General features: G+C 44.9%; 1 protein-coding gene across 1 annotated transcript; it reads left to right on the top strand.

Annotated features, from left to right (window-relative positions):
- The first annotated feature begins 34,828 nt into the window (after nt 1-34,828).
- On the top strand, nt 34,829-121,622 carry LOC138637845 (C-reactive protein-like). The gene is made up of 3 exons (XM_069726772.1): nt 34,829-34,883; nt 60,491-60,549; nt 120,818-121,622. Exons 1-3 carry the CDS (start codon nt 34,879-34,881, stop codon nt 121,471-121,473), a joined length of 720 nt encoding a protein of 239 aa, XP_069582873.1. The 5' UTR covers nt 34,829-34,878; the 3' UTR covers nt 121,474-121,622.
- Nucleotides 121,623-144,179: the final 22,557 nt, after the last annotated feature.

The following is a 144,179-nucleotide window of genomic DNA, read 5'->3' as shown; positions in this document are numbered from 1 at the left end:
ATTAGAAAGCCCGAAAGGCATAACCAGGTACTCAAAATGGCCCTCGGGTGTATTAAATGCTGTTTTCCATTCATCACCCTGTTTAATTCACACAAGATTATACGCCCCTCGAAGATCTATCTTGGTGAACCAACTAGCCCCCTTAATCCGAGCTAATAAATCAGACAGCAGCGGCAAAGGATACTGAAATTTGACTGTGATCTTATTAAGAAGGTCAATACAAGGTCTCAAAGAACCATCCTTCTTGGCCACAAAAAAGAACCCTGCTCCCAATGGTGACGACGGCGGACGAATATGACCCTTCTCCAAGGATTCCTTTATATAACTCCGCATAGCGGCGTGCTCTGGCACAGATAAATTAAACAGACGGCCCTTAGGAAACTTACTACCAGGAATCAAATTAATAGCACAGTCGCAATCCCTATGAGGAGGTAGGGCACCAGATTTGGGCTCTTCAAATACATCCCGGAAATCTGATAAAAACTCAGGGACTTCAGAAGGAGTGGAAGGCGAAATTGACAGCAATGGAACGTCACCATGTACCCCCTGACAACCCCAGCTGGACAGACATAGATTTCCAATCCAATACTGGATTATGGACCTGTAGCCATGGCAACCCCAAAACGACCACATCATGCAGATTATGCAACACCAAAAAGCGAATATCCTCCTGATGTGCAGGAGCCATGCACATGGTCAATTGAGTCCAGTACTGAGGCTTATTCTTGGCCAAAGGCGTAGCATCAATTCCTCTCAATGGAATAGGATACTGCAAGGGCTCCAAGAAAAAACCACAGCGCCTGGCAAACTCCAAGTCCATCAAATTCAGGGCAGCGCCTGAATCCACAAATGCCATTACAGAATAGGATGACAGAGAGCAAATCAGAGTAACGGACAAAATAAATTTAGACTGTACCGTACCAATGGTGGCAGACCTAGCGAACCGCTTAGTGCGCTTAGGACAATCGGAGATAGCATGAGTGGATTCACCACAGTAAAAACACAGCCCATTCCGACGTCTGTGTTCTTGCCGTTCAGCTCTAGTCAAAGTCCTATCACATTGCATAGGCTCAGGCCTATGCTCAGAGAATACCGCCAGATGGTGCACAGCTTTGTGCTCACGCATGCGCCGATCGATCTGAATGGCCAAGGACATAGACTCATTCAGACCAGCAGGCGTGGGAAATCCCACCATGACATCCTTAAGGGCTTCAGAAAGACCCTTTCTGAAAATTGCCGCCAGGGCACATTCATTCCACTGAGTAAGCACAGACCACTTTCTAAACTTCTGACAGTACACCTCCGCTTCATCTTGACCCTGACACAAAGCCAGCAAGATTTTCTCTGCCTGATCCACTGAATTTGGTTCATCATAAAGCAATCCAAGCGCCAGAAAAAACGCATCTACATCTCGCAATGCAGGATCTCCTGGCGCAAGGGAAAATGACCAGTCTTGAGGGTCACCACGCAACAAAGAAATTATGATTTTTACTTGTTGAACGGGGTCACCAGAGGAGCGGGGTTTCAAAGCTAGAAACAGTTTACAATTATTTTTGAAATTCAAGAATCTAGATCTATCCCCAGAAAATAAATCAGGAATAGGAATTCTAGGCTCTAACATAGGATTCTGAACCACAAAATCTTGAATGTTTTGTACCCTTGCAGTGAGATGATCCACACAAGAGGATAGACCCTGAATGTCCATCTCTACACCTGTGTCTTGAACCACCCAAAGGTCTAGGGGAAAAAAAAGACAAAACACAGTGAAAAGAAAAAAAAATGGTCTCAGAAGTCCTCTTATCCCTCTATTGAGATACATTAATACTTTGGGCCAGTTGTACTGTTATGACCTGGTGGTTAGGAGCACCCGACCTGATAGTTAAACTCATACAGGACGAGCTCTAGGATGTGGGAGCTCTGCTGACCACAAGCCCTAATCCTATCACACACACTAAAAATAGCCGTGGAGCGCTCCTGACGCTCCCTAGTCGCCTCGCCACAGCCTCAGAGCTAGCTAGCCCTAGAGATAGAAAATAAAGCCTACCTTGCCTCAGAGAAATTCCCCAAAGGAATAGGCAGCCCCCCACATATAATGACTGTGAGAAAAGATGAAAGTCACAAACGCAGAAATGAAATAGGTTTCAGCAAAGAGAGGCCAGACTTACTAAATAGACAGTGGATAGGAAAGGAATCTTTGCGGTCAGCACAAAAACCTACAAAAGACCACGCACAGTGTGCAAAAAAGACCTCCGCACCGACTCACGGTGCGGGGGGGGCCACTCTGCATCCCAGAGCTTCCAGCTAGCAAGACAAAATCAGGATAACCAGCTGGACAAAGAAACAATGAGCAAAAACAACAATAAGGAACTTAGCTTCTGCAGTAGAAGACAGGTCACCAGGCAGATCCAGGAGCGAACTGAACCAATGCTAAAACATTGACAGCTGGCATGGAGTAACGATCTGAGTGGAGTTAAATAGAGAAGCCAACCAAAGGATAAACCACGTCACCTGTGTAAGGAACCTCAGAAGCAGCAGCTTCACTCATAGCCACCAGAGGGAGCCCATAGACAGAACTCGCCGAAGTACCATTCACGACCACAGGAGGGAGTTCGACAACAGAATTCACAACAGGGAGAATTGTCAAGAAATCAGGCCCAGTGTTACACACTAGGTTTTCTGTGGCACAAAATAAAAGACAGATGCCACACACACGACTGGCACTGATGCAGAATTGCCAATCTTAATCTCCCACTATTTTTTTTTTCTGGGAGAATTTAAAAAAAATCTGGCCCAGTATTACACACTAGGTTTTCTGTGGCACAAAATTAAAGACAGATGCCACAAACACGACTGGCACTGAGGCAGAATTGCCAATCTTAATCTCCCACTTTTTTTTTCCTGGGAGAATTTAAAAAATATCTGGCCCAGTATTACACACTAGGTTTTCTGTGGCACAAAATTACAGACAGATGCCACACACACACGACTGGCACTGAGGCAGAAATGCCTATCTTAATCTCCCACTTTTTTTGTAACTTTATTGTGGGAGAATTGTCTAGAAATCAGGCCCAGTGTTACACACTAGGTTTTCTGTGGCACAAAATTAAAGACAGATGCCACAAACACGACTGGCACTGAGGCAGAATTGCCAATCTTAATCTCCCACTTTTTTTTTCCTGGGAGAATTTAAAAAATATCTGGCCCAGTATTACACACTAGGTTTTCTGTGGCACAAAATTACAGACAGATGCCACACACACACGACTGGCACTGAGGCAGAATTGCCAATCTTAATCTCCCACTATTTTTTTTCTGGGAGAATTTAAAAAAAATCTGGCCCAGTATTACACACTAGGTTTTCTGTGGCACAAAATTAAAGACAGATGCCACACACACGACTGGCACTGAGGCAGAATTGCCAATCTTAATCTCCCATTTTTTTTTTCTGGGAGAATTTAAAAAAAATCTGGCCCAGTATTACACACTAGGTTTTCTGTGGCACAAAATTAAAGACAGATGCCACACACACGCCTGGCACTGAGACAGAATTGCCAATCTCAATCTCCCACTTTTTTTTTTTCCTGGGAGAATTTTAAAAAAATCTGGCCCAGTATTACACACTAGGTTTTCTGTGGCACAAAATTAAAGACAGATGCCACACACATGACTGGCACTGAGGCAGAAATGCCAATCTTAATCTCCCACTTTTTTTGTAACTTTATTGTGGGAGAATTGTCAAGAAATCAGGCCCAGTGTTACACACTAGGTTTTCTGTGGCACAAAATAGAAGACAGATGCCACACACACGACTGGCACGGAGACAGAAATGCCAATCTTAATCTCCCACTTTTTTTCTAACTTTATTGTGGGAGAATTGTCAAGAAATCAGGCCCAGTGTTTCACACTAGGTTTTCTGTGGCACCAAATAAAAGACAGATGCCACACACATGACTGGCACTGAGGCAGAATTGCCAATCTTAATCTCCCACTTTTTTTTTTCCTGGGAGAATTTTAAAAAAATCTGGCCCAGTATTACACACTAGGTTTTCTGTGGCACAAAATTAAAGACAGATGCCACACACATGACTGGCACTGAGGCAGAATTGCCAATCTTAATCTCCCACTATTTTTTTTTATTTATGGGAGAATTGGCAAGAAATCAGGCCCACTGTTAGACTATATGTTTTCTGTGCCAGAAAATGAGACACAGATGCCACACACAGGACTGACACTGATGCAGATTAGCCAATTTTAATTTTTTTTTTTTCTTCAGGGAGACTAGTGAATAAATCTGGGCCACTGTATTAGAGTATATTTTCTGTGGCAGAAAGTGGCTTGAAGAGATATAACGAAAAAAAAAAAAGGGACTGTCTTACAATTACTATCTCCCTTCAGTAATCTCAGCAAAGTATGGCAGGCAGCAATAACAAGGAGTGGACTGCTGCACAAAAAGTCAAAAGTGTGGACAAACAAACAAGATAGCTGTGCAGAAAGGAAGGAGCAACAGGATTTGTGCTTTGAAAAAAGCAGTTGGTTTGCACAGCGGCGTACAAACAGCAATGCAGCCTTTTAGGGCAGCCCAATGAGCTACAGCGCTGAGGGAAAAAAAAATGTAGCCTCCACTGTCCCTGCAAACAAAAGGTGGTGTTGGACAGTGGAAATCGCTACAGCACAAGCGGTTTGGGGGTTAATGTACCTTGCCTAACGCTATCCCTGCTTCTGACAAAGCGGCAGCAACCTCTCCCTATGCTCAAATCAGCAGCAGTAAGATGGCGGTCGGCGGGAACGCCCCTTTATAGCCCCTGTGATGCCGCAGAAAGCAAGCCAATCACTGCAATGCCCTTCTCTAAGATGGTGGGGACTGAGACCTATGTCATCACGCTGCCCACACTCTGTGTCCACATTCATTGGCTGAGAAATGGCGCTTTTCGCGTCATTGAAATGCGACTTTGGAGCGAAAGTCGCGTACCACGTGGCCGACCCCACACAGGGATCGGATCGGGTTTCATGAAACCCGACTTTGCCAAAAGTCGGCGACTCATGAAAATGACCTATCCGTTTCGTTCAACCCTAGTCATTAGCGATTGGATTTATATGACGTCTCACTTTATGAATGTGTAGGATACCTCTACCCAACAGCAGGATTATCTGGGCCTGATGGTCGAATTCCGGTATAAGGTGTGCTATGTGTTTTAAATGAGCGTGATGGATTGCAACATCTAGCGTAGGAATTTAAGATCTGTTGTCTGGGATCTGGTTACATTCGATGATTGTAGGTAGTGGTAGGCAGAATTGTCCGTCTAAGCCAGTGGTCCCCAACTCCAGGCCTCAAGGGCTGCCAACAGTGCAGGTTTTCAGGATTTCCTTAGTATTGCACAGGAGTTGGAATCATCACCTGTGCAGATGATCACATTACCACCGATGCAATACTAAAGAAATCCTGAAAACCTGCACTGTTGGCGGCCCTCGAGGCCTGGAGATGGGGACCCCTGATCTAAGCCTTAGGACTCGATTTGGTAGTCAGTAGCTTTCCTGCCTGCTGTTGTGTGCACACACACACACACACACACACACGTTTTTAATGAGTAGGGAGTAGGGTTGAGCGAAACGGGTCGTTCATTTTCAAAAGTCGCCGACTTTTGGCAAAGTCGGGTTTCATGAAACCCGATCCGACCCCTGTGCGTGGTCGGCCATGCGGTACGCGACTTTCGCGCCAAAGTCGCGTTTCAATGACACGAAAAGCGCCATTTCTCAGCCAATGAAGGTGAACACAGAGTGTGGGCAGCGTGATGACATAGGTCCTGGTCCCCACCATCTTAGAGAAGGGCATTGCAGTGATTGGCTTGCTGTCTGCGGCGTCACAGGGGCTATAAAGGGGCGTTCCCGCCGACCGCCATCTTACTGCTGCTGATCTGAGCTTAGGGAGAGGTTGCTGCCGCTTCGTCAGAAGCAGGGATAGTGTTAGGCAGGGTCCATTAACCACCAAACCGCTTGTGCTGTAGCGATTTCCACTGTCCAACACCACCTTCGGTGTGCAGGGACAGTGGAAGCTACATTTTTTTTTTCTCAGCGCTGTAGCTCATTGGGCTGCCCTAGAAGGCTCCCTAATAGCTGCATTGCTGTGTGTACGCTGCTGTGCAAACCAACTGCTTTTTTCAAAGCACAAATCCTGTTGTTCTGCACAGCTATCTTGTTTGTTTGTCCACACTTTTTATTTAATTTGTGCATCAGTCCATTCCTTATTGCTGCCTGCCATACCTAGCTGAGATTACTGCAGGGAGATAGTAATTGTAGGACAGTCCCTGTTTTTTTGTTTTTTTTTGTGGGAGATTAAGATTGGCATTTCTGCTAGAGTGCCATCCCTGTGTGTGCCATCTCTCACTCAGTGGGCCATAGAAAGCCTATTTATTTTTTTGCTTGATTTGGGTTCTAAAATCTACCTGAAAAAATCACTACATCAATCAGTGGGAGAAAAATATTGGCCTCAGGGCTTGTGTGCCACTCCTGACTCCTGTGTGTGCCATCTCTCACTCAGTGGGCCATAGAAAGCCTATTTATTTTTTTGCTTGATTTGGGTTCTAAAATCTACCTGAAAAAATCACTACATCAATCAGTGGGAGATAAATATTGGCCTCAGGGCTTGTGTGCCACTCCTGACTCCTGTGTGTGCCATCTCTCACTCAGTGGGCCATAGAAAGCCTATTTATTTTTTTGCTTGATTTGGGTTCTAAAATCTACCTGAAAAAATCACTACATCAATCAGTGGGAGAAAAATATTGGCCTCAGGGCTTGTGTGCCACTCCTGACTCCTGTGTGTGCCATCTCTCACTCAGTGGGCCATAGAAAGCCTATTTATTTTTTTGCTTGATTTGGGTTCTAAAATCTACCTGAAAAAATCACTACATCAATCAGTGGGAGAAAAATATTGGCCTCAGGGCTTGTGTGCCACTCCTGACTCCTGTGTGTGCAATCTCTCACTCAGTGGGCGATAGAAAGCCTATTTATTTTTTTGCTTGATTTGGGTTCTAAAATCTACCTGAAAAAATCACTACATCAATCAGAGGGAGAAAAATATTGGCCTCAGGGCTTGTGTGCCACTCCTGACTCCTGTGTGTGCCATCTCTCACTCAGTGGGCCATAGAAAGCCTATTTATTTTTTTTGCATGATTTGGGTTCTAAAATCTACCTGAAAAAATCACTACATCAATCAGTGGGAGATAAATATTGGCCTCTGGGCTTGTGTGCCACTCTTGACTCCTGTGTGTGCCATCTCTCACTCAGTGGGCCATAGAAAGCCTATTGATTTTTTTGCTTGATTTGGGTTCTAAAATCTACCTGAAAAAATCACTACATCAATCAGTGGGAGAAAAATATTGGCCTCTGGGCTTGTGTGCCACTCCTGACTCCTGTGTGTGCCATCTCTCACTCAGTGGGGCATAGAAAGCCTTTTTTTTTTTTTTTTTTTTTTTTTAATTTGGTTTCTAAATTGTCCTTGAAAAAATCATTTTATTTTATTTGGTTTCTAAATTCTTCCTGAAGAAATCATTCTATTTTATTTTGTTTCTAAAGTCTCCCTGAAAAAAAATAAAAATAAATAAAACAGTGGGAGATTAATATTGCCCTTTCTGCTTGTGTGCCAGTCTTGACTCCTGGGTGTGGCATCTCTCTCTCTCTCTCTCAAATTGTGGGCCATAGAAAGCCTATTGATTTTTTTGCTTGATTTGGGTTCTAAAATCTACCTGAAAAAATCACTACATCAATCAGTGGGAGAAAAATATTGGCCTCTGGGCTTGTGTGCCACTCCTGACTCCTGTGTGTGCCATCTCTCACTCAGTGGGGCATAGAAAGCCTTTTTTTTTTTTTATTTGGTTTCTAAATTGGCCTTGAAAAAATCATTTTATTTTATTTGGCTTCTAAATTCTTCCTGAAAAAATCATTTTATTTTATTTTGTTTCTAAAGTCTCCCTGAAAAAAAAAATTAAAATAAAACAGTGGGAGATTAATATTGCCCTTTCTGCTTGTGTGCCAGTCTTGACTCCTGGGTGTGGCATCTCTCTCTCTCTCAAATTGTGGGCCATAGAAAGCCTATTTTTTTTTTGCTTGATTTGGGTTCCAAAATCTACCTGAAAAAATCACTACATCAATCAGTGGGAGAAAAATATTGGCCTCTGGGCTTGTGTGCCACTCCTGACTCCTGTGTGTGCCATCTCTCACTCAGTGGGCCATAGAAAGCCTACTTATTTTTTTGCTTGATTTGGGTTCTAAAATCTACCTGAAAAAATCACTACATCAATCAGTGGGAGAAAAATATTGGCCTCAGGGCTTGTGTGCCACTCCTGACTCCTGTGTGTGCCATCTCTCACTCAGTGGGCCATAGAAAGCCTATTTATTTTTTTGCTTGATTTGGGTTCTAAAATCTACCTGAAAAAATCACTACATCAATCAGTGGGAGAAAAATATTGGCCTCAGGGCTTGTGTGCCACTCCTGACTCCTGTGTGTGCCATCTCTCACTCAGTGGGCCATAGAAAGCCTATTTATTTTTTTGCTTGATTTGGGTTCTAAAATCTACCTGAAAAAATCACTACATCAATCAGTGGGAGATAAATATTGGCCTCAGGGCTTTTTTTGTTTTTTTATTTGGTTTCTAAATTCTTCCTGAAAAAATCATTTTTTTTTATTTTGTTTCTAAAGTCTCCCTGAAAAAAATAAATAAATAAATAAAACAGTGGGAGATTAATATTGACATTTGTGCTTGAGTGACAGCCCTGCGTGTGTGGCATCTCTGTGATTTGGTGCCACAAAAAACAGAGTGTGTAACATTGTGCCTGATTTTCCTTGTGGTCTCACCAACCTGTAAAGGGATATTGAAATCATACTGAAGTTATAGGTCACCGTGTAAGTTGTTTGACAGCAACAAATAAAGTTACTTTGGTTAAGTTTTTAAAACAATGAGGAAGTCTGGTGCAAGAGGTCGTGGCCGTGGGCGTTCATTGTCAGCTGGTAATGATGGTAGTGGTAGTGGAGCATCAGGTGGTCGTGGGAAAAAAAATATTCCACCTAAGTCTGGAGCTGTGGAGCCAGGTTCGTCGTCTGGCTACACAAGGCCTCGAACGCTCCCTTTTCTGGGAGTAGGAAAACCGCTTTTAAAGCCGGAGCAGCAAGAGCAAGTTTTGGTTTATCTTGCTGACTCAGCCTCTAGCTCTTTTGCCTCCTCTCGTGAAACTGGTAAATGTCAAAGCAGCGCGTCGTTAGTGGATGTTCACGGTCAGGGACAAGTCGCTTCCTTGTCCTCTTCAGCAAAAACAACAACAAGAGAGAAGGATGCAGCAGGCGACACAACGGGTTACTCCATGGAGCTCTTTACACATATCGTCCCTGGCTTAGAAAGTGAAACACTTAACAGGCCATGCCCATTACAAGTAGATTCTGACATGGAGTGCACTGATGCACAGCCACAGCCTGACTACTATGCTGGTCCTTTGACTCAGACCACAACATTGCCCTCTCAGGGTACTGATCCACAATCAGACCCTGATGAGACTATGTTGCCCCGTCACGAACGCTATACCACCGACCGACACGGTGACACAGACGAAGTTGCACACGAGCTAGAAGAGGAGGTAATAGATGACCCAGTTGTTGACCCCGATTGGCAGCCATTGGGGGAACAGGGTGCAGGCGGCAGTAGTTCAGAAGCGGAGGTGGAGGAGGGGCCGCAGCAGGCATCAACATCGCAACAGGTTCCATCTGCCGGGCCCGTATCTGGCCCAAAATGCGTGTCAAAGCCAAAACCTGTTGGAGGACAGCATGGCCATCCGGTTAAAGCTCAGTCTGCAATCCCTGAAAATGGATCCGATGCTAGGAAGAGTGCAGTCTGGCATTTTTTTAAACAACATCCAATTGATCAGCGCAAAGTCATCTGTCAAAAATGTTCAACTAGCTTAAGCAGAGGTCAGAATCTGAAAAGTCTCAATACAAGTTGCATGCATAGACATTTAACCACCATGCATTTTCAAGCCTGGACTAACTACCAAACGTCCCTTAAGGTTGTAGCACTCTCGGCCAATGAAGCTAGTCAGCAACGCAACATCCCTTCCGTCACTGTAAGGCCACCATTTTCCGCACCACCGGCAGTATCTGTGCAGGTTTCTTTGCCAGCCAAAAGCAGTCAGGGTCAGGGAATCACCAGTTTTGTAGGAGGAAATATTGCATCTAGGGCACCGGCGGAAACAATACGGTCTCCAACCGTCTCTCAGTCTGCCATGTCCACCGGCACACCCGCAAGTTCCACGATCTCCAGCTCTCCAGTCCAGCTCACCATACATGAGACTCTGGTTAGAAAAAGGAAGTACTTATCCTCGCATCCGCGTACACAGGGTTTTAACGCCCACATAGCTAGACTAATCTCGTTAGAGATGATGCCCTACCGGTTAGTTGAAAGTGAAGCTTTCAAAGCCCTGATGGAGTACGCTGAACCACGCTATGAGCTACCCAGTCGACACTTTTTTCCAGAAAAGCCTTCCCAGCCCTGCACCAGCATGTTAAACAGCGCATCGTCCATGCACTCAGGCAATCTGTGAGTACAAAGGTGCACCTGACTACAGATGCATGGACCAGTAGGCATGGCTAGGGACGTTACGTGTCCATCACGGCACACTGGGTGAATGTGGTGGATGCAGGGTCCACAGGGGACATCAATTTCGGGACAGTTGTGCCTAGCCCATGGTCTAGGAAACAGTTGGCTGTAGGCGTTCACACCCCCTCCTCCTCCTCCTCGTCCTCCTGCAGAAGCGACAGCTCTTCCACAGACCGCAGTCGGCCAACCACTCCATCGGCAGCTGACACTGTTGCACACCAGTTGTCCCATTATGGGCCAGCTACTGGCAAGTGTCAGCAGGCTGTATTGGCTATGAAGTGTTTGGGCGACAACAGACACACCGCGGAAGTTCTGTCCGAGTTCTTGCAACAAGAAATGCAGTCGTGGCTGGGCACAGTAGCTCTTGAGGCAGGCAAGGTAGTGAGTGATAACGGAAGGAATTTCATGGCTGCCATCTCCCTTTCCCAACTGAAACACATTCCTTGCCTGGCTCACACCTTAAACCTGGTGGTGCAGTGCTTATTGAAAACTTATCCTGGGTTCTCCGACCTGCTCCTCAAAGTGCGTGGACTTTGCTCACATATCCGACGTTCGCCTGTACACTCCAGCCGTATGCAGACCTATCAGCGGTCTTTGAACCTTCCCCAGCATCGCATAATCATAGACGTTGCAACAAGGTGGAACTCAACACTGCACATGCTTCAGAGACTGTGCCAACAGAGGCGGGCTGTTATGTTTTTGTGGGAGGATACACATACACGGGCAGGCAGTAGGATGGCAGACATGGAGTTGACAGGTGTGCAGTGGTCGAAGATACAAGACATGTGTCAAGTCCTTCAGTGTTTTGAGGAATGCACACGGCTGGTTAGTGCAGACAACGCCATAATAAGCATGAGCATCCCCCTAATGTGTCTGCTGATACAAAGTTTGATGCACATAAAGGATCAGGCGTCTGCACCAGAGGAAGAGGAAAGCCTTGATGACAGTCAACCATTGTCTGGCCAGGGCAGTGTACGGGACGAGGTAGCGGGCGAAGAGGAGGTGGAGGACGAGGAGGATGATGGGGATGAGTATATTTTTAATGAGGAAGCTTTCCCGGGGGCACTGGAAATTGGTTGCGTGGCAAGGCCGGGTTCTGGTTTTTTGAGGGACACAAGTGACGTAGATTTGCCTGAAACTGCCCCTCAACCAATCACAACCGCAGATTTGACAACTGGAACTTTGGCCCACATGGCGGATTATGCCTTACGTATCCTCAAAAGGGACACACGCATTACTAAAATGATGAACGATGATGATTACTGGTCGGCCTGCCTCCTTGATCCTCGCTATAAAGGCAAATTGCAAAATATTATGCCACATGAGAACTTGGAACTAATATTAGCAACCAAACAATCAACTCTTGTTGACCGTTTGCTTCAGGCATTCCCAGCACACAGCGCCCGTGATCATTCTCACACGAGCTCCAGGGGGCAGCAGACCAGGAGTGTTAGGGGTGCACACATCAGAAGTGGCGTTGGACAGAGGGGTTTTCTGACCAGGTTGTGGAGTGATTTTGCTATGACCGCAGACAGGACAGGTACTGCTGCATCAATTGAAAGTGACAGGAGACAACATTTGTCCAGTATGGTTACTAACTATTTTTCATCCCTTATCGATGTTCTCCCTCAACCGTCATTCCCATTTGATTACTGGGCATCAAAATTAGACACCTGGCCAGAGTTGGCAGAATATGCATTGCAGGAGCTTGCTTGCCCGGCAGCTAGTGTCCTATCAGAAAGAGTATTCAGTGCTGCAGGTTCAATATTAACCGAAAAAAGGACTCGTCTGGCTACCCAAAATGTTGATGATCTAACATTCATTAAAATGAACCACAACTGGATTTCAAATTCTTTTGCCCCACCTTGCCCGGCAGACACCTATCTTTCCTACGAAAAGCTCTTGCCTGTGGACTACTGTGAATTACTTTTCGAATGTCTAATTTGCTGCAGCTGATTGTCCAGCATACGACATGTTTACACCTCCCTAAATGGCCAAACTCCCCACACGGGGCCGTGGTATCGCGACTTGGCGCAAGCACCCGTGAGAGTGCTGTTTGTCTGAAGAGGTGGGTGTGCCCGCTTTTGGTCGACGGCACTGCCACTGGGTCCCTCATGGTACAATAAAGTGTCTCTGGCGGTGGTGGTGCGCACCCAACGTCAGACACACTGTTGTAACATGAGGGGCCCTGGGCCTGTACCGCCGGCCACAAGAGAGTTCACCCAACCCCTGGTCAAACATTGCTCTACCACTTCCACAGTTATCTCTCACACTTCCACCAATGTTTAGTCTATGCGCTGACATCCTTCCATTCCTGCCACTGACAATACCATTGTGTTGACATGTATGATGGTACTTAACATAGTCAGGGGCAGTGTCCTCTATTTACCACAGTAAATACTTTGCGCTAAATTAGTAGGTCTGAAACTACGCAGAGGATCCCACCCCTGAACCTAATGATTACACCCTTTAGTGTTTTCGTTTTGTTTTAATGCGAGACATTCACATTTATTTATTGTTTTGGACTACTAACTGGCAGACACTCATTACAATCGGCCTCCGCTGACCAGACCACTGCTGCCCGTCTACCCCTGTAACCAATTTTAAATTGCCTACAGCCAGCCCATTTTATTATGTTAGGCCTTCGAAGCCTGTCTGCGGCCTGTTCTTTCAACTACTACTACACTGACCTGTCTACTGCTGTCCGTGTACCCCTGGAACCAATTTTAAATTGCCAACAGCCCTATTTTGTTATGTTAGGCCTTCGAAGCCTCTCTGCGGTCCCTTCTTTCTACTACTACTACACTGACCAGACCATTGCTGCCCGTGTACCCCTGGAACCAATTTTAAATTGCCAACAGCCATATTTTGTTATGTTAGGCCTTCGAAGCCTCTCTGCGGTCCCTTCTTTCTACTACTACTACACTGACCAGACCATTGCTGCCCGTGTACCCCTGGAACCAAATTTAAATTGCCTACAGCCAGCCCAATTTTTTTTATGTTAGGCCTTCGAAGCCTTTCTGCGGTCCCTCCTTCCACTAGGCCTCCACTGACCGTTCTACTGCTGCCCGTGTACCCCTGGAACCAATTTTAAATTGCCAACAGCCCTATTTTGTTATGTTAGGCCTTCGAAGCTTGTCTGCGGTCCCTCCTTCCACAAGGCCTCCACTGACCATTCTACTGCTGCCCGTGTACCCCTGGAACCAATTTTAAATTGCCTACAGCCAGCCCAATTTTTTTTATGTTAGGCCTTCGTAGCCTGTCTGCGGTCCCTCCTTCCACTAGGCCTCCACTGACCATTCTACTGCTGCCCGTGTACCCCTGGTACCAATTTTAAATTGCCAACAGCCCTATTTTGTTATGTTAGGCCTTCGAAGCCTGTCTGCGGTCCCTCCTTCCACAAGGCCTCAATTGACCATTCTACTGCTGCCCGTGTACCCCTGGAACCAATTTTAAATTGCCAACAGCCCTATTTTGTTATGTTAGGCCTTCGAAGCCTGTCTGCGGTCCCTCCTTCCACAAGGCCTCCATTGACCATTCTACTGCTGCCCGTGTACCCCTGGAACCAATTTTAAATTGCCAACAGCCCTATTTTGTTATGTTAGGCCTTCTAAGCCTCTCTGCGGTCCCTTCTTTCTACTACTACTACACTGACCAGACCATTGCTGCCCGTGTACCCCTGGAACCAATTTTAAATTGCCAACAGCCCTATTTTGTTATGTTAGGCCTTCGAAGCCTGTCTGCGGTCCCTTCTTTCTACTACAACAACACTGACCAGACCATTGCTGCCCGTGTACCCCTGGAACCAAATTTAAATTGCCTACAGCCAGCCCAATTTTTTTTATGTTAGGCCTTCGAAGCCTGTCTGCGGTCCCTCCTTCCACTAGGCCTCCACTGACCGTTCTACTGCTGCCCGTGTACCCCTGGAACCAATTTTAAATTGCCAACAGCCCTATTTTGTTATGTTAGGCCTTCGAAGCCTGTCTGCGGTCCCTCCTTCCACAAGGCCTCCACTGACCATTCTACTGCTGCCCGTGTACCCCTGGAACCAATTTTAAATTGCCAACAGCCCTATTTTGTTATGTTAGGCCTTCGAAGCCTCTCTGCGGTCCCTTCTTTCTACTACTACTACACTGACCAGACCATTCCTGCCCGTGTACCCCTGGAACCAATTTTAAATTGCCAACAGCCCTATTTTGTTATGTTAGACCTTCGAAGCCTGTCTGCGGTCCCTTCTTTCTACTACTACTACACTGACCAGACTATTGCTGCCCGTGTACCCCTGGAACCAAATTTAAATTGCGTACAGCCAGCCCAATTTTTTTATGTTAGGCCTTCGAAGCCTGTCTGCGGTCCCTCCTTCCACTAGGCCTCCACTGACCGTTCTACTGCTGCCCGTGTACCCCTGGAACCAATTTTAAATTGCCAACAGCCCTATTTTGTTATGTTAGGCCTTCGAAGCCTGTCTGCGGTCCCTCCTTCCACAAGGCCTCCACTGACCATTCTATTGCTGCCCGTGTACCCCTGGAACCAATTTTAAATTGCCAACAGCCCTATTTTGTTATGTTAGGCCTTCGAAGCCTCTCTGCGGTCCCTTCTTTCTACTACTACTACACTGACCAGACCATTGCTGCCCGTGTACCCCTGGAACCAATTTTAAATTGCCAACAGCCCTATTTTGTTATGTTAGGCCTTCGAAGCCTGTCTGCGGTCCCTTCTTTCTACTACTCATACACTGACCAGACCACTGCTGCCCGTGTACCCCTGGAACCTATTTTTTATTGCATAGAGCATCCTTTTTTTAATAGTAGGCGTACAAAGTCTGTCTGCGGTCCACTATTGAAATTGTCCTCCACTGCCCAGAGCAATGCTGCCTGTGTACCCCTGTAACCTTTTTTAAGCTGCAGTGAGCCACAATTTTTGGTTTAAGGCCTACTACCTGTGTCTGTCTGCGCCACTCAATTCAGCTGTGTTCCTTTGAAAAAAGCTGAGCGTCAATAGTCTTGTTTTCAGCCTCTAGGAATTTTAAAACTGCATTGGGGGTACAACTTTGGTAGGGCCTACTAACGGCGTCTGCCGCCCCAAGGTGTGCCCCAGGTTTCGTCCACATTGCTTCGGTCTTCTGACTCTCGTTTAGTAGTTGTAGAAAACTACACTGCATTAGGCCTACAAATTGGGTATGGGGTGTAGAGACGGTGTGTTCCACTCCAAGGTGTTCTCCAGGTTGCCTTTCCTGAGCTTCTATCTTCAGGCTCTCGTTTAGTAGTTGTTGGAAACTACACTGCATTAGGCCTACAAAATGGGTATGGGGTGTAGAGAGATGGTGTGTTCCACTCCAAGGTGTTCCCCAGGTTTCCTCGACATTGCTTTGATCTTAATGCTCTCGTTTAGTAGTTGTTGGAAACTACACTGCATTAGGCCTACAAATTGGGTATGGGGTGTAGAGACGGTGTGTTCCACTCCAAGGTGTTCTCCAGGTTGCCTTTCCTGAGCTTCTATCTTCAGGCTCTCGTTTAGTAGTTGTTGGAAACTACACTGCATTAGGCCTACAAAATGGGTATGGGGTGTAGAGAGATGGTGTGTTCCACTCCAAGGTGTTCCCCAGGTTTCCTCGCCATTGCTTCGATCTTAATGCTCTCGTTTAGTAGTTGTTGGAAACTACGCTGCATTAGGCCTACAAATTGGGTATGGGGTGTAGAGAGATGGTGTGTTACACTCCAAGGTGTTCCCCAGGTTTCCTCTCCATTGCTTCGATCTTCTGGCTCTCGTTTAGTAGTTGTTGGAAACTACACTGCATTAGGCCTACAAATTGGGTATGGGGTGTAGAGAGATGGTGTGTTCCACTCCAAGGTGTTCCCCAGGTTTTGTCCACATTGCTTCGGTCTTCCGACTCTCGTTTAGTAGTTGTAGAAAACTACACTGCATTAGGCCTACAAATTGGGTATGGGGTGTAGAGAGATGGTGTGTTCCACTCCAAGGTGTTCTCCAGGTTGCCTTTCCTGAGCTTCTATCTTCAGGCTCTCGTTTAGTAGTTGTTGGAAAGTACACTGCATTAGGCCTACAAAATGGGTATGGGGTGTAGAGAGATGGTGTGTTCCACTCCAAGGTGTTCCCCAGGTTTCCTCGCCATTGCTTCGATCTTAATGCTCTCGTTTAGTAGTTGTTGGAAACTACGCTGCATTAGGCCTACAAATTGGGTATGGGGTGTAGAGAGATGGTGTGTTCCACTCCAAGGTGTTCTCCAGGTTGCCTTTCCTGAGCTTCTATCTTCAGGCTCTCGTTTAGTAGTTGTTGGAAACTACACTGCATTAGGCCTACAAAATGGGTATGGGGTGTAGAGAGATGGTGTGTTCCACTTCAAGGTGTTCCCCAGGTTTCCTCGCCATTGCTTCCATCTTAATGCTCTCGTTTAGTAGTTGTTGGAAACTACGCTGCATTAGGCCTACAAATTGGGTATGGGGTGTAGAGAGATGGTGTGTTCCACTCCAAGGTGTTCCCCAGGTTTCCTCGCCATTGCTTCGATCTTAATGCTCTCGTTTAGTAGTTGTTGGAAACTACGCTGCATTAGGCCTACAAATTGGGTATGGGGTGTAGAGAGATGGTGTGTGCCACTCCAAGGTGTTCCCCAGGTTTCCTCGCCATTGCTTCGATCTTAATGCTCTCGTTTAGTAGTTGTTGGAAACTACGCTGCATTAGGCCTACAAATTGGGTATGGGGTGTAGAGAGATGGTGTGTTCCACTCCAAGGTGTTCTCCAGGTTGCCTTTCCTGAGCTTCTATCTTCAGGCTCTCGTTTAGTAGTTGTTGGAAACTACACTGCATTAGGCCTACAAAATGGGTATGGGGTGTAGAGAGATGGTGTGTTCCACTCCAAGGTGTTCCCCAGGTTTCCTCGCCATTGCTTCCATCTTAATGCTCTCGTTTAGTAGTTGTTGGAAACTACGCTGCATTAGGCCTACAAATTGGGTATGGGGTGTAGAGAGATGGCGTGTTCCACTCCAAGGTGTTCTCCAGGTTGCCTTTCCTGAGCTTCTAACTTCAGGCTCTCGTTTAGTAGTTGTTGGAAACTACACTGCATTAGGCCTACAAAATGGGTATGGGGTGTAGAGAGATGGTGTGTTCCACTCCAAGGTGTTCCCCAGGTTTCCTCGCCATTGCTTCAATCTTAATGCTCTCGTTGAGTAGTTGTTGGAAACTACGCTGCATTAGGCCTACAAATTGGGTATGGGGTGTAGAGAGATGGTGTGTTACACTCCAAGGTGTTCCCCAGGTTTCCTCTCCATTGCTTCGATCTTCTGGCTCTCGTTTAGTAGTTGTTGGAAACTACACTGCATTAGGCCTACAAATTGTGTATGGGATGTAGAGACGGTGTGTTCCACTCCAAGGTGTTCTCCAGGTTGCCTTTCCTGAGCTTCTATCTTCAGGCTCTTGTTAAATAGTGGTTAAATGGAACAACTGCATTTGGCGTACTAGTTGGTTTGGGGCCTACTAACAGTGTCTGCCGCTCCTTGCTGTTCTCCTGGTTTCCTGTCCTGAAGTTCCATTTTCAGGCTCTCGTTAAGTAGTTGTTAATGTTAGACTGCATTTGGCCTACTAGTTGGGTTGGGGCCTACTATCGGTGTCTGCCACTCCTTGCTGTTCTCCTCCACTGAACAAAGCTGTGCCGCCTGTTTACTACGGTTGCCAATTTTGAACTGCATTTCGACTACTTACTGATTTGGGCCTACTCTCTGTGTCAGCCTCTCATTCCAGTTGTCCTCCACTGCAATGCCCCCTGGTTAGTCCTGTGTTACCAATTTTGAACTGCATTTAGCCCACTTTATTCTTTGGCCCTATATCTGTGTTTCCTCCTCATCCTGCCCATTGCCCAGCCAGTGATAGATGAGTCTGCTGGTACATTGACCCATAACGCAAAATTCCCCGTGCACGCTACACAGCAAGATTGTGACCCTGCTGAAAGTCAGGTTCCTCTTCCCGCATACCATACCACCTTACACGGGGACAAAGAGGAAGGTGCAGATGAAAGTGCAGGTTCCTTCATCAGGTGAGGGGAGGAATACTAGTTGGCGACGTCACTGGCACAGGGCCTCTCATAGTACGCAAAAGTGTTGCTGCCGGTGGGAGGCGCCCCCGCCGTGCAAACACACCGCTGTACTTTGAGGGGCCCTGTGCCAGTGCCAATGCCAACGAGTGGGCCCCCCCTGCTTGCTCAGGATCTCAGCACTTGCAAAGTTGAAATACTTACCTCTCCCTGCTCCACTGCCGTGACGTGTTCCAGATTTCCTGGGCCCACTAATTACTTGAACCAGCCCTACCCCCCACAACTTTAGCCAAATGACCCCCAATTTCAAATGCCTTCCAATTATTATAAGGTAAATTACGATTGACAAGCTTCTGTAACAAGAATGGATGTTTTTGCCATTAAAATGGGCAGTGTAGGTGTTTTCCTGGCCTCCACTCACTGCCGACTATGCTCCCCCATTGACTTGCATTGGGTTTCGTGTTTCGGGCAATACCCGACTTTTCGCGATAATCGGCCGATTCCACTCTACTCGACTTCTAAGATAGTCGGGTTTCGCAAAACACGGCTCGACTCTAAAAAGGTCAAGGTCGCTCAACCCTAGTAGTTAGTGCTTGGCGCTTTGTTGAATAGGTCAAAGAATGTTGATCTAGCCAAAGATCGATTACTTTGATCATCCAAGATAGCATACAGTCTTATAGCTTGGTCTAAATAACCCTTTGGGTACACTCTGACAAGGCATATTTTTGAACAGGACCTACTGTCTATTGTCCCTCTGCAGACTTCAGTACATTGTGAAGTGATCTCTGGCGTAGCTGTATCAGTGTTCCTTTCCTCCCCGCCATGCTCATTGTCAGCTGGCGTGTTTTGTGTACTCCATGGAGCTGGGCCAGGGGGTAGAGCAGTGTTATGATCTGTGGTGCCACATTCTGTGCATTTTACACTGGCCTTGCAATCCTTGGCGAGATGAGTTATGGATGAGCACCACTTGTAGCAGATACTGTTTTCTTTCAGGAAGCTTCTGCAATCTGGCATAGATTTTCCTCTGAAGGGTCTGCATTTCGGGAGAGGATGAGGCTTCTGGTGGATCGAGTATTGCTTGTCAGTAGGGTTGAGCGAATCGGGTCGGCCATTTTCAGAAGTCACCGACTTTTGGCAAAGTCGGGCTTCATGAAACCCGACCCGACCCCTGTGTGGGGTCGGCCATGAGGTCGGCGATCTTCTGAATCTGGTATCGGAATTCCGATAACGAGTTCCGATATGTTTGCAATATCGGAAATCGGTATCGGAATCCATATTTAAGTGTAAAATAAAGAATTAAAATAAAAAATATTGCTATACTCACCCTCTGACGCGCCCTGGTACTAACCGGCAGCCTTCCTTCCTTAGAATCAGCACGTGAAGGGCCTTAGATGACGTCGCGGCTTGTGATTGGTCGCGCGACCGCCCATGTGACCGCTTGCGCGACCATTCACAAGCCGCGACGTCACCGAAGGTCCTTCAAGCGCTGATTCTTAGGAAGGAAGGCTGCCGGAAAGAAGCAGGGCGCGTCCGAGGGTGAGTATATACGCAGTAACAGGCAAAGGGTCATTACAAAATGTCTAAAATAATGCAGACCCATCACCATCAACCTAGCAAATGCTGTTCAGATAATATTATAAAGTGCTTAACAGTGCAAGGGTACGGATCTGCAAAATATATAGTCAAAGATTCAAAGCATACCCATATGTAGATGCCTGTCCATGATGCCACAGAGACCCCAATGAGCGTTTCGCTGCTCGCTTTCTCAAGGGGGAGGTGTGTATGTCATATCCTGCCTCATCCTGTTTTTATGTCCGTCATTCTCTGTTGTGGGCAAATCATCAATCACACATGGAACTGCCACCCCCGGGTCCCAGGTCCATCGTTTCTTGCACTCAAACACGGCGTGTGGTGAGGAAATCCTCCATGACATCACATCTGCTCACCGTCAGTTGGAAGAGGCCTTCGACAGATGCAGGGATCCCGTGCACAGTGCATATGCGCATCACCATTTTGTTGAAGCCCAGCAGAAAACTAATGTATATAGTCTAGTCTTTTGCGCAAGCGCAGAAGGGAAAGGGGGATGTCATGCATTCTGGTCGGTTCCAAGTCCATGGCAAGGAAAATATTGCGGGCAGAAAAAAAAATGAATAAATAATAAATAAAGAAGTACAATCCACTGCCCCAATAATAGAATCAAATAGATAACACAATATAGGATATCGGTGTGTGTGACCAAGGGCACCAACCAGCACCCGCAACATCTCCGCCCCACGCACACACAGTATACACAAAGATAAAAAACAGTTAAGTGAATAGACAAAAACGCAACAATTAAAATGGGGCAGGAGGTTATAGGAATGGTACAAAGCTAAGTTTTTTGTTAAGTCCCATCGGGGACATAGTGCCTAGCTCGACAATCCACCTAAGTTCAGATTGTTCCAAGATTTGTTTCAAATTCCCACCCCTTATACCACCATATACTCTGTCAATACCTCCGATTTTTAGACCCCGAGGGTCTGAGTTATGGTGTTGTCTAAAGTGTCTGGGTATGGTTTTAAGCAGTTAAGGATCGTCCACCTCCTTCGTCGCAAGGATGTCACGGGCATGTTCCCTCACTCTGACACACAATTCCCTAGATGTTAAGCCATGCATTTTTCAAGGTCAATTAATTGACAAAACATGAGTGTACTTACAAAGTTGTGTCTGCACCGCATGTGTTCGTTGCTCAAAATCTGGGAATAGGATCCCACAGATGGTCCTCCACGCTGCCTCTTTCCTGACCCGGTTAGAATAGTTGGGATCCCGCTGGTCCCATATTTCAGGCCTTTCTTGGACCAGGATGAGGAGCATATCCACATTAATAATGGATGCCATGCTGCTTGTGACTCCGTGGAGGCATGCGGCAGACTTCCGGCATGTCTGTCTGGCTTTTTCAGCTAATTAGCATGTCTGAGCTTCCTAATTGAGGGCTTGACAAATTTCCTGTCACCTGCTGTACTCTTGCATATTTCTCACAAGTCACACTGTTGGTCCATGTGTAATCCGTATTTTTCTCGCCCCCATAGACTTTCATTGGTGATTTATTTGCGCAATACGCTGACAAACGCAGCATGCTGCGATTGTCTACGGCCAAATAAGACCGTAAAATACGGATACGTAAAATACGCCAGATAGGAGCTGGGCCATAGAGAATAATTGTACCGTGTGCAATCCGTATTTTCTGCACCTCTCATACGTCCGTAAAAAACGCTAGTGTGACCCCGGCCTAATATTTGCCAAACTAAATAGAAGGAAAATAAATGAAGGCAGCACTCCAATTGTTTTAGGTGGAGAAAAGTACAAAAATTTTATTCTGCCCCACTCACCCTGGGCAGATGATATAGTGCGAGTGCGCATGCACACTTATAAAAATGCCACACAATGTTTTTTATTGGCTGTTAGTCCTTGTGATGCTAAGGAAATACTGAGACATGCGCAGTAGCTATAGGTGAACGCTGGGATAAGCGGTGATGGCGTCCTCCATGCCGACATGCTTTATCCCCGACAGGTATAATACTTAATTTTAATTATGTACACAGCTGCAATCAGACGTTATGCGGATAAGCATTGCAGCAATCACATGGTAACACTAGAATATTTGTCATGGAGTAAAATAATGCTTTGCCACCAAAGCACTTTATGTATGAAGCTCAGCTATATATAAATTATATGGTCATGTATTGTTTTTATAAAATTTTAAGATATTTATATTGATTGTATGCACTAGAGACTGTTGAATATGGCTATAAAAGCACTCTTGATTGTAATACCCACTGCTTGACAAAGGCTAAGGAGGAGCCGAAACGTTGCCCAGGATGAGTGGGGCAGAATAAAGTTTTTTCACTTTTTTCCACATGAAACAATTGGAGTGCTGCCTTCATTTTTTTCTTCTTTTCTTTCTTCTAGATGATAGAATAGATAGAAAGAATGAGCTAGATAGATAGATGACAGATAGATCTATAGATAGATAATATCTATCGATCTACAGTATGTATAGATCTATCTGGGGCAGCACGGTGGCTCAGTGGTTAGCACTGCAGCCTTGCAGCGCTGGGGTCCTGGGTTCTAATCCCACCTTGGACAACATCTGCAAGGAGTTTGTATGTTCTCCCCATGTTTGCGTGGGTTTCCTCCGGGTACTCCGGTTTCCTCCCACATTCCAAAGACATACTGATAGGGAATTAAGATTGTGAGCCCCATCGGGGACAGTGCTGATAAAAGTGTGCAACCTGTAAAGCGCTGCGGAATATGTTAGCGCTATATAAAAATAAAAGATTATCTATCTATTTCCTACTAGTCTATCTATCAATTGCAGAAAGATAAGAGCAGCACAGAAAAAACTATTTAGGGTGCAGGGCCCCTCAGGCATGTACCAAACCTTATTCTAGAAGTCCAAAAAATCAGAGGCAGCACACCATTACGGATAGAGTTTTGAAGGTGTTCAAATTTTTAATAGCCCATCATGGCAACGTGGCTATCTATCTATCTATCTATCTATCTATCTATCTATCTATCTATCTATCTATCTATCTATCTATCTATCTATCTATCTATCTATCTATCTATGTGTGTAATGGAGTGTGGGTTGGACAAATGTAAAAGAGGAGGTTGGACAAGAAATGAAATCACAAATCTTTTTTTTTTGTTCAATAATACATCTTTATTTAGCTTTTAAAAATGCATCAAAAATGCACAAAAAACACATAAAAAACGCATCTGCACTTTCTGCCAAAAGCTGCGGATTTAGTGCAGAAAAATCTGCAGGTAATTCTGCAACGTGTGCACATACCCTAAGTCTCTGTGTAGTCGGTGACTTGAATACCACTAGCTGGATAGCTGCCATTTCACTGTTCTGTCCTCACTTAATGAGGCAGGCTCATGTAGCTATGCAGGCAGCTAAACTGCTATACCGGAGTGTTGTGAATTCTGTTGTCGGGCTCCCTCCTGTGGTCATGAATGGTACTTCGGCTGGTTCTGTCCATGGACTTCCTCTGGTGGGTGTTTCTGAGTTTCACAGGTGACGAGGTTAATTCATTAGCTGCTGCTCTATTTAACTCCACTTAGATCTTTGCTCCATGCCACCTGTCAATGTTCCAGTATTGGTCTGTTCACTCCTGGATCGTTCTTGTGACCTGTCTTCCCATCAGAAGCTAAGTTCCAGCTTGTATTTCTTTGGTTTGCTATTTTTCTGTCCAGCTTGCTATTTAATTTGTTGTCTTGCTTGCTGGAAGCTCTGGGACGCAGAGGGAGCGCCTTTTTGCGCCCTCTGCGTGGTCTTTTTGTAGGTTTTTGTGCTGACCGCAAAGTAACCTTTCCTATCCTCGGTCTGTTCAGTAAGTCGGGCCTCACTTTGCTAAATCTATTTCATCTCTGTGTTTGTATTTTCATCTTTACTCACAGTCATTATATGTGGGGGCTGCCTTTTCCTTTGGGGAATTTCTCTGAGGCAAGGTAGGCTTTATTTTTCTATCTTCAGGGCTAGCTAGTTTCTTAGGCTGTGCCGAGTTGCATAGGGAGCGTTAGGCGCAATCCACGGCTATTTCTAGTGTGTTTGATAGGTTTAGGGATTGCGGTCAGCAGAGTTCCCACGTCCAAGAGCTCGTCCTTATTACAGTGCCTACAAGTAGTATTCAACCCCCTGCAGATTTAGCAGGTTTACACATTTGGAATTAACTTGGCATTGTGACATTTGGACTGTAGATCAGCCTGGAAGTGTGAAATGCACTGCAGCAAAAAAGAATGTTATTTCTTTGTGTATTTTTTTTTAAATTGTGAAAAGTCTTTTCAGAGGGTCATTTATTATTCAACCCCTCAACCCACCAGAACTCTGTTTGGTTCCCCTAAAGTATTAAGAAGTAGTTCAGGCACAAAGAACAATGAGCTTCACATGTTTGGATTAATTATCTCTTTTTCCAGCCTTTTCTGACTATTTAAGACCCTCCCCAAACTTGTGAACAGCACTCATACATGGTCAACATGGGAAAGACAAAGGAGCATTCCAAGGCCATCAGAGACAAGATAGTGGAGGGTCACAAGGCTGGCAAGGGGTACAAAACCCTTTCCAAGGAGTTGGGCCTACCTGTCTCCACTGTTGGGAGCATCATCTGGAAGTGGGAGGCTTATGGAACTACTGTTAGCCTTCCACGGCCTGGACAGCCTTTGAAAGTTTCCTCCTGTGCCGAGGCCAGGCTTGTCCGAAGAGTCAAGGCTAACCCAAGGACAACAAGGAAGGAGCTCCGGGAAGATCTCATGGCTGTGGGGACATTGGTTTCAGTCAATACCATAAGTAACGTACTCCACCGCAATGGTCTCCGTTCCAGACGAGCCCATAAGGGACCTCTTCTTTCAAAGCGTCATGTCAAGGCTCGTCTACAGTTTGCTCATGATCACTTGGAGGACTCTGAGACTGACTGGTTCAAGGTTCTCTGGTCTGATGAGACCAAGATCGAGATCTTTGGTGCCAACCACACATGTGACGTTTGGAGACTGGATGGCACTGCATAGGACCCCAAGAATACCATCCCTACAGTCAAGCATGGTGGTGGCAGCTTCATGCTGTGGGGCTGTTTCTCAGCCAAGGGGCCTGGCCATCTGGTCCGCATCCATGGGAAGATGGATAGCACGGCCTACCTGGAGATTTTGGCCAAGAACCTCCGCTCCTCCATCAAGGATCTTAAGATGGGTCGTCATTTCATCTTCCAACAAGACAACGACCCAAAGCATACAGCCAAGAAAACCAAGGCCTGGTTCAAGAGGCAAAAAATCAAGGTGTTGCAGTGGCCTAGTCAGTCTCCTGACCTTAACCCAATTGAAAACTTGTGGAAGGAGCTCAAGATTAAAGTCCACATGAGACACCCAAAGAACCTAGATAACTTGGAGAAGATCTGCATGGAGGAGTGGGCCAAGATAACTCCAGAGACCTGTGCCGGCCTGATCAGGTCTTATAAAAGACGATTATTAGCTGTAATTGCAAACAAAGGTTATTCCACAAAATATTAAACCTAGGGGTTGAATAATAATTGACCCACACTTTTATGTTTAAAATTTATAAAAATTTAACTGAGCAACAAAACTTTTTGGTTTGTAAGATTTATGCATCTGTTAATAAATCCTGCTCTTGTTTGAAGTTTGAAGGCTCTAACTTATTTGCATCTTATTAAACCTCCTAAATCTGCAGGGGGTTGAATACTACTTGTAGGCACTGTATCAGTAACTATCAGGTCATTCCGTGTGCTCTTAACCACCAGGTCCATTATTGTCCTGACCACCAGGTCATAACAGTACAGGTGGCCCAAAGTACTAATGCATCTCAATAGAGGCATAAGAGAAGTTCTGAGACCATTTTTTTTTCTTTGCAGTGTGTTTTGTCTCTATTTTCCCCTTTACCTCTGGGTGGTTCAGGACACTGGTGTAAACATGGACATTCAAGGTCTGTCCTCTTGGATGGATAATCTCACTACAAGGATACAAAACATTCAAGATTTTGTGGTTCAGAATCCGATGTCAGAGCCTAGGATTCCAATTCCTGATTTGTTTTTTGGTGATAGATCTAAGTTCTTGAATTTCAAAAATAATTGTAAATTGTTTCTTGCCTTGAAACCTCGCTCCTCAGGTGACCCTGTTCAACAAGTAAAGATCATTATTTCTTTGTTACGTGGTGACCCTCAAGACTGGGCATTTTCCCTTGCGCCAGGAGATCCGGCATTGCTTGATGTTGATGCGTTTTTCCTGGCGCTTGGATTGCTTTATGACGAACCTAATTCAGTGGATCAGGCAGAGAAAATCTTGCTGACTCTGTGTCAGCGTCAGGATGAAGCGGAGATATATTGTCAGAAGTTTAGAAAGTGGTCTGTGCTCACTCAGTGGAATGAATGTGCCCTGGCAGCAATCTTCAGAAAGGGTCTCTCTGAAGCCCTTAAGGATGTCATGGTGGGGTTTCCCATGCCTGCTGGTCTGAATGAGTCTATGTCCTTGGCCATTCAGATCGATCGACGCTTGCGTGAGCGTAAAGCTGTGCACCATTTGGCGGTACTATCTGAGCATGGGCCTGAGCCTATGCAATGTGATAGGACTTTGACCAGAGCTGAACGGCAAGAACACAGACGTCGGAACGGGCTACGTTTTTACTGTGGTGATTCCACTCATGCTATCTCCGATTGTCCTAAGCGCACTAAGAGGTTCGCTAGGTCTGCCACCATTGGTACAGTACAATCTAAATTTCTATTGTCTGTTACTCTGATTTGCTCTTTGTCATCCTATTCTGTTATGGCATTTGTGGATTCAGGCGCTGCCCTGAATTTGATGGACTTGGAGTATGCTAGGCGCTGTGTTTTTTTCTTGGAGCCCTTGCAGTATCCTATTCCATTGAGAGGAATTGATGCTACGCCTTTGGCCAAGAATAAGCCTCAGTATTGGACCCAATTGACCATGTGCATGGCTCCTGCACATCAGGAGGATATCCGCTTTCTGGTGTTGCATAATCTGCATGATGTGGTCGTTTTGGGGTTGCCATGGCTACAGGTTCATAATCCAGTATTGGACTAAAAATCTATGTCTGTGTCCAGCTGGGGTTGCTAGGGGGTACATGGTGATGTTCCATTTTTGTCTATTTCGTCTTCCACTCCTTCTGAAGTTCCAGAGTTTTTGTCGGATTATCGGGATGTATTTGAAGAGCCCAAAGCCAGTGCCCTACCTCCTCATAGGGATTGCGATTGTGCAATTAATTTGATTCCTGGTAGTAAGTTTCCTAAGGGCCGATTGTTCAATTTATCTGTGCCAGAACACGCCGCTATGCAGAATTATATAAAGGAATCCTTGGAGAAAGGCCATATTCGCCCGTCGTCATCACCGTTAGGAGCAGGGTTCTTTTTTGTGGCCAAGAAGGATGGTTCTTTGAGACCTTGTATTGATTACCGCCTTCTTAATAAAATTACAGTCAAATTTCAGTATCCTTTGCCGTTGCTGTCTGATTTGTTTGCTCGTATTAAAGGGGCTAGTTGGTTCACCAAGATAGATCTTCGAGGGGCGTATAATCTTGTGTGTATTAAACAAGGCGATGAATGGAAAACAGCATTTAATACGCCCGAGGGCCATTTTGAGTACCTGGTTATGCCATTCGGGCTTTCCAATGCTCCATCAGTATTTCAGTCCTTTATGCATGACATCTTCCGAGAGTACCTGGATAAATTCCTGATTGTGTATTTGGATGATATTTTGGTCTTTTCGGATGATTGGGAGTCTCATGTGAAGTAGGTCAGAATGGTGTTCCAGGTCCTTCGTGCGAATTCCTTGTTTGTGAAGGGGTCAAAGTGTCTCTTTGGAGTTCAGAAGGTTTCATTTTTGGGGTTCATTTTTTCCCCTTCTACTATCGAGATGGACCCTGTTAAAGTCCAGGCCATTTACGATTGGACGCAGCCGACATCTGTGAAGAGCCTGCAAAAGATCCTGGGCTTTGCTAATTTTCATCGGCACTTCATCGCTAATTTTTCTACTGTTGCTAAACCGTTGACTGATTTGACCAAGAAGGGTGCTGATGTGGTCAATTGGTCTTCTGCGGCTGTAGAGGCTTTTCAGGAGTTGAAGCGTCGTTCTTCTTCTGCCCCTGTGTTGTGCCAGCCAGATGTTTCGCTTCCGTTTCAGGTTGAGGTTGATGCTTCTGAGATTGGAGCAGGGGCTGTTTTGTCGCAAAGAAGTTCTGAGGGCTCGGTGATGAAGCCATGTGCTTTCTTTTCTAGAAAGTTTTCGCCTGCTGAGCGTAACTATGATGTTGGTAATCGTGAATTGTTGGCCATGAAGTGGGCATTCGAGGAGTGGCGTCATTGGCTGGAAGGAGCCAAGCATCGCGTGGTGGTCTTGACAGATCACAAGAATTTGACTTATCTTGAGTCTGCCAAATGGTTGAATCCGAGACAGGCTCGATGGTCATTATTTTTCTCCCGTTTTGATTTTGTGGTTTCGTACCTTCCGGGCTCTAAGAATGTGAAGGCTGATGCCCTATCAAGGAGTTTTGTGCCCGACTCTCCGGGTGTTCCTGAGCCGGCGGGTATTCTCAAAGAGGGGGTAATTTTGTCTGCCATCTCCCCTGATTTGCGGCGGGTGCTGCAAAAATTTCAGGCTGATAGACCTGACCGTTGCCCAGCGGAGAAACTGTTTGTCCCTGATAGATGGACTAGTAGAGTTATCTCTGAGATTCATTGTTCAGTGTTGGCTGGGCATCCTGGAATCTTTGGTACCAGAGATTTGGTGGCTAGATCCTTTTGGTGGCCATCTCTGTCGCGGGATGTGCGTTCTTTTGTGCAGTCCTGTGGGACTTGTGCTCGGGCTAAGCCCTGCTGTTCTCGTGCCAGTGGGTTGCTTTTGCCCTTGCCGGTCCCGAAGAGGCCCTAGACGCATATTTCTATGGATTTTATTTTGGATCTCCCCGTCTCTCAAAAGATGTCGCTCATTTGGGTGGTTTGTGATCGCTTTTCTAAGATGGTCCATTTGGTACCTTTGTCTAAATTGCCTTCCTCCTCTGATTTGGTGCCATTCTTTTTCCAGCATGTGGTTCGTTTACATGGTATCCCGGAGAACATCGTTTCTGACAGAGGTTCCCAGTTTGTTTCAAGGTTTTGGCGATCCATTTGTGCTAGGATGGGCATTGATTTGTCTTTTTCCTCGGCTTTCCATCCTCAGACAAATGGCCAAACCAAACGAACTAATCAAACTTTGGAAACATATCTGAGATGCTGATCAGGATGATTGGGTGTCCTTTTTGCCGTTGGCTGAGTTCGCCCTTAATAATCGGGCCAGCTCGGCTACTTTGGTTTTGCCGCTTTTCTGCAATTCTGGTTTCCATCCTCGTTTCTCTTCAGGGCAGGTTGAGTCTTCAGACTGTCCTGGTGCAGATACTGTGGTGGATAGGTTGCAGCAGATTTGGACTCATGTGGTGGACAATTTGACATTGTTCCAGGAGAAGGCTCAACGTTTCGCTAACCGCCGGCGCTGTGTGGGTCCCTGACTTCGTGTTGGGGATTTGGTTTGGTTGTCGTCTCGTTATGTTCCTATGAAGGTTTCCTCTCCTAAGTTTAAGCCTCGTTTCATTGGTCCATATAAGATTTCTGAGGTTATCAATCCTGTGTCATTTCGTTTGGCCCTTCCTGCTTCTTTTGCCATCCATAATGTGTTCCATAGGTTGTTATTGCGGAGATACGTGGCGCCTGTGGTTCCATCCGTTGATCCTCCTGCCCCGGTGTTAGTTGAGGGGGAGTTGGAGTATGTGGTGGAGAAGATTTTGGATTCTCGTGTTTCGAGACGGAAACTCCAGTACCTGGTCAAGTGGAAGGGTTATGGTGAGGAAGATAATTCCTGGGTTTTTGCCTCTGATGTTCATGCTGCCGATCTGGTTCGTGCCTTTCATTTGGCTCATCCTGGTCGGCCTGGGGGCTCTGGTGAGGGTTCGGTGACCCCTCCTCAAGGGAGGGGTACTGTTGTGAATTCTGTTGTCGGGCTCCCTCCTGTGGTCATGAATGGTACTTCGGCTGGTTCTGTCCATGGACTTCCTCTGGTGGGTGTTTCTGAGTTTCACAGGTGACGAGGTTAATTCGTTAGCTGCTGCACTATTTAACTGCACTTAGATCTTTGCTCCATGCCACCTGTCAATGTTCCAGTATTTGTCTGTTCACTCCTGGATCGTTCTTGTGACCTGTCTTCCCATCAGAAGCTAAGTTCCAGCTTGTATTTCTTTGGTTTGCTATTTTTCTGTCCAGCTTGCTATTTAATTTGTTGTCTTGCTTGCTGGAAGCTCTGGGACGCAGAGGGAGCGCCTCCGCACCGTGAGTCGGTGCGGAGGGTCTTTTTGCGCCCTCTGCGTGGTCTTTTTGTAGGTTTTTGTGCTGACCGCAAAGTAACCTTTCCTATCCTCGGTCTGTTCAGTAAGTCGGGCCTCACTTTGCTAAATCTATTTCATCTCTGTGTTTGTATTTTCATCTTTACTCACAGTCATTATATGTGGGGGGCTGCCTTTTCCTTTGGGGAATTTCTCTGAGGCAAGGTGGGCTTTATTTTTCTATCTTCAGGGCTAACTAGTTTCTTAGGCTGTGCCGAGTTGCATAGGGAGCGTTAGGCGCAATCCACGGCTATTTCTAATGTGTTTGATAGGTTTAGGGATTGCGGTCAGCAGAGTTCCCACGTCCCAGAGCTTGTCCTTATTATCATTAACTATCAGGTCATTCCGTGTGCTCTTAACCACCAGGTCCATTATTGTCCTGACCACCAGGTCATAACACCGGAGTCCAATAAGGAGACTGTGGTTGAGACTGTGCTGTTATAGCACGTAGTAGTATACTGGTGCAGTGAAACTGTAAACAATCATATACATACAATCAGTGCATGGTACAGCAGAAATATATACTACAAATGTTGTACATTATGCATGAACATTTGCAAAGCTAGTAACTGAACTAGGGATACAATTGACTAAGCTAGGCTAATATAGAGCAAAAATTAACTATTGAATGCATAGATACATACCGGCAATGCAATCGCAAGGGGACAGTAATGGATGTGCTCCTTCTTGGATACATGATGAAGGAAAAATGGAGGGAAATGGAGGCTGAGCTACCATAATACATTGCAAAAAGGGGAGGAGTATCAGAAACAGAAAATAGAAATTAGGACTGCAAACATGACTCTGGCCGCTAGAGGGAGCCAAAACACTCCAAACAAATAAAGATTATGAATATGCACATTTCTGTATACTCATACTAATAAATAACTGCAAAATTATGTAAACAAATAATCAGATATAACAGATTAGATGTCAGAGACAGAACACCGATATTGTGAAGGAAAATGTGTGAGCATAGGGAAGAATGGTTATGATGCTGCATTTCCCTGTGTTACTATCCTTAGATTTTCCTGAAAATAGTAGTCTACTAAACTGATATTTGTGCCACCTGAGTGTGGCTCAGCATGAAAGCAGGTAGAGGTTTTGCATGTGGTATCAGGGCTCCCAGCAAAGGGGCCCTACACCGATCCCTCACCCACCTCGTCTTACTGTGACATTCAATTGAAAGCTGTAAATGATGTCCCACACCCCGATACCTCATGCCTGGCTGATTGCTGCAGTGCCATGCTAAAATCTGTACTGTGGGTGAATTGATGCCACTTTCCTGGTGTGTGCCCGTAATTTGATGTGTTTTGGCAGCATTTGGCACTGTTTGATGGTATTGTGCATGCATTTGTTTTTGCCTCTCATTGACTATAATATTGCAAATTTGGCGATCGTTATCTGAACCAAACATTGAAATATTCGCTCATCTCTTTAAACTACACTGTCGCTGGCTTTTCTCTTCAACTTGCAAATGAAAGGCAGGGATGGCCATTCTTAGGCCTACATCTGCTTGCCCCACTCAACTGTGATGTCAATTTTGGAAGCAGGAAGAAAGGAAAGTGAATCTGAAGAAAAGCAGCTGTGCGAGGCTAACAAGGGCCACCATGCAGCCTGAGTGCTAGGGTATGTGCACACGTTGCGGATTCTCTGCGGATCCGCAGCGCTTTTTTGAGGCACAGAAATGCTGCAGATCCGCAAATGATTTACAGTACAATGTAAATCAATGAGAAAAAAAAATGCTGTGCACACTTTGCTGAAAATCCTCTGCGGAAACACTGCGGTTTAAAAGAAGTAGCATGTCACTTCTTTTTTGTGAATCTGCAGCATTTTTGTACCCATTCCATTATTGAAAACCGCAGGGGTAATAAACACAGCAAATCCGCAAGAAAACCGCAGCAAAAATGCACAAAAAATGCTGCGGAACCGCACAAAAAACGCGACAAATCCACAGGTGCGTTTTCTGCCAGGAGAGGCAGAATCCGCACCAGAAATTTCTAAGGCTAATCTGCAACGTGTGCACATAGCCTAATTGGCCAACTTGGTAAGGTTGGCTCTCTAAGGTCGGCGTCACACACAGCGTATGAAAATACGGTCCGTATATTACGGCCGTAATACGCTGAAAAGTCCCGAAAATAGTGCGTAGCTCCTCCGTAAGCAGGGTGTGTCAGCGTTTTTTGCGCATGGCATCCTCCGTATGTAATCCGTATGGCAGCCGTAATGCGTGTTTTTATCGCAGGCTTGCAAAACCGACATACAGCTATACAAGGGATCCATGTGTTAAAAAAAGACAAAAACATATATACTGTCTCTCTCTATATATATATATGTCAGGGAGACCCATATATGTATATATATTATTACTTCATACAGTGCTAGATAGCAGAAAGCCGGTAATTCAATTGCCGGCTTTTGCTATCTCCTTCCTAAACCCGACATGATATGAAACATGGTTTGCATACAGTAAACCACCATTTTTTTTGCATATTCCACACTACTAATGTTAGTAGTGTGTATATGCAAAATTTGCGCCTCACCGCAAATGAAGCTAAATATAGGTCATTGACCTATATTTAGCTTCATTCGCCGGGGTTTTGCAGAAATGAGCAGCTGCATTAGCGGAGCTCGTGTCTGCAAAATATTTTAACCCCTTCAGATGGATCTACATCATTGGACCTTACAGATCCTCGGAAGGTATGTATATTGTTGGTTTATTATTTTTTTAATTTACAGATCGAGGGTCTTCAGTGAGTGGATTGAGAGTAGAATAAATTAATACAACAGCCTTTGTGATTTTTTCAATAAATTAATTTTTAATAATGTGTGTGTGTTTTTTTTTAACCCTTTACTAGTATTGGATTAATAATGGATAGCTGTCATAATTGACGCCTCTTCATTATTAATTAGGCCTAATGTCACCTTACAATAGCAAGGTGGCATTAACCCTTCATTACCCCATATCCCACCGCTACACGGGAATGGGAAGAGAGTGGCCAAGTGCCAGAATAGGCGCATCTTCCAGATGTGCCTTTTCTGGGGTGGCTGGGGGCAGATGTTTTTAGCCAGGGGGGGGCAATAACCGTAGACCCTCTCCAGGCTATTAATATCTGCCCTCAGTCACTGGCTTTACTACTCTGGCGGAGAAAATTGTGCGGGAGCCCACGCCAATTTTTTTCGCCATTTAACCCCTTATTTTACTAGCTAGAACGGCCAAATTTTGCATGTGCACACTACTAACATTAGTAGTGTGGAATATGCAAAAAAAATGGGGATATGAGATGGTTTACTGTATGTAAACCAGGTCTCATATCATGTCGGGTTTAGGAGGGAGAAAGCAAAAGCCGGTAATTGAATTACCAGCTTTTCTCTCTAACAGCGCTGCGTATTCCTCGCAAGTCACACTGCTGGTCCGTGTGTAATCCGTATTTTTGGGGCTTCCATAGACTTTCATTGACGTTTTATTTGCGCAATACGGTGACAAACGCAGCATGCTGCGATTTTCTACGGCCGTAGAAAGCCGTATAATACTGATCAGTTTAATACGGCAGATAGGAGCAGGGACATAGAGAATAATTGTGCCGTATTTTTTGCGAGTTTTACGGACGTAGTTTCTGTGCTCTTACGTCCGTAAAACTCGCAAGTGTGACGCCAGCCTAAGTCATAGGTTTTCGGTGAGTAGAAGGAATGGAGGCAAAGGTGCAGAGAAGAAAGTCTGGATGGATGGCATTTGGATCATTAAGGTCCAGGACAGCACAGTATGCAGGACGGCAGATCGATGGAGTAGGGAGCACCAGATGAAGCAGACCCTGGTGTGTGGATTAACATGGAACAGTAGGTGTCATGCCACGGCGCAGTATAAAGGCTATCTAAAAACTATGCACCTTGAGTGAATATTCTGTCAAGCTGAACCTCGCATGCCTTAGGGCTATTTGTCTCTCTGCTTTTCTTTCGACTTTTCACTTTCTAAATCATCCTTTATATCTCTCCGGAATTTCACAGTGCAAAACTATGCCAACCTTAGGGCTAAAAGTTCCCGTAAATTCTTATCTATTCATAAATAAATATTACCGAACCATCCAAAGGTCGATAAATATCAGTTCTGTTAGTATAAGTGTATTTATACAACAGCTGCATGGACATTTCTGGGAAAGTCTATTGCAACATGAACTATTTGCAAAAATGGGCTGACCGTAATATAATACAGTATATAATACACGGATTCTAACATCAAAACACAGTGTGGAGAAAAGTCCAAAGAAATTCGAAAAAAAAAATAGTGAGCTGGACATCATGAGGTAGAGTACATGAGAAAACTATTTATATACATATAATTGTGCATAGAATTATTGAACTACTGAGTAATTATATATATATATGTATATATATATATATATATATATATATATATATATATATATATATATATATATATATACAGTATATATAGATTCACACCATTAGGTGCAGGTTCTGTATTTTAATCCCTTCAACCCCGAGCCCGTTTTCACCTTCCTGACGAGCCCAAATTTTATGATTCCGACCAGTGTCTCTTTATGTGGTAATAACTCTGGAACGCTTCACCGGACCCCAATGATTCTCAGAACATTTTTTCATGACATGTTTTACTTCATGATCATGATCAAATTAGTTTACTATGACTTATATTTTTGAAAACTTTGGAAATTTTGCGAAAATCTCACAATTTTCAAATTCTTAATTCCTATGCCCTTAAACAAGAAAATTATATCACACAAAAGAGTTAATAAATAAAATTTCCCATATGTCTATTTTACATCTGCATAATTTTTCAAATATTACTTTTTTTGTCAGGAAGCTAGAAGGGTTAAACATTGATCGGCAGTATCTCATTCCCCCCCCCCCCCCAAAAAAAAAAAAAAAATTACAAAACCATTTTTTTATGGACCACCTCAGATTTGAAGTTTCTTTGAGGAGTCTATATGATAGAAAAACAAAACAAAATTGACGCCATTCTAAAAACTGCGCCCCTCAAGGTGCTCAAAACCACATTCAAGAAGATTATTAATGCTTCAGCTGCTTAGCAGGAATTAATGCAATGTTGAAGGAAAAAATAAACATTTTACTTTTTTTCACAAAAATTGTATTTCAGCCCCCAATTTTTGGAATATGGACCATAAAATTTGTTGTGCAATTTCTCCTGAGTACGCAGATACCTCCAAAAAGGGGGAAAAGACATTGGGTGCATGGCAGGGCTTGGAAGACAAGGAGCACCGATTGACTTTTTGAATGTCAAAATGGCTGGAATGGAGAGCTCAAAGAAGCAAGGCATCACTCTGCCTTTTTTGTTTGAGTGTTTATAAGTTGGTGACTCTAGGTTAGCACCTGTTCATACTTACTTTTTGTTTGGATGTGACGGTCAGTTTTTTGAAATTTGGAATGGAGAACTGGCGCCATGTCGAGTTTGGAGAGCCCCTGATGTGCCTAAACAGTAGTAACACCCCACAAGTGACCATATTTTGAAAACTAGACCCCTTAAGGAATGAATTTAGATATGTGGTGAGCACCTTGAAACCACAGGTGCTTCATAGAAATTTATAAGGTACAACTGCGAAAATGAAAAAATCGCATTTTTCACATAATAATGTTCTATTAGCCCCAATTTTTTTTTCACAAGGGTAAAAGGAGAAATTGAATCATACAATTTGTTGAGAATTTTTTTCTGAGTATGTCGATACCCCTTGTGTGGTCAAAAATTACTTTTGAGACACATTGCAAAGCTCAGAAGGGAAGAGGCACCAAATTAGAGATCAGAGTTTGCTGGAATGGTTTGAGGGTGCCGTGTCACATTGGCAGCTTCCCTGAAGCACAAGATTAGCAGAAACCCCATTCATAAGTGATGGCATTTTACAAACTACACCTCTGAATGAATTGATGTAGGGGTGCAGTAAGGATGTTGACATCACATGTGCCTCACAGAAATTTGTATCACACGCCGGTAAAGGAATAATAAATTGCATTTTTTTTTCAAAAATGTTGTTTTAGCCCCAAAATTAAATTAATTGGAGAAAAGGAACATCTCAGTTTGTTGTGCAAGTTATCCTGAGTGTGCCAATACCTTAGATGTAATCAGTAACTACATTTGAGGCACAGTGCAAAGCTCAGAAGGGAAGGAGCGCCATATTGTAGTGCAGATTTTTTGTTATTGTATACGGGTGCAGAGACCCATTGAGCCCCTGAGGTGACAAAACAGCAACCCCCCCATATATGACCATATTTTACAAACTACACCCCTCAATTAATTTATCTAAGGGTGCAGTGATCATGTTGACAGACCATCTGAAGCACTCAGCGCAGAGCACAGGATAAATGTGCATCAAGCCTTAATGCGATCTTTGGGAGGCCAGTGAAAAAGTCAGTAGTAGGTCAATAATTGATTCTATTTATTTTTTACGCCATTCCTCATGCAGTATAAGTGATTAGGCGACTTTGGGTAGATGCCATTACAGTAATACCAGATTTACAGTATATCAGGTTTCTCTGGCTGCTGTCACACAGTAAAAGACGCTTTGTAGCGCCATATTTTGATACCTATAATTTCTCCATATTTCTTCTGACAGAGCCATGTGGTGGCTTATTTTTTTGCAAGGTACGAGTTGACGTTTGTATTGATCACATTTTTGGGAACATGACATTTTTTGATCGGTTTCTATTCTGATTTTTGTGAGGTAGAATGAACAAAAACCAGCAACTCAGAGAGGCAGAAAAAGAACCGATTTGAATGGCAATACAATGATTTTTAGGCTATGTGCATATGTTCAAGAATTTTCGCGTTTTTTCGCTATAAAAAAACGATAAAACCGCAGACAAAATGTATACATTAAGCATCCTCTTTATTAGAATGCAATCCGCATTTTTTGTGCACATGCTATGTTTTTTTCACGGCGGAATTGCATTCTGGAAAAAAACTCAGCATGTTCATTCTTTGTGCGGAATCGCAGGGCTTCCGTGCACATAGGAATGCATTGATCCGCTTACTTTCCGCATGTGGCTATGCCCACCATGCGGGAAGTAAGCGGATCATGTGCTGTAGGTACCCAGAGTAGAGGAGGCTCTCCTCCAGGCCCTGGGAACCATATAATTGTAAAAAAAAAGAATTAAAATAATAAATCGTGATATTCCCAGGCAGCCTTCCCGCTCCTCGCAATGCTCCCATTCCCAATAACGCATTGTGAGAATGATCTGTGATGACATGCGGTCTCGTGAGACCGCTATGTCATCTGGGGTCATTGCTGCAAAGCATTACTGGGACCGGAGCATCGCGAGGAGCGGGAAAGGCTGCCGGGGAAGCCAGAAGGTGAGAATATCACGATTTATTATTTTTTAAATTATTTTTAACATTAGATCTTTTTTCTATTGATGCTGCATATTCAGCATCAATAGTAAAAAGTTGGTCACACTAGTCAAACACTATGTTTGACAAGTTTGACCAACCTGTCAGTCAGTTTTCCAAGCGATGCTACAGATCGCTTGGAAAACGCTAACATTCTGCAAGCTAATCATGCTTGAAAAACCCTAGTGTTTATCGGGAATATGCATGCCAATTCCGCATGCGTTTTTCCCGCTGCAGTGAGTTCGGAATTGCCGCAGAAATTTCCATGGCAATTCTGGACTTGTGCACATAGCTTTAGTGTGGTTCCATCCATTACAAGGCTAAGTTGTTGGTTTAAAGTGTAAATTTGGGCTGATAGATTCTTTTTAATGTACATTGAGTTTTGCGGTGTTTCCTTACTATTGCATTTTTAATACTGCAAATAATGTGATTCTAGGAGGAATCTTTGCATTACATGATCAATTAATTACGTAACTTGTAATGGTAAAAATGTAATTGAAAAAGATTAGTGATGAGCGATCGTGCTCGCCACTATTCATTACTTGCCCGAGTATCGGGGTACTCGGTGTACTCGGCGAGCAGCGAGCATTTCCGAGATTATTCGGCAGTAACTGTAGTCTCCACCCAGCAGTTTTGGCGGACTTTAGAGACCCAATCACGATGCAGGGATTGTCTGCCAGGCCATGAAACTCTTCAGCCATCTTTGTTGTGGTCGTGCAGTGATTGGGTGGGCAGTACAGCAACATCCTAAGTATAAGAGACCTGGCGCCGCCCTGCTCGCTGCATTCTGTTCCTGTTTCAGCGAGAGTAGGGAGAGCTGCTGCCGAGATAGAGTCAGAATCGTGGTTTTAGAGTAAGGCCGGCGTCACACTTGCGAGTTTTACGGACGTAAGAGCGCAGAATCTACGTCCGTAAAACTCGCAAAAAATACGGCACAATTATTCTCTATGCCCCTGCTCCTATTTGCCGTATTTTACTGATCAGTATTATACGGCTTTCTACGGCCGTACAAAATCGCAGCATGCTGCGTTTGTCACCGTGCTGCGCAAGAAATACGCCAATGAAAGTCTATGGAAGCGTGAAAAATACGGATTACACACGGACAAGCAGTGTGACTTGCGAGAAATACGCAGCGCTGTTAGAGAGAAAAGCCGGTAATTCAGTGCGGTGTACAGTAAAATCACACTGACAGCTTACAGTAGAATAGGTAGAATAAATGTGTACACATAGAATAGGTATATATATATATATATGTCAGTGAGACACATATATGTATATATATTAATATTTATTCCAGCGCTAGACAGCTTGAAAGCCGGTAATTCAATTACCGGCTTTTTCCTTCTCCTTCCTAAAACCCGACATGATTTGAGACATGGTTTACATACAGTAAACCATGTCTTCTCTCCATTTTTTTTGCAGATTCCACACTACTAATGTCAGTAGTGTGTATCTGCAAAATTTGGCCGTTCTAGCTCTTAAAATAAAGGGTTAAATGGCGGAAAAAATTGGCGTGGGCTCCCGCGCAATTTTCTCCGCCAGAGTAGTAAAGCCAGTGACTGAGGGCAGATATTAATAGCCTGGAGAGGGTCCACGGTTATTGGCCCCCCCCTGGCTAAAAACACCTGCCCCCAGCCACCCCAGAAAAGGCACATCTGGAAGATGCGCCTATTCTGGCACTTGGCCACTCTCTTCCCATTCTCGTGTAGCGGTGGGATATGGGGTAATGAAGGGTTAATGCCACCTTGCTATTGTAAGGTGACATTAAGCCTAATTAATAATGGAGAGGCGTCAATTATGACACCTATCCATTATTAATCCAATTGTAGTGAAGGGTTAAATAAAACACAAACACATTATTTAAAATTATTTTAATGAAATAAAAACAATGGTTGTTGCAGTATTTTATTCAACGCCCAATCCAGTCACTGAAGACCCTCGTTCTGTGAGTAAAAAAACATAATAAACCAACAATATACTTACCCTCCGCAGATCTGTAACGTCCAACGATGTAAATCCTTCTGAAGGGGTTAAAACATTTTGCAGCAAGGAGCTGTGCTAATGCAGGCTGCTCCTCGCTGCAAAACCCCAGGGAATGAGGCTAAAAATAGATCAATGATCTATATTTAGCTTCATTTGCGGTGAGGCGCCCTCTGCTGGCTGTTCATAGATCGTGGGAAATTACCTAGAAAGCTCCCTGGCCATTTAACCCTTTATTTTAAGAGCTAGAACGGCCAAATTTTGCAGATACACACTACTGACATTAGTAGTGTGGAATCTGCAAAAAAAATGGAGAGAAGACATGGTTTACTGTATGTAAACCATGTCTCAAATCATGTCGGGTTTTAGGAAGGAGAAGGAAAAAGCCGGTAATTGAATTACCGGCTTTCAAGCTGTCTAGCGCTGGAATAAATATTAATATATATACATATATGTGTCTCACTGACATATATATATATATATATACCTATTCTATGTGTACACATTTATTCTACCTATTCTACTGTAAGCTGTCAGTGTGATTTTACTGTACACCGCACTGAATTACCGGCTTTTCTCTCTAATATATGTGTCTACTGACATATATATATATATATATATATATATATATATATATATACATATATATATATATATATATATATATATATAGACAGTATATATATATTTTCTTTTCTTTTTGGGACACATGGATCACTTCTATAGCGGTATGTTGGTTTTGCTAGCCTGCGAGAAAACCACGCAGTACGGATGCCATACGGATTACATACGGAGGATGCCATGCGCAAAAAACGCTGACACACCCTGCCTACGGAGGAGCTACGGACCACTTTTTTCGGGACTTTTCAGCGTATTACGGCCGTAATATACGGACCGTATTGTTTTACGCTGTGTGTGACGCCGGCCTTAGTGTAGGTCTACAACTCTTACATCCACAACTCCTGAGAAACCAACAGTCGTTTTAGGGCTAATTTGTGGTCCCACTGCATCCTTCCCAAAGCTCCCTAACTGCCTGCTGCTGCTGCAGCTTATTTACTGTCTATATACCTTTTTTTTCCCCAAAATTCCCCCCCCCCCCAAAAAAAAAAAAAAAGTATGTTCTGTCAGACTGAGGCCTGATGAAAAATTATAGTTTGTCAGACATATGTAGCATAGTTGTGTGTGCTACATTTGTGTCCCCCTTTTTTTTTTTTTTGATGTTTTAAATTCACCGAAAAAGGCCTCATATATCTGCGTCCTCCAAGTTTGGTCATTGGAGGCCAGTGTATTTTTTTGGCTGTCTGATAGTCAAATTCTATACAGCATTATTTTGCCTAAAAAAAAATTCAAAGGCCAGATATTTGCCAGTGTGGTATTTCCGTTATAGCTGTCATATATCTCTGTGCTCCAAGTTTTGCCATTGGAGGTCAGTGTACTTACTTTGTGGCTGTGTGATACTCAAATTCTATACAGTGCTATTTAGCATCCAAAAAAATTGAAAGGCCACAGATTTGCCAGTGTGGTATTTCCGTTACAGCTGTCATATATCTCTGTGCTCTAAGTTTGGGCATTGGATGCCGGTGTACTTTGTGGCTGTGTGATACTCAAATTCTATAAAGCACTATTTAGCATCAAAAGAAATTGAAAGGCCACAGATTGGCCAGTGTGGTATTTCCGTTACAGCCGTCAAACATCATACTGTATATCTCTGTGGTCTAAGTTTGGGCATTGGAGGCCGGTGTACTTATTTTTTGGCTGAGTGATACTCTAATTCTATACAACGCTATTTAGCATTAAAAAAATTGAAAGGCCACAGATTTGCCAGTGTGGTATTTCCATTACAGCCGTCATATATCTCTGGGCTCTAAGTTTGGGCATTGGAGGCCGGTGTACTTACTTTGTGGCTTTGTGACACTCAAATTCTATACAGCATTATTTAGCATAAAAAAATTGAAAGGCCACAGATTTGCCAGTGTTGTATGTCCATTACAGAAGTCAACCGTCATATATCTCTGTGCTCTAAGTTTGGGCATTGGAGGCCGGTGTACATATTTTTTGGCTGTGTGATAATATAATTCTATACATCACTTTTTAGCATAAATTAAATTAAAAAAAAAATAAATTGAATACAGTCTGTTAGGTCAGGCTGAGGCCTGCCTGGTGTTTGAGTTTGCAAAATCATAGATTTGCAGGCATACTGATCACATATTATTTCGCTAGTAATAAAGACATTTGTGTTGAGCATTTGAAAAAGTGCAGTAGTCCATTTAAAATGGTTAAGGCAAGGGGCAAGGGATGGGGAAGTGGACTTGATGCTGATGTGCATCCAGAGGACGAGGCCGTGGGCAAGGTGGAAGTGGGCCACAACAAAGACCCACATTCTCTTGCTCGACCTTCCTGTCCCAGTTTCTGGGGGACCGCAGCACACCACTATTGAAGCCAGAGCAGTGTGAAAAGGTTGTTGGTTGTATAGTGGATAATGCTTCCAGTCACTTAGCCATCACCACCACCACCACTTTGTCTTTCCACACGGAAAGATGAGATCGCATGTAGAGCTGCCCAAAGCTTTGATGAGCCCCGGTCACACAAAGGAGATTGTGGGAAAGTGTCACAAGAGGTGGACGATGATGAGACACAATTGCCAAAAAGTCAGGAGGAGCAGGGTGTGGATGTGGAAGACGAGGTGGTGGATAACATAGTGACTGACCCAACCTAGCAGGAGGACATGCATAGCAAGGACAGCAGTAAAAATGGGGAAGGAGGCATTTCCCTCAACAGGCAGGAAGAAGCAGTGTGGTGGCCACAGACAAAAGGCGTGCATCCATTCCCCGTAACACCAACATGAGTAAAGTTGCCATTCCACATGTTAGATCTTCCCGAGTCTGGCTATTTTTTAAAGACTCTGCCGATAGCACCAAACAGGCCATTTGAAGCACCTGCCATGTCCGTAACAGCAGGGGTAACAAAACAACCAGCCTGACCACAACCAGCATGATCAAGGACATGCAAGCAAAGCACCCGACTTTGTGGGCCGAACCCCAGGCTCCAGGACCACTGCCTGCTGGTCACACCACTGCTTCTTCCACTGTTTTGCATAGAAGCCAATCCCCAGTACACTGTGCATGTGAAGATGCCTCTTGCCCTGCACCTGTTGTGGCCCACAGTCAAGCAGCACCATCAGCAAGCGCATCCACGTCCTTGTCCCAGCACAGCGTTCAGTTGTCTATAATTCAGTATTTGGAAGGCAAGCAGAAATACCCAGCCAAAGCCCCACAGGCCACAGTCCTCAATGCTAATATTTCTCTTCTTCTTGCGCTAGAAATGCTGCCTTTTAGGTTTGTTGATAGGAAAGCTTACCGCAAACCTGATGGCTGCAGCCGTCCCAAGGTACTCGATCCCCAGTTGCCACTATTTCTCCCGGTGTGCCATACTGGCATTACACCAGCATGTGTCCCACAACATTGCAAAAAAGGGGAGAAGCCAGCGCAGCCTAAGGTTAAGACGCAATACATAAAGTGCATATGCACATATTAATTTCTAACTGTATTTTCAAAATGAGACATTTAGCAAACAATTGATCAATTCTTTGAGCCACCCCGCCTCTTCACGGCAATCTCATATTGGGGCAGTCCTACACTACGTTTTTTATATTCGCTGTGCCATAAAGGCCTCCTAAGTGAACTAAATGCAAGACCACATTAAAAACATGCTGTACCTGGAGCATATACTGAGTCACCCCCATGGCGCCAGAGTAGGCAAGCGAGGATAAAGGTTGACCAGGTCCTGAAAGACATTTCAGATCCAACCTCCACACTGCCCATCCAGAGCCACAGATGAAGAGTGAAACAGGCTGAGGCACAGGTGCATAATTAAACAAAGCCTGAGGCAGGGCAGGGCTGCTGTGTGTGGACAGCAGCCTATCAATCACTGAGACACAGAAAGAATGGCACACATTACCGCGCCTGGAAAATTCCCATGTGAGAATGCAGGCAGAAGACGTTAACTTTTGTTGTACAACTAAGGACTCCAAGTGAGAGAGACAGAAGTACAATCCAGCTCAGGCATGGGAACAATGGCCAAGTTCTGGGACAGTTTTCTCAGACCCTCCCATCGTGACGACACAGAGGCAAGGGGTGCTGTCACAAGAAGTGCAATGTTTGTGAAAATGGTGAGGGAGTACCTTGCAGATCGTACAAATGTCCTCCGTGATTCCTCTGTGCCTTTTAATTTTTGGGTATCCAAGCTGGACACGTGGCATGAACTGGCTCTCTACGCTTTGTAGGTCCTGGTCTGCCCTGCTGCTAGTATTCTCTCAGAGAGGGTTTTTAGTGCCGCTGGTGGAATTATAACAGATAAGCGCATCCGCCTGTCAACTGAAAATGCTGACAGGCTGACTCTTATCAAAATAAACAAGGCCTGGATTAGGAAAGACTTCTGTACAACACCAAGGGAAAACAGCGAAACATAACCTCAAATACATTCTCTCTTTTGTGGAGGTGTATTCTCATGCACCTCTTCACAACCACACATGGGTATACGCTTCCAGATTTGGTCTGTTTGTTTTTATCCTCCTCCTTATCCTCATTCTCCTCATCCAGAACCACTATATCACCAGGGTGAACGTGGTCTGTCCAGTGCATTTTGGCCAAGGGTGCTGTGATGGCACTCTTTTATTTTTTTGAAAAAGGACAACACATTGGGGAATTGGGCATGGCATTACATTGGGCCAACTTCGTAACTCAGTTTCCTGCAATCAATCCTGTACCTGCCAGTAGATCACCATTGTGAATGTGCTCTGTACGGTGCATATTGGCCAAGGGGCCTGTGATGGCACTCTTTTATTTAAAAAAAAAAAGGATTTTACATTGGGGAATTGGATATGACATTACATTGGTCCGACTTCTTAACTCAGTCTCCTGCAATCTAAAATGTACCTGCCAATAGATCACCAGAGTGAACGTGCTCTTTACGGTGCACTTTGGCCAAGGGGGCTGTGATGGCACTCTTTATTTTTTTAAAAAAGGACAACACATTGGGGAATTGGGCATGGCATTACGTTGGGCCGACTTCTTAACTCGGTCTCCTGCAATCTGACCTGTACCTGCAAGTAGATCACCAGGGTGAGCGTGCTCTGTATTGTGCTTGTTGGCCCAGGGGTCTGTGATGGCACTCTTTTATTTTTTTTAAAAAAAGGACAACACATTGGGGAATTGGGCATGGCATTACATTGGGCATACTTCTTAACTCTTAAATAAATAAGTCAGCACACTGCTGCGCCAAAACATGCAAACATGAAACACAAAAATTGAACTGCATTACTACATTAGATATATGAAAAAATGAGAGCATTTAGCACATAAATTGGCCAATTATTGTGTACCTTGTAGCCACATTAAGGCATCTCTTGTATACCAGGACCTAGACTTTCCTTTTCTCGTTGAAAATAAACATCTTCATCTGAATGGGAACCTACTGTGAATCCTCTTCTTAGACTAAAATCTCTCTCTCTCTCCATGGTCCTGCTGCGATTAAAACACCTGTGAATATGTGAATATTCATCACTGTACCACGGTACCACGTGACCGCTCACACAGAACCTGCTGCCGGCGCTGAGAGGAGACATTGCAGGAGCTGGGTGACTATTTCTCTGCAAGCGGGCGGGCGCACAGTGGATGGGAGGCGGGAGGTGACCCCCAAACTTTATTTTTAACACAAACAAAAAAAAACTTGATTTTTCATCTCTTGTCTCCTGCAGGGGACAAGAGATTAATGCCGCCTTCATCACAACACACAGTGGAGACAGTGCTTACTGTAGCGCTGTCTCTCCTGCGGGCGGTACGTGCACATGGCGGAGAGTGCACTCTGTTCTCCGTGTGCACGTGTGTGGGACGTATTGCGGTACGTGCTGCCGGAGAAAAGCGGACATGTCTCCGTGTTTTGCACACAGACACATGTGCATAGACCCATTCATTTGAATGGGTGTACATGTGTCAGTGTCTCCGGTACTTGAGAAAACTGTCAGTACACGTACCGGAGACACTGACGTGTGAAATATGCCTTAGGGAGTATATTAGAGCTTATTGCATTGGGTAACAGTTGTCTAGGTATGAAAATATAGTCAAGTCTATGATATGACTTGTGAGGGTGGGAGTAGTAGGTATAGTCAGATTCAGAGGGGTGTAAGTGTCTCCATATATCCAGTACTTGCATTGACCCAAGTTTTGTTTTAATCCTAATTAGATCTTTCGTGGAGATTGTACTCTTTTTTTTGTAGTATCTATTAGGGGTTCTAGAGCAATATTCAGGTCTCCCCCTATTATAAGGGAACCTTCCCTAAAATCTTAAATTTTTTAAAGAGTGATAATAGCCATTTTAGGTGCTTTTTGTTAGGAGTGTATAAGCTACATAGCGTGACTAGGTTTCCAGCTAAAAGTCCTTTGACCAATATATATCTACCATTGGGATCCATTAGAACATAGCTAGATTGAAAAGGGATTCCCTTTGCTATCACTAACGATGTACCCCTCAAGCCCGTTTGCGGCGAGGTGGCGTGAAACCATGTATCATAATGAGAGTGTTCGAAGTTGGATAGTTTATCGGGTTTAAAGTGTGTTTCTTGGACTAACAGAATATCTGCTTTATGTTTTCTAAGTAAATTCAATGCATTTCTTCTAGGGGACGGTGAGTTTAGGCTATTTACATTGAAAGAAGCAAAGGAAAATACCTTATCTTGAGTTGCCATAAGCGTGATGCTCGGAAGAGTCGACTAATTGTTGGGTGGTCTTCATCCGATATTTCAGATGCTGTGAGGTGCAGGAGTTAAAATGGGAAATAGAGAAGGGTGGAAAGAGGAAATGGGGGGAGAAGGAAGCAAAGGGAGAAAAAAGAAGCCAGACAGAATTCGTGAACAGCACAACAATGAAGAGAGAGACTTTAGTAAACATTTTTAAACAACTGACATAACAGTCTCGCAGGCTTCCATTGAGGGAGAATTGTATCAAATTTCCGAAGCCTAGGTATGAAATGTGTAAAGGGATGGGTTAGGGAAGGGGAAGGGAAAGGAATGGAATGAGAGGGGGGAAAGGGGGGAATTGGTAAGTTTGGTTAAAGGGGGGTTTAGGGGTGGAAGAGGGGGAGGGGGAGGGTGCAGGTGGGTAGAGGAAGGAGGTTCAGGGTCAGCAGTTAGTCATCTATATGTATTGTTGGATTAGATCTCAAATTAGGTAGAGTGACAAAGTATTACTAAGAGATCTGCATTCAGTAGAATGAGCTTCCTAGCAATAACCAGTCGGAGTCTGAGTTCAGGTTACTTCAGGATCTCCCTTTGAAGGTGGTGTCTTTGTTGACTTCCTTTTCAGTCGTTGAGATTTAGGAGTTCCCGTAAGATGCCACGAAGTAGGAACTGGTAACGGCTGGTGTAGTGATGCTGTGTGGAATATTTCGAGACTTGGGTATGTGTCCAGAGTGATATTTAGAGTCTTGCAAAGTTCTTTGGAGCTTTTTATCCCCCGCCGTAATGAAGACTCCAAAGGGGAACGGAAACGATGCCCTTGTTTTATCAATGCCTCCGTAAAGGGTTTCAAGATCCTCTGTTTTTTCAGTGTTGTGGCCGATAGGTCTTGGTATAGGCTTATTTGTGAGCCCTCATAAGTGACCACTTGTGTTTCTCGTGCTCGACGGAGAATAAGGTCTTTCATACGGTAGTCAAGAAAGCGGCATATCCCATGGGGGCTCTGCCTGCTTGGGTTTCGGACGGAGAGACCTGTGAACTCTAACAAGTTTAATATCCTTGGAGTCTCCATCTAACAGGAGTTTACTAAAAATCTCCACAGCAGCTTTGGTTAAAGCATCGAATGCTACTGATTCTGGTAGACCCTTGACGCGGATATTGTTTCTACGTTCACGGTTTTCGTGGTCTTCAAGCGTTGATTGTATCATTTGGATCTGTGTCTCGTGGTCTTTGAAGCAGTCAAATAGGGTATTGGTTTGGTGTATCATTGTTGTTTGGGCGGTCTCAACCGTTTCCAGTCTATGTCCCTGTTGCAGTAGGTCCTGTTTTATTTTGGCCAATTCTTTCCCTATAGGTTCTAACGCTTTAGAAAGTATTCTCTTAATAAATGAGTGAGTCACCAGACTGTCTTTTGCGTTTCCTCCCAAGTCAGAGTCACTCTCAAGATCTGAGTCTGAGTCCTCCTCTATTTGTGAATCAATATGTTTTGGTTATTTAATGGTGTCAGAAAAGGAAGATTGTTTTTAAGAATGTATCCACATTAGCTTGAGTTATAGATTTAGAGGATTTTGGGGGTCCTTGTAGGGATTTAACCCCAGATTTACCCATGGTTAATTAGATAGGCTTCAGAACAACTCTTAAGGTACCTTCACACTCAGTGACGCTGTAGCGATATAGACAACGAGCCGATCGCTGCAGCATCGCTGTTTAGGTTGCTGTAGAGACGTCAAACACAGTAACTCCAGAACGATGCAGGAGTGATCCAGTGACGTAACGGCGACTCACTTATTGTTCTCGCTGGTTGTTAGCTCCATGTAAAACATCGCTGGCATCGTTGCTTTTGATGTCAAACATGATGATACGCGCCGACCTGATGACCAAATAAAGTTCTGGACTTCTAGCTCCGACCAGCGATGGCACAGCGGGATCCAGATTGCTGCTGCATGTCAAACACAACGAGATCGCTATCCAGGACGCTGCAACGTCACGGATTGTTGTCGTTCTCGTTGTAAAGTTGCTGAGTGTGACGATACCTTTATTGTTAACCTTCAATGATCTCCCCCAGCACGAAAGTTGAGGAGCTTAATTATTCATGTCAGGTGTCCAAACGGACCGATGTTGTTAAAGGGGGGTAATCCCAGCCAGGGGCCATTGTATAATGCTGGAGGAATTATAGTTTATGCTCTTATTGGTGCTATTATTGTGAGACTGCTATGATGTTGTTCTGATTCTGTCTCAGAAGCAGTTTTCTGTCTCTCAGATGGATTTGTAATCAGATCTTAGTTTCCCTCAATGATCTTCCGCTCCACACCTCTGCCACAATAGTGTCTCTGGCTGCAAACAGATGCTGTTAGCGGGTGCGCTGAAAATTGAGGTCACCGCTTCGCTGTTGGTGGTAATGATGGTCCCAGCAGGAATCAGGCGCTAGGAATCGGTGTTGGAAGGTAGGCGTTACAGTGGCCACGTCCCAGATGGCGAGATCGGTATTTTTTAGAGACGCCACTTTGTCCCTCTGATCCTGACTGAGTCCCTCTTAATCTGACTCTGGCAAACAAATCACATATATATGTAGCCTTATGTAGCAGTTGGTATTTCCTCTAGAGAGACGTTATCCCCAAAAATGTGCACCTCCAGGTACACAGCTCTACAATAGAATAGATACACTGTAATACTGCAGATAAGGTCAGCGTAATGATCCCAGTTTTCTCAGGCAGGGAGGGGAGTAGTTCAAATAGTTTAGGTAGCATAGACAAGGACCGGATGGAAAGAATAGGGAGGTAGTGAATGCTAGACCCCTGTCTCTGATCCCAAAAGTGCGGCACCTTGTGACTATCTGTGTCCGGGATCTGCAGTGCTGGCTGTGACCTGTTGTCTCCACTTGCTCGGAGTTGTCAGCCACAGCCGCACCGCTATGAAAAGGTTGCCTAGTGCTGCGCTGCTCCCGGGTCTTCTTACCTCCGGCTGTAGAAGATCAATGGGGAGGTCCTCTGCTCCAGTCGGGTCCTCTTCGGGCCCTGGGGGTCACGGTGGTGTGCTCACTCTCCAGTAGCTCCTGCGGTCTTCCCACCTCTGTCTGTTGGCAGCCGCCAGGTGCAGCCGCCTCCCCGGTCCTCCACCCCAGGCCACGGTAGGTGTACTTCTCCAAGCTGCCTCAGCTATCAGCATCTCCCCTCGCTCACCTCTTAGGCGGAATTATCTCCACCGTCGGCTTCTGCTGTTGATAATCGTGGCGGGGTCGGGCGATAGGAGGCGCCGTGGGCAGGCCGGTGGCACAGCAGCGAGGCAGCTCCGGAGCGCTCTGTGTGCAGATGAGAACCGCGGGATCTCTCTCCTCTGAGCGCCGTCTCCCAGGTTGGTGAGCTGAGGACGGGCTCCTTCGTAGCAAAGGAAGGGGGAGGCGGGTGGAACACAACGCCAGTAAAACTATAATCCACTCACCCTCTGCTGGTCTCCTCACCCCCTCCAGACACTGAGGTTTCTCTGGTAGAGCCACCGGGGTCCCGAGATATCAGGGGTAGAGCTCACCGCTGCTCTGTTCATCTCGGTCTCCCGCTTAGAGATAGGAAAGGCGCAATGAGTCTATTGACAGATGGGGGGCCGCAATCACCACTTCCGGGTTCTAGGCCTGTTTGTAGGCCTCGGATTTTTTCTGAGTCCGTGGCACAAATCTGTCACAAAAAAGGTCATATAGTGTGCCCAGAGCTCAAAATTCGTTGGTTGATGCCCTCTAATTTTGAGGATGGGTCCACAGAACCTCTAGATTAGGTGGATTATAATAGGTATCAGAGGAGCTTGAGGAAAGTGCGTCCTGCTCCTTCTGCTGCTAGCCACGTCCCCTCCCACTAAGTGGGTTCCAAGGCTTAATGGAGTGCATGTGACTGACTATGCAGCAGGACTACTTCCTGCCAATGTGTAAAACCAAGGATTACGGGAGTACAAAATGCATATTGTGAAGTGGATTTTCATGGGCCCACCCACAATGTGGGTTTCAAGGCCTACTTGGGTGCATATGACTATGCAGCAGGGCTGGCCTTGCCGCCAATGTGTAAAACCAAGGATTACGGGAGTACAAAATGCATATTGTGAAGCGGATTTTCATGGGCCCATCCACTATGTGGGTTTCAAGGCCTAATGGGGTGCATACGACTGACTATGCTGCAGGGCTGCCTTGACGCCAATGTGTAAAACAAAGGAGTATGGAGTTCAAAATGCATATTGTGAAGTGGATTTTCATGGGCACATCCAGTATATGGGTTCAAAAGCTTATTGGAGTGCATATGAATTGGTAGCAGGGCAGGCCTTGAATTCAATTCAACATTTTTTCAGGAGTCCCCCCTGGACATTTTATGACAGGGTTATTGTGGTGCATCGTAATTCTTGGCAGCCCATCCACTCACAGCATAGGCTACAACAGCTTAGGAGACCCACTGTTTCATAATCAAGATAAGTGAAAGCAGTCAGAGGGGAGCGCAGAGGAATTGACCCAGGGAAGGGGAGATGAAAGGGAGTTGTCGAGCACCACCGCAGCTCCAGCTGAATACCTCCAAAGGATTATAAGAATGTGTGTCAAACAGAAATCAGTCCCAGGAGCGCTGAAGGAAACTCAGACAACATATGTCGTTTGCCACAACGCGTTTCAATGGTAAACACCGTCTTCTTCAGTCTTCAACTCCCACCTGAAGAAGACGGTGTCTACCGTTGAAAAGCGTTGTGGCAAACGACATATGTTGTCTGAGTTTCCTTCAGTGCTCCTGGGACTGATTTCTGTCTGACCACTGTTTCGTAATGGCCCTTTAAGAACATTAATGCCGCCTGATGCACCAGTAAATATAGGCTCTGTGACTTTAAGAGTCCCTCCTTCATAAATGAAAGAAGATATGGATCGCCCCCAAGGGCCGTGGGGTACTCGGTACCAAGTTCTTCGGTTCACAGGGGGATGTCACAGTGGCTGACCTGGTCCATGGCCCGGGGACGTCCGTGTAAAAGGGAAAGGTATGTAAAGGGATAGAGTTTATGTTCGTGACGCCACCTGTGGTATTCGGTCATGTGACCGATGCTGCTTTAAGGGGTCTGCTGGGGTGATGTTATGGCAGCTAGATTGTATACCTTGCCACAGGTGAAGTATGTCCCCAGGGCTTCCCAGTGTGTAAATGGTGGAATGGTGAGAGGCGCAGAGAAGAACGAGGACACAAGGTTGCAGTCTCTTTACCTTTACTGAAGACTTCCGCATCCACAGTCCAGAGCACCAGATCACAGGGCAGGCAGAGTCCGACCGGTTTGGAGGCAAGTCCAGAGTTCCCTTGTCCAGGTGGAAATCAGTAGCCTTCCCTTGCGCTGCAATGGTGTAGTCCCTTACTGCCTATGGCTTCACATAAAGGACTCATAGATGCGATGTTTCTCTCTTTCTATCCCTCATATAGGATAGGACAAAACCCTCATGACTGGTGACTTGAGGCTCTTTGTAGGGTCTCTTAGATAACCTGGCTCTGTAGTTGTCAATGTGCCTCCTGGGTATAGTTGCGGCAATGAGCTGTCCTGCCCGTCTCTGAAATAAGGTGTGGAGGTACTTACTCCCTCGGTGTTCTAGCTACCGGGATTTTGCGCCTCAGAAGGAGGCAGCCTGAGCAGGGCTGGTCCCCTTCTGGTATCCTCTCCTTTGCTTCGACTTCCTTCATGCTCGCTGCAATACAATTCTGCCTTTCAATGTCTCTTTCTGGGAGCTGCAGCTCTGAGGGCATTCACAGCTCCTTTGACCCTCTGTCTTCCTCAGACTCTGGTCTGGAACTGACAGTACTCCTGTCTGGAGCTCTGCCAGGAACTAAGCTCACTTTCCCTACAGACTACCAGCTATATATATGTGGGGTGTGACCTAATAAATAGGAGCAGAAGTGTTAGGAGTCGAGTTTCCTCTGCTGCACAGGGGGAATCTTGATCCGTGTCTGCTGCGGTCTCCCATTCTGCTTCGGCCGCAGTGGGCTCTGCTCAGCGGAGGCGTTGCTCCCAGCGTCTCGCTGGGACTGATTCTGTGCAAAGGGTTACTGCTGCCTTTTCCGGCTCTCCTGTTATACCCTGCACTGATCTGCGGCGAGCGGGCTTCCCTGGGACTAAGTCCTTATTGCACACACTGAGCATGCCCAGGACAGGATCTCCCGTTGGAGATCGAGGGTCACATGCTCAGGTGCTGCAGCACATCCCATTGGTCCTCTTGGCAGGTCCTGAAAGGGCAAAACTTCTGTAGCAGCTTCCTGTGCTGCAACTATATAAACTGCGCATGACCGCACGGCCATGCGCTAGTATTGTCTTGATAATATGTGTGTGTGTTGTGAGTGAAAGTCGCTCTTTAAAATACCCTCCCTATTGGATGACTGTTCGCGGAAGGTGTATGTTTGCTACCTAGCGCCCGACTTATCCAACAGCACGTTACACACATAACAGCGTCTAGTTGCTGTGACCGCCTGTACGGCGCCGTGCGCTTCCTCTGCGCTTTCCTTACCCAAGCCTTGGTGGTTAGTGGCGTCTGTCAGTGCGGCACTGCATGCACTCTCGTGCCTTTATATACTATTTTAATAGTTTCTTTACACACCCAGTTGCGGTGTTGTGCCAGCAAGTGGTCTAATCGGACTTCAATCCTGTGTTGGGGTTGTGTTCGCTGACTTCTTGCTCGTGCTCTATGTGCGGTACCGCGGTCCTGTGACTCAACAGGATCGCTTCCTTCACTCAGGGTGAAGTTAACCCGTGTGTGTATACTTATAGTACCGTCATATAGTCCGTCTTACTAGCAGCAGGGTTTTTACCTGCACGGTGGACCTCGGACTGCGAACGCACCTAGTTTCATATCATCTATACTTGGTGCGTTCTGCCAGTCCTTAACATAATACTACCGCCAAGGTCTGGCTAGTAATGACGGACGATCAGCGTTTACAGCGGTACATCCAGCAGCTAGAGGAGAGGTTGGCGGCTCTAGAGCGTTCAACCTCAGCTGTGGATGTTACTGCTGTCGCTGTTCAGGCTGCAAGTGTGGCTGCAGCTACTTTGTCCACTGCCGCCCCTGTACCGACGCTATCTCGCCTCCCGCTACCAGAGAAATTTTCTGGTGACAGTAAGTCCTGTAGGGGTTTCGTGAGTCAGTGCTCAATACATCTCGAGCTTCTGGCCTCTCGTTTCCCTACAGAGCGGGCTAAGGTGGGCTTTATCATATCCTTATTGTCGGACAGGGCGTTGCAGTGGGCTACGCCGCTGTGGGAGCGTGGCGATCATGTGGTGCAGAGTGCTCCGTTATTCCTGAGCACTCTGAAACAGGTCTTTTTAGGACCTCGTGTCACCCATGATACGGTGCTCCAACTGTTGGCATTGACTCAGGGCTCGTCCATGGTCAGCCTTTTTGCCGTCCACTTCCGCACTCTAGCACCTGAGCTGGAGTGGTCGGATAAAGCCCTTATCCCTATATTTTGGAGGGGGCTGGCTGACCACGTTAAGGACGCCCTGGCCACTAGGGAGATTCCCGCCACACTGGAAGAATTAATAACAGTATCTACTCGTATTGACCTTCGTTTTCACGAGCAGAGGTTAGAGCGAGCCCAGTGTAGGCAGAGGTTTCGGCTGGCTCCCACCTTCGCCAAACCTTTGGAATCTCCAGTCCAGGCTCCTGAGCCCCATGAACCTAAGGTAGTGTCACGAGCGGGATCTAAGTCCCGGACCGCTCGTGCACCCCAGGTTTGCCATGTATGCCAACAGTCAGGACATCTTGCCACCAGATGTCATCAGCGGTCGAGGAAACGTCAGCGTCTAGTGGTAGTAGGTGGAGGTGCACTAGACACTGCGACGTTTGCCTCCAAATTGTCCTTTAAGGGGACAATTACTTTTGGCTCATCCTCCCACTCGGTAGAGCTCTGCGTGGATTCTGGGGCGGAGGGCAATTTTATGTCTCCTGCTTTCGCCCAACGTCACGCAATACCCCTGGTTATGCTACCTCAACCAGTAACGGTACGAGTGGTGAATGGGTCGACACTCCCCGCACAGATAACACATCAGACCATCCCTTTTACTCTGTCCATGTCACCATCCCATCAGGAGATTATATCTCTGCTCATCATTCCTGAGGGGATTGATGAGGTCCTGTTGGGGATACCTTGGTTACGGTACCACTCTCCTCACATCGAGTGGTCCTCAGGCAGAATTCTGGGATGGGGTGAATCATGTGGGGGTAGGTGTCACCGAGAGTGTGTTCAGGTTGCTACTACTGAGGTACCCGCAGATCTATCCTCTCTCCCCAAGCAATATTGGTCTTACGCAGACGTGTTCTCCAAAAAGGCGGCGGAGACCCTTCCGCCCCATCACCCCTATGACTGTCCTATCGATCTCTTGCCTGGTGCGGAGCCTCCCCGGGGTCGAGTTTATCCATTATCTCTCCCGGAGACGGAGGCCATGTCTCAGTGCATTCAAGAGAATCTGACAAGAGGATTTATCAGGAAGTCAGTGTCACCTGCTGGGGCAGGGTTCTTCTTCGTGCAGAAGAAGAATGGGGAACTACGTCCATGCATAGACTACAGGGGTCTTAACGCTATCACCGTTAAGAACAAGTATCCTTTGCCCTTGATATCCGAGCTCTTCGATAGGCTTCGGGGAGCTAGAGTGTTTACTAAATTAGATCTGCGGGGTGCTTATAACCTGATTCGCATCCGTGAGGGGGACGAATGGAAAACGGCGTTTAACACCAGAGATGGGCACTATGAGTATCTGGTGATGCCCTTCGGGCTCTGTAATGCCCCAGCCGTTTTCCAAGACTTTGTCAACGACATCTTTTGGGATATGCTTTCCACCTCAGTTGCAGTCTATCTGGATGATATTCTCATCTTTTCTCCAGATTTAGACTCCCACCGGAGAGATGTTGGCAGAGTCTTCGACCTCCTACGGGCAAACTCTCTTTATGCTAAGTTGGAGAAGTGTATGTTTGAGCAGGAGTCTTTACCGTTCCTGGGCTATATCATCTCCGCCCAGGGATTGGCTATGGATCCTGCCAAACTACAGGCTGTGATGGACTGGCAAGAGCCCCATTCTCTTAAAGCGGTGTAGCGCTTTATGGGGTTCATTAACTATTACCGCCAGTTCATTCCCCACTTCTCAACTCTGGTAGCTCCCTTGGTAGCCCTCACCAAGAAGGGAGCGAATCCCAAATTGTGGTCGGAAGAGGTCTCCAAGGCCTTCACTTCTATTAAGTCCCACTTTGCTAGCGCTCCCATCTTACATCGTCCCGATGTGGATAAGCCATTCCTAATGGAGGTGGATGCCTCATCCGTTGGTGCTGGAGCAGTCCTCTATCAAAAGGATGCTCAAGGTCGGAAGCATCCATGCTTCTTCTTCTCTAAGACCTTCACGCCAGCGGAGAGAAACTACTCCATCGGGGATAGGGAGTTGCTAGCAATGAAATTGGCCTTTTCAGAGTGGAGACACCTTCTGGAAGGTGCGCGGTTTCCCTTCCAAGTTTACACGGACCACAAAAATTTGGTCTACTTGCAAACAGCCCAGCGGCTAAATTCTCGCCAAGCCAGATGGTCCTTGTTCTTTTCCCGGTTCCACTTTTCCCTTCATTTTCTCGCCGGGGAGAAGAATATTCGTGCTGACGCTCTCTCTCGCTCCCTTATGTCAACTGAAGAGGAGGAAGAGGAGCCTCAGCTTATTGTCCCTTCTGAGAGCCTGAGAACCGTAGCGCCGGTTTCGCTGGAGTCTGAGCCTCCAGGCAAGACTTTTGTGCCCATTAATTTGCGACCGGAGGTTCTCTCTTGGGCTCATTCGTCCAGGGTGGGTGGACACTTTGGGACAAAGAGGACATCTGAGCTACTAGCGAGGACATACTGGTGGCCGCATATGGTCCGGGTTGTCAGGGATTATATTCTGGCGTGTGTCTCCTGCGCCAAAAATAAATCTCGGCAGCAAAGGCCAGCTGGGTTGCTCTATCCCTTGCCGGTGGCAGATAGGCCCTGGGAGATGGTCGGGATGGACTTTGTCGTGGGTTTACCCAAATCTCGCGGCTGTACCATCATTTGGGTCATCACCGATCATTTCTCAAAAATGGTGCATTTGGTGCCGCTACCACGGTTACCTTCTGCACGGGCCTTGGCAGCGTTGTTCATTAAACACATCTTCCGCCTACATGGTATGCCTGACAAAATTGTCAGTGACCGGGGTCCCCAGTTTGCGTCTCGGTTCTGGAGAGAGCTTTGTCGTCTTCTCAGTATTGAGTTGAATCTCTCTTCCGCTTATCATCCCGAGACGAATGGGTTGGTAGAGAGGGCCAACCAGACCTTGGTCACATACCTGCGACATTTTGTTTCTGCCAGGCAGGATGACTGGGCATCCTTGCTATCGTGGGCAGAGTTTGCGCTGAACAACGCCGTAGCCGACTCCACTGGACAAACCCCATTCCTCCTCAACTATGGTCAGCATCCACGGGTACCTGTGCCTATGCCCGTGTCTTCCGCAGACTCCAGGGTGGCAGACTGGGCTGTGGAGGCACAGGATATTTGGGACCGCACTCAAGATGCCATTCGGGCCTCTAAGGAGAGAATGAGGTCCTCCGCTGATGCTCATCGGCGCCCCGCTCCGACCTTTGCTCCTGGCGACTTGGTGTGGCTCTCCGCCCGTAACATCAGGCTGCGAGTTGAGTCCACTAAGTTTGCTCCTCGCTAGTTGGGTCCCTTCAAGGTCTTCGAACAGGTTAATCCTGTGGTCTACCGTCTGGCCCTTCCTCCACGCCTTGGTATCACCGACACCTTTCATGTGTCCCTCCTTAAGCCCGTATACATGTCCCGGTTTTCTGAGTCATCTGCCGAGACATCGGGTTCGTCTACGGACGATTTCGAGGTGAACGCTATCTTGGGGTGCAAGGTGGTACGTGGCAAAAAAATGTTTTTGGTGGACTGGAAGGGTTACGGCCCTGAGGATAGGTCCTGGGAGCCTGCTGAGCACATTCGGGCTCCGCAGCTTATTGCTGCCTTCGAGCGTAGCGAGGCCCAGGGGGGGGGGGGGCCCTAGGGGGGGGGGTAGTGTTAGGAGTCGAGTTTCCTCTGCTGCACAAGGGGAATCTCGATCCGTGTCTGCTGCGGTCTCCCATCCTGCTTCGGCCGTGGTGGGCTCTGCTCAGCGGAGGCGTTGCTCCCAGCGTCTCGCTTGGACTGATTCTGTGCAAAGGGTTACTTTTGCCTTTTCCGGCTCTCCTGTTGTACCCTGCACTGATCTGCGGCGAGCGGGCTTCCCTGGGACTAAGTCCTTATTGCACACACTGAGCATGCCCAGGACAGGATCTCCCGTTGGAGATCGAGGGTCACATGCTCAGGTGCTGCAGCACATCCCATTGGTCCTCTTGGCAGGTCCTGAAAGGGCAAAACTTCTGTAGCAGCTTCCTGTGCTGCAACTATATAAACTGCGCATGACCGCACGGCCATGCGCTAGTATTGTCTTGATAATATGTGTGTGTGTTGTGAGTGAAAGTCGCTCTTTAAAATACCCTCCCTATTGGATGACTGTTCGCGGAAGGTGTATGTTTGCTACCTAGCGCCCGACTTATCCAACAGCACGTTACACACATAACAGCGTCTAGTTGCTTTGACCGCCTGTACTGCGCCGTGCGCTTCCTCTGCGCTTTCCTTACCCAAGCCTTGGTGGTTAGTGGCGTCCGTCAGTGCGGCACTGCATGCACTCTCGTGCCTTTATATACTATTTTAATAGTTTCTTTACACACCCAGTTGCAGTGTTGTACCAGCAAGTGGTCTAATCGGACTTCAATCCTGTGTTGGGGTTGTGTTCGCTGACTTCTTGCTCGTGCTCTATGTGCGGTACCGCGGTCCTGTGACTCAACAGGATCGCTTCCTTCACGCAGGGTGAAGTTAACCCGTGCATGTATACTTATAGTACCGTCATATAGTCCGTCTTACTAGCAACAGGCTTTTTACCTGCACGGTGGACCTCGGACTGCGAACCCACCTAGTTTCATATCATCTATACTTGGTGCGTTCCGCCAGTCCTTAACAAGAAGCTCCCCTGGTGGCCTGGAGTGTGAAATGTGCTGCATGTTTGTGAAACCGGGATGCAGTTGTCCTTCTTTGCCTCCAAACATAGCATCACTCTTCCCAAGAGGAAAGCAATACCACTGCAATGAACAGGACCATGGGGCTCCGCAGATGGGCCTGCTTATGTGTCACACACCACATGGCCAGCTAGGGGTGTTCAATGTTACAGTGACATTTCCCAGTGAATGCATTTGTAGTGGTTGAAAGCAATGATAAAGTTGAAAAACGCTTAAAAAACGCTGCGTCTGAACTAAGCCTAATTGGGAGTGGAAATTTTCAGTCTGGAGTTAAATATTTGGCCTAACAGGCAAGTCATTAAACTGCAAAGGATGTACCTTGACATATTTCCAAGCAAAACCCGCTTTGGTTTCGTTTTCATGTGTTTTTTTGTGGCACCGGGAAAAATGACATGAATCTCGGAAAAAAAATGATTAAAGCTGTGAACTAGGAATCAGGAATGCTTCCAGGGGCGATCTCCATGATGTCCTTGTGTCATTTGAGCAGTGTTTCCATCATTTTCAGATGTTTTATACCTTAAAATGACCCAAGGGGGGATCGCGGTAAAAATACTCGGGTCTCCCATAGACTTACATTGGGCTTGTTGTTCTGGCCGAGTTCCCGAGTATTCCAATTTGCTCCACCCGAGCAACAAGCACCCGAGCATTTTAGTACTCGCTCGTCACTAAAAAAGATGCAACCAAAGAAAGCTGGGGCTCAAACACAATAATTTAAACAAAAACCCACCAAAGTATACTAGAAAAAAACTCACATAAAATAATAAGTCATGACTCATGAGTGAAGGCAGCCTTTACTTATTGCATATACATTCAGCCTCAACACAATAATTTGTGGTTTTCAGGGCATTCTTGTAAAGTACCTTGTATGATATAGACATACTCTCTGCAAGTGTTTGACAGATTTATGTAACTTTCAATCTATTGTTGAGGTCTCAATAGACATGGGTCGATCGATTTGCGGTACTACAGTCCATCATCCTGGTGGGTAGTCTCTGGCCACTAGACAGGAGTCTCGCAAATCTCTCGCGGTCCCTGAGCTGCTTTTGACTAACCTGGCTGGAGCAACACCATTTGTCCACCCGGCTAATCATAAGCTACACTGCGGATCCTGGCCTAACTGGGAGTCCCACAAATCAATTTGTTCATCTCTAGTTCTCAGTACTTTGCTAATTCACAGCACACATTGGGACTGATGAATTAAAGCTTTTACACTTTTAACGTCAATTGAAATCAGCTCCACTAAAATGGGTGCAGCTGGGGCGGGACATGGTGTGGCTACGCCTACTTGTCACATTCATCAAATGTGTTGACATTTTATACATCAGAAATGCTTCTCCCATCATTGACTGGGACAGCAAGTCTGGTATGGCACACAAGCCACATACTAATCAGAAGAGGCGTCAAATTTAGTGTTGTGTTCCTTTAATGAATTTGGAGCCTTCAACTCCACCAAGACTTGATGAATCTGCTCCAATGGGTTTGGGAAATGTATAGATGTTTGGGTCACATTTTCAGGTTCATGACTATGGAATGCACTGTTTTTATAGTATAAGATGCCGGCTCTTCCACCTTCACTGGGACAGTTACATCAGCCACAAGTCATGAGCCTTTCATGTGTATATGAGTCAAGGATATTTTATTATCTTGCTTGTTTTGCTTTTACTCCAATGATTACAACAGATATTACTTAACTATTACTTTTGTATAACTATCATCTTTTCTATTAATATGTACATTAAAGGTGGATGACATTACCTGTTCTTCTTCTGATGGGTCTCATTGGATCTCAAGCAGCACAAGGTATAAGAGCTACATTTAATATATTATTCTTAGATCAATAAAATAAAGTGATTTTGATAGTAATTTTTTCTACCCTTATTGCTCCTTGCTTTCTTTTGATAACCCTGTGCTTATCTGTTAAAATGCTGTTCCATCAACCCTGACATATTTCTATGTCCTTGAGTTTTTCCTTACAAATGTTATCCTTCAATCTCATTATGCTGGAAGGGTGGTGGACATAAGAATAACTGACCAAACAGATTTGCATCCAAGGCCAAAGATAACATTTCGTGTGTACCATTGATCTGTCACCATTTTTCAAAATGTAAACTGCACACATTATGAAATAAATGTCTTAAATCTGATGAGATTGGTGTACTGACCTTGAAAGTCATATCGGAATGATTGTAAAATAATTTTGTGTTAAATATGCTTATTTTGCACATTTATTTAATTAGGACTTTACCAGGTGCGTTACTCTTAAAGAAAAAATGTCATTATATTTTCATAAAAAATGCAGTGGTTTATTGAATTGTCCACAGAAAAACCACATTGCAGCAAAATATAAAAATAGATGAAATAGTTACGAACAGATTGTCCATTTGTAAATATCAGCGCTTGTTATTCATCTTTCCCAAAATTCTGAATGGTAAAAGCTGTCTGTCTGTGTGAAGTCTGAAGTCATCATGGCTACCAGCTGTTCCTTCCTTGTGTGACTTGTCTGACGTCCATGGAGAATGATGATGATGGCAGGAGGTGACAGCTCCCACGTGACAAGCCTCCCACCCTCCTAAGAGACGTTATTTATATGTCCCACAAACCACGTGTTCCCTCTATATGGTGTTGACTTATACTCTGAGCTACATACACAGAAATAGCTTTTTGTAATGTCAGCAAGAAGTAATGTGCTCAGTACAGAATTGAATAGTTCAATTAATAATTAATATTTAACATTTTTAAAGTGTAACTATGTTCACCAAACCCAAATTACAGCTCCTAAGTGTCTCTTCTGGGGCTGTAATCTCATGCTGCTCAGTATATGTTAGTCAGGCTTGGAGGGTAGATACTGAGTGACTCTCAGATGAAGCCATAAAACCTTGTGACAGATTCTCTTTCAAAGTTTTTCTGCTGATAGTTTATAAATATATGATTGCTGGAGGACCCCCAAAGATCAATAATACAGCAGTCCCAAGGCCCCTGTGTGAATGACGTGGTAGAGTGCATTTGTGAACACTCTATTTACTCCTTTGGATGTAAAGTCTCAACACTCCTAGAGAAAAAAAATTGGAGGAGTGCTCACAACTGCCCAATACCAATCCATTCACATAAGAAAGGGACTTGGGGACACTTGTTTTTGTGATTGATGGTGTTCCATCTATCAGACCTTCAGCTATTACAAATTTATCACCTATGCTTTATAGTTGAGTACATTTAAGCAAAAAGAACACGCTTTAGGCATGTGTTAGGGCGCACTAAATAATTAGTAAGATGGTATAAAATGCGTTCACAGCCCGAGGTCCGCCGTGCAGAGATGGAACCTGCTGCTGAGTAATGACAGACTATATGGCGGTATAATGTGGATACATACATGGGTTAGCTTCACCCGGTATGAAGATAGCAAACGCTGTTGCATCTGTTATGATCTGGTGGTTTAGGAACAACATGAGACAAGCTCTGAAGGAGGTGGTATCTGTACTGACCGCAAACCCTGAACCTAGCAGCGCAACTAAAAATAGCCGTGGGGGGTACCTGATGCTCCCTAGACCCCTCGGCACAGCCTAAGATCTAACTTCCCCTAAAGATGGAAACAGGAAACCTATCTTGCCTCAGAGAAAATCCCCAAAGGAAAGATAGCCCCCCACAAATATTGACGGTGAGAGGAGGGGAAAATAACATACGCAGAAATGAAATCAGGTTTTAGCATAGGAGGCCAGTCTAGCTTGATACATAGGACAGGAAAGGATACTGTGCGGTCAGTATAAAAACTACAAAACAATCCACACAGAGTTTACAAAATCTCCACACCTGACTAAAGGTGTGAAGGGTAAATCTGCTTCCCAGAGCTTCCAGCTAACAGAAAAAATCCATACTGACAAGCTGGACAAATATAGAATGCACAGAACAATAAGTCCACAACATGTGGATTGAAATGAGCAAAGCCAGAACTTATCTTTGCAGAACTGGTCAGGAAACCAGGAGAATCCAAGCAGAGATGTGAATCCAGCCAGGAACATTGACAAGTGGCACAGGCTGAAGAAAGAGCCAGACTTAAATAGCGGACAATAAGTGGAGGCAGCTGATGACAGCTAACTCCAAGGAGCAGCCATACCACTAGAAAACACAAGAGGGAGCCCAAGAGCAGAACTCACAAAAGTGCCACATACAAACACCGGAGGGAGCCCAAGAGCGGAATTCACAACAGTACCCCCCCCTTGAGGAGGGGTCACCGAACCCTCACCAGAGCCCCCAGGCCGATCAGGATGAGCCAAGTGAAAAGCACGAACCAAATTGGTAGCATGGACATCGGAGGCAACAACCCAAGAATTATCCTCCTGGCCATAACCCTTCAACTTGACAAGATACTGAAGCCTCCGCCTCGAAAAACGAGAATCCAAAATCTTCTCAACCTCATATTCCAACTCTCCCTCAACCAACAACGGGGCAGGAGGGTCAACCGAGGGAACAACGGGCACCACATATCTCCGCAACAAAGATCTATGGAAAACATCATGAATGGCAAAAGAGGCAGGAAGAGCCAAACGAAAAGACACCGGATTAATAATTTCAGAAATTGTATAAGGACCAATAAACCGAGGCTTAAACTTAGGAGAAGAAACCTTCATAGGAACATGACGAGAAGACAACCAAACCAAATCCCCCACACGAAGCCGGGGACCAACACGCCGACGGCGGTTAGCAAAACGTTGAGCCCTTTCCTGAGACAACGTCAAATTGTCCACCACATGAGTCCAAATCTGCTGCAGCCTGTCCACCAAAGAATTAACACCAGGACAATCAGAAGGCTCAACCTGCCCAGAAGAAAAACGAGGATGAAAACCAAAATTACAAAAGAAAGGTGAAACCAAAGTAGCCGAACTAGCCCGATTATTAAGGGCAAACTCGGCCAATGGCAAGAAAGACACCCAATCATCCTGATCAGCAGACACAAAGCATCTCAAATAGGTCTCCAAGGTCTTATTAGTTCGCTCAGTTTGGCCATTAGTCTGAGGATGAAACGCCGAAGAAAAAGACAAATCAATACCCATCCTAGCACCAAAGGCCCGCCAAAATCTAGAGACAAACTGAGAACCTCTGTCAGACACAATATTCTCCGGAATGCCATGTAAATGAACCACATGCTGAAAAAACAATGGAACCAGATCTGAGGAGGAAGGCAACTTAGGCAAAGGTACCAGATGGACCATTTTAGAGAACCGGTCACAAACAACCCAGATAACAGACATCTTCTGGGAAACAGGAAGATCTGAAATAAAATCCATGGAAATATGCGTCCAGGGCCTCTCAGGGACCGGCAAAGTCAAAAGCAACCCACTAGCGCGGGAACAGCAAGGCTTGGTCCGGGCGCAAGTCCCACAGGACTGCACAAAAGCACACACATCGCGAGACAAGGAAGGCCACCAAAAGGACCTAGCAACCAAATCTCTGGTACCAAAAATCCCAGGATGACCAGCCAACACTGAACAATGAACCTCAAAAATTACCTTACTTGTCCATCTATCAGGAACAAACAGCTTCCCCACTGGACAGCGGTCAGGCCTATCAGCCTGAAATTCCTGAAGCACCCGCCGCAAATCAGGGGAGATAGCTGAATGAATCACCCCCTCCTTAAGAATGCCAACCGGCTCCAGGACTCCAGGAGAATCAGGCGAAAAACTCCTAGAGAGGGCATCAGCCTTAACATTCTTAGATCCCGGAAGATACGAGACCACAAAATCAAAACGGGAGAAAAACAGGGACCATCGAGCCTGTCTAGGATTCAGCTGCTTGGCCGACTCGAGGTAAATCAGATTCTTATGATCGGTCAGGACCACAACACGGTGTTCAGCTCCCTTAAGCCAATGTCTTTCCACACAGTGGGGGAGTGGCATCTACACAGCCATCCTCATCCTCCTCAGTACCATCTTTTTTGGAGCAGGGTGCGAGAACAGGATACGGATTGAGAACTCGATTCAACCAATAAAAGGTCAGATTGTGAACCTGTCCTCGCACCTACTCACTGATAATGAAATGCGTGTATTGTCTAGGGGCCTCAATTTTGTACCAACCAATAAGTATAACTGCTTTGAATGGGTAAAAGATTTGAACCTATTTTGTAGGAAGTTAAAGTGTAAAAAGTTTTTTCAGCATAACACTCGGGAAGAATGCCAACAACATGGCCTGGGTCATGAGGATATGGAGGGGTACCAGGCACTCAGAGACCTCCTTAGAGAAAATGACAGGGCCCCACAAGATGGAAAAGGTCCATTCACATCCCTGAAAAACAAAAGCACAAGGATGCCACCGCAGGGAGACACAAGTAACATCGATATCTTTGCACTATTGGTGGAAAGGGACCTGAGGAAATTACACAGTGTGGCGGGAGAAGGGAACATGTCAGAGAGTGAATGTCTGGCCCTGGATACCCTTAAAAGGAATGAACAGATAATAATTAAACCCTCAGACAAGGGGGGAAATCTGGTCATTTTGAACCACACTGAATATCGGTCAATGTGTCAGTCCATCCTAAATGACAGAGAAACATATGAGATTCTAGACCGCAGCCAAATGGGGATTTTTGGGGAGGAATTAAGAACACTATTAGAAGGGGCCCTCTCCCGGGATCTTATCTCTAGACAGGAGTATGAGTTTCTGCTACCCAAATATCCACTCATGGCCACGTTTTATGCACTCCCGAAGATTCACAAGGGGCTGAATCCATTGAAGGGACGACCCATAGTGTCGGGAGTAGATTCTCTGCTACAGAACTGTGGGATCTATGTGGATCAAATCTTACGTCCATTTGTGGTGGCCACTCCATCATATCTGAGGGACACAGCAGACTTATTATTGAAATTGGAGGGAATGCATCTGGAGGGGGATTACTGGTTGGCATCCATCAATATAGAGGCCTTATATAGCAGCATACCACATGAGGCAGGGATTAGAGGGGTACAGTTCTACCTACAACAAAGGTCGGTGGCATGCAGGGAGCATAACACATTTGTACTGTCCCTTCTGGAATTCACGCTTACCCATAACACCTTCATGTTTGATGGGAGGCACTTCCACCAGCTCAGGGGCACCGCAATGGGGAGTCCCTGTGCCCCATCGTATGCAAATCTGTTCCTGAGCTGGTGGGAGGAAATGGTGGTATTTGGGGGTGATGCTGGCTGGTGGCAGGACTCCATTTTAGTATGGTACAGGTTTATAGACGACATGTTTGTAATATGGACAGGAACGAGAGAGACGTTTGGGGACTTCTTAAGGGACCTCAATCATAACGATCTAGGGCTCAGGTTCACATCAGAAATCCAAGAACAGGAACTGGCTTTTTTGGATGTTACCATCAAAAAAGAGGACAGAGGGGGAATCTCCACAGGGATATATCGTAAGCCGACGAGTACCAATAGCCTCTTGCATTGGCAAAGCCACCATCCGACCCCCCTTAAGAGAGGGATCCCCAAGGGTCAGTTCCTGAGACTCAAGAGGAACTGTTCCAGGAAAGATCTGTTTGACAGGCAAGCAGGGGACATGTACAGAAGTTTTAGGGAAAAGGGATACCCGAGACATGTACTTGACACTGCTTATGAGCATGCCAAAAAAACAGACAGACAAAAACTTCTACAAAGTAAGGGGAGAGATGAGGAAGAAAAGGAGGATATAAGGATAATAGGTACTTATGACACTAGGCATCAAGAAATCCGTAAAATACTACTTAAACACTGGGACATCATTAGACTGGATCCAGAATTGAGTGAAGTGGTGGGAGAATACCCCAGCATTACGTTCAGGAAAGGGAAGTCGCTTAGAGACATGCTGGTACATAGCCAATATAGAAGACCTGAACCAAGTGGCACCTGGTTAGATAGAAAGCCATGTGGCTTCTTCAAGTGTGGCAACTGTAGCATGTGTAGATGGATGGAACCAGGGAAATCATTTCGTAGCTCGGCCACAGGGAGAGTATACTATCAGAGGAACTTCTCCAATTATAAAACCACAGGGGTGGTATATATGGCGAAATGCTCAGGCCCGAAAGATTATGTAGGCAAAACAAAAAGGGAATTTAGGAGACGAGTGGGTGAGCATATGGGGGATATCAGAAACAACCGGGATACCCCACTAGCAAAACATATACTAACCCATCACGGGGGAGACGTTAAAAGTGTGACATTTACCGTTATTGAGGTGGTTAACATCAACCCCAGAGGAGGTAATGCAGATAAGACCATTCTTAGGAGAGAGTGCGAATGGATATTTAGAATGGGGAGTTTTGAACCAAACGGACTGAACGACCAACTGTCATATGCCTGTTTTTTGTAGTACAGTCAAAATAAGGGTGCTATATAGGGGTTAACAATTTTATAGCCGTGCATTTGTCTAACTTTTGTTTGGAGTCTCCTGATAGAATAGGGGAGCGGCATGGATCGATGTGCAATATCAAGATATCAATATATCAATATCCCGCTCTTATAGCCCTACTACCCCTACTACCAGGCGCTAAGTACACCGGGGGATAAGTGTGGGGGCAGACATATGTTCCTACGCTCCGGCTATGACTCTGCTATGAAAGGAGCCGGCGAGGCTTTAAAGCTAAACCCCCCCCCCTTTTCCTTCCCCCCCCTTTTTTTTTGTGCGAGATAGGGATGTCTTGTGGGTTGTGGTCATACGCATGCGCTAATTATCTGCGGCGGTGTGGTATGGCTTTATCCAGGGACGTCAAAATGTCCAACAAACTCAGGGGGTGGGGATATGATGTCTAAAGTGAGGCATAGCCCGAGTGTCTCACTAAAATGAGTGTCATCACACTGATCCTCCATGTGAAAGCGCAGTAAATATCGAAAGATGTGCGCAGCTGCAGGATGGGGAGCTGGAGCATGCGCAGTGAGGACAGGCTTTATCTAGGGACGTAAAAATGTCCAAGAAATTCAGGGGGTGGGGATATGATCCCTTAAGTGAAACAGCCCGAGTGTCTCACTAAAATGAGTGTCATCGCACTGATCCTCCGTGCGCAAGCGCAGTAAATATCGAAAGATGTGCGCAGCTGCAGGATGTGTAGCTGGAGCATGCGCAGTGAGGACAGGCTTTATCTAGGGACGTCAAAATGTCTAACAAACTCAGGGGATGGGCGTATGATGTCTGTAGTGAGGCATAGTCAAAGTGTCTCACCAATATGAGTGTTATTGTACTGATCCTCCATGCGCAAGCGCAGTAAATATCGAGAGATGTGCGCAGCTGCAGGATGTGGAGCTGGAGCATGCGCAGTGAGGACAGGTGAGGGACAACCCGGAAGCGGTGCGGGCCGCTTAGACGTGTCCCCGGAAGTGCAAGGGCAGCGGGGACTCGGACGCCGTCGTATCGCTGGCGAAGTCTCATGCGGGCCAGCATGATGCTGGTGATGCCGGACTCACCGGAAATGCGCAGGTAGGGGGCGTGGTGATCTAGTCCACCACAATTACGGCGGAGGGTTAAAGGAGCGGGGTTGCTGAGGGCTGCTCAGCCATGACACCGCATCAGGACACACTACGTCAGTGAATCTTGCCTCCTGAGGAGCCCGCAGAGGGCGAAACGCGTTGAGGCGCTGTGGTCTGGGGCAAACGACGTACAGAGGGAGATAAGTGTTGTTCACAATGTATTAACAAGATTTGTGATTACACATGTACACATATATGGGTGACACTGGTCTACGGGTTCAGCCAAGGTCAAGGGGATTGGCCATGACTTGCAATGTGTACCCGCATAAGACTGTGCCCCTATAAGTACTCCCCGACAAATACGTCAGCATCGATGTGCCTTATGTGTTCTGCACGTTGTTTTTACTCTGTGGGGATCTAGTGTTCCCTTAGTATAGGAGCTTCTCTGTTTAGCCTGTAGTGGGCCCTAGGCTGTGGGTAGTGGGTGTCCCGTGGCTATCGTAGGGTGCATCAGTAACCCAGGGACAGCCGCCGCGGAGTGGGGGCGCCACAACGCTCCCCCGTAGGGTGCCAACCTCCACAGCCAGGTAGGATAGAAGTGTAGTACTAATTAGGGATTCATAGTAACCCCCACTTTTAATTTAGTGTGTAGTTTTGAGCACTTTTTTTGTTTTTGTCCGTTTTTTGTGGTGTGAACCAATGTAGGTTCTTTGTATCTATTAATAAAGATTTATTATTTTAGGATAGTTTATGATAGTCTCTTGAGATCCTATTGATTATATTGGTTTTTGGAAATTCCAATGTCGCCACTCCTCAAACGCCCACTTCATAGCCAACAACTCCCGATTGCCGACATCATAATTGCGTTCCGCAGGCGAAAGCTTTCTGGAAAAAAAGCACACGGTTTCATCAAAGAACCATCAGACTCCCTCTGAGACAAAACGGCCCCTGCCCCAATCTCAGAAGCATCGACCTCAACCTGAAAAGGAAGAGAAACATCCGGTTGACGCAATACAGGGGCAGAAGTAAATCGGCGTTTAAGCACCTGAAAGGCCTCAACAGCCTCAGAGGACCAATTCATCACATCAGCACCTTTCTTCGTCAAATCAGTAAGGGGCTTGACCACACTGGAAAAGTTGGCAATGAAATGGCGATAGAAATTAGCAAAGCCCAAAAATTTTTGAAGTCCCTTCACAGATGTGGGTTGGATCCAGTCATGAATAGCTTGGACCTTAACAGGATCCATTTCTATAGACGAGGGAGAAAAAATAAAACCCAAAAAAGAGACCTTCTGAACTCCGAATAGGCACTTAGACCCCTTCACAAATAAAGCATTATCACGAAGGATCTGGAACACCATCCTGACCTGCTTCACATGAGACTCCCAATCATTGGAAAAAATCTAAATATCATCCAAATATACGACCATGAATTTATCAAGATAATTGCGGAAAATATCGTGCATGAAAGACTGGAACACAGATGGAGCATTAGAGAGCCCAAATGGCATCACAAGGTATTCAAAATGGCCTTCGGGCGTATTAAATGCAATTTTCCATTCGTCACCCTGTTTAATACGAACAAGATTATATGCCCCTCGGAGGTCAATCTTAGTAAACCAACTAGCCCCCTTAATCTGAGCAAACAAATCAGTAAGCAGAGGCAAGGGGTATTGGAATTTAACCGTAATCTTATTAAGAAGATGATAATCAATACAGGGTCTCAAGGAGCCATCCTTCTTAGCAACAAAAAAGAAACCCGCTCCCAATGGTGACAAAGAGGGCCGAATATGCCCTTTCTCCAAAGATTCCTTAACATAGCTCCGCATGGCGGCATGCTCTGGCACAGATAGATTGAAAAGTCGGCCCTTAGGGAACTTACAACCAGGAATCAAGTTAATAGCACAATCACAGTCCCTATGTGGAGGAAGGGAACTGGACTTGGGCTCATCAAATACATCCTGGAAATCCGACAAAAACTCAGGGACCTCAGAAGAGGGGGAAGAGGAAGTTGACATCAAAGGAACGTCACTATGTACTCCTCGACAACCCCAACTAGTCACCAACATAGTTTTCCAATCCAGCACCGGATTATGTTCCTGTAACCATGGAAATCCCAGCACAACAACATCATGCAGGTTATGCAACACCAGAAAACGGCAATCTTCCTGATGTGCAGGAGCCATGTACATAGTCATCTGTGTCCAGTACTGAGGTTTATCCTTGGCCAAGGGTGTAGCATCAATGCTACTCAAAGGAATAGGGTTCTGCAAAGGCTGCAAGGAAAAACCACAGCGCCTGGCGAATTCCAAAGGTACCGTCACACAGTGGCATTTTGATCGCTACGACGGCACAATTCGGGACGTTCCAGCGATATAGTTACGATCTCGCAGTGTCTGACATGCTCCTGCGTTCAGGGACCCCGCTGAGAATCGTACGTCGTAGCAGATCATTTGAAACTTTCTTTCGTCGTCTAGTGTCCCGCTGTGGCGGCATGATCGCATGGTGTAACAAAGGTGTGCACGATATTGTATACGATGTGCGCATAGTAACCAATGGCTTCTACATCGCACATACGTCATGAAATTATCGCTCCAGCGTCGTACATAATAATAATAATAATTTTTATTTATATAGCGCCAACATATTCCGCAGCGCTTTACAAATTATAGACGGGAATTGTACAGACAATAGACATTACAGCATAACAGAAATATAGTTCAATACAGATACCAGGAGGAGTGAGGGCCCTGCTCGCAAGCTTACAAACTATGAGGAAAAGGGGAGACACGAGAGGTGGATGATAACAATTGCTTTAGTTATTCGGACCAGCCATAGTGTAAGGCTCAGGTGTTCATGTAAAGCTGCATGAACCAGTTATCTGCCTAAGTATGTAGCAGTACAGACACAGAGGGCTAATACTGCATAAAGTGTATGAGAACATGCGAGGAACCTTTTTTTTTATTTTTTATTATAAATAGGCCACACAGGGATCGTTAGGTTAATGCATTGAGGCGGTAGGCCAGTCTGAACAAATGAGTTTTTAGGGTACGCTTAAAACTGTGGGGATTGGGGATTAATCGTATTAACCTAGGTAGTGAATTCCAAAGAATCGGCGCAGCACGTGTAAAGTCTTGGAGATGGGAGTGGGAGGTTCTGATTATTGAGGATGCCAACCTGAGGTCATTAGCGGAGCGGAGGGCACGGGTAGGGTGGTAGACTGATACCAGGGAGGAGATGTAGGGTGGTGCTGAGCCATGGAGTGCTTTGTGGATAAGGGTAGTAGTTTTGTACTGGATTCTGGAGTGGATGGGTAGCCAGTGTAATGACTGGCACAGGGTAGAGGCATCGGTGTAACGGTTGGTGAGGAATATGATCCTGGCTGCAGCATTCAGGACAGATTGGAGCGGGGAGAGTTTTGCAAGAGGGAGGCCGATTAGTAGAGAGTTACAATAGTCCAGACGAGAATGAATAAGTGAAACAGTAAGAGTTTTTGCAGAGTCGAAAGTAAGAAAAGGGCGAATTCTAGAAATGTTTTTGAGATGCAGGTAAGAAGAGCGAGCCAATGATCGGATGTAGGGGGTGAATGAAAGGTCAGAATCAAGGATGACCCCAAGGCAGCGGGCATGTTGCTTTGGAGTAATGGTGGAACCGCACACGGAGATGGCAATGTCAGGCAAAGGTAGGTTAGTAGAGGGAGAGAACACGAGGAGTTCAGTTTTTGACAGGTTTAGTTTCAGATAGAGGGAGGACATGATGTTAGAGACAGCGGTAAGACAATCACTGGTGTTTTCTAAAAAGGTCGGTGTGATATCAGGAGAAGAAGTGTATAATTGGGTGTCGTCAGCATAGAGATGGTACTGGAAACCAAATCTACTGATTGTTTGTCCAATAGGGGCAGTATACAACGAGAAGAGGAGGGGGCCTAGGACTGATCCTTGAGGAACCCCAACAGTAAGCGGAAGGTGAGAGGAGGAGGAACCAGCAAAACATACAGTGAAGGATCGGTCAGAGAGATAGGAGGAGAACCAGGAGAGAACGGTGTCCTTGAGGCCGATGGAGCGGAGCATAGTGAGGAGGAGCTGATGATCCACAGTATCGAATGCTGCAGAGAGATCCAAGAGAATTAGCATGGAGTAGTGACCATTAGATTTAGCTGTTAGTAGGTCATTAGAGACTTTAGTGAGGGCAGTTTCAGTAGAGTGTAAAGAGCAGAAGCCAGATTGTAGAGGGTCGAGAAGAGAGTTATCTGAGAGATAGCGGGTAAGACGGGAGTGGACCAGGCGTTCGAGGAGTTTAGAGATGAAGGGAAGATACATACATACATTGCAAAGTGTGACAGCAGTCTACGACGCTGGAGCGATATTGTTACGATGCTGGAGCGTCACGGATCGTGCCGTCGTAGTGATCAAAATGCCACTGTGTGACGGTACCCTATGTCCATTAAGTTCAGGGCAGCGCCTGAATCCACAAATGCCATGACAGAAAAGGACGACAATGAGCAAATCAGGGTCACAGATAAGAGAAATTTAGGCTGTATAGTACTAATGGTAACAGACCTAGCGACTCTCTTAGTACGCTTAGGGCAATCAGAGATAACATGAGCCGAATCACCACAGTAAAAACACAGCCTATTCTGACGTCTGAATTCCTGCCGTTCTATTCTAGTCAAAATCCTATCACATTGCATAGGTTCAGGATTATGCTCAGAGGATACTGCCATATGGTGCACAGCTTTGCGCTCGCGCAGACGCCGATCAATCTGAATGGCTAGAGACATAGATTCGCTCAAACCGGCAGGCGTAGGAAAGCCCACCATAACATCTTTAAGGGTTTCAGAAAGACCTTTTCTGAAAATATCAGCCAGAGCCTCTTCATTCCATTTAGTGAGCACAGACCATTTTCTAAATTTCTGGCAGCATAACTCTGCCGCTTCCTGACCTTGACACAAGTCCAACAGGGTCTTTTCTGCATGATCCACAGAATTAGGTTCGTCATACAATAATCCGAGCGCTTGAAAAAATGCATCTACATTCAATAATGCCGGATCCCCTGTTTCAAGAGAAAAAGCCCAGTCTTGAGGATCACCATGCAGTAAGGATATGATGATTTTCACCTGCTGAATGGGATCACCAGAAGAACGGGGTTTCAAAGCAAAAAACAATTTGCAGTTATTTTTAAAGTTCAAAAACTTGGATCTGTCCCCAAAAAACAAATCAGGAGTAGGAATTTTGGGCTCTAAAGCCGGAGTTTGGACAACATAGTCCTGGATATTCTGTACTCTTGCAGCAAGTTGATCCACATGAGAAAACAAACCCTGAACCTCCATGCCAAAACATATATCCTGAACCACCCAGATATCAAGAGGAAAAAAAAAAAGACAAACCAAAGCACAGAAAAAAAACGGTTCCGAACTTTCTTTTCCTTCTTTTGAGATACATTTAATTCATTTTTGGCCACTTGTACTGTTATGATCTGGTGGTTTAAGAACAACATGAGACAAGCTCTGAAGGAGGTGGTATCTGTACTGACCGCAAACCCTGAACCTAGCAGCGCAACTAAAAATAGCCGTGGGGGGTACCTGACGCTCCCTAGACCCCTCGGCACAGCCTAAGATCTAACTTCCCCTAAAGATGGAAACAGGAAACCTATCTTGCCTCAGAGAAAATCCCCAAAGGAAAGATAGCCCCCCACAAATATTGACGGTGAGAGGAGGGGAAAATAACATACGCAGAAATGAAATCAGATTTTAGCATAGGAGGCCAGTCTAGCTTGATAGATAGGACAGGAAAGGATACTGTGCGGTCAGTATAAAAACTACAAAACAATCCACACAGAGTTTACAAAATCTCCACACCTGACTAAAGGTGTGGAGGGTAAATCTGCTTCCCAGAGATTCCAGCTAACAGAAAAAATCCATACTGACAAGCTGGACAAATATAGAATGCACAGAACAATAAGTCCACAACATGTGGACTGAAATGAGCAAAGCCAGAACTTATCTTTGCAGAACTGGTCAGGAAACCAGGAGAATCCAAGCAGAGATGTGAATCCAGCCAGGAACATTGACAACTGGCACAGGCTGAAGAAAGAGCCAGACTTAAATAGCGGACAATAAGTGGAGGCAGCTGATGACAGCTAACTCCAAGGAGCAGCCATACCACTAGAAACCACAAGAGGGAGCCCAAGAGCAGAACTCACAAAAGTGCCACTTACAACACCGGGAGGGAGCCCAAGAGCGGATTTCACAACATGCATCACAGGGAAGCGGTACTGCACAAAGAACGCAAGCTAGGAGTCACAGAACTCTTTCCCAAGACTCAGGGAAAGAGTTCCTCTAGACCTCTTGCTCTCGACACCACTACTGGGATGTCAGAGTAAAAGAGAAATAATAATTAAATGCACAAGGGTGCGTGCAGTGCTGCTCTGGCGGACGCCACTAACCACCCAGACTTGGGTCAGGAAAGCGCTCTATTAGCGCACGGCGCCGCACTGGCGGTCAGTGCAAACAGACGCTGTATCGTGTGTTAGGTGCAGGTAGCACTGTCGGGTGCTAGATAGCATGCATCCACCATTCTCGAGCAGTCAACAACACTTCGAAGGGGGATGATTAAAGAGCGACAGCCATACATCTGCACACTAACGTTTTCAAGTATACACTAGCGCATGGCAGAGCGGCCATGCGAACCTTTTATAGCAGCAGTGCTACGGAACCTTTCAAATGGACCAATAGGAGCCGCAACAGGACTTGAGCATGCGACCCCTGACCTCCAATGGGAGGTCGTCCTGTGGGCATGCTCAGTATGGGAAAAGCAGGACATAGTCCCAGAAAGACCTGTTCGCTGCTGATCAGTGCTGGCTACAAAGGCAGAGCCTGAAAGATTAGCAGTAACCAGTCACACAGTATCAGCCTGAGCCAGATGCTGGGACCGACATCTCTGCTGAGCAGGCTCCACTGCGGCTGGAGAAGAATGGGAAACCGCAGCGGAGATGGTTTGAGATTCCCATTGTGCAGCTGCGGGAACTCGACACCTAACAGCACATTTGACCAAATGTCTCAGCAAGGGTTTTCACAGTCACCTTAGTATTGATGTGCCTGTGATCACAGTAACAGAATTAGCTACTTACCAATTGCTGCAATTTGTGCACAGGTTAAAGTGACACGACCTTCAGACTAACACTATACACCACTTTCAATTTAGAGTAGCGCTAGTCTAAAGCTTTTTATTAGACAGTCTATATAAATTTCTTACCTGCATTGTCCAATCTGAAGCCAGAAAAGGAGCTGCAAAAGAAATAATGGCAACTGCAAAGGCAATGGCAAAGAGTGTGGATATAAAGGTAATGATTGTTGCTTTAAAGGATATCCAGAAAAATCGATAAACTCCAGTCACTTCTTCATTTCCCAGCAGTCCAGCACAGAAGCTCTGGCATTATTCCAAGACTTTGTGGGCAAATGGCTGCACATCATGACTAGTGATGAGCGAATACATTCGGCACCCTTTGTTACTCGCATAAATAGTATGGTATTCGGGCTATTCATCACTTGGCGAGTTATTAGGTATTCTCCTTGGCATATTCGAGTGACTTGCCCAGCATGTTTGGTGCTTTATTTGCAGCCAAAGAACATGCTGGGCTGGCTTGCCAATTACAGTGTTGCCGGCGCCATCTTTGGGGTGGCATTACTGTCATTGTCTGGCCTTACAGCATCATAGGGACTATTTAAAGGCTGCAGGCACCATCTTGCGCACATTGCAGCGGAAACAGCATAGGGAAAGTATAGTTTCAGCATTGGAAGAGTGATCGGAGCATATGGAGAGTGATAGGAAGATATATGGAGCATTATTTATTCCAAAAAGCTCTTTTAACAGCTGAAGATTATGAAGAGATTACTTGTTTGTTAGGTAGGGATTTAAGTATGTAGAGATTTAACAGGATGGACAGTGATAGGCAGGCAGCTGGGTGTTCTCATCATTGCAAGTACTGTTCATGCTGCAGATCTCTGCTATTTTCCACTGTATTGTATAGTAGTTAGTAATAGGAACAGACTGTGCAAAACTCTTTTTTTGGCAGCTGCATAATATTACTGTGTAGCAGCCTATATTTTTTTTCTTTCTTTCAATGTTCTTTTTATTAAGAATTTTAAGTTTAACAAACAGCTTTATAACAGATGTAAGATATAACACGGTCATAACAGCGTATAAATGAAGTACAAAGAGCTAGAATAAAAGCTCTGAAATTAAATTTTCAAAATTTTGAGTATCAATAATAAGAGGGTGATAACATTTTCCTCTATGAGCAGAGGGATTATATTAACCCCTTAGTGACCGAGGCAAATTTTTGAAATCTGACCAGTGTCACTTTATGTGGTAATAACTCTGCAACGCTTCAACAAATCCCAGTGATTTTGAGATTGTTTTTTCGTGACACATTATACTTTATGATAATGGTAAATTTTGTTAAACATTTTTTGTGTTTATTTATAAAAAATATCAAAAATTTGAGAAAAATGTTAAAAAATTAGCAATTTTCTAAATTTGAATGATTATCCCTTTAATCCAGATGGTCATACCACAGCAAACCATTAATAAATAACATTTCCCACATGTCGGCTTTACATCAGCACCATTTGTAAAATATTATTTTATTTTGTTAGCAGTTTAGGAGGTTTAAAAATGTAGCAGAAATTTTTCATTTTTTCAAAGAAATTTACAAAATTTATTTTTTTAGGGACTTATCCATGTTTGAAGTGACTTTAGGGGTCCTATATATTGGGAAACCCACAAACGTGTTTAAAAACAGCACCCCCTGACATATCAAAAACTGCAGTCAGGTAGTTTATTAACCCTTCAGGTGCTTTACAGGAATTAATGCAAAGTGGTATGACAGAAATGAAAATGTGTATTTTTACCACCTAAATGTCTCTAACTTCTAAACAGATTACTACAGCCGGCAGACTCTAAGGCCGCTATTTGGCCATGAATTGCCATGGCAAACATCAGGACAACAAAATCATGATATGAGGGTACCAATTGTGACAAAGAAGAAGCCCCCACACACTGTTAACCATTTATAATGATGTAGTCACTATTGACAGCAGCATCTAAGGGGTTAAACAGATTTAGATGGTGCAAATACTGATCGTGGCTGGTACAGCAAGTTGTCAGCTATAGTGCACAACCGACAGATGCTGGATTGTCACCTGTATGGGGATACTATTCTCTTATATCTCAGGTCAGTTAAAAGACGTATTGGCGGTCATTAAGGGGTTAAACATTCAACAATTCAATAAAGAGAAAGAGAGAGAGAGAAAGCATAAGTAAATCAGAATAGGAAAGGGTGAAGGAGGGAAGGATAGGAGTGAGGGGGGGGGAAGTTATGACACCTTGGTGTGAGTACACTAATTTAATAGTTATGTCACCGAGTAAAAAGTGGGTTGTGACCTGAATCGAGTCCAAGGTTTCCAGATATTTTGGAATCTAGTAGTAGAATGGTTAAACTCTCGCAGCTAGTTCCTCTATGCGGTATAATTGATCCACCTTGAGGAAAATTTATCTAGCTGTGGGTTTAGTTTTAGTGTTCCAATTTGAAGGGATTAAGGATTTCCCTGCTGCCATAATGAATTGTGACAATTTGGAAGCATTCTCGTCCCTTGGCCGTAACGGTATATTTAAAAAAAACATTTTCCGGTTTTAAAGTGACTTTATTTTCCAGTATTTTTTGGATGGTGGAGGCTATCATCTTCCAAAAGGGAGTTAGGGATGGGCAGGACCACCATATGTGTATGAAGTTACCATCATCGGCATCACACCTCCAACAATTGGAGTTTGTTGAGTGATACCATTTCTGAATTCGGTTAGGGGTCAAATACCATCTGGAAATAATTTTAAATTAATTTTCTTGGATGCGTACACAGGTTGAAGGGCCATGTGTATTTCTATATACAGTATATTGTTGATCTGGGAATCCGAGAAGGTAGTACCTAAATCCTTTTCCCATCTAGTCAGATACGCTCGTTTCAGAGAAGTGTCTATTTTGAGCAAAGAATGATATATTGTCGAAAGGCACTTAGTGGGTATTTTCAAACTGGCACATAATGTTTCATAAGGGGTTAATTGTCTACTGAGATCAGCTGATTGGCAGTATTGGCGTAAGAGATGGGTGAGTTTACCGTATTGCAAAAAAAGATAGGCCCGAGAGTCCAGGGATTTTGAGCAAATCTTGTAAGGGGAGGAGTGCTCCATCTTCAATTATTTGTTCAAGTGGGATATTAGTCGCACAGATGGGAAGTGAATCCAAGACATCAGTGACTTTAGTCAGTGGTGAGAGAGGGTAAGGTATACTTTTCTCCATATTTTAAATGTAGCTAAGGTGTGGATATTTTTTAATTTAGGTGGGTTCAAATTATTGGTATGACCAAGCAACAAAGAGTGCAGAGACATAGGGGACATTGCTTCTTCAATGTGTAACCATTGTTTATCTTCGGATTTCCTCATCCAGTGAATCGTTCTTGATATATGTGCCGCCTGATAGTATTTTATGATGTCTGGGGCGCCCATCCCTCCCATATTTTTGGGTAGAGAAAGTGTTTTGGAGTTAATATGTGATTTACCTTTTTGCCAGATGTAATGAAAAAAAAAGGGAATGTACTTTAGCTAGAAAACAGCACGGCAGATGAAATGGGAGCATGTTAAGAATGTAGATAATTTTTGGGAGGATTAGGCTTTTTAAAATATTTTTCCTTCCTATCCAAGATAGGTATGTGTCTTTCCAAGAGCGGAGAAGTGAGGCAGTGCCTCCTAATAGTTGGTTATAATTAAGTGAAAAAAGATCTTTGTCTGAAGCGCATAACTGTATGCCTAAATATGTTAAACTTTTTGGCTTCCAAGGGAAGGGAAATGTAGATCTAAGGCTATTAACTACATTATTAGGTAATCCTAGATTTAGTAGCTCAGATTTGGATTCGTTTATTTTAAAATTAGATAAATTGCTGTACCTCGCACAAGAGGTTGGTACACAAAATGAGAATGCTTGGTCTGGGGGAAAATGTGTGTAAATGGGTTAGTAACTGGCTTAGTGATAGAAAGCAGAGGGTGGTTATAAATGGTATAGTCTCTAACTGGGTCGCTGTGACCAGTGGGGTACCGCAGGGGTCAGTATTGGGACCTGTTCTCTTCAACATATTCATTAATGATCTGGTAAAAGGTTTACACAGTAAAATATCGATATTTGCAGATGATACAAAACTATGTAAAGCAGTTAATACAAGAGAAGATAGTATTCTGCTACAGATGGATCTGGATAAGTTGGAAACTTGGGCTGAAAGGTGGCAGATGAGGTTTAACAATGATAAATGTAAGGTTATACACATGGGAAGAAGGAATCAATATCACCATTACACACTGAACGGGAAACCACTGGGTAAATCTGACAGGGAGAAGGACTTGGGGATCCTAGTTAATGATAAACTTACCTGGAGCAGCCAGTGCCAGGCATCAGCTGCCAAGGCAAACAGGATCATGGGGTGCATTAAAAGAGGTCTGGATACACATGATGAGAGCATTATACTGCCTCTGTACAAATCCCTAGTTAGACCGCACATGGAGTACTGTGTCCAGTTTTGGTCACCGGTGCTCAGGAAGGATATAATGGAACTAGAGAGAGTACAAAGGAGGGCAACAAAATTAATAAAGGGGATGGGAGAACTACAATACCCAGATAGATTAGCGAAATTAGGATTATTTAGTCTAGAAAAAAGACGACTGAGGGGCGATCTAATAACCATGTATAAGTATATAAGGGGACAATACAAATATCTCGCTGAGGATCTGTTTATACCAAGGAAGGTGACGGGCACAAGGGGGCATTCTTTGCGTCTGGAGGAGAGAAGGTTTTTCCAACAACATAGAAGAGGATTCTTTACTGTTAGGGCAGTGAGAATCTGGAATTGCTTGCCTGAGGAGGTGGTGATGGCGAACTCAGTCGAGGGGTTCAAGAGAGGCCTGGATGTCTTCCTGGAGCAGAACAATATTGTATCATACAATTAGGTTCTGTAGAAGGACGTAGATCTGGGGATTTATTATGATGGAATATAGGCTGAACTGGATGGACAAATGTCTTTTTTCGGCCTTACTAACTATGTTACTATGTTACTATGTTACTAGTATGTTCATAATGGCCGGGATACTTCTTAGGGGTTTAGCAATTACTAGCAATAGGTCATTCACGAAAGCCGCCACCTTAAAATGAGTGTCTTAAAACTGAAGGCCTTCTATGTCAGCACATTGCTGAATGGCCTGTAGAAGTGGTTCAATAGACAGTACAAAGAGTAGCGGGGATAGCGGACAACCTTGCCTTGTACCATTGAATATCTGAAATGAATCTGTAAGCGACCCATTGAGTTTGATCCTATCTGAGGAAGATGAGTACATTCCCATAATGGCTGATATTGAAGATGGGGGAAAGCCAAATTTTAATAGCGTTTCTTGTAGGAAAGTCCAGTCAACCCTATCAAAAGCTTTCTCAGCATCTATGCTCATTAGTGCAATCGGTATTTTCTTTGATTTTGCATATTGCATAAGGTGCAAGACTTTGTATGTGTTATCTTTCCCTTCTCTACCTTTCACAAATCCAGATTGATTCAGGGAGATTAATTGAGGAAGCATAACTGCAATTCTGTTGGCCAGTAATCTCGCATATATTTTTAGATCCGTGTTCAACAATGAAATTGGCCTATAGCTGCCACATTGTTCAGGATCTTTCCCTTCCTTGTAGATCAGTGAGATTCTGGCTTCCAGAAACTGACGTGGAGCTCCCTCACCTCCTTGGAGAGAATTGCACATATTGAGTAAATGAGGGAGTATAATATCAGAACTGGATTTATAGTAGTAAGCTGTGAAGCCATCTGGCCCCGGGGCTCTCCCTTTAGGGCACTTCCACAGGGCTGACTGGAGTTCCACAAGAGTAAATGGTTTGGTTAATTGCTTCTGCTGAGGAGCAGATAAGGTCAGGAGAGACCTAAAGGCCCCTTCACATTAAGCGACGCTGCAGCGATACCGACAACGATCCGGATCACTGCAGCGTCGCTGTTTGGTCGCTGGAGAGCTGTCACACAGACCGCTCTCCAGCGACCAACGATGCCGGTAACCAGGGTAAACATCGGGTAACTAAGCGCAGGGCTGCGCTTAGTAACCCGATGTTTACCCTGGTTACCATGCTAAAAATAAAAAAAAACAAACACTAGATACTTACCTACCGCTGTCTGTCCTCCAGCGCTGCGCTCTGCTTCTCTGCTCGCCTCCTGTACTGGCTGTGAGCCGGAAAGCAGAGCGGTGACGTCACCGCTCTGCTTTCCGGCTCACAGCCAGTACAGGAGGAGTGCAGAGCTCAGCGCTGGACGACAGACAGCGGTAGGTAAGTATCTAGTGTTTGTTTTTTTTTTTTTTACTTTTAGCACGGTAACCAGGGTAAACATCGGGTTACTAAGCGCGGCCCTGCGCTTAGTTACCCGATGTTTACCCTGGTTACCAGTGAAGACATCGCTGGATCGGTGTCACACACGCCGATCCAGCGATGTCAGCAGGAGTCCAGCGACCAAATAAAGTTCTGGACTTTATTCAGCGACCAACGATCTCCCAGCAGGGGCCTGATCGTTGGTCGCTGTCACACATAACGATTTCATTAACGATATCGTTGCTACGTCACAAATAGCAACGATATCGTTAACAATATCGTTATGTGTGAAGGTACCTTTAGACTTTTTAAGAAGGATTGAATATCTTGTTTTCTCTGGCGCTTTTCTTTCTCTCCTTCCTCGGGACGTAATTGGTATAAGGATTTGTAATAATTTAGAAACTCTCTCTCTATCTGAGAATAGTTTTGTTTTTTTGGCCTGTTTTAGTTTTAATAGAATGGATAAATGTGCGCGCCTGCTTCTTTTTGATAAGTGGCATAGTTAATTTAGAGGCTTTATCTCCATGTACGAATATGCGGTTTTTCCAAGAGGCATAAAATTTCGCAGATTGTTCATTGAGGATATCCTTTAGTCTTTGCCTCTTGGCTGAAAGTTCTAGAAGAGTTTGTGGTAGCAAAGTCTTCTTATGTTGGGATTCTAAGCGTCTTATCTCCTCGTGTAGATCATTTTATTCTTTATTTTTTATTTTATTCAAGTAGGATGCCATAGATATATGCTCTCTCCGAATCACAGATTTGTGTGCCTCCCATAGTATTAAAGGTGATGTCTCAGAACTGATATTCAATTCAAAGTACATTTTAATGGCTTTGACAATGTGAGGTTTAATGGAGGGATTTTTTAGGAGTGAGTCATTTAATTGCCAGGATCTGCTTGGAGAGAAATGTTTAGAGAGAACTAATTCTTCCGTTACATACGAGTGATCCGAGAACAGGGAGGGGTTTATATCTGCCCGCTGTCCATTGGGTAGTAAGGATCTCGGTGTAAATAAATATTCTATTCGGTGATAAGAGCCATGCGGATGAGAGAAAAAGGTGTAGTCCCGTTTAGTCGGATGCATGTAGCGCCAAATGTCTATTAGGTATATGGTTTTTTTTTAAACATAAAATAATATTCCTCAGTGCCAGCAAATAGTAACATCCATTTTAAAATCTAATTGTTAAATAATATTCCTTGTCTATTGTTAAGTACATAATATTTGTCTAGCAGTTTTGCAACTGGCGCAAAACCTCTTGAGCTACGAGCTACTATTTACCATTAAATTAACAGTGTCTGCTGTTGGCATGTCTCATAAAGACAATGTAAGAAAATCACAGAAAATATATATTTGCTTATAAACTAGCGTATCTTTATCTAGCAGTTGGGCAACTGATGCAATCCGGGTAGAGATAATCTTACGTGACAATTTAGCAGGGGCAATAAACTTCATTACTCCACTGTTGGAGTCTGTCAGCAAGGTGATCTAAAAAACAAATGTAATTTTCTATAGATCTTTTATTATTTTTTTTTTTAATTTTCTATTGTTTTGTTAAAAAAAATAGTGTATCCTTATCTAGCAGTTGTGTGACTGGGTAAAGATAATCTTACGGGCCAAATTCACAGGGGCAATAATCTTCATTACTCCACTATTGCAATCTGTCGGCAAGGCGATCTAAAAAAAATCCTAATTTTCTGCTGTTTAAAAAAATAGCTAATCTTTATCTAGCAGTTGTGCGACTTGCACAATCCGGGTACAGATAATCTTACGTGACAATTTAGCAGGGGCAATAATCTTCATTACTCTGCATTTGGAGTCTGTCAGCAAGGTGATTGAAAAAAAATCATAATTTTCAAGTGGTTTAAAAAATGCCATATCTTTAGCTAGCAGTTGTGCACTGGCACAATCCAGGTAGAGATAATAGTGGAGATATGGAGGTCAGTTAATTCTCTCGTTCGCTGACCCGGCTGTCTTTAGAAAAACTGCATGGATCAGGGCTCATACCACTGAACACCCGTTCTCTCTCCCTGTGGGCAGAACACTACTCAGACAACAAAGGGTGAGGGGTAAAACAGTGTGGCAATAATTTATTGAACCACCAACACACAATAGCATACATAACAGTATCAGTAAATACCCAAGATGGTGCAAGTTACAGAGTCTCACTCTTCCACTGACTCACTGGGATTAGAGCTGCTTTCAGTGTTTCATACCCCCCACTAGTGGCTCCCCACTTCTGGTGGGCCCCCACAGCGAGGAGGTAACAGTTTGGAAGCTAACCGAGAGCAGTGAGGTATGTGGCCAGGTGAACCAATTGACCCAACCTGGATTCTTTAAGGGGGTTTCAGTGATGGTCAATGAAGCAGTCCTGTGTTCTTCCAGTCGGGTCCGTAGTACCCTAAGCTGAGATCCTGAAGAGTCACATAGACCAGAAGAAAAAGTCTCTTTATCTAGTTCTCAACTGGCATTCAACCAGCATCCAGAAGTTAGAAAGAGATGTGAGTGAGGCCAAACTGCATTGTTCAATTATGTAAACTACTAGATGGCAGCCCGATTCTAAAGAATCGGGAGTCTAGAATCCATATATACTTTATTTATTCAAATGTAAGAATAATACAATTAATAAATAATAGTAAGAAAGAACAAAAAATGGCTGCACTCACCAGCTCTTGACAATTCTTGTTATTTAAGGTACAGTTACACAGGATCCATGAACATGCTTATGAGGGGAGGGATGAAAGACATCAGACGACAACATTGCGTGTTGTGGCAAATGCCACAACAACGGTTCTTTGCTTAAGAACAATAATGTAAATAATAAATAATATGTATCAATAACTATGTATATTGGTATGTTCTATGACATTTTAAAATATTTAATTATTATGTGGAAAGGCTCTTAGTACCCATACTGGCGCATACTTGTGTGCCCATCAGGTATTAAATAGGCAGTTTATATTGCAGAGAAATTGCTGGGCAATAATGGACAATGTCCTTATGTGGCAAATAATAGAGCAATATACCCAATGTGGCAAAGAAGAGGTTAATAAACGGCAGTCTCTCAGTATAACAGTCAGTGAATAATAGGCAGTATATGGAGAAAACACCAAACAAAAGTTCAAAATTGGTGTGAAAATGTCACTGAACCACTTCAGAACTAAATATATATAGTTTTGGTAAATGGTATTATCATTTTTTTGACGAAATTCGGCAGGAGCTTGAAGAGCAACGTCACTGGGCCCGCCTCCACGCAGTAGAAACTTGTTGTGAGGTAAAAATTCAAAAATCACACCAAAATGGCGGGCGGAGTGTGTCACAGTACGGAACGTTTCTGATTGGTCGCTCGCAGCAGGCGGCAACCAATCAGACACTGGACACTGTTGACGTCACTTATCTCCGGACATTAGCTCCGGACATTAGCTCCGGACATTATGTCCGCACATTAGCTCCGGACATTAGCTCCGGACATTAGCTCCGGACATTAGCTCCGGACAGGAAGTTGGCACAAATTGCAGGAAGTAGTATTCTAGGCAATTATATATTAGATTTGCATAGCTTTCTCTCCTCTATTTGGGAATGCCTAGAAACTGGCTGGCATTAACAATGTAAATAATCACACATCATTGTTCAGGGGCCATGCATTACTGCTTTACAGAGATAACAGAAGATAAACTGTAGCAAATAATATATTAGAGGTAAATATTCATCCTAGAAGAAGAGTCAATATTTCAGACAACAGTTTCTAATTCTGGGCCTACTCAATTTACGTCTGGCATAATTAAGATGAAATGCTGTGTCATCACAATAATCTTACGTGCCAATTTAGCAGGGGCAATACTCTTCATCACTCCACTGTTGGAGTCTGTCAGCAATGCGATCTAAAAATATCCTAATTTTCCATTGGTTTAAAAAATAGGGTATCTTTATCAAGCAGTTGTGCGACTGGCGCAACCCGGGTAGAAATAATCTTACGTGACAATTTATCAGTGGCAATTATCTTCATTATGCCACTGTTGGAGTGTTTCAGCAAGGCAATATAGAAAACAATCCTAATTTTCTATTTGTTTTAAAAATAGTGTATCTTTATTTGGCAGTTGTGCGACTGGCACAAAGCCTGCAGAGTTTCGCAAATATGACTATTTACCTGTAATTGATGTCAGTCTGCTGTTGTCGTGTATAATCAAGCTGCGATCTCAAAAAAAATAGCCACACATCGCTAGATACTGTGAATTTGTACATAAGACCTTTGTAAGAGTACTTAGTAACATAGTAACATAGTAAGGCCGAAAAAAGACATATGTCCATCCAGTTCAGCCTATATTCCATCATAATAAATCCCCAGATCTACGTCCTTCTACAGAACCTAATAATTATATGATACAATATTGTTATGCTCCAGGAAGACATCCAGGCCTCTCTTGAACCCCTCGACTGAGTTTGCCATCACCACCTCCTCAGGCAAGCAATTCCAGATTCTCACTGCCCTAACAGTAAAGAATCCTCTTCTATGTTGGTGGAAAAACCTTCTCTCTTCCAGGCGCAAAGAATGCCCCCTTGTGCCCGTCACCTTCCTTGGTATAAACAAATCCTCAGCGAGATATTTGTATTGTCCCCTTATATACTTATACATGGTTATTAGATCGCCCCTCAGTCTTCTTTTTTCTAGACTAAATAATCCTAATTTCGCTAATCTATCTGGGTATTGTAGTTCTCCCATCCCCTTTATTAATTTTGTTGCCCTCCTTTGTACTCTCTCTAGTTCCATTACATCCTTTTTGAGCACCGGTGCCCAAAACTGGACACAGTACTCCATGTGCGGTCTAACTAGGGATTTGTACAGAGGCAGTATAATGCTCTCATCATGTGTATCCAGACCTCTTTTAATGCACCCCATGATCCTGTTTGCCTTGGCAGCTGCTGCCTGGCACTGGCTGCTCCAGGTAAGTTTATCATTAACTAGGATCCCCAAGTCCTTCTCCCTGTCAGATTTACCCAGTGGTTTCCTGTTCAGTGTGTAATGGTGATATTGATTCCTTCTTCCCATGTGTATAACCTTACATTTATCATTGTTAAACCTCATCTGCCACCTTTCAGCCCAAGTTTCCAACTTATCCAGATCCATCTGTAGCAGAATACTATCTTCTCTTGTATTAACTGCTTTACATAGTTTTGTATCATCTGCAAATATCGATATTTTACTGTGTAAACCTTCTACCAGATCATTAATGAATATGTTGAAGAGAACAGGTCCCAATACCGACCCCTGCAGTACCCCACTGGTCACAGCGACCCAGTTAGAGACTATACCATTTATAACCACCCTCTGCTTTCTATCACTAAGCCAGTTACTAACCCATTTACACACATTTTCCCCCAGACCAAGCATTCTCATTTTGTGTACCAACCTCTTGTGCGGCACGGTATCAAACGCTTTGGAAAAATCGAGATATACCACGTCCAATGACTCACCGTGGTCCAGCCAATGGCTTACCTCTTCATAAAAACTGATTAGATTGGTTTGACAGGAGCGATTTCTCATAAACCCATGCTGATATGGAGTTAAACAGTTATTCTCATTGAGATAATCCAGAATACTTGTGAAAAATAAAGCCAGAATTTTGGGGGAGTTTGATAAGCATAACACATTCAAGATGAGAAAGGGTGACATTGAGGAACGTGGATGTGGTAGTGCCTGCCAAGGCTGTGAGATAGATCCGAAGGTGACTGTATCTTGTTCTAGGTTCCTATCAAAATTTGGTCAGCGCGCGACGCCACTAATGAGGATGTTGTGGGTTGGATGGCAGACAAAGGCTCCGATATGTTAACAAGCAGCACCACAAAGTCTTCCACATGGTTTAGTCTCAGTAGCCAAGAGGCTGGGCTTCTGAATCCTCAATCTTGCCCTTCTTCCTCCCACCATCAAGAGTCCCAGGAGACAAATGACTACAATGCTGGCCACTCTGTGGAACTGTTTATGTTCCCTAGTAATTTGTCAGACCTCCCAATGTGCAGCACTAAAGAGGATCTTGAGGAAGTGAAGTGCAGTGATGCCCAAACATTTGAACACCCACGGCCGGGAGAAATCCACGCTGAGGAAGGTCAGTTGATGTCTGAAGAGGTGGAGGATAATAATGAGGCACAGTAGGCATCAGGTCAGCCTCAAATCGCAACTCAGATGGAGGATCAGATTGAGGATTTGGAATATGACGTGTTTGATGATGAGGCCACTGATCCAACCTGGCATGGTTGCACGCCTAGCGAGCACAGCAGTGCAGATAGGGATAGATCTATAGTGAGGAAACAGGCAAGAATAGGTAGTGGTTTGACCAGAGGTAGAACTGTCAACTGTTCCACAGAGAGCCCCCTCCCACTTGGCTAGATAACAGGCCAAGGGTGCATTGATTGCCTGTATGACAGTTTTTTCTGAAAGTCCTTCAGATAAAACAACTGTAAGTTGCAGCATCTGCTAAACCAAGCTAAGAAAAGGCAAGATTACTGCCAACGTGAGCACCACCAGCATGCAAAAGCACATGGCAGCCAAGCTCCCCAGTTGGTGGGCAGAATGCCTGGGTACCAAATATGTGCCTGAGAGTAAAACCACAACCCCTTCTCCTGTGTTACGGCCTTCCCAATCTGCAGTCCATGAAGCAGGCGCAGATGCCGCACACACAAAACAGTTAGCAACCATGTCAATTTCGTTGTATCAACCCAGCGTTCAGTTGTCCTTGTCCCAGACATTTGCTAGAAAGCAGAAATATCCAGCCACCCACCCACAGGTACAAATTCTAAACAACCACATCGCCAGATTGCTAGACCTTGAAATGTTGCTGTTTTGACTTGTGGAAACTGAGTCTTTCCTCAACCATTGGGTGGTGGCAGCCCCACGGTACTTGATTTCCAGCCGACACTATTTTTCCTGGTGTGCCGTCCCCGCATGACATAAGCACATGTTACACAATACCAGCCGTGCTCTGGAAACTACAGTCACAGGGAAGGTCCACCTAACCACAGTTACGTGGACAGGTTCTTGTGGACAGAGATGATACATTTCCCAGATGGCACACTGGGTTAACCTGGTGGACTCTGGTTCAGAGTTAGACGCTAGAACATCACACATCTTACCCACACCAACCCACATCAGGATTTCAGTCTCCTCATATTCCACTTCCTGTCTCTCCTCATCCTCAGCGTTAGTAGCCTCCCCATCACTCCCCAGCTGGGAAATCTGCAGCACTGCCTTGGCAAAGTGGCAGCATGCTCTGATGAAGCTCATCTGTTTAGGTAATAAAGCTCACAATGCAGCCGATCTGTTGAAAGGGATGAAAGAACAGACCGATCAATGGCTCTCCCTGCAGAACCTCCAACTAGTTCTGGTTGTGTGCGATAATGAGCATAAATTGGTGGCGGCTTTAAAGCATGGTAAGTTGATACACGTGCCATGCATGTCCCACATCTTAAACTTGGTTGTACAGAGGTTTTTAAAATTATTCCCTGACTTGCTGGACCTAATTGCTAAGGTATGCTGGGTCAGTGCTCATTTTTGAAAGTCAACTCAGGCTTTCGCTGGTCTAGATTCGCTGCAGCAGCACTTTAATTTGCCTCTTCACTGACTGATTTTTCACCTGCCCACACGCTGGAATTCGACCTTCCGTATGATGACAAGGCTTAGTGAGCAGCAGAGGGCAGTATCTGAATTCCAGCTTCTCAATGCCCATCAAAGTAACACTCAGCCCCCACACAAAACAACTGCCGAGTGGGTGTTGATTGCTGACCTATGTGAGGTTCTTCAAAACTTTGATTACTGCACCAAGATGTTGAGCGCTGACAACGCTCTTCTGATCATAACCATTGAACTACTCAGTCTATTAAAATCTTCGCTACAGAATCTGAAAGTGGAAGCTTTGAATGCCGAGCAAGTGGCTAAAGAGCAAGATTGTACAGTGGCTGATACCACACAGCCCAGCTTCACACAGTATTCTCAGGCAACATTGGGTAGTGATAAGGAACAGGAGATGGATGAGGAGGAACAGGAATTTTTGCTCTGTGCTACAAGGGGAATCTCAGTCCCAGCTTCATACCTGTCCAGCATTGATGTCCTGAAGAAGAGGAGGAGGAGGCTATGCGTCATGAGGAGGAGAGGATAATTAATGTTTTTCCTGGTGAGAACACTGATCATTTGACTCTTTGTAGTCTGCCACACATGGTAGAGTTCATATCTAGTGATGAGCGAACGTGCTTGCCACTGCTCGTCACTCGCCCGAGTATCACTATGCTCAGTGTACTCGGCGAGCAGCGAACATTTCCGGGATTATTCGGCGGTAACTGGTATCTCCACCCAGCGTTTTTGGCAGACTTTAGAAACCCAATCAAGGTGCAGGGATTGTCTGCCAGGCCATGAAACGCCACAGCCATCTTTGTTGTGGTTGTGCAGTGATTAGCTTGGCCGCACAGCATCATCCCAAGTATAAGAGACCTTTCGCCGCCCTGCTCGCTGCATTCTGTTCCTGTTTTAGCGAGAGTAGGGAGAGCTGGTGCCGAAATAGGGTCAGAATCGTGGTTTTTAGAGGTAGTGTAGGTCCAGAACTCTTGAGAAACCAACAGTACTTTTTAGGGCTAATATGTGGGTCCTGATATTGCAGCTCTAGGCAGGGCACAGCATATTCACATCAGGGGCGGCACGGTGGCACAGTGGTTAGCACTGCTGACTTGCAGCGCTGGAGTCCTGGGTTCGAACCCCACCAAGGACAACATCTGCAAAGAGTTTGTATGTTCTCTCCGTGCTTGCGTTGGTTTCCTCCGGGCACTCCGGTTTCCTCCCACATTCCAAAGACATACTGATAGGGAATTTAGATTGTGAGCCCCATCGAGGACAGTAATGATAATGTGTGCAAACTGTAAAGCGCTGCGGAATATGTTAGCGCTATATAAAAATAAAGATTATTATTATCAGTGCAAGGGCTGCAGGCACTGTATGTTCATCCATTGCTCCCACTGCATCCCTCCCAAAGCTCCATAACTGTCTGCTGCTGCTGCAGCTTTTTTACTATATACCTTTTTTTTTCAAAAATTCACCCCCCAAAAAAACAAAAATATTCAGTCTGTTGTGGCAGACTGAGGCCTGTTGAAAAATCCTAGTTTGTCAGGCATACGTAGCATAGTTGTGTGTGCTAGCCTTGTGCCACTTTTTTTTCTGTGTTTTAAATTCACCGTAAAGGGCTCATATATCTGCGTGCTCCAAGTTTTTGCATTTTATTCCTTTTTGCCACTGTTTTTGCTGCCTGATACTCAAATTCTATACAGCACTGTTTAGGATCTTAAAAAAAGGTCACATATTTGCCAGTGTGGTATTTCCGTGACAGCCCGCATATATGTGCATGCTCCAAGTTTGTGCATTGTAGGCTGGTGAACCTCTTTATTTGCTGTCTGATATTCTAATTCTATACAGCAGTATTTTGCATTTTATAAAAAAAAACAGGCCACATATTTGCCAGTGTGGTATTTCCGTGACAGCCCTCATATATCTGTGTGCTCCAAGTTTGTGCACTGTAGGCCTGTGCACCTCTTTTTTTTATGTCTGATACTCTGATTCTATACAGCACTATTTAGCTTCAAAAATTACAAAAAGGCCACATATTTGCCAGTCTGTTATCGCTGTCAGACGTCTGATGTATTTGTGGCCTACAGCGAGGAGCCATGTTCACAGTGACCACCAGAAAGCGAGGCACCGTGTGCTCCATGACCATGAGTACAGCGAATGTTCGCAGTAGAGAGACAGTTGATGTTCCGTGTTCAGCTTTGCAAAACAGTAATTAAAGGGCACAGAGGAATGACAGAGGATGTTGTTACGGTCAGCAAGGTACTCCCTCAGCATTTTCCAAAACAAAGCACTCCTTGTGAGAGTCCTCCACGCCTCAGGGACAGGCCGATAGGAGGGTGTGAGGAAAGTCTCCCCGAACTTTGTCAGTGTTCCACTACCTCTGCTGGATTGGAGTTGTGTCTCTCTTAGCTGTACTACTTGCTTGGCCAACGAACTGTGACCTCTTCTGCCAGTGTTTTCAGATGGGAATTGTTTTGATAATTCGGCAAGAAGGGCCCTATTATACTACACCTGTCTGCCTCTGGAATAAGAGAAATAAAGTTCTTGTAGCGTGGGTCAGGAAGTTTCACCAATCAGTATTCCATGTCACCCAAATTTTTGAGAACGCAAGGGTGATGGGAAAGGCAGCGGAACATAAACTCAGGCATGCGTGCAAGACTGATAACAGTCGATACTTCCGTGTCATCACAAAGATGACAACTGACCATGCTCTCCTCCTCCTCCTTGTCCTCTGGCCTCCACAACTTTCGACAAACCTCAGTTAAATCATTGTAAATACATCCTTGTAACTACATTCCCCTGTAGTTTTTATCTCTCCCACCTCATTGTATAAAGTAAGTTGTCACAAACAGGATGGTTATTTTGGGTTTAATTATTGTTCTCGTTGTTACCCTTAGTGTAGATTGTAAGCTGTCATGAGCAGGGTTGTTTTATTTCTGTTTAATTATTGTATTATTGTTATCGTTGTTACTTAGGACTGTTGTGTTTCAAACTGCAAATATGTGGACGCTATAAAAATAACTATAAATATTTATATTAGAACACAGAGAAGCAAGATGGAGATGTTAATTATGGCATCATTGCCGCTCACCATCTTGGTGAATTCCTCAAAGTTTTGGAGGATGGTACATATGTCTGACATCCATGTCCACTCCTGAGATCATATGTGTGAAGTCAGAACTGAATACCAATGGCCTTGTTGATGCTGGTAGTCAACAACTGCCCTCTTCTGCTCAGAAATCCTTTCCAAAATATGCAGTGTAGAGTTCCAATGCACGGGGAGGACATCACACACCAGTCGGTGAGCCAAAAACTGCAAGCACTGCAGAATCATGGCAAGGGCGGATGAAGCTGTAGCTGACTTTCTAAAATGGGTACGTAGAGCCTCGTACTTTTCCTGGCAGATCTGGCACCTCCGTGTCGTTTTTCAGGAAACGTTAAACAATAAGGTAAAGCACATGGGCCAGGCATGGCACGTGTGTGAGCTTGCCCCAACACAGAGCAGCCACTAGGTTCGAGCCACTGTCACACATGACCTTGCCTGGCCGTAGGTTCAGTGGTGTCAGCCACAGATCTGCCTGCTGTTTCAGAGCTGTCCACAACTCTTCATCATTGTGCGGTTTGTCACCTAATCATATTAGCTTCAGCACAGCCTGTTGCCGATTGCCTGAGGCAGTGCTGCAGTGCATCCAGCTTGTAACTGATGTGTTACTTTCGGAGATGGAGGCCAAAGAGGATGCGAAGGAGAAGGGGTGAAGGAGCTGTAGACTGTGGTGGCAACCCAGATTGACGTAGGGCCAGCAATACTCGGGGTTGGGAGGATGTGCACCATCCCAAGGTTTGACTGTGTCCCACTGTGCTTCCACTGTTAACTCAGTGTGTTGCTAGTGAGATGTACCGTCCCTGACCACAAGCCCTTGTACACGTGTCTGTGGTTAGGTGGACTTTCCCAATAACAGCATTGTGGAGGGCACGGGTAATGTTGTGGGACACGTGCCTGTGTAATGCCGGGATGGCACACCCGTACAAATAGTCCCGCATGTTCAGGGCCTCGGGGTGATCCTCGACTCTGTCCTCTCTTTCACGATACATATCCAAGCCCTTGGCCACTACAACTCAAAAACATTTCCAGGATACATACATTCCAAGAAACTGCAAAAATGTTTGCGCTCGCCCTCATGATCACCCACCTACACTATTGCAACCTTCTACTCTCTGGCCTCCCCTCTAGCACTCTTGCACTACTCCAATCTAAAGTATGATGGCCAAGTAAAGCAACTGTCCCTCTGTTACTCCCCAGCCTCTCCTCTCTGCCAGGCCCTTCACTGCCTTCCAATTGCCCAGAGGCTACAGTTAAAAGCCCTAACTATGACTGACAAAGCCTTCCACAACCTGTCTCTATACATCTGCAACATGGTCTCCCAATGTCCGACTGGTTCATGGCTTCCTCTACACTAACCCAGTGTGCCGTCAGTGAGATAAACCATCCCTGCCCACATGCACTTGTCCAAGTGTCTGTTTTTAGGTGCACTTTCCCTGTAACAGCATTGTAGAGGGCCCGGGTAATGTTGTGGGATATGTGCTTGATTGTCTAATGTCATGACGACAGACAGGGAAAAATTGCGGCAGCTGGGTAATGAGTACCTTGTGATGGTAACCGTCATCAGGTTGCTGAAAGCTTAGGTCTCACATGGGCCTAAAATGCAACATTTCGAGTGCAAGCAGAATTTAATAGTTTGACATTGGCTGCTTATTTCCGCTTGCGTCCAAAGACTTGGGTATGGACAACTGAACGCTGCGCTGGGGCAAGGACGTGGACGTGCTTGTTGATGGAGCTAGTTGAGTTTGTGTGCAACTGCAGATGCAGGGCATGAGGCATCTTTGCATGCACCATGGACATGGGATTTGCTTGCTGTTGCACACTGTTCATGGAGCCTTATGTTCAACCAACAAAGTCGTGTGCTTTGATGCCATGTGCCTGATCATGCTTGTGGTGGTTAGGATGGGAGTTTTGCTACCCCTGCTGATGTGGGCCTGATCATTGGTGCAAATGGCCTTCTGGGGGTTATCGGCAGAGTCTTTAAAAAACAACCAGGGTGTTACGGGGACATTCAGTGTCTCCCTCTCCACACCACCTCCTTACCTCGACCACAGTCTTTTGATGTTCCCCAATGCTCAGTTCTAGGACCCCTACTCTTCTCCATCTACACCTTCGTCCTGGGACAGCTGATGCAATGGCACGGTTTGCAATATCATCAGTACACCGATAACATGCAGATCTACCTATCTGTACCTGACATTACCTCATTACTGACCAAAGTCACACATCTTGCCGCTATTTTAGCCTTCTTTTTTACTCGCTTTCAAAAAGTGGACATGGACAAAACAAAATACATCATCGTTCAACACTCTCACACTAAATAGACATCCGAGCTGTGTATGCATCATTCAGTACCACTTTAGTAATAGTGAAAGTTTGCCCAAGAGAAAATGATTTTCCAAACCTTCATGGCCTTTTTTTCCACATTTTTTGCAGCTGTGATCTTCATCTTCTTGGTGTGGATGTGGTAAATTAATTTCAAAGTCGTCATCAATACCATCATCATCAATATGTTGTAAAGAGGAAATCTGGTGTTTCTCAGGGTCATAGTTATCTACGCTTAGTGGCATTCCTTTAACAGTGTTCGCTACACTAGAACAAATAATTTTTGACTGTGACATTGGGATATTATTGGTAATATGTATGGGTGAAGATGAAGAAGCTTGTGCGACGGTTGTGTTTATAGTTACGGATGGTGCACTCCTCTTTTTTTAAATCAAATAATTTTGTATTAAAGCATATGACACGCAGTAACACAGTCTGACACATTTTCCAGACAGGTACCACTAATACAAAATCGATTAAGGACGGTTTCACATTTGCGGTAGTGTCCGCAGCGTTTCTTCTGCAAATATCCACATGCGTTGTGTATTCCTATCATTACATTAGTGACACATGCGTCTTCATGCGTCTTCAGTTTCACATTAGCTTTAGAATCCACCGCGTTTAATCCGCATCCGCAAGTGCTGGAAAAACGTATATAAACGCGTACAAACGCTGCGTTTTTTAGATGCATGCGGGAACGCATACGGTTTAAAAAGCGCCGCGTTTGTACGTGTTTATATGAGTTTTTTTCTGCGTTTGCGTGTTTTGTGCGCATGGTGACAAATTTTACAGGAGAGAAATCTAGATAACTAGACACCGCCAATGTGACTACAAAGGGCGTGTCTTTTGGGATTTCTATATATAGATCCTTGAACAGCTGAAATCTTCAGATTTTGCTCCTGTATGCTGTGTCATAATGGATCTTCACATGGAGAGCTTTTATTTCAACCTGGATTTAAGCATCAAGCTGTTTCTTGCCTGTGCGTTTGCTTGGGAGCAAGACAGAAATCGCGAAAGATGGAGAAGGAGACATCGTAAGCGTTTTTCGGAGACACCCCGTTATCGAACTACGTGAGAGCCGAGGAGCCTATCACACGCTGTATGGCGAGCTTAATGCCAACCCAGAGAAATTCCATGAATATACAAGGATGTCGCAAGACTCGTTCCGGGATTTGCTTGTTCGTGTCCAAGGAGCCATACGGACACAGGACACCCAGCTCCGTAGAGCGATACCACCCGAAGAACGTTTGCTGGTTACATTAAGGTACGTTCCAAATCTAAACCAATGACAGTCCAAATTTTGGGTTTTCTGACATGTATTTTTTGTGTATTATCCTTTCTGTTTTTAGTGTAACCACACCAAAAATAGAATAGATTGTAATTTTTGGGGGGATTATTTTCTTCCAGATTTCTGACAACCGGAGAGAGTTTATCATCCCTCCACTTCCATTACCGGCTTGGAATATCCACCCTGTCTGGAATAGTTGCGGACACCTGCCGGGTTTTGTCGAATGTACTCCGGGATGAGTTTATACCCCTACCCACCTTGGGCATGTGGCTTGAAATTGCGGAAAAATTCTGGAGTGTGTGTGATATCCCAAACTGTTTGGGAGCGGTTGATGGAAAGCACATTCGCATTATCAAACCAGCCAGAACAGGATCGGAGTACTTCAATTACAAAAAATATTTTTCCGTTGTGCTCATGGCAATTGCCGATGCGGACTGTCGCTTCATCGCCATGGACATTGGAGCTTTTGGCCGTGGCAACGATTCACAGACTTTTAAGAACTCTGATATGGGCCGCCGTGTGTATGGCAAAAATTTTAATTTTCCACGGCCACAACCTCTCCCCAACACTCAAGGTCCACCGATGCCATTTGTTATGGTTGAGGATGAGGCCTTTCAGATGTGTGAAAACCTACTGAAGCCATATTCCAGTCGGGACTTGAACCACACTAGAAGGATCTTTTACTACAGACTGAACAGGGCCCAAAGAACAGTCGAGTGCACCTTTGGCATTCTAGTCTCAAAATGGCGCATCCTTGCATCAGCCATTAATCTATAAATGGAGACAGTCGACGAGGTGGTCAAAGCCTGTGTGGTTCTGCACAATTACATAATGGCTAAGGAGTGACCCAACATTGAACTGGATGAACCTGTTGCACACCCATTGCCCGATTACCATCATCACCCGCTGCGGTCAACAGCTGAAGTTGGTCACATGCGGGACCAATTTGCCGCCTTTTTTGATTCTGATATTGGACGTGTGTCATGGCAGGACAATGTTGTGTAAATGTCCTGTTGGAATTTTATCTGTACCAGTAATTTTCTTAAATGTTAATAATATTTCTCATTAATAAACTTTATTTTTGGTTGTGTTGACCGTGTCTCAGATGTATTTCCTCTACAAACCAAGGCTGTCCTCAAACTGGCAGTATTTGGTCTGTTTATTATCAGTATTTGTAATCCAAAACCAGGAGTGGGTGATAAAGGCAGAGGTGCTAGTTATTATGTTAATATCAAAATTTACCTCTAATTGTTCCATTCCTTGTTTTGGCTTACAAATACTGATATAAAACACTGACCACATACTGCTAGTGTGACGGCAGCCATGTTGCTTTAAGCTTGGTGACGTCATTGCATCCTGATTCTGTTCTGCAGTATCCATTGGACACAGACTGAACAGACAATGACTGTCACATTAAAGAGATCTATACTCATCAAGTCAGGTGTCAGAAATAATGAATTCATGATGCACATATAACAGCCTCATGAATTCACTATTTCTGACACCTGTGAAGGTGAGCATAGATATGACGTGTGTGACCCTGACAGGTCACCCACCACGACCATGCAAAGACATTATGAGCCCACCGAGGCTTCCCAGAACCCGGCAATCCCCCCAAAAAAACAGCGGACTCTTAGTATTCCCCCCCTTCACCTCCCAGTGTGTCTGTAATGTCAGGTTTGTCTCACCCTTCCAGTGCGTCTTAAGCCTCTCATGTGTCAAGCCCCATCTCCGAACTACCAGACCCCACTAGTTTCATTGCCCCTTCTCCTGCCACCTCTGCCTCGTCCACAGTTAGCCAGGCCTCAGTGCTTCACACCCCCCGTTTACATCACTTTACCCTAGAGGTGTCAAACTACATTCCTCAAGGGCTGCAAACAGGTCATGTTTTCTGGATTTCCTTGTACTGCACAGGTGCTAATTTAATCACCTACACACATAATGATTACAGCACCTTGTGCAATGCTATGGAAATCTTGAAAACAACGTATGGTTTGCAGCCCTCGAGGAATGCAGTTTGACACCTCTGCTCTACCCCAAGCCGGCGCAGTTAAAGAAATATTTTTGTTGTTAAAAAATAAATACAATTTTTTTGCCCCAATTATGTTTGGTTTATTGTGTCTTTCGCCACTGGCAACACACACCGTGCGCCAAATAATAAACTTTGTTTTTTGGCCACATCATATCTCCAGTAGTTAGCAAATAAAAGATTACAGCTTTGTGTGTCTTTAGTATAGAGATATGAAGTGGGCCAAAAAATTAATTCATGTATTATCTCCATAATCTCTTCATTCTGCTTAGTCTGTGACTAGTGTTGCAGTCTGAAGAGAAAATGGCGGAAATACAAAGCAGAACTAAACTCAACAGGTCAGGTGTCAAAAAACTCATTAGTTAGGGTGGTTTCACACTTGCGTTTTTGTCTGCAGCGTTTTTTACCAAAAAAACGCATGCGTTTTTTTCCCCTATATTTAACATTAAAAACGCATGCGTTTTTAGGTGTACGCGTTTGCACGCGTTTGTGAACGCATGCGTTTTTTAACTGCATGCGTTCATTTTATAAAATGCAACTTGTAGTATTTTGAGGGGCGTTTTTTTTTTACCAAAAAAACGCATGCGTTTACATGCGTTTTTTTTTGGAAAAAAATGCATTGGAGTCAATGGGGACGCATGCGTTTTTTTGGACATGCGTTTGCATGCGTTTTTTTGACGCATGCGTTTTTTTTGGCACCATTGAATTAACTGTAGATAAGGATGTCTAGACACTGATAAGCCTCCCCCATAGCAGCAGGGTTATAAAAGGAAGGTTGGGGGAAGTTTCTGGTCACTTCTCATCAGACTCCAAAGAAGACAGCACCCTGCCCGGACGCATTGTTGGACAAGACACAGAGCAATGTGAGTATATCCTAGCCAATGCATTCATTTTCAATTTTTTGGATCTACATGTCCTAATTTCTTCTATTTTTTTCTTTCAACACGCATCAGAATGTCTTCTCCGGTTTCCTCGTCTGATGAGGAGTTCCAGCCACGTCAATCAGAAGTGGATCACGTGAGCGAGGTAAGTTTTTTGTCCGTCAGCTTGGTAAGTATTGACTGTCACATCGACACATGAGGCAATTTTTTTTTTTTATTTTATAGAGCACTTCAACTGAGGGACAGAGAGGTACTGAGCAGCGGAGTCAAGGTCCAGGTGGAAGACGGCAGCGGGTATGTATACCCTTATTGTAATATTCTTTTAACTTCCTTTCTGTACCCTTGTTTTTCTTTACATTTTTCTTGTATCATCCTTTTCTGAAAGTTGTCTTTCATATTCCTGCCCTTTCTCATCTTCGTGTCTTATTTTTTCCAAATGTGGTTGAGCAAACTTAAGTGATTTTCTTTTAATTTTAGGTTTCACAACGGGACGACGACCGGATTGATAATGACCTGCTGATCAGTCTGGTCCAGGAGCGAGTTCCGTTGTGGGACAGCCGGGATCAACAGCACGCCGTCAATAGTGTTCTCCGTCGTTTGTGGAGTGAGGTGGCCCAAGCGTTGTGGGATGGCTGGGAGAATTCCCCGCCACGGGTCCGTAATGCATTTGGTAAGTACTGCACGGTAGTGTGAAGCAAAAGACCTTGGCCATGCTCTCTTGACTGTGTGTGATGAAAGAAACTTTTCGTAGTTTCTGTCATCACACACAGTCACGAGAGCACGGCCAAAAGTCCTTATTCTGACCATTATATTTTATTGTTATTTCACAGTGGACAAAGTAAGGACACGTTGGCGTTCCATGAAGGACCGCTTCAACAAGGACCTGCGTGCAGAGAAGAGTGCAGCTAGTGGTTCCGGAGCAAGGCACCGGCTCTACAAATACCACCGTGTGTTGGCCTTCCTGAGACCGGTCCTTCTCATGAGAACGTAAGTATTTCTCACATGCCTCCGGTTGTATTGCATTGACATAATCTGTCATTTTTAATTCCACAGGATGTACCGTCTTGTTATAGTTTGGTATTAATTTTCTGTTTTCTTTTTTCACAGCACACACTGCACGACTGTCGCCACAGGTTCTGGAGCGGTCCTTCAGCCGGCAGCCACGGACCCGTCCCAGCCATCCAGCAGCGCAGCACCAGGTGGGTCTTCCACACTCACTGGAGACCAGGGGGCTGGCCCATCAGGTCTTCCCCTTTCGCAGTCCTCTTTCGCTGCACTCATTTTTGTGGGCTCATCCCGGCAGCGACAGAGGGCTTCGGATAGGTCCCTCATGCCCGAGTTTTTGCACTTGAGCTCGGTTTTACACGAAGCTATCAAGGCTTTAGGTGACAGAATGGATGTGGCCCATAACCTGTTAGAGTGCCGCATCCAGTATGTCGACAAAAGCGTTGATCAAGTGAAAGCCGACCTCCAGAAGCCAGCTCATCATTTTTTTAATCAAATCGAACAGGGCATGTCGGAACACCTTAGCCCTGATCTCCAGCTGAGTGTGATGCAGGCCTGCAATGTTGCTTTTGTGCAGGCTATGCAGCAGAGTCAGAGTCGTAATGTGGCGGCATATCCAACTGTGCCGTCACTGTCACAAGTAAACACTATTCCTACCTCTGCTGCATACCACTGCACGGCCACCTCTATTCCCTCTACAGGTGTACTCCACTACAGCGCCAACACGATGACGAGTGCTGTTGGACATCCCACCGCCACCACCGTGACGACCGCTGCTCCGGCTTGGACCTCCTCCGCTGACACCACGATGACGCAGGACCCTGGCGTGGCTTATCGGCCCGGCACCCTCCCGATGCAGCAGGACCCATCCATGCAATATCGGACCGGCCCACCCCCGATGCAGCAGGACCAAGGCCTGGCATATCGGACCGGACCCACCCCGATGCAGCAGGACCGAGGCCTGGCATATCGGACCGGACCCACCCCGATGCAGCAGGACCGAGGCGTTGCTTTCCGGGCAAGACACCCCCCGATGCAGCAGGACCCATCCATGGCGTATCGCACCGGGCCCCCCATGATGCAGCACGACCAAGCCATACCTTTCCGGACAGGACCCACCCCGATGCAGCAGGACCCATCCATGGCTTTATGTCCCCCCCCCCAACGATGCACCAGGACCCTGGGAGGGTGTTTATGTTCCCCAACCCAACGAGGCACCAGTATCCTGGGAGGGTTTTTGTTTCCCCCCCCCCAACGAGGCACCAGGACCCAGGCGGGACTTTATCTTTCCCCCCATTGGACTCAGACATTGCCGAGCGCTCCACAATGGAGACTGACTGTGTAATTGTGGAGCCGGGTCCTGACGTGTCTCCCGCCCACACTTTACAACCTAGCCCAAGAAGACTTCCCCCAACCCGGAAAACCCAACGTAAAACTGGCAAAACGCATAAAAAACAAAAAACTTTGATTATTCCTCCCCCATCACCTACCGATGTGTCTCAACCTTCCAGTGTGTCTCAAGCCCCTCATGTTTTAAGCCCCATCCCCGAACTTCCAGACCCTTCAAGTTTTCTTGCCCATTCTCCTGCCACCTCTGCCTCCTCCACGGTGAGCCAGGCTTCAGTTCTGAATACCCCCCAGTTACGTCACTCAACCCCAAGCCGGCGTGGTTCAACCCGGCGCGGTACCAAAAAATAAATTTGTTTTGTTTTTCCTCAATAAAAAAAAAGTTTATTTGCAACAATTATGTTTGATTTATTGTGTCTTTCACCGCTCTCAATACACACCAATAAACTTTGTCACACACTTATTCTTTTGGCCTACATATATCTCTACAGTAGTATAAAATACCAGACAACATCTATATGTGTTTCTTTAGTATACAGATATGAGTTGGCCAAAAAAATAGTAGTTATTTCCATACTCTTATTTTTAATTTTTAACTAGTGTAGTGTCACTGTACAAAGAGAAAATGGTGGCAATCAAGTTCAGAACTCAACTGAACCGGTCAGATGTCAAAATAGACACCTGACCTGTTTAGTTGATTACTGACTTGTATATTCACCATATTCTATATAGCACATTATGTGAAAATGTTTGTCAAACTGATGGGACAATGGTTGGCACACGCTAACTATCTATCCTCACCTGGGCAGGTGTAAGAAATTTTGAATTCATGATCATGTATATGTTCATCATGAATTCATTATTTCTTACACTTGACTTGACGGGTATAGAGAGCGTGCCAGTCTTGACGCAATGACGTCAAGAAGATTACCAATAAATAAATTTAAATCTGGTTACATTATTATAAGTATGCGTGTTTATATCATTCTTTGTAAACCAAAATAGGGAGTGCAACAGAGGTCAATTATGATTAAAAAAATCTAATTATTACCTCATCAACTATCACCCACTCCTGGTTTTGGATTACAAATTATGATATACATATCTACTGCCCATCTTTGTTCAACCTTTTTTTAGAGAGGAAAAAGACAGGAGACCTGGTGAACACAAAAAAGTTTATTAATTAGAAAAATTTGTATCAGTATTTAATAATTGGTAAACATTAACATACAACAGGACATTTAAACAACATTGTCCTGCCATGACACCCGTCCAATATCGGACACAAAATAGGCCGCAAATTGGTCCCGCATAAGACCAACGGCTGCAGTTGACCGCATCGGGTGATGCTGAAAATCTGGCAATGGGTGTGAAACTGGTTCATCAAGTTCAATGTGGGGTCGCTCCTTAGCCATTATATAATTGTGTAGAACCACACAGGCTTTGACCACCTCGTCCACTGTTTCCACTTTTAGATTGATGGCTGTTGCAAGAATGCACCATTTAGCAACCAGAATGCCAAAGCTGCACTCTACGGTTCTTCTGGCCCTGGTCAGTCTGTAGTTGAATATTCTGCGAGTGTGGTCCAAGTCCCTACTAGAATAGGGCTTCAGGAGATTTTCACACATCTGGAAGGCCTCATCCCCAACCATAACAAATGGCAGCGGTGGGCCTTGAGTGTTGGGGAGAGGCTGTGGAGGGGGAAAATTAAAATTGTTGACATATACCCGACGGCCCATATCCGAGGTCTTGAAGGTCTGGGAATCATTGCCACGGCCAAAAGCTCCAATGTCCACGGAGATGAAGCGACACTCCGCATCCGCTATTGCCATGAGCACTACCGAAAAATATTTTTTATAATTAAAAAACTCAGATCCGGTTCTGGCAGGTTTAACAATGCGAATGTGCTTCCCGTCCACCGCCCCTAAACAGTTTGGAAAATCACACACGTTCAAAAATGTTTTTGATATTTCCCGCCACATGTCCACGGTGGGTACGGGTATAAACTCCTCACGGAGTACATTCCATAACGCACGACAGGTGTCCACAACAATTCCGGACAGGGTTGAGATTCCAAGGCGGTATTGGAAGTGCAGGGAAGATAAACTCTCTCCTGTGGCCAGAAATCTAGAAGAAAAGGAAACAAAAAAAACATTTAAAATCGTCTCTTAATGGTGTTTTTCAATAAGAAAAAGGTAAAAAAAAACAACCAAAAATACATGTCATAACCAAAAAATTGGACTGTCATTGGTTTAGTTTTGGAACGTACCGTAATGTCACTAACAGACGTTCCTCGGGTGGAATTGCTCTACGGAGCCGTGTGTCCTGTCGCCGTATGGAAACTTCTACACGAGACAGTAAATCCCGGAAAGAATCTTGAGACATTCTGGTGTAATCCTGGAATTTCTCCGGGTTGGCATTCAGCTCCGCATAGAGCGTGTGATATGCTCCACTGGTCTCACGCACTTCAATGATGGGGTGCCTCCAAAAACGCCGACGCTGTCTCCTTCTCCATCTTTGGCGGTTTCGGTCTTGCTCCCAAGCAAAAACACAGGCAAGGAAAATCTTGACGCTGAACTCCAGTTTGAAATAAAAGTTCGCCATTGAAAGATCCATCATGACACCGGAAACAGTAGCAAGCTCTGAAAATTTCTGTACCCCTAGGGTCTATATATTGATTGCCAATCATGTACGCCCTCTCTATTCCCATTGGTTGTGTCTGGTAACCTTTTTTTTTATTTATTTTTTTTTTTTGAAAATTCCCAAAAAAACGCAAACGCATGCAAAAACGCATGTAAACGCATGTAAACGCTGCGTTTTTTTAACGCACGCGTTAAACGCGTGCGTCAAAAAAACGCAGCGTTTACATGCGTTTATATGCGTTTTTGTACCATGCGTTTTTTAAAAAAAACGCATGCGTTCAAAAACGCAAGTGTGAAACCAGCCTTAGGACACCTGACCTGGTGAGTAGAGAACTGCCTTGTATGATAACCTCCATTTTCTCTTCCGTGTATGTAATCAATTCCACACAAAATGAAGGGACGATGGTGGTCACACACGGCATATCTATGCTCACCTGCCCAGGTGTCAGAAATAGTGAATTCATGAGGCTGTTATATGTGCATCATGAATTCATTATTTCTGACACCTGACTTGATGAGTATAGATCTCTTTAATGTGACAGTCATTGTCTCTTCAGTCTGTGTCCAATGGATACTGCAGAACAGAATCAGGACGCAATGACGTCACCAAGCTTAAAGCAACATGGCTGCCGTCACACTAGCAGTATGTGGTCAGAGTTTTATATCAGTATTTGTAAGCCAAAACAAGGAATGGAACAATTAGAGGTAAATTTTGATATTAACATAATAACTAGCACCTCTGCCTTTATCACCCACTCCTGGTTTTGGATTACAAATACTGATATTAAATACAGACCAAATACTGCTAGTTTGAGGACAGCCTTGGTTTGTAGAGGAAATACATCGGAGACACGGTCAACGCAACCAAAAATAAAGTTTATTAATGAGAAATATTATTAACATTTAAGAAAATTACTGGTACAGATAAAATTCCAACAGGACATTTACACAACATTGTCCTGCCATGATACACGTCCAATATCAGAATCAAAAAAGGTGGCAAATTGGTCCCGCATGTGACCAACATCAGCAGTTGACCGCAGCAGGTGATGATGGTAATCGGGCAGTGGGTGTGCAACAGGTTCATCCAGTTCAATGTTGGGTCACTCCTTAGCCATTATGTAATTATGCAGAACCACACAGGCTTTGACCACCTCGTCGACTGTCTCCATTTTTAGATTAATGGCTGATGTAAGAATGCGCCATTTTGAGACTAGAATGCCAAAGGTGCACTCGACTGTTCTTCGGGCGCTGGTCAGTCTGTAGTTAAAGATCCTTCTAGTGTGGTTCAAGTCCCGACTGGAATATGGCTTCAGTAGGTTTTCACACATCTGAAAGGCCTCATCCCCAACCATAACAAATGGCATCGGTGGACCTTGAGTGTTGGGGAGCGGTTGTGGCCGTGGAAAATTAAAATTTTTGCCATACACACGGCAGTCCATATCAGAGTTCTTAAAAGTATGTGAATTGTTGCCACGGCCAAATGCTCCAATGTCCACGGTGATGAAGCGACAGTTCGCATCGGCAATTGCCATGAGCACAACAGAAAAATATTTTTTGTAATTGAAATACTCTGATCCTGTTCTGGCTGGTTTGATAATGCGAATGTGTTTTCCATCAACCGCTCCCAGTTTGTGAAATCACACACACTCCAGAATTTTTTCGCAATTTCAAGCCACATGTCCAAGGTGGGTAGGGGTATAAACTCATCCCGGATTACATTCCACAAAACCCGGCAGGAGTCTGCAACTATTCCGGACAGGGTGGATATTCCAAGCCGGTATTGGAAGCGGAGGGATGATAAACTCTCTCAGGTTGCCAGAAATCTGGAAGAAAATCATCCAAAAAAAATGTTACAATCTATTCTATTTTTGGTGTGGTTACGCTAAAAACAGAAAGGATAATGCACAAAAAATACATGTCAGAAAACCCCAAATTTTGACTGTCATTGGTTTAGATTTGGAACATACCTTAATGTAACCAGCAAACGTTCCTCGGGTGGTATCGCTCTACGGAGCTGGGTGTCCTTTCTCTGTATGACTCCTTGAACACGAGCAAGCAAATCCCGGAACGAGTTTTGCGACAGCCTTGTATATTCATGGAATTTCTCTGGGTTGGCATTAAGCTTGCCATACAGCGTGTGATAGGCTCCACGGCTCTCATGTAGTTCGATAATGGGGTGTCTCCAAAAACGCCTACGATGTCTCCTCCATCTTTCGCGATTTCTTTCTTGCTCCCAAGCAAATGCACAGGCAAGAAACAGCTTGATTCTTAAATCCAGGTTGAAATAAAAGCTCTCCATGTGAAGATCCATTATGACACAGCATACAGGAGCAAAATCTGAAGATTTAGATTTTCATTCTATATATAGAGATCCCAAAATACACGTCCTCTGTAGTCACATTGGCGGTGTCTGGTTATCTAGATTTTTCTCCTGTAAAATTTGTCACCATGCGCACAAAAAACGCAAACGCAGAAAAAATGCGTACAAATGTGGCGTTTTTTAAACCGCATGCGTTCCCGCATGTGTCTAAAAAATGCAGCGTTTGTACGCGTTTATATGTATTTTTTCCAGCACTTGCGGATGCGGATTAAACGCTGCGGATTCTAACGCAAATGTGAAACTAGCCTAATACATTTTCATTTTGCGAAAACATGACCCTTACCCCATAACCAGGCCTCCCTCACCCCAGTCCCTTATCCATTATCCACTACAACCAACTGACAACATCACCTCATGAAAATTGTCCAACCGTACATATAAACCGTACTCCAGAAGTAACTAAACGACCCCCATTCTACTCTGCAATAACTCAGCAGATGCCACGCCTGGGTAATCCATCCATCCGCCCCACACATTTTCAAATTTTGTATTCTGACCTCTCTTGATGCAGATATTTCTTTCTATAAGGAAAAGAAAATTATTTTTAATAATAAGTTCCTCTTTTCCCTGGCGGTTTTTCATCCAACCAGTAAATCGCAAGAAGTTTTCTCTCAGCATACAACAATCTTGCAGTAATCAACCTTACATATTCATCCGTAGCAATATCATATCATCCATACAACCCAGAAGGCAAGTCAGCGGGTTACGCACCACATTTACCCCTGTCACCTCTTGAATCAAGTTAAGCATCTTCACCCAAAAGGGTTGGAGGCGAGTGCACGACCACATCATATGTATCAAATCTGCATCATCCTCACTGCACCTTGGGCATTTTGAGCCACCTCTCAGTCCTGCCTTCCTCATCCATGCCGTGGTCCTGTACACCCTATACACCAGGTATTACTCCGACACTCTCTTAGCCTCACTCAGGGACGCCCTGGGGATGTATTGAAGTATAGACTCCCACTGGGACTCAGACAAAGGTCCCATGTTCACCACCAATTTTTCCCAGGAGGTCCCTCCTGACAGCACTACCAGGAAGTTGTCCTTCATATCCTTGATAGGGACAGGAAACACAGAAGAGGTTAAATAGCCCCTCCCCATCACCACCCTTAAGTGTTTTTCCTGTCCTTATCAGGGACAGATGCAGGAGAGGAGCACAGACATGCAAAGATTCTATTTACTAAAAGGCTCCAGCTCCTACAGCAGGGTTGGGGCAGTGGGTGATGGGGCCCATGATACCGCTGATACAGCGAGAGGTCCTTCAGTGGTCGGTAGGGCAGGTGCTCCTGACATCGGCCACATTCCCTCGAGGACCCTGGGCCACAGCTGCTGCGTGGCGCCCTGCGGGCAGGCGTCCGCGGAAAATGATCCGGCAATGCGGCACGCCACTGCAGGTGGCCGGGCTGCCGCTTGTCGTGTTGGCGTCTCCCTACTGTATGGTGCCATGACACTGGAAGTCACGCGGTGACGACTTCCGGGTGAGGCGCAGAGGCAGCTGGCTGACGTTCCTGGAGGGGGCGCAGTTACTCACACCGGAAGTCACGCGGTGACGACTTCCGGGTGAGGCGCAGAGGCAGCTGGCTGACGTTCCTGGAGGGGGCGCAGTTACTCACAGAGGATCCAGTAACACAGCGTGCGTTCCAGGGGCGCAGGCACTGTTAGAGCAAGCAAGGATCCAAATGAGCAGCAGCTGTGATCGGAAGGAAGACAAATCAGATGTTTTGAAGCCGGGTAAGACAGACTACTAAAGACAGACAGCTGACAGCACACACTGACCCAGTAAGATAGAGAGTGCTAGTCATTCTGATGTCCAGTCTGAATTTCCCTTGGATCACGTGAGTGAGCTACAATAGCATCTTCCTAGACAGGCTACATACAGATAGCTATAGGACCTTCCTTTCCGTATTTTCTAGGATAAGGAAACGACTAAACGCTCCATGACAACGATCAAAAGGAAATCTAATAAGTGCCCATTATGCACCACAAGACTTCCAGACGCATATGACAAGAAGTTGTGTGAGTCATGCAACGCCAAACTGCTCAAACAGGAGCAATCATCCTTATTGGACAATATACGCACCATGATCAGAGAAGAGGTTCAGGCTACTATAGCTACTACTGAACCACCCCAAGTTCCCTCCCCTAAAAGACCTAGATGGAGCAGGGATCCGAACTCCGAGGAAGGAGAAGTATCGGGCTCCATCTGATCTAGACTCAGCGGAAGGCAAAGCCTCCTCTGCACTTCTTTCTGGTGATCGGAAGAGATACTTGTTTTCTTCCGAAGACACGGACACCCTGTTACAGGCAGTCCGAAACACCATTAATTAATGAACTTCGGATGACCCGGGGCGTTCAGTCAACCCTCTATCTGGAGTTGCGGCAGAACCCAGACAAATTCTACAACTACGTTCGGATGAGGAAGGAGCATTTCGACTATTTGCTGGAATTACTTGGGGATGCCATCATGAAGCAGGACACAAGGATGAGGCTTGCCATCACACCGGCAGAGCGGCTCCTGGTGACACTGCGGTAAGACTCTTTTTTTTAATGTTCTTGCTCATATGTAATGTAACATGCTGCAGAAAATACTGCGCAGAAACATTGCGTAGCATTTTCTGCAGCATGTTTTTTTTTAATTGTTTCTGGCCATTACACTGCCGCTTTTTTTTTAATGTTCTTGCTCATATGTAATGTAACATGCTGCAGAAAATACTGCGCAGAAACATTGCGTAGCATTTTCTGCAGCATGTTTTTTTTTTTTTTATTGTTTCTGGCCATTACACTGCCGCTTTTTTTAATGTTCTTGCTCATATGTAATGTAACATGCTGCAGAAAATACTGCGCAGAAACATTGCATAGCATTTTCTGCAGCATGTTTTTTTTTTTATTATTGTTTCTGGCCATACAACGGTTTTCTGTTCAATGCATTTTGTATTGTGCGTCCCGGCAGAACAACACTTTCAACAGTGCCATTTATTATTGAAACTTAACCTGAAAAAATAAAAAAAACGTTGGTCTGTGCAATTCAATTTTAATCTGTTTTTTTTTTCACAGCTTCCTTGCTACGGGTGAATCCTTGACGTCACTCCATTACCAATTCCGGCTTGGGATTTCTACTATTTCCGGAAATGTCAAAGAGACCTGTCGGGCGATCTGGGACACATTGCAGCAGGAGTATATCCCCCAACCAACACAGAACATCTGGATGACAAGCGCCGACCTGTTTGAGAAAATTTGCCATTTCCCAAATTGTGTTGGTGCTGTTGGGAAACATATACGGATTGCAAAACCGGCAGGATCTGGATCACAGTACTACAATTATAAGAAGTACTTCTCTATCGTCCTAATGGCTATTGCTGACGCCAACTGCAGATTCCTGGCTGTCGACATAGGAGCCTATGGCCGGTCCAACGACTCCCAAGTTTTCAAAAACTCTCCAATGGGACGTTGCTTGTATTGAGATGCATACGATTTCCCGCCAGACAGACCACTCCCAGGAACAACAGAACCACCCATGCCATACCTGTGTGTTGGTAATGAGGCTTTCCAATTATTGCCATACCTCCTTAAACCATATGGTAGCAGAGAGTTAACCAAAACAAAAAGGGTATTTAATTACCGCCTTACTCGAGCCAGACGTGTGGTCGAGTGTGCCTTTGGATTATTGACTGCAAAGTGGAGAGTTCTGCTCACTGCCATCAAACTGCACACCCAAACCGTTGACGAGGTGGTGAAGGCCTGTGTGGTGCTCCATAACTTTATACTTTCAAAGGAACCAGTGTTGGTTGATGATGATGAAGAATTGGAGACAACCTTGTGGGATTACCGCAGCAGCTCCGTTCGCTCTGCTGGTTCTGTTACAAGAATGAGAGACAAGTTTGCGGAATATTTTGTGTCGCCTGTTGGTCAGGTTCCATGGCAAGACCAAATTGTGTGACTTCTTTTGTTAATGTTTCATGGATGTTTCTGTAACAATTGTGTTGACATACCCCCCCAAAAAAACAGTTTCTACAAAGTGTGGTTTTCTTGGTAATAAAACCAATATGTTTATACCGTGTGTTGTTTTTTTTACCTTAGCTTATCGTAGCTTTACCTAAATGAATGCACAGACACAGAGTTGAGAAATCAAAAAACAATTTATTTTATTTTTTTTTTTTTCATAAGTGATTAAATTCACTTTTATTTTTTTTATAGAAATAAACTTTTGTTTACAAAACTTTTATTAAACCTAACAAAAAAAAAAAGTATAGACTGAAAAACCCACAAAAAAATTAAAGGTCTTGATAGAGGGGGGTGGAGATATTAGCGGAGGTAGTAGTGGGGGTGTCAGAAGTTTGGACCACGTCGATAGGTGAGGAAATCCTGCTTGTTTGGGGTGCTGTGGAAGGGGGGGGGGGGGGGAAGTAGTAAACGGATCAGAGGGGGATGGTGTTGTTGGTATACTGACTGGGGAATAAAAGCTGGGCAAGGAAGAAAACAGTGGGGAATTCATTTGGTTTGTGGAACGTGATTGGTATTGTGACTGGGGTGGATATTGTGAATGAGGTGGATATTGTGACTGGGATGGATATGGAGAATGGGGAGACTGGGGTTGATATTGCGAATGGGATGGATATTGGGATTGGGTTTGGTAATGGGGGGACTGGGGTGGAAATCGGGCCTGTGATGGAGCGTGGTGTGGAGATGGGGTCGGGGGTGGCAATGTACTAGTGGCTGTGTGGGGAGGTGCGTGGGCAGTTTGTGGTTCATTAAGGGCCTTAAGAAGAGCATTGTGGCAGCTATTCATTACCTGCATCTGCTGATCAAAAGTTAGCTTCTCCATGCTCCTGAGCATGGATTGGAAAAATAGATTGGCCGGAGATTGACTTACATCTAAATGCAGCCTATCCAAGCGACTGCTGGTTTCATGGTGGGTTTCACTGATGCGTGATTGCACCATGTTGAAACCAGCAGTCACTTGCTCTCCCAAAATTTTGAAAGAACTTTGGAAGGATGCATTTAGATGTAAGAACTCAGGAGCATAGCTCCTTTCCTGACCCCTCTGTTGCTGCCGCCACGAACCTAATGGTGGTCTAGAGGTGGCAGGATCAGAGGGGTGGAGTAGAGGGAACGCTAACTGTTGAGCATCAGATGCAAGTAAGGAATGCTGCAACGATGCTCCAGTGTTTGTGGTGGTGTTAGTGGATGGGGCGGTGGAAGTGGATGAGACAGAGGGGTCAGAGGTGTGGGGCCTACCGACGTGGCCCTCGGTGGCGGAGTCAGAGATCGCTCCAGAGGGTGCCGAGGTCAATTCAGGTGCCCGATGGCTGCTGAAGGTGCTGTGAAAGAAAAAACAAAAACAATTAATATATTGATAGGAAAAAGCCCTGGCTGAAACCAAACAAAGTTAGACAGGTTAACATGGTTATTTAATGGGCTGTTGAATACTTACACTTGTTCCAGCATGGTTTACCTGAGGAAGAACAGGGCAGGGCCATATTTGTAACAAGACCTTTTCTTCCCTTTTGAGCCACTCGGGGCCTGCATATCCTCATTAAACTCCCTCTTGTAGCGATCTCTGAGTGACCGCCACCGCTTCCTAACCCTTTCACCTGTGAAGACAAGAATGAATAAAAAAAAAATTTGTTAATTACAATACATTACATTCAGCTCAAAACATCACTGACAAGTGAATACTTACATTCTTTGCTCTGCTGCCTTGGAGAAAGGTCCTCCCACCTTGGAAACAGGTTCTGACACACTTCTTCCCAGAGCCGACGGGTGACATGGGTATCAGCATGCCTGCGGTCAGCCATGTTCCACAGCGGCCCCGCTCGCGGACCTCCTCAATGAGGCTATCCACATTTATCCCCTCCTCCTCATCTGTTTCGGGAGCACGCCGTGAAGACTGAAAATTAAACAAAAAGAAATTATTACACTGAAACAAAAAACTTCCAATAGAAGAAAAAAAATAAATAAAAAAAACTCACCGATGGCCGACTGTGGCGGCGGCGATTACGTCGACTCTGGGAGCGGCTGGGAGGACCTTCACGCTGTTCTTGTTCGGCAGCAGCAGCAGACTGAAAAAAAGGAAAATAATCTTTAATGTAGGCACATGTTTATGTGTACATTGATGTCTGAAGATCATTTTTTGTGTTGGGTGCACTGTGATGTGTGAAGCAACTTTCACCACTACTTACACTCTGTTCCTCTGCTATCTGCATCTCTCCACCCGTCTCGTCCCCTTCTGACAGCTCCTCTGCCGCTTCAGTTTCCTGTTTAAACATAATGCATGTAGTGCTGTAACAGAAATTTAAAGTGTAAAAGTACATTTTTGAATTTTTGGTAACTACCGATACATGCTGTTGCTCTGGTGGGGAGCTGTCAGTAGAGGACATTGTGGCTGTGGTCCCTGGTCCTGTGGTACTCTTGGCTCTGTAAGTAAAAAGACACTTGTAATCTGCTATACACATTGATTTGGCAGATTTAGGGTCTTTAATACTTACTTAAGGAACAAGATGTGGGAGTGTGGGTGGTCCCGTAATAAGATGGCCGAGGTGGCTGTGGTCCCTGGTCCCTGGGCCTGTGCTTCTCTTGGCTCTGTAAGTAAAAAGACACTTGTAATCTCCTATACACATTGATTTGGCAGATTTAGGGTCTTTAATACTTACTTAAGGAACAAGATGTGGGCGTGTGGGTGGTCCAGTCAGGATGATTTGGGGTACCTGGTGAATCTGTAGGTATAAAGGAATTTTTAGTTAGATCCACCACACGAACTAGGTAATGTGAACGATAACCACCCTGCTCAAATTTTGTGCTTTGTTCATACATCCCAACACCCAAAACAAATACCACATGCACCTAAACATTTACACCCACCACAAATAAAATATAAACATTTAATTGAAATGTCACCACAACATTTTAGAAAGGTATTATCAACAGATTTGATTTTTCAAAGATACATTTAAAAATTCCCCCTAACCAAAAAAAAACCTTTTCTAAATTTTTTTTTTTTTTTTAAAACAGCAACCAACTCTGTATTGTTTGTGTGGTCATTTGTACATACACCATTTTTAAATTTACCTTTACCTGAAATGATACAGCGGACATTTTTTTTTAAAACACATTTTATTAATTTTTTTTTTTTTGAACCACAATTAGGAGCTCAAATGCTCTTTAATTTTAAATACAAGTACATCAACAGTGAATGGTTTCAACAATAAAAAAATAATTTTAAACTTAAAAAAAACCCCACACAACACACGCTCACATGCAGCACAGACCACTACTATGCAACAAAACCCAACAATTTAAAACTGAAAAAAATTCACACAATGAAAACACATGCTGTACAGACCACTAAAATACATCTGATTGACAATGAAAAAACTATTTTAAACTTTAAAAAAAGCACACACAACACACGCTCACATGCAGCACAGACCACTAAAATACATCTGATTGACAATAAAAAAACTATTTTAAACTTAAAAAAAAAACCACACACAACACACGCTCACACATGGAAAACACATGCAGCAGCACAGACCACTTTTAAATGCATCAGATTTAACATTTAAAAAACCAACAATTGTAAATTTTACAAAAAAAAAAATATACGCTCACACAATGAAACCACATGCTGCACGGACGCATGCACATGCATTCAAAGACACGCACACACACATGCATAACACTACACAGGTTGCACATACACAAACGCACATTCATGCAAACACACAGGCACATAGGCAGACCCAAACTGAATACACACAGAGACACGCACACATACAAAAGGCACATCACACTGTTTGGGATGCTGGCAGGCCTACGGCTGGAGATGGATCTCTTCAGTGGCAGGCCTCAGGGTGGATCTGGACGCTGGCAAGACGCTGGCTGTTACAGGACGATGGCAGGCCTCTGGCTGTATTTTGGTTTTTAGCTCTTGCTGAAGTCAGTACATCATATGCACACGCACACATGGACATGCAGACACATGCACACAGACACACACAAAAAGGGCAATACTCACACTGGCTCTATGGTGGCTATAGACTCAATAGCAGGCCGGGGTCTCACTGTCAGGCCGGGGTCTCGCTGTCAGGCCGGGGCCTCGCTGTCAGGCCAGGGTCTCGCTCAGGCTGGCGGGGTCTCGCTGTCAGGCTGGCTGGGTCTTGCAGGCAGGCTGGCTGGGTCTTGCAGGCAGGCTGGGTCTTGCTGGGCAGGCTGGAGTCTTCCTGGAGGCTTCTTCTATGTAGGCTTATTGCTGGCATATGTGGGTTAGAAGGCCCAGGCCTGGTTTATATAGATTTGGGGGTCGTCTGGTGATTAGCTACAAAATCCTGAATCTGAGCATGCTCAGTGCAAAAAAACGTATTGCAGCGCTGCATTGCGTCGTACGACGTGTCTCGACGGATCCGTCGCTCATAGGCTTCTATTGTAGCCAACGACGCATGCCGCAGGATGCGTCGCGACACGTTTTTTATGCGGAGACAAAAAATGTTACAATCTACGTTTTTCCAGACGACGTGTCGCCAAATGTCGATGCATCCGTCGTGCGACGTTCCACGACGTATGGCAATCCGTCGCAATGCGTCGCCAATACAAGTCTATGGGCAAAAAACGCATCCGTCGGGAGATTTTGCAGGATGCGTTTTTTGCACAAAACAACGGATTTCGACGTCTGGAGAAAAACGCTAGTGTGAAAGTAGCCTAAGAGACCCACACCCCTACATTGGGCCTACTTCTTAACTATGTCTCCTGCAATGTGTCCTTTACCTGCCACTAGATGACCTGGGTGAGCGTGCTCTGTACGGTGAATTTTGGGCACGGGGCTGTGATGGCACTATTTTTTTTTAATAAAAAACAGGAACCCACTTTGGGGAATTGGGCATGACATTACATTGGGCCTACTTCTTAACTATGTTTCCTGCAATGGCTCTTCTTTAACTTCCACTAGATCACCAGGGTGAACGTGCTCTGTACTGTTATAGGCCGGTGAAGTGTGGGCAAGGGGGGCTGTGATTGCAATAGTATATTTTTAAAAAAGGTACCCCACATCGGTGAAACCACATCCTTGTTGGCAAAGATTTCATAACATTTGTGTACCTTAAAGAGCTCACTAAAAAAGCTCCTTTTAGTGTTGCCTGGTTGCTCACATTGCATACAATACACTTCATATAAATTTGATAAAGCAGTGCTGTTAGTTTGGCTCAGTAGTTCATTAAAAATATTTCTTTGTCCACTATATTACTTTCTCTCCTTGAGAGCCATAACTTTGGCTGCTTCAAATGTACAAATGGCAAATATACCAATGGCGATTTGGAATCCAGATTAAAATACTGTATACCGAATGCATTCAGACAATCACATAGCTGCATTTCTTGTAAAACAGTTACAGATGTGACTGACAATGCTCATAGTGACACAATCTTGATAAATGTTTGTTTATTCACTTCACAAACAGTTCTAAGCCTCTATATGTTTGCTGTTTGTCATTGTAAACCATTAAGGTTTGGTTTGATCTAAATCCTTGTGGCTTTTATTTTCTAGGGGTTTATGGCCCCTCGTCTGATGACTCCATGATATCTCAGTTTCATCCAACCTTTAAAGAAGCCACTTGAAGGTGTGAGTTAAACTAGAGTTACTACATACTGTAAATCACTATATAAGACCAGAGAAACATGACTAAGACAGATGCCAAAACTGGGGTACCTGTACATGTAAAGTAGCTGATACCTGCATAATTGGGGACGCCCATGCAGTGTAGGTAATCTCCCAGGGGTTCTCTGTCTTGGTGTTGCTTCTCTGATATTCCAGACAGATGATGTTTAAAAGCCTCTTGTTGATGATCTAAGTATACTGTATGTAGTTAATCTTCATATATATGTAATCACTATATTTATATAATCCTTATATGTACTTATTAACCTGTGTATGTTAACATATTCAAAAGTGTACGCACTCACACGATTCAATTATACTGTTCCTTGAATTTTGTAGTTTGCAATAAAATTGCCTTGTATTGCAAGTATTAGCCTTTTTTAAAGCCGTATCTGAACCTTAGTGTTCAAAACATGGCAAATAAAATTGCCAAATACTACTGTAAATAATTGTGCAAAGAGGGAAGCATCATACCATTAAAAAATACAAGTGGATTTTCATGGGCCCATCCAGTATGTGGGTTCCAAGGCCTAATGGGGTGCATATGACTGACTATACAGCAGGGCTGGCCTTGCTGCCAATGTGTAAAACAAAGGAGTACGGGAGTACAAAATGCATATTGTGAAGTGGATTTTCCTGGGCCCATCCAGTATGTGGGTTCCAAGGCCTAATGGGGTGCATATGACTGTGCAGCAGGGCTGGCCTTGCTGCCAATGTGTAAAACAAAGGAGAACAGGAGTACAAAATGCATATTGTGAAGTGGATTTTCATGGGCCCATCCAGTATGTGGGTTCCAAGGTCTAATGGGGTGTTTAGTAATGTCCCTTTAAGAAGATTAATGCCGCCTGATGCACCTGTAAAAATAGGCACTGCTGTGACTTTAAGAGTCCCTCCTTCATACATGTAATAAGATGGGTCTGCTTATGTGTTACACACCACATGGTCAGCTAGGGGTGTTAAATGTTACAATGACATTTCCCAGTGAACGCATTTGTAGTGGTTGAAAGAAATGTTAAAGTTGAAAAACGCTTCAAAAACGTTGCATCTGAAGTAAGCCTAGCTGGGGGAGGACATTTTCGGTCTGGGGTTAAATATTTGACCTTACAGGCAAGTCATTAACCTGCAAAGGATGTACCTTGACATATTTCCCAGCAAAATCTGTTTTGGTTTCATTTTAATGTGTTTTTTGTGGCACCGGGAAAAATGGCATGAATCTCGGAAAAAAATTATTGAAACTGTGAACTAGGAGTCAGGAATGCTTCCAGGGGCGATCCCCATGATGTCCCTGTGTAATTTGAGCAGTGTTTCCATCATTTTCAGACGTTTATATACCTTAAAATGACCCATGGGGGGGATTGCGGTAAAAATACTCGGTCTCCCATAGACTTACATTGGGCTCGTTGTTCTGGCCGAGTACCCGAGTATTCCAATCTGCTCGACCCGAGCAACGAGCACCCGAGCATTTTAGTGCTCGCGCATCACTATTCATATCCAGATGCCTTTCCCAAGTCCCGCGCGTGAAACATATTTTGTCCATTGTGAAATTCTGGCTGTACACCTTTCTTGACCCACGGTACAAGGAGAAATTTGATTTTCTAATGTCAGAGGCAGACGTGCCATTATCAGTGCATACATGCCAGAGGGCCGTAGTGGAAGACTTACTCAAAGGATTACCCTGAGAAAACACTGGAGAGAGAGGTGCCAGCTCTTTTCGCCCACAAGGATTACATTTTAGGGCCACAAACACCAGGTGCAACTCAGGGGGGTTGTCCACCAACTGGACCCTTTTCATGAGACTGTCCCATCAGCAAAGGCTATATGTGGGTGTAACTATGACGAGGAGGAAGAAGTTGACCAAGAGGGTGAAGGACTACTATAACCCTTTAACTATTGGTTGTGCAAGCTGCACACTTGGGCCGACCTTGACTTGTACGCCTTGGAGGTGCTGCCATGCCCTGCCGTGATGGTGTTGTCTGAGTGAGTTTTTAGTTCTGCAGGTGCAATCATAACCGATAGGCGCACATCTGTCAACGGAAAATGCAAACAGGCCGACTCTTCTAAAATTGAACAAGGGCTGGATTTCCTCCAACTTTGTAAGCCCTATGGATGACAGCAACTTATGTAAATGCAGGCCAAAAGTTTTTTTTTTTTTAAGCTGTCTTAACGTCCATCCCTTACCATCTATAACCATTTTGTTCAGGAAATCAACTCCTCCTCCTCTTCCTCCTACTCCTGCAACAATTACTTAGTATTCACTTATATATACCCCACATGGGTATTGTTTTGTACTTTTTGAAACCTTGGAATATTGTTCAATGGTGAAACTAGTACTCTTTATCTATACCTCTTGTAATAATTCTAAAGTGTATTGGGATTTCCCCATCACGGCGTCTTTCAGCGTTTATGTTTCAAATCTCTTGGGTAATTTATTGAAAAGTTTGCACCTTGTGCAATGGTGAAACTTGTCCTCTCCATTTCTACCTTATGTAATAACTGCTAAGTTAATTGTGATGCCCCCATCATGGCGTCTTTCAGCATGTATGACTCAGACCCCTTGGGTAATTTTTGGAAAGCTTTGCACATTGTGCAATTGTGAAACTTGTACTCCATATCTATACCTATAAAAACTGATAAAAGTACTGTGAGGTCCCCATCACAGTCTCTTTCAACGTCTATGATACAGACCCCTTGGGGTAATTTTTGGAAACCTTTGTATATTGTGCAATTGTCAAACTTCTACTCTCGATATCTGTATATTCTATTATTATAATTTTTTTATTGTGTTGCCCTTCTCATGGTCTCTTTAAGTGTGTATCTGGTAGCCTGATGTTGTTTTTTGGGTGTGCACTTGGACATTTTGGAACATGAATACATTAATATGCTCCACACAATTCATCAGGTTTCAGCCTTACACAAAACAATAATATGAGTAAAGAAACATGCTCTATATATATATGAAGACACAAAAGAGAATAGTAAAACCAAAAACACTCAGTTTGAAAAAATGTTGCAGTAATCCGCAAGTGCTAGTAAAAGATGTAAAAAACAGGGTATTTGGTTGATACGTTTTTTGCAAAAAATGTATACTAAGCTGCTCTACCAATCTTCACGGTATACCCTTATCAGAGCAGTCCTAACTTATGTATGCAATCCCTATCTGATGTATTTAAAAACCTGATCATCTGTATATAACCTGTGTGAACAGGGTTCAGAGAGGAAAAATCCATGTGTGCATACAGGGTAGAACAGCTTTTGTGCAGATAGCCCAAGAGGAGTGGTGGAACTCCCCAGTCTTGTAGACACAAGAGAACAATTATGGAAACAGGAACACATGGGCTACTTGCACAGTGAACAAGTCTGTATGATCATGTTCACACACCACCAAGAAACCTGAAGACACAAAAGAGAATAGTAAAACCAAAAACACTCAGTTTGAAAAAATATTGCAGTAATCCGCAAGTGCTAGTAAAAGATGTAAAAAACAGGGTATTTGGTTGATACGTTTTTTGCAAAAAATGTATACTAAGCTGCTCTACCAATCTTCACGGTATACCCTTATCAGAGCAGTCCTAACTAATGTATGCAATCCCTATCTGATGTATTTAAAAACCTGATCATCTGTATATAACCTGTGTGAACAGGGTTCAGAGAGGAAAAATCCATGTGTGCATGCAGGGTAGAACAGCTTTTGTGCAGATAGCCCAAGAGGAGTGGTGGAACTCCCCAGTCTTGTAGACACAAGAGAACAATTATGGAAATGAACACATGGGCTACTTGCACAGTGAACAAGTCTGTATGATCATGTTCACACACCACCAAGAAACCTGAAGACACAAAAGAGAATAGTAAAACCAAAAACACTCAGTTTGAAAAAATGTTGCAGTAATCCGCAAGTGCTAGTAAAAGATGTAAAAAACAGGGTATTTGGTTGATACGTTTTTTGCAAAAAATGTATACTAAGCTGCTCTACCAATCTTCACGGTATACCCTTATCAGAGCAGTCCTAACTAATGTATGCAATCCCTATCTGATGTATTTAAAAACCTGATCATCTGTATATAACCTGTGTGAACAGGGTTCAGAGAGGAAAAATCCATGTGTGCATACAGGGTAGAACAGCTTTTGTGCAGATAGCCCAAGAGGAGTGGTGGAACTCCCCAGTCTTGTAGACACAAGAGAACAATTATGGAAACAGGAACACATGGGCTACTTGCACAGTGAACAAGTCTGTATGATCATGTTCACACACCACCAAGAAACCTGAAGACACAAAAGAGAATAGTAAAACCAAAAACACTCAGTTTGAAAAAATATTGCAGTAATCCGCAAGTGCTAGTAAAAGATGTAAAAAACAGGGTATTTGGTTGATACGTTTTTTGCAAAAAATGTATAGTAAGCTGCTCTACCAATCTTCACGGTATACCCTTATCAGAGCAGTCCTAACTAATGTATGCAATCCCTATCTGATGTATTTAAAAACCTGATCATCTGTATATAACCTGTGTGAACAGGGTTCAGAGAGGAAAAATCCATGTGTGCATACAGGGTAGAACAGCTTTTGTGCAGATAGCCCAAGAGGAGTGGTGGAACTCCCCAGTCTTGTAGACACAAGAGAACAATTATGGAAACAGGAACACATGGGCTACTTGCACAGTGAACAAGTCTGTATGATCATGTTCACACACCACCAAGAAACCTGAAGACACAAAAGAGAATAGTAAAACCAAAAACACTCAGTTTGAAAAAATGTTGCAGTAATCCGCAAGTGCTAGTAAAAGATGTAAAAAACAGGGTATTTGGTTGATACGTTTTTTGCAAAAAATGTATACTAAGCTGCTCTACCAATCTTCACACAGGTTATATACAGATGATAAACATTTAGTTACTATTTAAGAGATACATATCTTGCATTTATAAATCTTTCATTATATTATTTATGCTGTTGAATTTTTTTATGTTATTTTAGACTTGGGAAACAAAGTCTTCCTCTTCCCTGGAGAATCTTCAACTTCATACGTGGTCTTAAAGCCAGAAGTAAAAGCGCCACTACGGAAGCTGTCTGTTTGCCTGAGGTCTTACACTGAGCTTTCTCGCAGTTACAGCCTTTTTTCTCTGGCCATGGCTGGTTCCAACCAAGATAATGCATTTCTCATTTTTCCTGAACCACCTTATTTTAGTTATGTCTGCGTGAATCAGGAAGAACACAAAATCAAGACAGATCTAGATGTTCTAGACTGGAAACATACTTGTGTGACTTGGGACTCAACAACTGGAGTCATTCAGCTTTGGGTCAATGGTAAACTATATCCTCGAAGAGTGTCCCAAAAGGGGTTTTCATATACAACAGAAATGAAAATAATTCTTGCACAGGACCAGGACTCGTTTGGTGGTGGGTTTGACTCAACACAAAGCTTTATTGGTGAGATTAGTGATGTCCATATGTGGGATTATGTGCTGACACCAGAAAACATTCAAAAGGTCGTCGCCGATGATTACACTGGAAATGTTATTAACTGGAGATCTTTAAATTTTGAAATTAAGGGAAATGTTTTGATCGAACCAAAACTTCGATGCAAATCCTGGGGCTACACCGCATCCCTATATACTCAATGTTTCAACTGATCAGATGTCTAAACGAGAGATGGTTATAATAACATTTTATGACAATGTGGTCTACAATGTGGAATAAAATGCTTACTATTAATTTGACTGACTTTCGGAATTAACTGTCATGTGCGTATATAAATAACAACACTCTTTTTGGCCATTTTATGACATCTAGTCTAGTTTTCATCTTTTTTTCCTCTTTTAATAGCTCTACCAGCAGTAATGCAGTATATAATAATCCAGTAATTCTGATGATTACAGAACTTGTCACTAGAGGACTAGGTGTCTCGTTACCTCCTAGTCCAGATACCCCACCACCACTGATTAGCAGCATTTAGTCAATCTAAAATGCACACAAAAAGCAGTACAACAATCAATGGTGTCGGAGGGGTTATATACAGCTCAGCATTTCAAGGTCTGCTAGATCTATGACAGAGAAAGCGATTCTATCACAACTACTGCACTCAGTAATATAGGTGATATATTGCTGGAAACAGGGAATTGGTCCTACATTATACTGCTGTAAGATTACATAGCAAAAACCTAATGACAGTTTCCCTTTAATTAAAAATTACCAAAAAATAAAAAAGCTATGGATTGTGGATTGTCACAAAGAATGAAAGAAAAAGTAAAAACCTGAATCTTACAGCTACCCTCTACCATGGGACTGAAGCGACTCTTTATAGGGTTAGGCTATTTTCACACATCAGGTTTTCGCAGTCAGGAGCTATCCGGAAAATTCGGAAAAAAACAGATCCGGCAAAAGTTGCCTCCATATCAGTTTTTTTGTCATAGACTTGTATTAGCGCCGGAATGCGACGGATGGCATCAAGTTTCATGTGTTTTTTTTCCTGATCCGTCGAAAATTTGTTTTCCGGCGGCCGAAAAAAAAACCAGACATAGGAACGTTTTTCCGGTCTGGCATAAAACGGATAGCAACGGATCCGCCGAAAAAGGGATGAAACGTTAGGTGAAATGATGGATTCAGGTTTTTTTTTTACCAAATCATGCCTTTCCGATACAAATCATGCATTTTCCATTCTGCTTTCTCTCTCTCCTCTTCCCCGGATCATCAACTACAAAAAATATTACCTGGAACGGCTAGTCATATCGGATCCAACAAAAAAACGGATCCATCTCATCAGTTTTTCACAATTTGCGACAAATCTGTTTTTTTCAAAATTCGCCGGATTCAGCCTGACGGCGAAAACCTGATGTGTGAAAGAAGCCTAAGTCAGATATACAGTCATATTCTCTGAACTTGGTGGCTTTTGTTTGCCTACTGCTATCTCTACCACTGAAATAAGTGTTCCTTTTCATCTGCTTCCAAGATGGCCATCACAATGGCATGTAATACTAATGTGTGGTGGAAAAACACACGTGAAGGGACTGTTGGAAATGCAGAAACCATGTAGAATGGGGAGTGCAGTGCAACAGTACATCTAAACCACACCTTAATTAGCTTTTCAATTCCAAGGCAAATGAAAGATAAGTAAAGCACAATTTAGATGAACAGCTGCCTACCCCATACAACCCATACAACTATGATTGCCATTTTGGAAGCAGGAGAAAAGAAAAGCCAATCTGAGCACAGCAGGCTGATGGAGGATACTTTTGGCCACCTTGCAGTCTCATTGTTATGGGCTCACCTGGTGAGTTGGACTCTAAGCCATAGGTCAAAGTGAGCAGAAAGGGCCAGAGTTGATGGTGTAGCAAAGGAATTCTGTATGGATGGCATATGTTTCACTGAGGACAAGGGCAGCAGGGTATGCAGGATGGCAAATTAATAAATGGGGTAGAAAGCACCAGATGAAGCAGAACATTAATTGCTAATTCATATGGTAAAAGCAGGTGTAGGAAATCGGGTTACTTGCATGCTTCCAAATTACATTTGTTTTTTCACTTGAAAAAGATGTTAGTGCAGTGTTGAAATGTGTTGTGAAAATAAAAAACGTTTAGATTATACTCACCCAGGGGCGGTCCCGGTTCGGTTCACGGCCGACGGGCGTCGCAGGTCCGGATCCGGCTTCTTCCATCTTCATATGATGTCATCATCCTCCTTGCTTCTATTGCGGCTCCTGCGCAGGCGTACTGATTTGCCGTGTTGAGGGCAACGTAAAGTACTGTAGTGCGCAAGCGCTGGGCCTCTCTGACCTTTTCTGGCGCCTGCGCACTGCAGTACTTTGCTCAGCCTTCAACAGGGCAGAAAATGACACCTGCACAGGGCCGAGACAGAAGCAAGGAAGAGGACAACATTGGATGAAGATGGGAGGCACCGGACCTGGACCTGTGATGCCCATCAGACCCGGACCGTACTGGGACCACCCCTGGGTGAGTATAATCTAAAGGTACCATCACATTAAGCGACGCTTCAGCGATATAGACAACGATGCCGATCGCTGCAGCGTCGCTGTTTAGGTCGCTATAGAGACGTCAAACACTGTAACAGCTGAACGATGCAGGAGCGATCCAGTGACGTACTTATCTTTGTCGCTGGTTGTTCGCTCCATGGAAAAACATTGCAGGCATCGTTGGTTTTGCTGTCAAAAAGGATGAATCACGCTGACCTGACGACCAAATAAAGTTCCGGACTTTCAGCGACGACCAGCGATGTCACAGCGGGATCCTGATCGCTGCTGCGTGTCAAACACAACGAGATCGCTATCCAGGATGCTGCAACGTCACGGATCGCTGTCGTTCTTGTTGGTAAGTTGCTTAATGTGATGGTACCTTTACTTGTTTTTCTTATCTTTCAGTTTACATTGGGGGCTTATCTACAGCATTGCAGAATGCTGTAGATAAGCCCCTGATGGTGGCGGCCGCGGTTTATAGGGCCAAAATGAGGTGACAGATTCCCTTTAATGACATCAATGTTGGTGACACGTAGCCGTGTTCTCACTATGTTCAATGTGAGCCGGCTTGCTTGGAGAGCGGTCACATCATTGATGTGACCGCTCACCAAACCATCTGGATCATCATAGGGCATGGCCAGTGTCGGACCAGAGTACCTTGGTCCCACCAGAGAAAAATCATTCTTAGGGCCCACCTTGCAGTTATATAGAAATAATACCAATTCTGTTGCAAAATGAGGTAATATCAAAGTGTTTATTAGCCTACCACGGAAACCTTCAAAAGGAACCCGAAGACCCATCTCTTTCGACAAGCCTAAAACCTGCAGTGATCCTTAGTCTACTGAAACACTGCATGACCAGTAGCGTTGAGCGAAACGGGTCGTTCATTTTCAAAAGTCGCCGACTTTTGGCAAAGTCGGGTTTCATGAAACCCGATCCGACCCTTGTGCGGGGTCGGCCATGCGGTACGCGACTTTCGCGCCAAAGTCGCATTTCAATGACGCGAAAAGCGCCATTTCTCAGCCAATGAAGGTGAACGCAGAGTGTGGGCAGCGTGATGACATAGGTCCTGGTCCCCACCATCTTAGAGAAGGGCATTGCAGTGATTGGCTTGCTGTCTGCGGCGTCACAGGGGCTATAAAGGGGCGTTCCCGCCGACCGCCATCTTACTGCTGCTGATCTGAGCCTAGAGAGAGGTTGCTGCCGCTTCGTCAGAAGCAGGGATAGCGTTAGGCAGGGTCCATTAACCACCAAACCGCTTGTGCTGTAGCGATTTCCACTGTCCAACACCACCTTCGGTGTGCAGGGACAGTGGAAGCTACATTTTTTTTTTTTTCTCAGCGCTGTAGCTCATTGGGCTGCCCTAGAAGGCTCCCTGATAGCTGCATTGCTGTGTGTACGCCGCTGTGCAAACCAACTGCTTTTTTCAAAGCACAATTCCTCTTGTTCCTTCCTTTCTGCACAGCTATCTTTTTTGTTTGTCCACACTTTTTATTTAATTTGTGCATCAGTCCACTCCTTATTGCTGCCTGCCATACCTGGCTGAGATTACTGCAGGGAGATAGTAATTGTAGGACAGTCCCTGTTTTTTTTTTGTGGGAGATTAAGATTGGCATTTCTGCTAGAGTGCCATCCCTGTCTGTGCCATCTCTCAGTCAGTGGGCCATAGAAAGCCTATTTATTTTTTTGGTTGATTTGGGTTCTAAAATCTACCTGAAAAAATCACTACATCAATCAGTGGGAGAAAAATATTGGCCTCAGGGCTTGTGTGCCACTCCTGACTCCTGTGTGTGCCATCTCTCACTCAGTGGGCCATAGAAAGCCTATTTATTTTTTTGCTTGATTTTGGTTCTAAAATCTACCTGAAAAAATCATTACATCAATCAGTGGGAGAAAATATTGACCTCTGGGCTTGTGTGCCACTCCTGACTCCTGTGTGTGCCATCTCTCACTCAGTGGGACATAGAAACATAGAAAGCTTTTTTTTTTTTTTGGTTTCTAAATTGTCCTTGAAAAAATCATTTTATTTTATTTGGTTTCTAAATTCTTCCTGAAAAAAAAAAAAAAAAAAATAGGTAGGAGATTAATATTGCCCTTTCTGCTTGTGTGCCATTCTTGACTCCTGGGTGTGCCATCTCTCTCTCTCTCTCTCTCAAATTGTGGGCCATAGAAAGCCTATTATTTTTTTTTTTGCTTGATTTGGGTTCCAAAATCTACCTGAAAAAATCACTACATCAATCAGTGGGAGAAAAATATTGGCCTCTGGGCTTGTGTGCCACCCCTGACTCCTGTGTGTGCCATCTCTCACTCAGTGGGCCATAGAAAGCCTATTTATTTTTTTGCTTGATTTGGGTTCTAAAATCTACCTGAAAAAATCACTACATCAATCAGTGGGAGAAAAATATTGGCCTCAGGGCTTGTGTGCCACTCCTGACTCCTGTGTGTGCCATCTCTCACTCAGTGGGCCATAGAAAGCCTATTTATTTTTTTGCTTGATTTGGGTTCTAAAATCTACCTGAAAAAATCACTACATCAATCAGTGGGAGAAAAATATTGGCCTCAGGGCTTGTGTGCCACTCCTGACTCCTGTGTGTGCCATCTCTCACTCAGTGGGCCATAGAAAGCTTTTTTTTTTTTTTTTTTAATTTGGTTTCTAAATTGTCCTTGAAAAAATCATTTTATTTTATTTGGTTTCTAAATTCTTCCTGAAAAAAATCATTTTATTTTATTTTGTTTATAAAGTCTCCCTGAAAAAAAAAAAAAAAAAAAATTGGTGGGAGATTAATATTGCCCTTTCTGCTTGTGTGGCAGTCTTGACTCCTGGGTGTGCCATCTCTCTCTCTCTCTCTCTCTCTCAAATTGTGGGCCATAGAAAGCCTATTAATTTTTTTGCTTGATTTGGGTTCCAAAATCTACCTGAAAAAATCACTACATCAATCAGTGGGAGAAAAATATTGGCCTCTGGGCTTGTGTGCCACTCCTGACTCCTGTGTGTGCGATCTCTCACTCAGTGGGGCATAGAAAGCCTATTTATTTTTTTGCTTGATTTGGGTTCTAAAATCTACCTGAAAAAATCACTACATCAATCAGTGGGAGAAAAATATTGGCCTCAGGGCTTGTGTGCCACTCCTGACTCCTGTGTGTGCCATCTCTCACTCAGTGGGCCATAGAAAGCCTATTTATTTTTTTGCTTGATTTGGGTTCTAAAATCTACCTGAAAAAATCACTACATCAATCAGTGGGAGAAAAATATTGGCCTCAGGGCTTGTGTGCCACTCCTGACTCCTGTGTGTGCCATCTCTCACTCAGTGGGCCATAGAAAGCTTTTTTTTTTTTTTTTTTATTTGGTTTCTAAATTGTCCTTGAAAAAATCATTTTATTTTATTTGGTTTCTAAATTCTTCCTGAAAAAAATCATTTTATTTTATTTTGTTTATAAAGTCTCCCTGAAAAAAAAAAAAAAAAAAATTGGTGGGAGATTAATATTGCCCTTTCTGCTTGTGTGCCAGTCTTGACTCCTGGGTGTGCCATCTCTCTCTCTCTCTCTCTCTCTCAAATTGTGGGCCATAGAAAGCCTATTAATTTTTTTGCTTGATTTGGGTTCCAAAATCTACCTGAAAAAATCACTACATCAATCAGTGGGAGAAAAATATTGGCCTCTGGGCTTGTGTGCCACTCCTGACTCCTGTGTGTGCCATCTCTCACTCAGTGGGCCATAGAAAGTTTTTTTTTTTTTTTAATTTGGTTTCTAAATTGTCCTTGAAAAAATCATTTTACTTTATTTTGTTTCTAAATTCTTCCTGAAAAAATCATTTTATTTTATTTTGTTTATAAAGTCTCCCTGAAAAAAAAAAAAAAAAGTGGGAGATTAATATTGACATTTGTGCTTGAGTGACAGTCCTGCGTGTGTGGCATCTCTGTGATTTGGTGCCACAGAAAACAGAGTGTGTAACATTGTGCCTGATTTTCCTTGTGGTCTCAACAACCTGTAAAGGGATATTGAAATCATACTGAAGTTATAGGTCACCGTGAAAGTTGTTTGACAGCAACAAATAAAGTTACTTTGGTTAAGTTTTTAAAACAATGAGGAAGTCTCGTGCAAGAGGTCGTGGCCGTGAGCGTTCATTGTCAGCTGGTAATGATGGTAGTGGTAGTGGAGCATCAGGTGGTCGTGGGAAAAAAAATATTCCACCTAAGTCTGGAGCTGTGGAGCCAGGTTCGTCGTCTGGCTACACAAGGCCTCGAACGCTCTCTTTTCTGGGAGTAGAAAAACCGCTTTTAAAGCCGGAGCAGCAACAGCAAGTTTTGGCTTACCTTGCAGACTCAGCCTCTAGCTCTTTTGCCTCCTCTTCTGAAACTGGTAAATGTAAAAGCAGCGCGTCGCTTGTGGATGTTCACGGTCAGGGACAAGTCGCTTCCTTGTCCTCTTCAGCAAAAACAACAACAAGAGAGAAGGATGCAGCAGGCGACACAACGGGTTACTCCATGGAGCTCTTTACACATACCGTCCCTGGCTTAGAAAGTGAAACACTTAACAGGCCATGCCCATTACAAGTAGATTCTGACATGGAGTGCACTGATGCACAGCCACAGCCAGACTACTATGCTGGTCCTTTGACTCAGACCACAACATTGCCCTCTCAGGGTACTGATCCACAATCAGACCCTGATGAGACTATGTTGCCCCGTCACGAACGCTATACCACCGACCGACACGGTGACACAGATGAAGTTGCACACGAGCTAGAAGAGGAGGTAATAGATGACCCAGTTGTTGACCCTGATTGGCAGCCATTGGGGGAACAGGGTGCAGGCGGCAGTAGTTCAGAAGCGGAGGTGGAGGAGGGGCCGCAGCAGGCATCAACATCGCAACAGGTTCCATCTGCCGGGCCCGTATCTGGCCCAAAACGCGTGTCAAAGCCAAAACCTGTTGGAGGACAGCGTGGCCATCCGGTTAAAGCTCAGTCTGCAATCCCTGAAAAGGGATCCGATGCTAGGAAGAGTGCAGTCTGCCATTTTTTTAAACAACATCCAATTGATCAGCGCAAAGTCATCTGTCAAAAATGTTCAACTAGCTTAAGCAGAGGTCAGAATCTGAAAAGTCTCAATACAAGTTGCATGCATAGACATTTAACCACCATGCATTTTCAAGCCTGGACTAACTACCAAACGTCCCTTAAGGTTGTAGCACCCTCGGCCAATGAAGCTAGTCAGCAACGCAACATCCCTTCCGTCACTGTAAGGCCACCATTTTCCGCACCACCGGCAGTATCTGTGCAGGTTTCTTTGCCAGCCAAAAGCAGTCAGGGTCAGGGAATCACCAGTTTTGTAGGAGGAAATATTGCATCTAGGGCACCGGCGGAAACAATACCGTCTCCAACCGTCTCTCAGTCTGCCATGTCCACCTGCACACCCGCAAGTTCCACGATCTCCAGCTCTCCAGTCCAGCTCACCCTACATGAGACTCTGGTTAGAAAAAGGAAGTACTTATCCTCGCATCCGCGTACACAGGGTTTTAATGCCCACATAGCTAGACTAATCTCGTTAGAGATGATGCCCTACCGGTTAGTTGAAAGCGAAGCTTTCAAAGCCCTGATGGAGTACGTTGAACCACGCTACGAGCTACCCAGTCGACACTTTTTTTCCAGAAAAGCCATCCCAGCCCTGCACCAGCATGTTAAAGAGTGCATCGTCCATGCACTCAGGCAATCTGTGAGTACAAAGGTGCACCTGACTACAGATGCATGGACCAGTAGGCATGGCCAGGGACGTTACGTGTCCATCACGGCACACTGGGTGAATGTGGTGGATGCAGGGTCCACAGGGGACATCAATTTCGGGACAGTTGTGCCTAGCTCACGGTCTAGGAAACAGTTGGCTGTAGGCGTTCGCACCCCCTCCTCCTCCTCCTCGTCCTCCTGCAGAAGCGACAGCTCTTCCACAGACCGCAGTCGGCCAACCACTCCATCGGCAGCTGACACTGTTGCACACCAGTTGTCCCATTATGGGGCAGCTACTGGCAAGCGTCAGCAGGCTGTATTGGCTATGAAGTGTTTGGGCGACAACAGACACACTGCGGAAGTTCTGTCCGAGTTCTTGCAACAAGAAACGCAGTCATCGCTGGGCACAGTAGATCTTGAGGCAGGCAAGGTAGTGAGTGATAACGGAAGGAATTTCATGGCTGCCATCTCCCTTTCCCAACTGAAACACATTCCTTGCCTGGCTCACACCTTAAACCTGGTGGTGCAGTGCTTATTGAAAACTTATCCTGGGTTCTCTGACCTGCTCCTCAAAGTGCGTGGACTTTGCTCACATATCCGACGTTCGCCTGTACACTCCAGCCGTATGCAGACCTATCAGCGGTCTTTGAACCTTCCCCAGCATCACCTAATCATAGACGTTGCAACAAGGTGGAACTCAACACTGCACATGCTTCAGAGACTGTGCCAACAGAGGCGGGCTGTTATGTTTTTGTGGGAGGATACACATACACGGGCAGGCAGTAGGATGGCAGACATGGAGTTGTCAGGTGTGCAGTGGTCGAAGATACAAGACATGTGTCAAGTCCTTCAGTGTTTTGAGGAATGCACACGGCTGGTTAGTGCAGACAACGCCATAATAAGCATGAGCATCCCCCTAATGTGTCTGCTGATGCAAAGTTTGACGCACATAAAGGATCAGGCGTCTGCACCAGAGGAAGAGGAAAGCCTTGATGACAGTCAGCCATTGTCTGGTCAGGGCAGTGTACAGGACGAGGTAGCGGGCGAAGAGGAGGTGGAGGATGAGGAGGATGATGGGGATGAGTATATTTTTAATGAGGAAGCTTTCCTGGGGGCATTGGAAATTGGTTGCGTGGCAAGGCCGGGTTCTGGTTTTTTGAGGGACACAAGTGACGTAGATTTGCCTGAAACTGCCCCTCAACCAATCACAACCGCAGATTTGACAACTGGAACTTTGGCCCACATGGCGGATTATGCCTTACGTATCCTCAAAAGGGACACACGCATTACTAAAATGATGAACGATGACGATTACTGGTTGGCCTGCCTCCTTGATCCACGCTATAAAGGCAAATTGCAAAATATTATGCCACATGAGAACTTGGAACTAATATTAGCAACCAAACAATCAACTGTTGTTGACCGTTTGCTTCAGGCATTCCCAGCACACAGTGCACGTGATCGTTCTCACACGAGCTCCAGGGGGCAGCAGACCAGGAGTGTTAGGGGTGCACACATCAGAAGTGGCGTTGGACAGAGGGGTTTTCTGACCAGGTTGTGGAGTGATTTTGCTATGACCGCAGACAGGACAGGTACTGCTGCATCAATTGAAAGTGACAGGAGACAACATTTGTCCAGTATGGTTACTAACTATTTTTCATCCCTTATCGATGTTCTCCCTCAACCGTCATTCCCATTTGATTACTGGGCATCAAAATTAGACACCTGGCCAGAATTGGCAGAATATGCATTGCAGGAGCTTGCTTGCCCGGCAGCTAGTGTCCTATCAGAAAGATTATTCAGTGCTGCAGGTTCAATATTAACCGAAAAAAGGACTCGTCTGGCTACCCAAAATGTTGATGATCTAACATTCATTAAAATGAACCACAACTGGATTTCGAATTCTTTTGCCCCACCTTGCCCGGCAGACACCTAGCTTTCCTATGAAAAGCTCTTGCCTGTGGACTACTGTGAATTACTTTTCTAATGTCTAATTTGCTGCAGCTGATTGTCCAGCATACGACATGTTTACACCTCCCTAAATGGCCAAACTCCCCACACGGGGCCGTGGTATCGCGACTTGGCGCAAGCACCCGTGAGAGTGCTGTTTGTCTGAAGAGGTGGGTGTGCCCGCTTTTGGTCGACGGCACTGCCACTGGGTCCCTCATAGTACAATAAAGTGTCTCTGGCGGTGGTGGTGCGCACCCAACGTCAGACACACTGTTGAGGGGCCCTGGGCCTGTACCGCCGGCCACTAGAGAGTTCACCCAACCCCAGGTCAAACATTGCTCTACCACTTCCACAGTTATCTCTCACACTTCCACCAATGTTTAGTCTATGCGCTGACATCCTTCCATTCCTGCCACTGACAATACCATTGTGTTGACATGTATGATGGTACTTAACATAGTCAGGGGCAGTGTCCTCTATTTACCACAGTAAATACTTTGCGCTAAATTAGTAGGTCTGAAACTACGCAGAGGATCCCACCCCTGAACCTAATGATTGCACCCTTTAGTGTTTTCATTTTGTTTTAATGCGAGACATTCACATTTATTTATTGTTTTGGACTACTAACTGGCAGACACTCATTACAATCGGCCTCCGCTGACCAGACCACTGCTGCCCGTCTACCCCTGGAACCAATTTTAAATTGACTACAGCCAGCCCATTTTATTATGTTAGACCTTCGAAGCCTGTCTGCGGCCCGTTCTTTCTACTACTACTACACTGACCAGTCTACTGCTGCCTGTGTACCCCTGGAACCTATTTAAAAGTGCCTACAGCCCAATATTTTTTTATGTTAGGCCTTCGAAGCCTGTCTGCGGCCCGTTCTTTCTACTACTACTACACTGACCAGTATACTGCTGCCCGTGTACCCCTGGAACCAATGTTTAAGTGCCTACAGTCCAATATTTTTTTATGTTAGGCCTTCGAAGCCTGTCTGCAGTCCCTCCTTCCACTAGGCCTCCACTGACCTGTCTACTGCTGCCCGTGTACCCCTGGAACCAATTTTAAATTGCCTATAGCCAGCCCATTTTATTATGTTAGGTCTTCGAAGCCTGTCTGCGGTCCCTCCTTCCACTAGGCCTCCACTGACCTGTCTCCTGCTGCCCGTGTACCCCTGGAACCAATTATAAAGTGCCTACAGCCTGTCCAATTTTATTATGTTAGGCCTTCGAAGCCTGTCTACGGTCCCTCCTTTCAACTACTACTACACTGACCTGTCTACTGCTGCCCGTGTACTCCTGGAACCAATATTAAATTGCCAACAGCCTGTCCAATTTTATTATGTTAGGCCTTCGAAGCCTGTCTGCGGTCCCTCCTTCCACTAGGCCTCAACTGACCTGTCTCCTGCTGCCCGTGTACTCCTGGAACCAATTTTAAATTGCCTACAGCCAGCCCATTTTATTATGTTAGGCCTTCGAAGCCTGTCTGCGGTCCCTCCTTCCACTAGGCCTCAACTGACCTGTCTCCTGCTGCCCGTGTACCCCTGGAACCAATTATAAAGTGCCTACAGCCTGTCCAATTTTATTATGTTAGGCCTTCGAAGCCTGTCTGCGGTCCCTCCTTCTACTAGGCCTCCACTGACCTGTCTCCTGCTGCCCGTGTACCCCTGGAACCAATTATAAAGTGCCTACAGCCTGTCCAATTTTATTATGTTAGGCCTTCGAAGCCTGTCTGCGGTCCCTCCTTTCAACTACTACTACACTGACCTGTCTACTGCTTCCCGTGTACTCCTGGAACCAATTTTAAATTGCCTACAGCCAGCCCATTTTATTATGTTATGCCTTCGAAGCCTGTCTGCGGTCCCTCCTTCCACTAGGCCTCCACTGACCTGTCTCCTGCTGCCCGTGTACCCCTGGAACCAATTATAAAGTGCCTACAGCCTGTCCAATTTTATTTTGTTAGGCCTTCGAAGCCTGTCTGCGGTCCCTCCTTTCAACTACTACTACACTGACCTGTCTACTGCTGCCCGTGTACTCCTGGAACCAATTTTAAATTGCCTACAGCCAGCCCATTTTATTATGTTAGGCCTTCGAAGCCTGTCTGCGGTCCCTCCTTCCACTAGGCCTCAACTGACCTGTCTCCTGCTGCCCGTGTACCCCTGGAACCAATTATAAAGTGCCTACAGCCTGTCCAATTTTATTACGTTAGGCCTTCGAAGCCTGTCTGCGGTCCCTCCTTCCACTAGGCCTCCACTGACCTGTCTACTGCTGCCCGTGTACCCCTGGAACCAATTATAAAGTGCCTACAGCCTGTCCAATTTTATTATGTTAGGCCTTCGAAGCCTGTCTGCGGTCCCTCCTTCCACTAGGCCTCCAATGACCTGTCTACTGCTGCCCGTGTACCCCTGGAACCAATGTTAAAGTGCCTACAGTCCAATTTTTTTTTATGTTAGGCCTTCAAAGCCTGTCTGCGGCCCGTTCTTTCTACTACTCCTACACTGACCAGACCACTGCTGCCCGTGTACCCCTGGAACCTATTTTTTATTGCATAGAGCATCCTTTTTTTAATAGTAGGCGTACAAAGTCTGTCTGCGGTCCACTATTGAAATTGTCCTCCACTGCCCAGAGCAATGCTGCCTGTGTACCCCTGTAACCTTTTTTAAGCTGCAGTGAGCCACATTTTTTGGTTTAAGGCCTACTACCTGTGTCTGTCTGCGCCACTCAATTCAGCTGTGTTCCTTTGAAAAAAGCTGAGCGTCAATAGTCTTGTTTTCAGCCTCTAGGAATTTTAAAACTGCATTGGGGGTACAACTTTGGTAGGGCCTACTAACGGTGTCTGCCGCCCCAAGGTGTTCCCCAGGTTTCGTCCACATTGCTTCGGTCTTCCGACTCTCGTTTAGTAGTTGTAGAAAACTACACTGCATTAGGCCTACAAAATGGGTATGGGGTGTAGAGAGATGGTGTGTTCCACTCCAAGGTGTTCCCCAGGTTTCCTCGCCATTGCTTCGATCTTAATGCTCTCGTTTAGTAGTTGTTGGAAACTACACTGCATTAGGCCTACAAATTGGGTATGGGGTGTAGAGACGGTGTATTCCACTCCACGGTGTTCTCCAGGTTGCCTTTCCTGAGCTTCTATCTTCAGGCTCTCGTTTAGTAGTTGTTGGAAACTACGCTGCATTAGGCCTACAAATTGGGTATGGGGTGTAGAGAGATGGTGTGTTACACTCCAAGGTGTTCCCCAGGTTTCGTCCACATTGCTTCGGTCTTCCGACTCTCGTTTAGTAGTTGTAGAAAACTACACTGCATTAGGCCTACAAATTGGGTATGGGGTGTAGAGACGGTGTGTTCCACTCCAAGGTGTTCTCCAGGTTGCCTTTCCTGAGCTTCTATCTTCAGGCTCTCGTTTAGTAGTTGTTGGAAACTACGCTGCATTAGGCCTACAAATTGGGTATGGGGTGTAGAGAGATGGTGTGTTACACTCCAAGGTGTTCCCCAGGTTTCGTCCACATTGCTTCGGTCTTCCGACTCTCGTTTAGTAGTTGTAGAAAACTACACTGCATTAGGCCTACAAAATGGGTATGGGGTGTAGAGAGATGGTGTGTTCCACTCCAAGGTGTTCCCCAGGTTTCCTCGCCATTGCTTCGATCTTAATGCTCTCGTTTAGTAGTTGTTGGAAACTACACTGCATTAGGCCTACAAATTGGGTATGGGGTGTAGAGACGGTGTGTTCCACTCCAAGGTGTTCTCCAGGTTGCCTTTCCTGAGCTTCTATCTTCAGGCTCTCGTTTAGTAGTTGTTGGAAACTACGCTGCATTAGGCCTACAAATTGGGTTTGGGGTGTAGAGAGATTGTGTGTTGCACTCCAAGGTGTTCCCCAGGTTTCCTCTCCATTGCTTCGATCTTCATGCTCTTGTTTAGTAGTTGTTGGAAACTACACTGCATTAGGCCTACAAATTGGGTATGGGGTGTAGAGACGGTGTGTTCCACTCCAAGGTGTTCTCCAGGTTGCCTTTCCTGAGCTTCTATCTTCAGGCTCTCGTTTAGTAGTTGTTGGAAACTACGCTGCATTAGGCCTACAAATTGGGTATGGGGTGTAGAGAGATGGTGTGTTGCACTCCAAGGTGTTCCCCAGGTTTTCTCTCCATTGCTTCGATCTTCTGGCTCTCGTTTAGTAGTTGTTGGAAACTACACTGCATTAGGCCTACAAATTGGGCATGGGGTGTAGAGACGGTGTGTTCCACTCCAAGGTGTTCTCCAGGTTGCCTTTCCTGAGCTTCTATCTTCAGGCTCTTGTTAAATAGTGGTTAAATGGAACAACTGCATTTGGCGTACTAGTTGGTTTGGGGCCTACTAACAGTGTCTGCCGCTCCTTGCTGTTCTCCTGGTTTCCTGTCCTGAAATTCCATTTTCAGGCTCTCGTTAAGTAGTTGTTAATGTTAGACTGCATTTGGCCTACTAGTTGGGTTGGGGCCTACTATCGGTGTCTGCCACTCCTTGCTGTTCTCCTCCACTGAACAAAGCTGTGCCGCCTGTTTACTACGGTTGCCAATTTTGAACTGCATTTCGACTACTTACTGATTTGGGCCTACTCTCTGTGTCAGCCTCTCATTCCAGTTGTCCTCCACTGCAATGCCCCCTGGTTAGTCCTGTGTTACCAATTTTGAACTGCATTTAGCCAACTTTATTCTTTGGGCCTATATCTGTGTTTCCTCCTCATCCTGCCCATTGCCCAGCCAGTGATAGATGAGTCTGCTGGTACATTGACCCATAACGCAAAATTCCCCGTGCACGCTACACAGCAAGATTGTGACCCTGCTGAAAGTCAGGTTCCTCTTCCCGCATACCATACCACCTTACACGGGGACAAAGAGGAAGGTGCAGATGAAAGTGCAGGTTCCTTCATCAGGTGGGGGGAGGAATACTAGTTGGCGACGTCACTGGCACAGGGCCTCTCATAGTACGCAAAAGTGTTGCTGCCGGTGGGAGGCGCCCCCGCCGTGCAAACACACCGCTGTACTTTGAGGGGCCCTGTGCCAGTGCCAATGTCAACTAGTGGGCCCCCCCTGCTTGCTCAGGATCACAGCACTTGCAAAGTTTAAATACTTACCTCTCCCTGCTCCACTGCCGTGACGTGTTCCAGATTTCCTGGGCCCACTAATTACTTGACCCAGCCCTACCCCCCACAACTTTAGCCAAATGACCCCCAATTTCAAATGCCTTCCAATTATTATAAGGTAAATTACGATTGACAAGCTTCAGTAACAAGAATGGATGTTTTTGCCATTAAAATGGGCAGTGTAGGTGTTTTCCTGGCCTCCACTCACTGCCGACTATGCTCCCCCATTGACTTGCATTGGGTTTCGTGTTTCGGGCGATACCCGACTTTTCGCGATAATCGGCCGATTCCACTCGACTCGACTTCTAAGATAGTCGGGTTTCGCGAAACACGACTCGACTCTAAAAACGTCAAGGTCGCTCAACCCTAATGACCAGCTCTACCCTCTCCTAGTGTATCCTCGCCCATCCCCTGTAGACTGTGAGCCCTCACGGGTAGGGTCCTCTCTCCTTTTGTACTTGTGTGTGCCTTGTATTGCTCATGTTTATTGTGCTTGTCAATGTATGCCCCTTTCTCGCATGTAAAGCGCCATGGAATAAAGGGGCGCTATAATAGTGAATAATTAACCAATAAATAACCAATTTAACTTAACCCCTTAGTGACAGAGCCAATTTGGTACTTAATGACAGAGCCAATTTTTGCAATTCTGACCACTGTCACTTTATGAGGTTATAACTCTGGAACGCTTCAACGGATCCCGCTGATTCTGAGACTGTTTTTTCGTGACATATTGTACTTCATGTTAGTGGTAACATTTCTAATTTCTTCGATATTACTTGCGATTATTTATGAAAAAACGGAAATATGGCGAAAATTTTTAAAATTTTGCAATTTTCAAAATTTGTATTTTTATGCCCTTAAATCAGAGAGATATGTCACAAAAAATAGTTAATAAATAACATTTCCCACATGTCTACTTTACATCAGCACAATTTTGGAACCAAAATTTTTTTTTATTAGGGAGTTATAAGGGTTAAAAGTTGACCAGCAATTTCTCATTTTTACAACACCATTTTTTTTTAGGGACCACATCACATTTGAAGTCATTTTGAGGGGTCTATATGATAGAAAATACCCAAGTGTGACACCATTCTAAAAACTACACCCCTCAAGGTTCTCAAAACCACATGCAAGAAGTTTATTAACCCTTTACGTGCTTCACAGGAACTGAAACAATGTGGAAGGAAAAAATGAACATTTAACTTTTTTTTGCAAACATCTTAATTCAGAACCATTTTTTTATGTTCACATGTGTAAAAACAGAAATGTAACCATAAATTTTGTTATGCAATTTCTCCTGAATACGCCAATACCCCATATGTGGGGATAAACCACTATTTGGGCGCACCACAGAACTTGGAAATGAAGGAGCGCCGTTTGACTTTTTCAATGCAGAATTGGCTGGAATTGAGATTGGACGCCATGTCGCGTTTGGAGAGCCCCTGATGTACCTAAACAGTGGAAACTCCCCACAAGTGACACCATTTTGGAAACTAGACCCCTTAAGGAACTTATCTAGATGTGTTGTGAGCACTTTGAACCCCCAAGTGCTTCACGGAAGTTTATAACGTAGAGCCGTGAAAATAAAAAATCGCTTTTGTTTACACAAAAATGATATTTTCGCCCACAAATTTTTATTTTCACAAGGGTAACAGGAGAAATTAGACGACAAAAGTTGTTGTGCAATTTCTCCTGAGTACGTTGATACCCAATATGTGGGGGTAAACCACTGTTTGGGCGCACCGCAGAGCTTGGAAGAGAAGGAGTGCCGTTTTACTTTTTCAATGTAAAATTGGCTGGAATTGAGATTGGACGTCATGTCGCGTTTGGAGAGCCCCTGATGTGCCTAAACAGTGGAAACCCCCCACAAGCGACACCATTTTGGAAACTAGACCCCTTAAGGAACTTATCTAGATGTGTGGTGAGCACTTTCAACCCCCATGTGCTTCATAGACGTTTATAACGTAGAGCCGTGAAAATAAAAAATCACATTTTTTCTACAAAAATGATCTTTTTGCCCCCAAATTTTTATTTTCACAAGGGTAAGAGGAGAAATTAGATCACAAAATTTGTTGAGCGATTTCTCCTGAGTACGTCGATACCCAATATATGGGGGTAAACCACTGTTTGGGCGCACCGCAGAGCTTGGAAGAGAAGGAGTGCCGTTTTACTTTTTCAATGTAGAATTGTCTGGAATTGAGATCGGACGCCATGTCACGTTTGGAGAGCCCCTGATGTGCCTAAACAGTAGAAATCCCCCACAAGTTAACCCATTTTGGAAACTAGACCGCCCATGGAACTTATCTAGATGTGTGGTGAGAACTTTGAATGCCCAAGTGCTTCACAGAAGTTTAGAATGCAGGGTCCTGAAAATAAAAAATATTTTTTTTTCCACAAAAAAGATTTTTTAGCCCCCAAGTTTTTATTTTCACAAGGGTAACAAGAGAGACCCCAAAAGTTGTCGTCCAATTTGTCCTGAGTATGCTGGTACCCCATATGTGGGGGTAAACCACTGTTTGGGCGCACAGCAGAGCTCGGAAGGAAGAAGCGCCGTTTTGGAATGCAGACTTTGATAGAATGGTCTGCGGGCGTTATGTTGCGTTTGCAGAGCCCCTCATGCACCTAACCAGTAGAAAACCTCCACAAGTGACCCCATTTTGGAAACCAGACCCCCCACGGAACTTATCTAGATGTGTGGTGAGACCTTTGAATGCCCAAGTGCTTCACAGAAGTTTATAATGCAGAGTCATAAAAATAAAAAATATTTTTTTTTCCACAAAAAAGATATTGTAGCCCCCAAGTTTTTATTTTCACAAGGGTAACAGGAGAAATTGGACTGCAATACTTGTTGTCCAATTTATCCCGAGTACACTGATGTGCCATATGTGGGGGTAAACCACTGTTTGGGCGCATGGCAGAGCTCGGAAGGGAAGGGGCGCCGTTTTGGAATGCAGACTTAGATAGAATGGCCTGTGGGCGTTATGTTGCGTTTGCAGAGCCCCTGATGTACCTAAACAGTAGTAACCCCCCACAAGTGACCCCGTTTTGGAAACTAGACCCCTCAAGGAACTTATATAGATGTGTGGTGAGAACTTTGAATGCCCAAGTGCTTCACAGAAGTTTATAATGCAGAGTCATAAAAATAAAAAATATTTTTTTTTCCACAAAAAAGATTTTGTAGCCCCCAAGTTTTTATTTTCACAAGGGTAACAGGAGAAATTGGACCCCAGAAGTTGTACAATTTATCCCGAGTACGCTGATGCCCCATATGTGGGGGTAACCCACTGTTTGGGTGCACGGTAGAGCTCAGAAGGGAGGGAGCACCATTTGACTTTTTGAGCGCAAAATTGGCTGTCGTGTTTGGAGACCCCCTGATGTACCTAAACAGTGGAAACCCCTCAATTCTAGCTCCAACCCTAACCCCAACACACCCCTAACCCCAACCTGATCCATAATCCTAATCACTAACCCTAACGATAATCACAACCCTGACCCCAAAACAACCCTAATGTCAACCCTAACCATAACCCTAATCAAAACCCTAAATCCAACACACCCCTAATCCTCATCTCAACCCTAACCTCAAACCTAACCCTAATCCCAATACACCCCTAATCACAACCCTAACCTTAACCCTAATCCCAAACCTAACCCTAATCCCAAGCGTAGCCCTAATGCCAACCCTAACCCTTATACCAACTCTAATCCAAACCCTAACCCTAATCCCAACTCTAACCCTAACTTTAGCCCCAACCCTAGCCCTAACTTTAGCCCCAACCCTAACCCTAGCCCTAAGGCTACTTTCACACTTGCGTCATTTGGCATCCATCGCAATCCGTCGTTTTGGACAAGAAACCGATCCTGCAAATGTGCCCACAGGATGCGTATTTTGCTCATAGACTTGTATTGCCGACGGATCGTGACGGATGGCCACACGTCGCGTCCGTCGTGCACTGGTTCAGTGTTTTGGCATACCGTCAGCACAAAACAACGTTCAATGTAACGTTTTTTTGTACGTCGCATCCGCCATTTCTGACCACGCATGCGTGGCCGTAACTCTGCCCCCTCCTCCCCAGGACATAGACTGGGCAGCGGATACATTGAAAAACTACATCCGCTGCCCACGTTGTGCACAATTTTCACAATGTGCGTCGGTATGTCGGGCCGATGCATTGCGACGGCCCCGTACCGACGTTAGTGTGAAAGAAGCCTAACCCTAAATTTAGAGCCAACCCTAACCCTAAATTTAGCCCCAACCCTAACCCTAAATTTAGCCCCAACCCGAACCCTAAATTTAGCCCCAACCCTAACCCTAAATTTAGCCCTAACCCTAACCCTAAATTTAGCCCCAACCCTAACCCTAAATTTAGCCCCAACCCTAGCCCCAACCCTAGTCCTAACCCTAGCCCTAACCCTAACCCTAGCCCTAGCCCTAACCCTAGCCCTAACCCTAGCCCTAACCCTAACTCTAGCCCTAACCCTAGCCCTAGCCCTAACCCTAGCCCTAACCCTAACCCTAACCCTAGCCCTATCCCTAGCCCTAACCCTAACCCTAGCCCTAACCCTAACCCTAACCCTAGCCCTATCCCTAGCCCTAACCCTAGCCCTAACCCTAACCCTAGCCCTAGCCCTAACCCTAGCCCTATCACTAGCCCTAACCCTAACCCTAGCCCTAACCCTAACCCTAGCCCTAACCCTAACCCTAACCCTAGCCCTATCCCTAGCCCTAACCCTAGCCCTAACCCTAGCCCTAACCCTAACCCTAACCCTAGCCCTATCCCTAGCCCTAACCCTAACCCTAGCCCTAACCCTAACCCTAACCCTAACCCTAGCCCTATCCCTAGCCCTAACCCTAGCCCTAACCCTAACCCTAGCCCTAGCCCTAACCCTAACCCTAGCCCTAACCCTAACCCTAATTTTAGCCCCAACTGCTCTTCTCCTGCCGGCCGGCAGATGGAGACAGATGGCAGGCACACTGCGCATGCGCCCGCCATTTTCTTTTGCCCAGAAGATGCCGGCGGCCAGGAGGAGCAGCAGGAGGACCCAGGGACACCGGTAAGTATAATAGGGTCCCCGAATCCCCCTATTTCTCTGTCCTCTGATGTGCGATCACATCAGAGGACAGAGAATTACACTTTGCTTTTTTTTTTTTTTCTTTTTTTGCGGTCGCCGGTAAACAGTTAATTACCGGCGATCGCAAAACAGGGGTCGGTAAAATCGACCCCGATCATGCTCTTTGGGGTCTCGGCTACCCCCGGCAGCCGAGACCCCAAAGATTCTCCCGGGGCGGGCCGGCGGGCGCACTGTGCATGCGCCAGCCATTTTGAAGATGGTGGCGCCCACCAGGAGCCACGAGGAGCACCGGGGGAGATAGGTGAGTATCGTGGGGCTATCTGGGACCCCCTTTCTCTGTCCTCTGATGTGCGATCACATCGGAGGACAGAGAAATTAAAAAGAGATTACGGTTTTTTTTTTTGCGATCGCCGGTAAACGGTTAATTACCGGTGATCGCAAATGCGGGGTCGGTAAAAAAAACCCCGAATCATGTTCTCTGGGGTCTCGGCTACCCCCGGCAGCCGAGACCCCGGAGAAAATCCGACTCTGGGGGGCGCTATTCACTTTTTCCACAGCGCCGTTAATTAACGGCGCTGTGGTTTAAGTACCCTTAGCGGCCGCCGTTAAAAGGCGTATCGGCGGTCGCTAAGGGGTTAATGTATAAATGAAAAACTAAAGAAACACTCCAGGCAAAACCGAAACACTTTTGTCTCGTTCAGGGCCTGTTGGTAAGTTGCATAATGTAACAACAATACTTTCAAGGTACATTTCCTCAAAGTATAAGTCCCACAAATGGAACATGCATCTATTTTGAGCACAGGGCACCGTCACACAGTGATGTAAGTAGTGAGGTAGACAAAAGTCTGGCCATCTCTCCACTAACGGTGAAACAGATGCCTCTTCCATTTGTGAGAACCACATCTACTATTGTGGCACACCCTGGAAATATGGGGGTACCCATTAAAGTGCAATAGCAAAACATGAGTATTATTTACTAGATAAAAATAAATATTATATAAAACTGACTTTACAAAACATAATGTATAATTCCCAAAGAAATAGGGAGTTCACCTTTCCCAATTTTAAAAATTAGAAATCAAATTTGCGTAAAAGCCATCTCAGCATATTCTTAGCATCTACTCAGTAATGCAAATACACAAAATTAGCTCAAAGTATGTTGAGAATATGCTGGGATCACCCAGCAGCACCATTGAAGCAGCACATCAAACTTGCCCCATCGACAACACTGTTAGGCCACTTCACGTGTCCATATAAAACACGTATGTGTTACACCGATATCAGTGTCACCACTGTTTTCAATCAGTGTGTCGTCCATGTGCTAGCCGTGTTTTTCTGGTATGGATACTGGAAGTTAAATTACAAAACCTCTCACATACTTTCAATGTTAAACACGTACAATACATGTACAGCACACGTGCGGCACATGTACAACACACGTACAACACACGTACGGCACATGGACGGCATGTTTACATGGACCCATATCTTGTATTGGCCCTTGTCATCTGTGCTGCTGGGAACACGGACATGAGTGCAGCATAGTAGGTTAAATAGGGCACACGTGGCATCCATGAAAAACATGATACATATTGTGTGAAGGAGGCCGTATAGTCAACATAATAGAAACCATTAGCAGAATTGCTGTCTTTTTCTACATCCTACCTCACAAACAGCAGAATAAATAGAGATTAAAGAAATGTCTTACATGTCCCCCAAACTACTACCTTCCTCTGACACAGCCAGCCACTGAATGATGATGGCATCCATATTTTCCGCTGCTATTTTTTCTTGTAGGCAGCGGAGCTACAGGGATTTCTCTCTGCCCGCCACAGCCACCCTGTAGGGCCCCCCCCCCCCCTCCTCCGCACATTTTGGGAGCCGGCGCTCTGCAGCTTCTCTGTGCCAGCTTACTCCCAGACTGGGGGCGGCAGAATGCCGCCTCCGGGGGAGACACTGTGGACTGCCACATTAGGCGGCCCGACAGCGTCCCCCCGGCTTGATCCTCCTAGATACGCCACTGCCCAGTGCTGAGACTGACAGAGACCCAAGGAGCCACAAGACCCCTGCAGCCCAGTGCTGACACTGACGGAGACCCCAGAGCCACAAGATCACTGCAGCCTAGTGCTGAGACTGGCAGAGAACCCTGAAGCCACAAGACGACTGCAGCCCAGCAGCCCACTGCTGAGACTGGCGGAGACCCTGGAGCATCAGTGCTGGAGCTGCAGGGGATTTATCATTTCATGCTAATTATTTATACAGTCTCAGAAAACCCCTGTAGACACTGTTCACACGCACCATTTTTGCTGTGAATTGATCTACAGTGTTGGCAGGAAGTATTCTGCTATTTTGCAGCCTTTTCACTTGCATTTTTGTTACCCATTAATTTGAATAAGGAAAGAAACGCTGCCCGGTGTCCGTGTCTGGCCAATGTACTGGGACAGCGCGGAATAGTATAGTAGGCTGCACTATTCCATGCCATAGTATATTAATAGTGATGAGCAAACACTTAA

Source organism: Ranitomeya imitator, chromosome 1, assembly GCF_032444005.1.
Source record: "Ranitomeya imitator isolate aRanImi1 chromosome 1, aRanImi1.pri, whole genome shotgun sequence".
NCBI lineage: Eukaryota > Metazoa > Chordata > Amphibia > Anura > Dendrobatidae > Ranitomeya > Ranitomeya imitator.
Note: the sequence above shows the minus strand (reverse complement) of the source record. Positions and strands in the feature narration are given on the sequence as shown.

Excerpts from the sequence above, each read along its gene's own strand:
- LOC138637845 (XM_069726772.1), top strand. Across the intron at positions 60,550-120,817 it reads TGGATCTCAAGCAGCACAAG|ACTTGGGAAACAAAGTCTTC; the intron begins GTATAAGAGCTA and ends ATGTTATTTTAG.